Genomic DNA, 144,179 nt, shown 5'->3' on the forward strand with positions numbered 1-144,179 from the left:
GGGTATGGCTTGGGAAGCCTTTTTAGAAACATCTTTAAAATGGCATGAGGAAAATGTGGCATCTCAGTCCCTAAGTGCACCAAAACAACAAATAGAGATGGGGTCATCTAGCAAAACAGCAGACCAAATTCAGCTACCTAGGCCAGAGGTCACCAAATTTTATAAGAAAGGGAAAAGGCTTGTGTTTTCTTCTCACAAAGAGAATGGGACCAAGCCTTCTTCATCGACAAAGCAAGAATCGACAACAAAGGATAAGAAGATAGTTGAGCATGAAGTAGAGATTATTGATTTAGAAGAGGAATATGAGACTTCAATTATGAGGCAGACTATCAAAGACAAGGACTACCAAATCAAGGGGCTGGCAATAAATATGGAAAGATAAAAGTACATTATATCATTCCTTGAACAGGAAAACAATCAACTCAAAGCAAAAGAGTTGATCCTAGAAAATGAAAAAACTAAGTTAATGCAGCAAATCGGCAAAGGTAAGGAGGTTGTGACATCAAGTGAGCCTAAAGCATCATAGATGAAAGGGAAAAGGAAAAGACCAAGAACTAGAGATCTCAAGGAAGCTTTGCAAGAGGAATAAAAACAAATATTACTTAATGAAGACCTTGACCTAGAAGAAAGGATTGCCCTAGAGGTACATCAAGATAAAGAATATTGGCTCAACAAGGTAAATGAACACTTAGAGAAGCTCCTAGAGAAGGCAAATAGAGATAATCAAATGCTCAGACACATGGCACATCATTATCAAGCTCAAAACATGATCGCCAATGTCAAAGTGAAACAACTTAAAAACAAGCTCAAGGAGACCAAAAAGATCAAAAGGATAAGGGAAATTTGGAGATGCTTGCTAAAGCATCCATGAAGCTATAACAAACTCATTTTTACACCTTCCCTCCAATTTTGATCTAATTTTGAGCATTTTGAGTTTTTTGGCAAATTTTGGTCTAAATTCAGAAATTTGGCCTTTCCAAGGCGCTACGCTTTTTCCTCAGGAATCCTTTTGAGGAAAGGTCTACCTTTTTGGAAAGTTCTTGGCATCCTCTAAAAACTCATTTGCACATATTTTGCAGAGGTGGCTTAGTTTTGGAGAAAAATGCAAAAAAGTGGCAAAAAACTAGCATTCTGGACCATTTTTTGACATGTGTTGCGCTTCTAGAGTGACCTTGGGAGAATGGATTTTGGAAGGTCTTCTGTTGCTCCAAATTTAGAAATTCAAACTGTTATGGAAACTCGACTTGATGGGATAGTTTACTGTTCTCTCATATTTTCATTTTGACCCCTAGAAGGCACCTAATAATCAGCTCAAAGTCAGTGTTGCGCTTTTGCACTTTCTCTGTTTTTATTTGTAAAATTTCACTGTGTAAAATTTCTAGTTTCTAGTCTGATTTGGTCGAAGTCAAGATTCTCTATGTAATGGCACAGGTTATGAGGTTAGGTGACTTAGACATGAATAAATTTATATCATAGGTTATTTTTTATGTTTATTAGGCCTCATAAAAGAAGCAAACTCCTAAACAAACTCTTCATGAGGTGTTTGAGTTGCACCTTCTCACTCTCACCTGTTGGTTGAGAAAATCTTGGAATCAGTTCCTCCACCAAGGAATTCGATTCCTGAAGGTGGGAAAGTGGTCTAGGAGAGTCTATAAGTACTATTTCAGTTCAGGAGAAGGCGGTTGATCTTTCTGTGAAGGAGGCTTGCATTGTAATCATGTTTCAGCTAATACAGATACAAGTTGCAGCTATTTTCAAGGAACTCTAGCCCAGTGAGTTCATGGTGCTTGTGCTTCATTCTTTTTGTTTTCTCATGGTCTAAACATCTTTATCTACATTATATCTCTTCTTTCTATGAATGCCTTGTGATAAAATACTTAGAATTCTTGTTTTTCAAGCTCTGTTATCTGGTTTTCATAGTTATATGTTTTGTCTTCCTAAGCTAATGAAATCATGTTTATTTATGCTCATTAGTTTCTTCCACTCTATGTCCTCTATGCTACACTGACAAATACTCAAATTACACCATGGCTTCTGACATCTAGCTCCTTCTTATGTTTTCTCCTGTATTCCCACAGCCTAGACCTACTTGTGGCTCCAAACCCTAAGTTCAAAAAATCCCTAAAAAACCAAATTTTGACAAACAAACAAACAAACAAATACACATATATAGCCTAAGATTCATTTGCTTTAAAGTTATATCACTGATAAGAGACTTAGAGAGATCCCTCTCATGCTCAGTAGGGCTAGCTACTGAGCTGAAGTGGTTTGAGGTTACCCTTGTCGATTTCCTTTTCAGCCTAGGAGATTGTAAGGACTAACAACTCTAATGCAAGAGTTCGACAAAATCCACATTAGATGTGAGTGCGAATGAATACAATATCACTAATTTACCATTCCATTGATAATTCTCCAAGTATGGGCTAAGCGTCTTGTAGCCTTGAGGGTTAGCTTAACTAGCCATGAGTAAGATGTGAGATCTGTCTCCCCAATTTGGTGAGGTTAGATGTTCAATTCTCTTGGTCCTCTAGGGGCATGATTCTTGGAAGTTGGGCAGTGATGGTCTACCTAACTTACAAGAACCTCTCCCACTTCCAAAGCTTATTTATTCCCAAGTCCTTATGATTAACCAATGCCGAATTAAATATGTGCTTGAAAACAAAGGTGTATGCTTGTGGGTATTTTAACTGTTTATGTGCTTTAAAATCTGTTGTTTGTGCTAATATGTAAATACATGTAATAGTGCAATAGTGCAAAAAATAACAAACACATAAGACAACAATTTAATATGGAGTTCACCCAAAACTCTTGAGCTACATCTCCTTGAGCTCTAGTCAACTCAACTAGGTTCTCTGGAATTATGGCAAAGTATTTTTTACAAGCGCTTGTCTCAACTCCACTGTTTTACACAGAAACAATGGGTTTAGACACCATTTTATCCCTGGCTCTTGAAGCTCTCGGCTTTCTGGCTCTCAGCTCTCGCTCTGACTCTCGGCTCTGGCTCTGGATCTTAGGTCTGGCTCTTAACTTTGGCTCTTGGCTCTAGCTCTGGCTCTGGCTCTTCAGCTCTAGATCTAGCTCTGGCTCTTCAGCTCTAGCTCTGGCTCTGGCTCTTCGACTCTAGCTTTTCTTGCACTTTGCAGCTCTCTAGCTTTTCACTTGACCTCCAAGTGACTCCCTCGGCTTCTCTACGCAATAGCTTTCGCTCCCTCTCTACTTTCTCGGCTCTGCAACTGCTTTTAGCATTCATCTTTCTACTCAATTGAGCTCTATGGGCTCCTTTGAGGCATTTTCCCAGCATTTCAGCTTCCCCAGTCGTTTCTTTGCATTCAATCATTCCCCTGCGGCTCCATGGCTTCTCTGCACTATCTATTCGATTGGCCATCTGGCTCTACGGCTTTGTGGCTTTCAAACGCCTCATCGTCTGTCAAAAATTTTCGCTTATAGCGTGGAATGATGATTAGGAGCTGTTACAAAGGATCGGGGCCGTTTTCTAGGCAATAAGTTGAAAATAGAGAAAAATCTATTACACAGGTATTTATGGAAAATACACTGTTGGACGTGAAATCTGGATGTGAAATTCCCTTCAATCGCCCCTAAAATCCCTCTTGGGTCCGCCATTAGGCGTTTTTTCGCATCGCATTAGTGTATTGGTCGAAATCCCAAATACACGGGAAAACGATGAAAAACTCGTTAAAATCCTTTTTATTGGACTTCAAATATTATCGCATCCACCTTATAAACACATCGGGTCCGCCTTGGGCCACTTTCACAGCTCCACCGTCGATCTATGAGATCTCTGATCCAATGATCCTCATTCAATTTCGGGCAGCCTAAGGATACAGAGGTTACTCGCCCGAAAAGGTGGTTTCCCTGTTCCTCCACCAAGCCACGTGTCGTTCATTGTGTGGGAACAGGCGGAGCCATCCCAAAACCATTTACCTCTTGACGCCCACCTGAAATCCTCCTTTACGGAACTCAAATAACATTAATCACACCTTTATTTCCCCTTCGGGTTCGGTTTTATCACTTTCAGGTGTTTTCCTTTGTATTCTGGTTATATAGCGGAAATGTGTCAATACATAGGAAAAACCCTTTTTCGGATTTCAAATTTCATAAACTGCGCTTATGAAATTTGTTGGGTCTGGCAATCGCCGATCCGATTTAATCCTGGCTGTCGATTCCTCTCAGGATCTGACAACTGAGGTTGCTCGTCGCGATCGCTATCACATATCGTGTCACATACGGCCCAGGGGTTTTGTCCATCGTCGATGCTGATTCATCGATCCGATCATCGGTGATCGGCATATCGCATGATCGCAATCGCTAGGTCCAGGGTCCCGATATCGCACATATGTCTGCCTCCGATCTGATACATTGGATTAGTGGATCAGAGTTTCTCCTGCCTCCACTTAAGTCTGGCCCCTTTGCCTTTTTCCGATGCGATTTCCCTTTATAAGGGTTTTTGCCAATTTTAGGGGATTTTTCCTCTTTTTCCAAAGAAATAGGGCATCTTCTTTCTGCGATAACTTCTACATCCTAAGTCCGTTTTAGCCCATTCAAGTTGCAGTATATTCAGAATGAAAAGATCTCTGCAATGGGGCTATGTCCAGGAACTTCCTTGGACTTTCATTTTCCTCTGTGAGGAACACTTAGACTCAGGAGTCTATCCAAAATCCATTTTGGATCACGCCTTCCCACTAAAAGAACTTTTGGTCTCCAAAAGACTGATATACTGATCTGAACAATACTTGAGAGTAACAACACCCTCTTCTTTTAACCTCCACACACTTTCCTTGCATAGTGCCTCTGAACCAAAGTCTCTGACCACTTCCCTACATGGATCTGCTGGTTCTCCTGGGAGGAACTGTCTTCCTCCTTGCCTTCATGCGGAACTTCTGTTGAGATGGTCATAGAAGGTGGTTTGAACTTCTTTGCCTTGATCATTGATCTAATGTGGCTCAAACAAATGTGAAGTTCATCTTCTCCACAAAACTTTTATTTGTACCTGTTTGAAAATCTGTCAACAACAACTGTTAACAACACCAAAAACACAGACAACAATTGGATGGCCTAAACTCCTGCTTCAACAAAAGAAACAGATTTCACAACTTGTGGACACCTCCATGTCTTACATCTGCATACAAATGATGGACTGAATAACAAGCCCACAAAACATGCCTTTAAACAAATGACTCTTCAAGTCAAGCATGTAGAAAAATACCATTAGGAATCTTTTCAAAAAGATGAAACACTTCATCATTATCTTCATCTTGGAGACCAAGTTAACTTCTCCCAAGTCAACATTGCATCACATGCATGTCAAAGCAATCAACTCTACAAGTTAATTACACATAGATGTTCAAAACAAGGAAAACATCAACATCCCTGTGTCCATGCATCTCTTGCCTATGCATGCATTTCATCCTTCAACTTTCACTTAAGCACACTGTACTTTCGAAGCTGAAATGAAATATAATGTAGATGCATCAATAGAAATGCAGTCTTAATCGGATAAGAACTCTAACCATTTATTACCAATCCATTTCAAAGGTACTACCTTTGTCTACACATCAGCATCATCATGTGAATAATCCTGAGACACATCATTCATGGAATCTTCCTTTCCATTTCTTCCATCTTCACTTTCCACTTTCTTCAGCTTTGGTGGAAACATTGTTGGATTCAGTGTCCAACATTTTGTAGCAAGATGTCCTTGCTTATGGCAGTAAGTGCATTGCATGTGCATCCTCTTAACAGCATCATTTGCCTTGTCCAATGGACCTTTGGCTTCTTGCTTCTTTCCCTTCAAGAGTTTCCTGTATCTGGCCATTCTCTTCCAACATCTAGAAACGTTATGGTTATCCAACCCACAAAAGGAACATGCAATTCTTTTCCCATAGATATGTGGAAATTTATCATTTTTGCACAATCAAAAGGGAAATGTTTAGAACCAGATTTATACCTTTCTCTTTCACCATTATTGCCTTCATGAAGAGGTGAAGCAAATGAAGAAGTGGCTCCCTTTGGAACACCATCAATATCTTCAAGGCTGTTGGAGTCTCCCCAACTCTCTGGTTCAAGTGTGTGCTTCTGAACACCTGTATCCTGCAAATGATGTTTCAATCTATTGCATTCCTCTTGAATACAATCTTCACACTCTATAATGCAACTCCTTCTTGGAGTTATTTCAATGGCCTTCATGGCAGCATTGTAACTTTCTCCATAAGCTTGTCCATAGCCGAGGCCCAAATACTTAGGCCTTTCCTAAATCATTATTGGCTCAAAAATACCTTGTGCATGTCTACCCAAGCCTTTTCCTTCATAACCCGTCTTGGACATTAGCTTTGAACCTATGCCTTTGGTATGTTTTTCAAAAGAACCAATATAAGCATTCTTGGAGGAATTTGAAGACAAACTAGAATGGTTTACTTCTTCTTCAAGTTGATACTTGACTAAGGCTTCTTGGGCAACAAAGAGCTGTGTCTCCAACTCATGCATCCTTTTCAAGTTCATATTTGCAATATGAAGTTGCCTCTCCATTTCCTGCAATTTGTCAGTAAGCAATTGCTTCTCTTCCTTCATGGAATTCAGCTACTCAGTAAGTATGCTGCTATTTCTTCCATCCTCATACATTTCTCTCACCATATCCATCATGGTGGATAAGTCTTGCTTCGTGTTTTCATCAAAGAGTCTTGTGATGAAGAAAGAAGAATTTGAGGACTCACTTGTAGAAGTTGTCATTATGCCAATGGACAATAGAACTTCAAACAATATTAATAAAGATCTTATCCAACAACCTTTTGCAACAAACCTCTTGTGCTTCAAGGATTTCCTTGAGGTCCTTTGGGATAGAAGAATGCCTTCAGCCTTCTTCCTTCTTGTCCTTCCTGGACTAAGCTATCAATAACTTTCCCTTCACCTCTGTAAACTTAAACAATAGTCAGTCTGCAAGCAAGCATACAATCAACCTCTAACTATTTAAACGCCTTTCAGACAAGCAATCTTTTCTCTCTCAATCAAGCATTCTGATATAACCTTCTTTGAAGGTGAGGTTAACCAATCTCAGGCTCTGATACCACCTGATCTGAAAATGGGGCACTTAGGCTTCTTGTCTAACTTACAAGAACCTCTCCCACTTCCAAAGCTTATTTATTCCCAAGTCCTTATGATTAACCAATGCGGAATTAAATATGTGCTTGAAAACAAGGTGTATGCTTATGGTTATTTTAACTGTTTATGTGCTTTAAAATCTGTTGTTTGTGTTGATATGTAAATACATGTAACAGTGCAACAATGCAGCAAATAACAAACACATAAGACAACAATTTAATATGGAGTTCACCCAAAACTCTTGGGCTACATCTCCTTGAGCTCTAGTCAACTCAACTAGGCTCTCTGGGATTATGGCAAAGTCCTTTTTACAAGCTCTTATCTCAACTCCACTGTTTTACACAGAAACAATGGGTTTAGACACCATTTTATCCCTGGCTCTTGAAGCTCTCCGCTTTCTCGCTCTCAGCTCTCGCTCCGCCTCTCAACTCTGGCTCTGGCTCTTAGCTCTGGCTCTGGCTTTGGCTCTAGCTCTTCGACTCTGGCTTCTTTGGCTATCTGCAGCTCTCTGGATTTTCACTTGACCTCCAAGTGACTCCCTCGGCTGCTCTGCACAGTAGCTTTCTCTCTCTCTCTCTGCTTTCTCGGCTCTGCAACTGCTTTCAACATTCAACTTGGTACTTAATTGAGCTCTTTGGGCTCCTTTGAGGCAATTTTTCGGCTTTTTGGCTTCCCCGGCCATTTCTCTTTGTTCAATCATTCCCCTGCAGCTCTGTGGCTTCTCTACACTGTCTGTTCGACTGGCCATCTGGCTCTGCAGCTTTCAAACGCGTCATCGTCTGCCAAAAATGCCCGCTTATAGTGTGGAATGATGATTAGTTGTTGTTACAAGGGATCAGGGCCGTTTTCCAGGCAATAAGCCAAAAATAGAGAAAAATCCATTGCACAGGTATTTCCAGAAAATACACTGTTGGACGTGAAATCCGGACGTGAAATTCCCTTCAATCGCCCCTAAAATCCCTCTCGGGTCCTCCATTAGGCATTATATCGTGTCGCATTAGTGTATCGGTCGCAATCCCAAATACATGGGAAAACGATAAAAAACCCGTTAAAATCCTTTTTATCAGACTTCAAACATTATCGCATCCACCCTATAAACACATCGAGTCTGCCTTTGGGCCGCTTTCACAGCTTCACCATCGATCTACGAGATCTCCGATCCAACGATTCTCATTCAATTTCGGGTGGCTTAAGGATACGGAGGTTACCCGCCAGAAAAGGAAGTTTCCATGTTCCTCCACCAAGCCACACGTCATTCATTATGTGGGATCGAGCTGAGCCAACCCAAAACCATTTACCGCTTGAGGCTCGCCCAAAATCTGCCTTTACGGAACTCAAATAACATTAAACGCGCCTTTATTTCCCTTTCACGTCCGGTTTTATCATTTTCCGATGTTTTCCTTTCTAGTCTGGTTATATAGCGGAAATGCGTAAATACACATGAACCTTTTTCCCGATTTCAAATTTTATAAACTACGCTTCTGATATCTGTCGGGTCTGGCAATCGCCGATCCGATTTAATCCTCGCCATCCATTCCTCTTGCGATTCGAAGGTTGAGATTGCCCATCGCGATCACTATCACATATCGCGTGGCATACATCCCAGGGGTTCTTGTTTCTGGGAAAACTAGTATTCCTAAAGAATGCTAGCCCTCTAGGTTTGGTAGCTACCCTAGAAACAACAATTTAAAGCAATTCAATGGTTTCTTCTATGTGTAACAAATAAGAGAAAGATAATGGAACTAACCTGGAACTTCCGCTTAATCCCTTGCTTGATCTCTCTCCCCTTTGACAGAGCCTGCGACTCCTCCCTGTACTTAAAACGCTTGGAGAGTACCTGCACAAGTAAAGCAACAAAGAACCATCAAAGCATCATGATCTATTACAACATAAACATTACAGAATCAGATATATAATGAACAAATGATAGCATTCACAAATGATAACATTCACAATTGCACAATCATATGGAAGAAAACTTGAATAACTTTATTAATAGAAGGGAGAATTACAACCTAGCTGTCTGATCCAACATCATCCTCCCAACTTCAATCCTTCTTCACCTCATGAAATAGCAAGATTACTCCAACAATACAATTCTCCTTCCTCAATTACAAACTATCAGCAGTTCCTTGCAATTCACAACATTTGAGCCCCTAGATCTCTTGGATGAGGGATCCATTTATAGATGTTTGCAATGGTGTGAGTCATCCATGGGGTTTGATTAGTTTCATTCCACTTGTTACAAAGGGTTCCACAAGAGAAGGGATTGGAGATTTGTTATATCCCTTATTCATCCTTGGGCGAATTCAGAGAGGCAAGTGTTATAGACATTTTTGTGCCTTACAGCATTGAGCATGAAATGTCCATAATCTAAGGGATCCAAAGTCCCTAAACATGTTGTTCCTACCCCTAGAGGAACAAGGCTAACAAACCACAGCAATTCACAGAAGTTCTCCACCAGAAACTGCTCAAAAACAAGTCAATTCAGGATCAATTCAGAGGCTCCACCAGCTGTCTGCACTGAAATGCAAAGTCTACACTGGCTACCTGCACTGCAACGTAGGTAGAAGAACTACCAGGGTGCGCTGAGCGGGAATTGACAAATGGCAAGTTCATTCAACAAGGTGTCAAGACCCTGGAAGCTTCCAGAATCTTCCTCAATGACACTTGCCTCAGTGAATTCGACTAGTGATGAGTAAGAGGTTTCTAATCTCCAAGTGGAAGCAAGAACCTCCAAGTGGAAGCAAGAACTGACAGAGGGAGAGGACACTAGTCAGATCTAAAGCTGACTCATCCTCTCTCCAAACATCTATATATGGATCTCTCCTCCATGAGATCTGGGGGCTGGAATTTTGTTATTGCAAAGAATTGTTGTTGGTTTGAGATTGGAATCATTGGGTGCTTAATGCTTTGAGGGAAGGTGAAGATAGGAATTTCATTTGCTGGGAAGGAGATGCTGGATTGGAGCCCTCTGGGTTGTATCTCTTCCTGAACCTTGTTATTCATCAATAAAGCTATCTTGGTTTCTCCTATATACTGGTGTATCTTTGATGTATGATTGCATTAGTATGTTTAGTTTGTTTCTAATCCTGAACTAGTTATGAATATGAATCTATGTCTTTGTGTAGTGTTCTCTTCTTGTGATCTTGCAGAAACCTCTTGAAGCTGTGCGAGCGAGAAGGCAAGTAGCTGGGAACTCCCAAAGAGAAGAGAAACCGGATCGAGGGACAAACTGAAGACACCGGTTAGTCCATCCATCTCTCTTCATTCTTAATTCATAAAGGAAGAATACTAGAATAGTTGTTTCTGTTTGTTGCTAAGGCACTGTCACACCTTAGGTGGATAGGGTCGTCCTGCATAGGCATTTTTCCCCACAACAAATTGGCGACTCCGCTGGGGAGATCTGTTTAGTCATTTTATTTGTGTTTCCATCATTGTTTGTTTCATAGACTCAACAGCAACAATCGAACTGCATCTGCTATTCTCAGATGCAAAGTAGACAGTTGCTGCTTTGATCCAATTACTGGATTTGTCTATGATCTGAACAATGCACTCACAAATGATTTGATGATCCTTTGTGATAGATCTTAGCCCTTCCTCAAAGCATCCCTTTGATTGTACCTTGCTTGTTGCTTTGATTTGGCCTGAAACTGTAGATTAAATAGCAAACTGTGACCCAGAACCCAGTGAGAAACTCTCGTTTCTCCTTCAGCGCAGACCCTGTGAAGAGGTTCTGCATTTCAACGCAGGTCCCGTGAAGGCTACCTGCGCTGAATGTCAAAACCCCTCTGTTGAGGGTGCGCTGATCCAGTTAGGCCTTGCGCAGCTGGGGTTCTCTGCTCTGTTTTGCCTTGTTTTGATCTCTGATTTTTGTAGCCTGTAACCAGCATAGGTACCTGTCTGATAACTCCTTTTCTCTGCTTAAATTCCGCCTCCTTTTGTACAAAAAGACTGTGAGTGTTTTTATGTGTTTGTGGCGTCATTTACAGTTTTCCTTTGCAAGAGTGAAATAGTCATCCTGTAGCCCTTGATTCAGATCTGTTGATTGTGATCTTAGGAGAGAGTTCATTGGTTGTTTGCAGTTGGTTATACATTCATTTTTGCTTTTGGTTTGAGTTTGTCTCTTTTAAGTGTCGAAACAAGTATTCATTTCGAAAATCGTTAAGTGTTGTAATCTCTTCTACCCTTTCTGATTTCGAAAAAGTAAACTTGTTTGTATTTGTCATTTAAAAGCAAATTCAAAGTTGTACAAAAAGCTTTCTTTTTAGGCATCAATACTAAGAAAGCGGAAAACAAACACCTGCATTGTGCATTTGCATCTTGATAGTTTGCATGTTTGATTTAGGAAAAGTGCATTAGAGTGTGCTGATTGCTCTTTGAGAAAAGATGGTGTCTTTCTTTTCCCTTTGTAGCTAGGATTTTCATAGTTGAAAAGATATAAAGCTTGCTTATCATCTTTAGACTGCATTTAGGAATTGTATCATACATCTCGTAGTGAACCTCAAAAGGAAAACTTCTAAAAAGATCAACCTAAAATAAATTGAATGAACTTAACAACGCTTTGCAACATAACGCACAACATAGAGGTCTAGGCTAGAGACGTGTTCCGGCGTCGTAAAGCCTGGTGACTGTCGATCTCGTTGATGGTGGGTGATTCCTCCTGAGGGACGATAGCGCCAGTACGGATTGTGCTCCCACGTACCGTCGCATATATATTGGGAGACCCCTATAAGCATAAAACCTTTATCCTTAGGAAGCCGTGTCGGCCGCCCTACTGATCGCAATGCACTAAACACAGCATTCAGGAAGATCGACCACCTGTACCTTAAAAAGTATTCTGCGGTTTTGCGAAAAGTTTGGCACACCCTCTACCTAGAACTCCAGAGTAGTTCCTTTTGGCCTTTTTCAGACTCTATAACGGAAAAAGTCCATCCGAGCATTTGTCACTTCGGGCTCGTTAAAACATCGAAGGAGACTAGAGTCATCTTTAGCTTTTTCTCGACTCTTTAAAAGTGAAAAAGAAAGTTGTGTCTAAAGCGTCGTTAAAATTTATTTTAAACGGAACAATCACCCCTTATTCCTGCGTTGATCTTTAGGTTGAGAAAATGGAGCACACCAACCAAGGAATTCCCCTTGGTGGAAATCCTAGTCCCTTCTCCTCTTGGGGAGATGTTGGTGCGCCCCACATGGCCACATTGTCGCTTCCAGGACTGACAATTGGCTTGCCGGTCTGGCTCTTCTCAACCAATGTCGTTCAGAACACCACTATTCCTGAACAGTCGAATCAACAGTTAGACCAGACCAGAGTTGCCCACCAGCCTTCTACTTCATCTAATTCTTCCTCTCCTCCTTCCTCTTCACTTGACGGAGCTGGTAAAACAAAAAACCAAGTTCCTAAGGAGAAGAAGAAAGAGAAGAGGAAGAAGGAGCCAAAAGCGACTGGGGGCAAACAAGTGGCGTCTGACATAAATCCACACACAGCACTGACTAGGCCTAAATCGCCATGTGTCATATGCAAGGGAGACCACTTCCACAGAGATTGTCCCTGCATCCCTCGGATACTAAGGGACTGGTCTCCCCGTTTGCACAATTCGGTGGCGTCAACCTCTGATAGCCATGTTGACAGCTCACCGTCAACTAGTGAAAGTGAAGTCACAGGACAGAGAGGGAAAACTAGATTTCCCTACAAACTGTGTGAAGGCGACCATGCCATCCACCGTTGTCCCTTCTTAGACGAGGCTAAAAGAGTTTTGGAAGATCGCCCGGTTTTACTAGTGCAACTTCCTCCTGGATATCAAAAACTCCTGCCAAGTCCTTCACCAGTTGAAAACCCGGCTGGCCCGCTCAGGTGGTTAGCCGAAGCACCTATCATTGAGGATGAACAGTCTGAATCCATACCTGACGAAAGTCAAAAGGTTGAGGCGGCAGTTGACCCGGTTTTGCCTTCAGAGGCTCTATCCTCGAATGATACCATCACAGAGGAGAATAAAGATGACACCGTCCAAATTCTCTTCATCAACACAGACTCCGATGAACAAGGGGGCATTTTGCCCATTCCTTTATCGCAGGAAGGAACTTCGTCAGAGTCATACCCGGCTGTCTATTCAGTCCCACCACCAAGCAACCTAGTTGTCTCGTTCGACTGGAACCAACTAGGCAGACCCCGTTTGCCAGCAAGCATACCATTCAGGATTATCGTTCAAATATACAGAATGGTAATGGTTGGCACCATCATTGATGAAGGGGCATCTGTGAGTATCCTTTCCTCTATTTCTTGGAAAGCGCTTGGTTCGCCAGCGCTTTTGCCTGAAATGAGAAATCTGACAGGCTTCGATAAAGGAACCAGTGGACCTTTAGGGATTCTTCCCAATGTGCCCATCACATTGAAAGGGAAGACCGTTCAAATGAACGTGATGGTCGTTCAAGGACCCTTGGATTATAACCTACTCCTTGGACGAGACTATATATATTGCATGGGAGCCATCGTCTCCTCACTCTTTAGAGTAATGTGTTTTCTGCACGAAGGAAGAGTGGTCAAGCTCGTGGACCAGCTTTCATTTCCCGGATCACGCATCGCAAATAGTCATATACCATCCCTAAATGGTCTCTTCACGCAAGAAATGTCTCAACCCACGGTTCGTCCTCCTGATGAGCGCGAGTAATCCGGGAGGATATGACTGGAACCCAGGGGGCATGCGTCCTGGTCTACTTCGGCAGGAAAACTTTGGGTATAGGGTAGGTTTCCGCGGGAGAATATGACTAGTCCGTACCCCGTCCGTGGTTGGAAGAGGGGTTGTTCTGGAATAAGATTCTTTTGTCAAAGTTATGTGAGAGGGCGGGCGTCGTCACTCACCTTTGTTTATCTCGGTAGACACCGCCGAAGAAGTGTTTTGTTGAAAGAATAACAAAACAATCTTTGGGTAGCCTGAAAGAGGTAGGCCTCTCCCGGTAAAACAAATGTTTTATTGGACATAAGAAGGGGTAACCTTGAAATCGTACTTTATGCCTGGGGGCATGCAAACCTTTTGGAGTGCAAGCAAGGGGCGACTATTTATTTTTTAAATTTTTAGGTCCTCCCTTTAAACCTGTAGGTCTAACCCTTTAAACTCGTAGGATTAGTCGTTTCCGAACTTGCATAACGAAAGGATCCGGAGCAAAGCTTTGTGAGATGAATCTCCATAAAAAATAGAATCTTGATGAGACATTCTTATCATATGACTGGATTATTCGAGCAGTTTTAGCACACAGTTCATCCTCGTTAAAAAAAATAAACGCAAGATCCGAGCAGTTTTAGCGCATAGTTCATGCTCGTTAAAAAATAAACATAAGATCGAGCAAATGTTTCCACCCGCGTTTAAGCTCGTTAAAAAATGAACTACCCGGTAAATAACCACAGTGAATGTAATATCATCAGCCATTAAAGCCTTGGTCGTGTTTGCACCGTCACCTCCACTTTTCATTTGGCCGATCGTTCACCTCCATATGATTGTTTACCCATTTTGAGGAACAGCTACGAAGAGTGATTTCACTAGCCATCCTTGTGACACTGCCGTGATTGGAAAATTCCAACCCGTACCTGGAATCAGCTGTTAACCCGTTTTATCACTCGTTCCTCAAAAGACGAGTCTTCTTTAAGCTCTTTTCATCTGACTCGTAAAATATGAAAAGATTGCCGAGTTTTGGCCTTCCAGCTCGTTAAAGCGACCGGAAGAGCTATCCCTCCTCTAGATTTTAATCTTTTTGGACCTGAGGGATTATTGCACAAAAATATTGAGCGCTTGTTTTGTTCCGCTCGTTAAAACTATCGAAAACTCATCCCTTCTGTATTGTTTTATACTTTTTCGGACTTAAGGGATTAGATGACGAAAAAGGACTTTCGGAGTTGACTTTACGTACCTTTTCAGACTCTCTAAAAATGAAAAGGACCGAGTTATCCTTGTTGTTAGACTCGTTAAATGCATTAAATAGCGACAAACTTGTCTTTAGACGAGAACGAGTTTCACTGTCGCTAGGCTCGTTAAAACATAGCGATGAGCTTGTCTGAAGGGCAAGTTATAGAACAAGCATATGTTATCCTCCTCAAGCTTGACAAAAATAAAGAGGTACTGGTCAGCAATGGCTGGGGAAAAATTGGGAGAAACTCAAGAAAACTTTGATGGTAGCAAGTCGCTCTTGAACATGACACTTTTCCTCCGTACCACAGTCGAGTTGGGTTGTTTCATTCACCGGTCACATCACCATGGTCTCGCCATACCATCCATATTTGGGGTAATGCTACTGATCCATCGCATAAGTGTCGCCATATGTTCAAGAGAATTCGTTCAGAGAAGTCAACCGTGTCCCATCCACTGCCATACATTAGCCTTCATCCTTTTATGACCGCCACCCTGAATCATATGTCATCAGATCGTTTTCACCTCCATCAAAATCATTTGCTTCGTTCCGTGTCACTGATGTGGGATTCATTAAGGCCCTCCTTTGACGGATCGCTTCTTGTCGACATCAACTCATTATCCAAGAAGTTGATCTAGGAACAACCCCTTCAGTACTTTGAAGCTTGCATGCCTCAATGGCAAGTTTCTCACTTTCGGCGACAGGTATACATTAATGACCTTCGACCGAAAGATTTTGCGTGGTGTTCGACGCCAAGTCCTTTATTCACACCACGTGAATTGTACTGCAGTACCTTGAGGGTCATTATCATTATCGGTGATTCCTCTCGCGCTTGTTAACGGTTTACCTCATTGACCGGTAATCAAGCGATGTCTTTCCATGTTCGACTTCAGAACATTTCTCACATGGATCGACTTGTACTTAGAGTGAAGATCGAACGAGTTTGAAGACCCCGGATCTAGTTTCATCCATCCGGGCTGCGATATATATTCAGGAAAGATAAAGACATTGACATGTACATCATTGCCGCAGATAATCATCCTACCCAAAGGATGATAATTTCATCAAAATTATCAGTCTACCATCAGACGATTGTCTGTTCTATGTACAGAAAAACGAATTTATAAAGCTGAGCATGGGAATGCCCGCCTCAGCTAGATCATGAAAGCAGTATGAAAAATAATGTATTGTATTTTATCTTATTACAGGTCTCCTCCCAGCAATGAATGAACTTCGGATCCCCCTGATAAAGCATTTCACCCGATAATGGCCTCATACTTTAGGGGGCAACTGTTATAGACATTTTTGTGTCTTACAGCATTGAGCATGAAATGTCCATAATCTAAGGGATCCAAAGTCCCTAAACATGTTGTTCCTACCCCTAGAGGAACAAGGCTAACAAACCACAGCAATTCACAAAAGTTCTCCACCAAAAACTGCTCAAAAACAAGTCAATTCAGCATCAATTCAGAGGCTCCACTAGTTGTCTGCGCTGAAATGCAAAGTCTGCACTGGCTACCTGCACTGCAATGCAGGTAGAAGCACTACCAGGGTGCGCTGAGCGGGAATTGACAAATGGCAAGTTCATTCAACAAGGTGTCAAGACCCTGGAAGCTTCCAGAATCTTCCTCAATGACACTTGCCTCAGTGAATTCGACTAGTGATGAGTAAGAGGTTTTTAATCTCCAAGTGGAAGCAAGAACGAACAGAGGGAGAGGACACTAGTCAGATCTCAAGCTGACTCATCCTCTCTCCAAACATCTATATATGGATCTCTCCTCCATGAGATCTGGGGGCTGGAATTTTGTTATTGCAAAGAATTGCTGTTGGTTTGAGATTGGAATCATTGGGTGCTTAATGCTTTGAGGGAAGGTGAAGATAGGAATTTCATTTGCTGGGAAGGAGATGCTGGATTGGAGCCCTCTGGGTTGTATCTCTTCCTGAACCTTGTTATTCATCAATAAAGCTATCTTGGTTTCTCCTATATACTGGTGTATCTTTGATGTATGATTGCATTAGTATGTTTAGTTTGTTTCTAATCCTGAACTAGTTATGAATATGAATCTATGTCTTTGTGTAGTGTTCTCTTCTTGTGATCTTGCAGAAACCTCTTGAAGCTGGGTGAGCGAGAAGGCAAGTAGCTGGGAACTCCCAAAGAGAAGAGAAACCGGATCGAGGGACAAACGGAAGACACCGATTAGTCCATCCATCTCTCTTCATTCTTAATTCATAAAGGAAGAATACTAGAATAGTTGTTTCTGTTTGTTGCTAAGGCACTGTCACACCTTAGGTGGATAGGATCGTCCTGCATAGGCATTTTTCCCCACAACAGCAAGTGATATAGGAGAAAGTTCTGGAAGATTTCATGAACAATCAACTGACAAATGTCCCGGACATTTGTCCATCCTCACCCATCGCACCCTATAAAAGTCCTAAACAGTATGCATCACACCCTGGTAGTGTACCACTCAGTATGCATCGCACTTTGCCAGTGGAGCAGTCAGTATGGTTCAATTTAGGCAGTTTCTGGATGATTTCTCATATGGAACTTTTTGGGAATGATGTATTTAAATGATTATGTTCCTTTAGAGTATGAAACAACTCTTTTAGGGGTTGATGAGACCTAATACATCAACATATAAGTTTGGGGCTGATGTGCCCAAATATGTCTATAACAGTTGCCCCCTAAATCATGAGGTCGTGAATATTCATGTCGGGTGAAATGTTTTATCATGAGGATCCGAAGTTTCGAATTGGAAGGTGACCTGCATAAGTTACAATACAATACATTATCATAATATGATTTTCATGAACCAGCTGAGGGAGGCATTCCCATGCTTAGTCGTCTGCAGATACAGACTGGTGATTCTTTAAATATAGAGTCATCATCTATGGTTAGGATGACCATCTGTGTAGAGCCTTTGTACATTTGATGTTTTTATATTCCTGAATATATCACAGCCCAGATGGATGAAACTAGATCTGGGGTCTTCAAACTCATCCAATCTTCGCTCGATGTACAAGTCAATCCATGTGAAGAGATGTTCTGAAGTCGAACATGGAAAGACATCGCCTGATTACCAGCCAATGATGTGAGTTGTTAACAGACGCGAGAGGAATCACTGATAATGATAATGACCCTCAAGGTACGACAGTACAATTCAAGTGGTATGAATACATGATCTGATGTCGAACACCACACAAAATCCTTCAGTCGAAGGCCATTGATGTCAACCTGTCGCCGGAAGTGAGAAACTTGCCATTGATGTATGCAAGCTCCAAAGCACTAAAAGGGTTGTTTCTAAGTCAACTTCTTGGATAATGAGCTGACGTCGACAAGAAGTGACTCATCGTAGGAGGGCCTTGATGTATCCCACATCTATGACACGAAACGAAGCAAATAATTTTCTGGAGGTGAAAAATGAACTGACGACACAAGGTTCAGGAATGGCGGTCATGAAAAAAATGAATGTTGGAGGTATTGCAGTGGATGAGACATTAACTGGATGGTGGTTTCTGAAATGAATGACTTCTCTTGAACATGTCAATGACACTGAGATGAATTGGTAGCGTTAACCCCAATAGATGGATGGTATGAAAGACCAATGGTGAGATGACCGCTGAACGGAATAACCCAACCCAACTCAATAATGGTGATGAAGTGAAAGTGTCATGTTCAAGAGCGACTTGCTACCATAAATTCTTCAAGTTTCTTCCCCTTTTTCCCCAATCATTGCTGACCAGTACCTCTTTATTTTTGTCAAGCTTGAGGAGGATAACATATGATTGTTCTATAATTCGCCCTTTGGGCAAACCTGTCACTATTTAATGTTTTAACAAGTCTAGCGACAGTGAAACTCGGTCTCGTCTAAATGGACAAGTTTGTCGCTATTGTTTTAACGAGTTTAACGACAAGGATAACTAGGTCCTTTTCATGTTTAAAGAGTTTGAAAAAGGGACGAAAAGAAAACTCCATAAGTTATTTTTCGTAAAATAATCCCTTAGGTCTGAAAAAGGATAAAATAATACAAGAGGGATGACATTTCCAATACTTTAATGAGCTGGAAAAGACAAGCGCTCGACAATATTTTAATATTTAACGAGTCTGAAAAGGGTTTAAAGAGGAGTCTATTTTGAGGAACGAGTGGTGTCTAGGGTAGCAACTAGTTCCAGTGATGTTGGAACTTCTCAAAACATGTTGATTTGTGTGAAGAGGTTGGCTAATAAGACCACTCATTGCAACTATTCCTCAAAAAGGGTAAAACAACCAAGTGAAAGTGTATGATCGGCCAAAGGGATGGTGGCGATGGGATGTACACAACCAAGGCTGAAAACGCTGGTAGAATGGCAATCACAAGGGTTAAAATTTGAGAATGGGTTCATTTTTAGACAAGCTTGAACCATGGGGAACTATGCTTGGATTCGGTTTTATGTTTACACAAGCTTGAAACGAACAAACCATGCTTGGCTTCAAAGATGTTTAATTCACTGTTTAGCACATCAGATTCTTTCATCAGTCGTTCAACCTGCTCAAAACTCTATCAAATTGATTAGAAATACATATATATGGACGAAAAATTAACTAAAACTTAAAGTTTCATTTTGAAGTACGTGAATGGTAAACATAAAAAGTAGTTTCAATATTTCATTTTCATCATTTCATTTCAAATTTGGGATTTGGAGCTATGAAGCAGTTTTCCCCCTCAAATTTCACCAGCTGATTTCGGGAGATCCTGTGGACCATTCTCCGCGTCGTTAGGACTAGGTAGGAGCTATCTTTGAGCTCTTCATTTTCATTCCATCTTTTCTTGATTATGAGCAAGTTTTTTTCACTTTAACAGGCCCCTGGGGTTTAAATATTTCGTTCCTCAATCATCACACCTAGTTAGTATCGAAAGGTGCGATGCATACTGAGCTGCCCACAGGCCAGTGAGTATGCATCTCACCTTTCTCAAAGGCAGGGTGCGATGGACACAGAAAGGCAACTTTATACAGTGTTTTTTCATCAAATTTTTACCTGTTTTTGCTCAAATTTGGATCTTAACTCATCTTTTGTCTACATTTCAAACATTTGTTGGATCAAGATGGTTGTCACATGGCGTGAACGAGAACATGAAGAGGAGGATATGATTGCTTTACATGACCAGGGCACAGTGGATGCATTAAGAAACTGTGGCTTACTGAATTTTTTCCGCATATCCAGCATGAGGAACATATCATTTTGTTGCAATATCTTCTTAATGCTTGGGATCACATTGACCAGGTATTCTAGATCAAAGGAAAATCTATTCCTTTCACGGTCGAGGATATTTATTTTCTAACGGGTTTGTCGAGGTGTGGAGCCCCTCTTTCACTATCAGGATTTGCTCGTGGGGGCGAATCTGTGAAAGATTACATTTGTTAGTTCTGCAGGGATGGATCCCAACCCAGTAGAGATGGTAAGATAAATACCTGGGATGTTATTGATTGACCTTTGAGGACCGTTCTATTTACCGTTGCTAGATTGGATGGCAGCGCGACCTTACATTTAGCGAACAAATCTTACATGCAATATGCCCTAGAATGCCTGGAACCGAAGTTGTTCAATTGGTGTGAGGCGATACTTCTTGTCGTAAAAGAACAAATGTCCAAAGTAAAGAATGGAAGAACCAAGAATTTTGGTTATGGATCCATATTGATTGCTTTTGCTTTGGAAAGAATCCCACTAATGCAACCTCAAAACATTTCACGGGGATTGACAGCACCGAGGGAACCACGGATGCAGAGATGGGTGGATCTTATGGCTAGACATGCCAACCAATCACAGATCTCCTTCTCAGATGCCTTTTTCGAGTGGTTCAACCACCAGGAGATGGTGTTCGCGGAGTATCCATATGTCGGGATGGATTTCCGAGGCGATTCGGATTTGGCTTTACCAGCTAGTGAGCAGTGGAGTGCTATAGGTAAAATGATCCAATCACATCTTTGTTTTTTCAGTTTTATAATGTTTATGTGTTTTTTATGTTATCAAGACTAAATAAACTCATATGTGTGTGCAGATATTGGACTAGTGCGACTAGTGGCACACCCACGGGAGGCAGATGGCGCTCCAGCAAGAGAGGCTGTAGGGAGGGTCGTCCTTCGGGATCTAGACATATCAAAGACCATAGCAGTGCTACAGGGTTAGATTGAGGGCCTCACTCTCGGTATTCAGGATGTCAGGACTGATGAGTTACCTTTGAGGTTACAGCGTCATACTACTGGTGTACTGAGTCGTTGGAATAGGCTCCTGCGCATGATAGCACAAGCGGTGACATGTTATCACCAGCATCACTAGTCTAGGATGTTTTTTTGCGTTCCTTTTGAGTTTCTTTGTCAGATGACCGATTTTTTCTTGGACACAGAACATTTTGTAAAAACTATAAACAACTATCTACTTTTGATTTTTGGAGTTTTATTTTGGCTAAGTGATGAAATCCTAATGCAAATGTTGATGTGAAATGCTTTCTTTACAAATGCTGCAAATGTCTATTTAACACATAGTTTGCTAATGAATCAGTTAATGTGTTTAAGTTTCTAGAAATGTGTTGATATTGAATGGAATAAAAATGTCTTTCCAAAATCCTAACTCTTAGGAACGTGTGATAAATAGCTAGGTTTCGAATGGAATAAACGCCAATAAGTTGTAGAATTATGAGTTGTGAATCTAGCCTCACAATGAGTCAGCGTATGCCATGTGAAATAGCATCAGAGAGAATTTCAATCAACGCGCTATACTCAGCGATGTTGTTTGTCGATCGACCAATACATATCCCCCTGAAGCTTGCTAACTCGCCGCTTGGAGCGAAGATGGCCCAAGCTGCAGAAGATAAGTTCTGTGTACTACGACTAGCTCCGTAGGCATACCCAACAAATGGTTCCAAAAAGTATGAAATCTGCAACAAATGTGAAGTGGATTACCTAACCAAAATGATGACTCTAAAAGAAAACACTCAAAAATGAAATAAAAGCATATATACAATGACTTTACCACACTTAATCAATCATAGTAACGTTTAAGATACAACCCGTTTCGAGGCTGCGACAGTGGAATCCCATCATAATCGACAAGCTCATAGGCTCCTTTTGTCAATACGCATTTAACAATGTAAGGGCCCATCCATAATGGTTCAAATTTACCTGCTCCTAATTTGTTAGAATCCTGATCGTAAAGCAAGACCAGGTCACCTTCTGAGAAGACATGAGGCTTAACATTTTGGTCATATTGAGCCTTAATGCATTTCTTGTGTGCTTCGTTAGCCAACATGGCATCACGACAGGTTTCATCCAGATGGATTAATTCCAATAAATGAGCCTCTTCTTTAGATGTTTCGGGAATCAGATCAATTGCAAGCTTGAGGGATGAGATTTCGCACTGAATTGGTAAGACTGCTTCCAGACCATACACCAACTGAAAGGGCAAAAATCTGGTTGCATTTCTCACCGAAGTCCTATATGCCCATAGAGCTGAGTACAGGATCAAATGCCAATTTTGTTTATGGACTCCAATCATTCTCTGCATCATGTTCTTAAGGACTTTTTTTATTACCTCAACTTGTCCGTTAGCCTGCGGATAATATGGAGTAGAACTATCATGGGACAGTCCTAATTCAGTAGTTAATTCGATCATCATGTGATTCCGAAAATGCGACCCATGATCTGTGACTATGGCCTATGGAACACCGAATCTAGAAACTACATGGTTGAAAAAAAAGAGTGTAGCCATTTCGCCGCTATTGTTCAATGTAGGCATCGCCTCGGCCCATTTTGTAAAATAGTTGACAGCGACTATAATATACCCATACCCACCGACCGAGGTGGGGTTGCATGTCATGAAATCAATGCCCCATTTAGCGAATGGGCCAACAGAAACAAATGGATGCAATGGTGCAGGTGGTAATCTGGTTTTGCGATCAAAAATCTGACAGTCATGGCAACTTCTGACTGCAATTATGCAATATTTGAATATGATGGGCTAGAAGTAACCAGCTCGTAAGATCTTTTGTGCAGTAGATTAACCATATAAATGCCCCCCACAAGCACCTGAATGACAATCATTCAAAACTTTTTCGACCTCCTCATGCGTGAGGCACCTTCGTAAAACCGTGTCAACACCACGAGGGTAAACTATGTCAGCAATGATTAGATAGCCTTTGGCTTGGTATCAAGTACGTCGCCATTCAAAGTGAGAGATTTTAGGCCTAAAAGTTTGGGTCTGGAGATAGACCAGTATATCCCCATACCACAGATCACTTGACGATATTAGAAACAGAGTCTCATCCATGATTGATGCTTTTGATGTTAAATCGTTGGAGGACGAGGGAAAGTCGCAAAGTAACTTTGCAAAGATGAGAGACTTCTTTAATTTGGATTTGGTGAATTCTAGATCATACTCCTGCAAAATGGCTATCCATTTGGAATATTTGCCCCCCAGCAATTGATGTGACAAAATGTATGTCATAGGGTTGCAATCTGACAAAATGGTGGTTTTGCGAAAGAGTACATAGTGTCGAAATATTTGTACTGCTTGAACAGTTGCTAAAGCTAACTTTTCAACATAAGAGTACTTTCTTTCTGTATCACTAAGATTACGACTTAAATAATATATAGGATGTTCAATTTTGTTATCTTCTTGCACTAAAACCATAGCGATGGTTGTATCTGTAGTGGCGAGATATAGGTTGAAGTCTTTTTTATAGTTAGGAGCATACATTAATGATGCTTTTATCAGGGAATCTTTTAAAGCATCAAAGGAAGCTTGCGCAACATGATCCCAATGGAAGGGTACCCCTTTCTTCAAAAGACGTGTATAACCTTTAGCGAGCTCAGCATAATGTGGAATGAACCTCCTTAGAAAGTTAGCTTTCCCTTGGAATCTTTGAATCTGAAGCAAATTTGAAGGTGCACGCATGTCAAGGATTACCTGAACCTTAAATGGGTCGGGTCGATATCCATCCTTAGAAACTACAAAACCAAGTAATCGACAAGAACCAATGTAAAAATATGGCTCCCAAATGTTGCGGATGATCATTCCATTTTCGCGAATGCGCAAGCAGATCATCGAGATATGGTTGAATGATGTGTTTGATGTCATGGAAGGCGTAATTCATTGCCCTTTGAAAAGTTTCCCCTGCGTTCTTCAAACCGAAAGGTAATTTACGATATGCAAATGTGACCCACGGACATATAAATGCAGTTTTTCACTGGTCTTGTGGGCAGATATTGATTTGATTGTATCTGGAAAATCCATCCACGAATGAATCTGGTCGATAAAGGGTGTAGGATAGTTTTCCTTTGGACGTGCTTGATTTACATCCCTATAGTCGACACACACTCTAATTGTTCCTTGTTTTTTCATCATAGGAACAATATTCGATACCCAATCAGTGAGAGGAACAAGGTAAATGAAGCTAGCATGCAAAAGTTTTTCAACCTTTGCTTTAATGGTAGTGGCTTTCTTTGGATGAACAGGTTGAAGTCGTTGTCGTACTTGTTTGACATCTAAATACATCTTGATTTCATGTTCAACAATTCTCGAGTCAATGCCTAGCATTTCTTCATATGACCATGCAAAGACATCTTTGAATTCGCGAAAAAGAGCACAATAGTTTTCTAGTTCTGATGGAGAACAATATTTGCCAATGTGAATATTCTCTACAACATTAGGTTTGGTCGAAATATTAATGGCGGTAGTTTCTTCAATGTTGGATAGATTTCGCTCAGAATCTACTGTATTTACAGAATTTAATAAAAAATCAACAATTGAGGGGTGATTGAGGTCGTTTGAATAATCTTCATTGTCATCTCGAAGGTGGGAACGATGATGGTAATCTTCCCATGGCGTCTCTCCTATCATCATTGATTGGATGATTCCTTCTTCTGTAGTATGTATGCGAGACCAAGGATCAGAAGAGGTACCATATTCTAAAGACCTATCTACCCAAACACTCATCGAGTGTTGATTCGGGTTTGCCACCCAAGCCCAGAAAATTGATTGCTACAAAGATTCGATGGGGCTTGGTGGCAACTCCTCGTGATGATCCTCACTATCAAAATAGTCGGAACTCTTCTTAAACTCAGATGATGTAGAAGAGATCATATGACAGGTTTCCACTATGGCCACTTCCATGAAACTAGATGGAGACGGGAGGGAAAAAGTACCCATTAAGGAAGGGTCTTTTAGGAGGCCTACTCCAACATTTTGAAGCGATTGTGAACTTCCATGGATCAATGGAATGCTTCCAGTAGTTTGTGAACTGTTAGCAAAAAAGGCTAGTTGGTCAACGATTGTGATTCCACCTTGGAAAGGAAATGCAATCTTTCTAAAATATGTAGACACGACGGCAGCCATAGCATAAACCCAGGGCCTTCATAGTAAAATATTGTAGTCAAGGAGTCCATCAATGACCTCGACTTCAATATCTATTGTCTTGCCCCCAGTTCAACTTGCAAGCTACTTAAAATCCCATATGGAGTGTATGTTCTTCCATCAAACGCTTTTAATGTTGTTGGTGATCGTGACAAGGGTGGTGAACCAAGAGTTTTCCAGCAACTCATCGACATAATACAGGTAGATGCCCCCTCATCAATGATGGTTCGATGAACATTTTTATTGAGGGCTTTAACCTGTATAAGGAAAGCGGTTTGGGCCGGTAACTAAGGCATATATCCTTTAGGATTAAAGGCCACAAGATTGGAATCCGTTAGATCGATCTCACCTATCGCTGATAACAAAGCCTGCTTTTGGGAGGGACAATTTTGCAATACCTCAAGTGTCGACATAGCAGATGGCAATTGAGCCAGATCCTCCACTATATTATAATTCTGAGCAGCTCGAGCATGAGGATTAAATTTCGATTTATGTACGACTCCCTTTGGCGGCTTTATAGTTAATTCAGGAATAATGGGTGGAACTACTTCTAGCGAAGTCGTTGTCGAACCACTAAGTTGATCTATGGCTTGGTTGTTCGAAGACGATGGATTTCCATAATATTTATTCCTTGTCGATATCAAAACATCATTTTTCTTGTTTGCAATGGATAGCATAAGCATTTGGGATGTGGAAGCATTATCGATAGTAATCAGATTAGTTTTTGGGTTTGGAAACGGATCAATCAACACCGCTGAGGTATTCGAAGCCTTCAAAAATTTTGAAACTTCAGCTTGATGTGGACAATCTCTCGTAAAATGCTCCTTGTTACATATCAAACATGGATAACGAGGAGGTTTCTTTGTTGCAATAGGGTTCTCAGATGATTTTTCAGGAGTGGAATTCCCCTGTTTCTTCTTATTATTTTTCCCTTTCTTCTTGCCCCCTGGTTGCTCTGGATTTTTTCCCTTGTCAGATGACACGGCATTAATCTCTAAGGCAAGAGAATTGTCATTTTCATTTTGACTAGAAACAGCAAGAGCTTGACCAGATGGACCTCTCACAGTTTGCATGCTTGAGGCACCGATCACACCATCACTGGCATGAGAGTCCCTATTCGATTTAGGAGGAGGAGGACTGGAAAAAGTTGGTCTAGGAGCGTCAGGAATTTTGTCGTAGAGTGTCCCAGATTGTGTATAGATCAAATCTAAATATTGGGCACGAGCAATGACTTGCTCTTCAGTGACAACTCCACCTTTTGCCACATCCTCATTGATAAATGGAAATAAGGACTTAATAAACCACTTAGCTAAAAGTTGATCAGGAACATATGTTTTTACCATTCGACGATGACGACGCAACTCATGAATATGATCAGATATGTGAGTGGATGTGGTCTGTTTAAAGTTGGTAAGGAGTTCTGTTCCAGTTTCGTACCTAATAGGTAACTGAAAGTGGGTTAGAAAAGTAGTGGCAAGGAAGGTGAAGTTATCAAACGAAGCTTTAGGCAATTCAATATACCATTTTGTTGTTGGACCAATAAGCGTTCTCTAAAAAAGGCGAAGTCTAATTGAATCATCATTTAGAGTGTTAGATGAGCACCACAAATGAAAAGTCATTACGTGATTCGATGGATCTTCACCTAGATTTTCATTGAACTTAGGAATATCAGAGGGGAGTTTATGAGGAATCGCTGGCCACCAAGGGGCATATCCAATTGGATCATTCGTCAGTAGGTTCAAATATGATAATTCTAGAGTTGCTACAAAAGGAAAATGTTGATTCAGGTTGGGTGGAGCATACCTAGGATAAGATGGAATCGCCTGAGCAGTAGGTCTTTGCATACCAGCATAATGTATTTGTTGTTGGTAACTCTGATAAAATTGTTGGACATAACTAGTATAGTGCGGTTGTTGACAACCGGTTTGAAAATGCGGCTATCCATAGCCTATAAAACCTTGTTTCTCAGGGCCTCGGTAGGCTTGATATTGACCAAATCCAGTCTGAGCTTGTAAACCAAGCCCAAACTGAGGTTGGATTTGTTGGAATTGCGGTTACTGGTATTGTGGCAGCCACGGTTGTTGGACCATTTGTTGTTGCCCAATACTGGAAGATTGACCAAGATGCGGATTAACCATACCTGTTGGTGTCTTAGTCATTCCAGATAAAGAGGCACTAACCTGAGGTTGCGATTGAGCCATAGAGACAAGTGGTTGTTGTATCAAAACCTGAGAGACTTGAGTCTTTTGCCTCGAAACTTGAGGTTGCAAGGAAGAAGGAGCAGGTTGTGGTAGAGTCGTAATAGCAGGTGTAGTGGGAATTGTGATGCAGGAAAGTGTTCCCTCTGCGAACAGAGGCAACCCCTCTAGCCCTAGAGTGGGTCTAGTCACAAACAAGGACAAATCAACAACAATTTTCCTTAAATAGTTCAAGTTGGAGGCCTACCTCAACCGGTGGTCGATGGAGTTCCGTTGCGCTGCTCCAGCTTCCGCTTCCTTCTCCTAATGAGTGATTAACCTGAAACAAAGCAAAGGAAATACAACAAAGCACGTAACCGGATACAACAATAATCTATTTACTCATAAAGTCAAGAAGTCATGAGCTATCTAGTACATCACATACAAGACATAGGAAAACATCATTGATTGCATTAATTATGAAATAGAGTAAGCTTACAACCGGAGTCTTGACGTCACAAGCCTTCTCAGGAGGGTCCAGCCAGCATGTTCCTCAAGCATTCACTCTTGAAGATGGATCTCCCAATACACAAGTCTCTCTCACTCACAAGTTTTACACAAGATCAAACACACTTCACAACCTTCCTCAAGCTATCAACAATCCCACACTTGTCACACTCACACTAGCTATCTAACAAGCTCACAGTACTATCAACAACACTCCAAAGACTAAGAATTCCAAACTAGCAGCTCATAGCAATGGTGAGAGCTTAAATAGGAGAAGGAGTCTCCATGAATGGTGGGAAGATGAGCTTATCTCCAAGGAAGGTAGCACAAATGATGGAACAACCACGCCAGAGAAAGGAGGGCGACATAAACAAGGCCAACAACCAGGTCTGGAGTCATCTGGAAGGCCGACTGTTGGAACAAATTCGCCCAATCTGGATCATCGCGGGCACATAACTGGTCTGTCGCGCTGACATCGCTATTGCATAACGGAGCTAGTCATGTCATCGCGGGAAACTACAATAAACAGTTGTGCTGGCACATGAAATTCGACCATCGCGGGAATCACGTGTACTTCCACGATGGCAGCGCTTCTGGACTGTTTTGGAGCGCCCATCAGCGCGTTTATTTGGCAAACAGACGTGATGATGCAGAAACCTTTGGAAAAGTGGGTCATTTGGCAACATTAGAGAGCACTTGTCTAACATGAGCATGTATGACTTGGACACATGACACAGTAGGGAGACTGGAGTGAAGATAGTGACAAATTACTGTGTAACAGGAATATTCGACACAGGTCGGATCGGTTGTGTTGAATATACAACCCTTGGTTTTTCTAGCAGTATTAGTATCCAACCACTAGATGTAATTCCAGTTTGACCTGAATATTGTTGGAAACTCTCATATGGTTGTTTCCCAGGAGGAAACAGTGAAAAAGCATACTGCTCTCCATATGGAAGCAGTCCAGTGTTTAAAGGATATGTCGGTCTTGGAAAACTGGTTTGCCCAAATTGATACTGGCATGTAGGATCAAATTGCTGAGTTTCAACATAAGAAGGACCAGATGGGATTTCAGATGAATAAATAGGAGCAGACCATGGCGCCGAAGCAGCCCCTGAGTGGACTCCAGCTAGTGATTGGTAACCAGCTAGAATAGATGGTGTACCGTAAAACATTATAGGAATAGCAGCAGGAGGTTCCACCACAGCTGCATCAGATGACACATTCCTAGATGTTGATGGTTGCTCAGACATGTCTAGTCTATCCATGAGTTCTCCAAGCGATTCGACAGGAACTTGCGATGAAGGGGGATTAAAAGAGCCAAACTCAAGAGTAGAAGGATACAAATGAATCCTAGTTCCAAAATGAAACGGGGTACTAGATGGGGTATCCTCTACTATCTCCTCTATAGCAATCAGATCAGGTGGAAGAGGTAGACCGTCAGGTCCGTAAAATATTTCTGGGGCCGAAGAAGGTATAGCTTCTACAGTGACAAATACTGGAGGTATGACACCTTCTGAATACTGAAACTCAACTTCCAGATGTTCAAGTAAATGAACTTCAGTCTCAAAGGGAGGTTCTTGAACAACTACAGGTTCAAATGTAGCCTCGGTTTGAACTGAGAGGGGTTCTGGATCAACTCTAGATGGAGTTGTTTCAGGTACAAAAGTGTTTATTGTTACAGTAGGATCAGTTCTAATTTCCTCTTGTAACTGCGGGACTTCTTCTCTTAAGGCAGATGTACCAAAAATAATCGGAGTAATTGTAGTCTCCAACGATGTTGAAACAAAAGTTTCAAATAAACCAGATGAATTGGACTTAGTTAAACGAGACTGCTTTGTCCATATTGGCTTCACTTCTGGAGTCAAATACGGTTGACTCGCTAGTCTCTGCGAACGACGAGGTTTTTATTGACTTTCTTCCATGATTGTGGATTATTTGATCAACTCAAAATTAAGGGGAAAATGATGTTATTCCAAATTCAATTAATTTTAATGACGCTTTGACACAACTTTTCTTTTTTAGTTTTTAAGAGTCAAGAAAAAGCTAAAGATGACTCTAGTTTCCTTGAATTTTTAATGAGCCTGAAAGGACAAGTGCTCAGAGGACCTTTTCTTTTAAGGAGTCGAAAAGGAACGAAAGTGACTACTCTGGAAAATCTAGACAGAGGGATTACCAAACCAATCGCAAAACTGCAATATACACCTTGGTGATAAATTATAAAGAAATTACCAAGGACTTATGTACGGCAGTCAATCTTCTCAAATGTTGTGTTCAGTCCATTACGATCGATAAGGCAGCAGACTCAGTTTCCTATGGATAAAGGATATAAGCCTATTGTGGTCTCCCAATATATATGCGACGATATGGGCAGCACAAATTCATGCTAACACTTGTCATATCAAGGAGGAGGAATCACCCAACTTTCAATGAAAATGATAGCCACTACTTTTAACGACGGCGGAACACGTCACTAGCCTAGAACTCTAGATATGTTGCGTTAAGTTCCAAAGTGTTGTTAGGTTCATTGAAATCTATTTTAAAGTTGACCTTGTTTAGAGTTTGCCTTTTAATGGTTCACCACGTGATGATGATCTGAAATTCCTAAGATGCAATCTACAATGATAAACAATCTTGGTTTATTTGAGCAATGAAAATCCTAGCTACTAGGGAAAGAAAATAACAGGGTTTTTGAGCAAAGAGCAAAGAGCACCCACTAGTGCATTTCTCTAAATCATATTGTCGCACACAAATCAAAAAAATAATGCTAAATGCAAATGCATGTATTTGTTTTCGTTCTCCTTAATGTAAAAAATGCCAAAAAGGAAAACCAAATGCAACAAATATCTGAAATATTTCACTCAAAACGACATTTTTGACAATTTCTTCTTCAAAAGAGAAAGGAAGACTCAAAACGACACATTTCAATTTTGAATAAAAAATGCTTTCGACACTTCAAATATAAACAAATCAAATCAAATACATGAAGAAAAGTTCAATAGATTATCAAGGGAAGGAAGAATTCACGACACTTCTCTTTTCGACACAAAACGACAATTATGACAAATTTTGTACCAAAGCGACAAATCGATTTAAACAACTTTTCGACAAAGGATTGTAAATGATGAAAAAACACACAAAAAACATTCACTAATCCTAATGTAATTGAGGCTGATCTAAGTGATGCAAGTAAGTTTCAGTAAATAGGCACTGTTCATTTGCAGCAAAACAACCAAACAAAATTGAAAACAAGGTCCAAAACCTCAATTTCTAGAATGGAAAAAGAGTTCAGTCAATCATCGCACCTGGTCTTCACAAAAACAGAGATGCATTGCACTTACTACACTCGGGAGGTGCGATGCATACTGATTCACAGTGGAAGATAGTGCGATGGTCCAAGGAGCGCAACTAAAATGGGTTTTGACTCAAAGGTGGAGTTGTTTTCAATGAGTTAAGGTGGGTTTTGATGAACAATAAAGAGCAAAGTATGACGGAATGTCTTGAGAGGTTACTGAGCTACCAAAAGGACATATAAATGTGCTTGTAAGTCAAACGTTTAATTCATAAACTAAACTAGAGATTAACTGAAGCAGCATTCATCTACTATGCAATTGCAGAGCAAGAGAAGTTCGAAGGCTACCTGGCTGACTTCAGACTCTGTCTATAGTTTATAAAACAAACAATAACAACAAAAAAACATATGTTCCTCCCCAGCAGAGTCGCCAATTTGTTTCTGGGAAAACTAGTATTCCTTGAGAATGCTAGCCCTATAGGTTTGGCAGCTACCCTAGAAACAACAGTTTAAAGCAATTCAATGGTTTCTTCTATGTGTAACAAATAAGAGAAAGATAATGGAACCAACTTGGAACTTCTGCTTAATCCCTTGCTTGATCTCTCTCCCCTTTGACAGAGCCTGCAACTCCTCCCCATACTTAACATGCTTGGAGAGTACTTGCACAAGTACAACAACAAAGAACCGTCAAAGCATCGTGATCTATTACAACATAAACATTACAGAATCAGATATATAATGAAAAAATGATAGTATTCACAAATGATAACATTCACAATTGCACAATCATATGGAAGAAAACTTGAAGAACTTTATTAATAGAAGGGAGAATTACAACCCAGTTGTTTGATCCAGCATCATCTTCCCAGCTTAATCCTTCTTCACCTCATGAAATAGCAACATCACTCCAACAATACAATGCTCCTTCCTCAATTACAAACTATCAGCACTTCCTTGCAATTCACAGCATTCTAGCCCCTAGATCTCTTGGATGAGGGATCCATTAATAGATGTTTGCAAGGGTGTGAGTCGTCCATGGGGTTTGATTAGTGTCATTCCACTTGTTACAAAGAGTTCCACAAGAGAAGGGATTGGAGATTTCTTAGATCCCTTATTCATCCTTGGGCGAATTCAGAGAGGCAAGTGACATAGGAGAAAGTTCCTGAAGATTTCATGAACAATCAACTGACAAATGTCCCGGACATTTGTCCATCCTCGCCCATCACACCCTATAGAAGGCCTAAACAGTATGCATTGCACCCTGGCAGTGTACCACTCAGTATGCATCACACTTTGCCAGTGGAGTAGTCAGTGTGGTTCAATTTAGGCAATTTCTGGATGGTTTCTCAAATGGAACTTTTGGGGAATGATGTATTTATATGACTATGTTCCTTTAGGGTATGAAACAACTCTTTTAGGGGTTGATGAGCCCTAATACATCGACATATAAGTTTGGGGTTGATGTGCCCAAATATGTCTATAATAGTTCTGTACATCGCCGATGTCGATTCGCCGATCTGATCATCGGTGATCGGCATATCGCATGATCACAATCACCAGGTCCAAGATCTCAATATCACACATATGTCTTCCTCCGATTCGATACATCAAATCAGCGAATCAGAGTTTCTCCCATCTCCGCTTAAGTCCAGCCCCTTTGCCTTTCTCCGATGCGATTTCCCTTTATAAGGGTTTTTGCCAACTTTAGGGGATTTTGCCTCTTTTTCCAAAGAAATAGGGCATCTTCTTTCTGCGATAACTTCCGTATCCTAAGTCTATTTTATCCCATTCAAGTTGCAGTAGATTCAAAATGAAAATATCTCTGCAATGGGGATATGTCCAAGAACTTCCTTGGACTTTCATTTTCCTCTATGAGGAATACTTAGACTCAGGAGTCTATCCAAAAACCATTTTGGATCAATTACCATCCATCAAAGATGGTGAAGTGTATGGAATTTTCCCATGCATATAATATATATATATATATATAAAAGAAGGCCACACATAAAGTGGGTGCTCTCCTTGTGGTTTCACCCCATTGACACAATCATTTATGTCACACAAGGCCCAACCTACTTTGTTGGAAGACTATTGTTGAAGGAAAAACATAGGAACTTGGTGGAGAAGAAGCAAAACTCCTTGTCAATGGAGGGTCATATTTTGATCACATGAAAGACAATCAATGCTTGTGGGAATATTTGGCATTAGGATACAATGTTAGAGGTCTCATTTGTATGAGAGCTCAATAGCTTCTTATTGGGAGGAGATATATGCAATAGTGTAGAGATGACATAAACACAATGAGATAACTTAATTGTGAAAACTCTAATATATAATGTAATACACACATTTTATAAACAAAAATAAATAAATATTTATTATTCTCAATATAAATATATTATTATTCTAATTTGATTTAAATTAAATCCTTAGATTTATCACACATATTATTAATTACACCAAACACATTTTAGAATGAAATAAATTATCATATAGAAATAATTTATCCCTCCAAAAAAATTAAAAATTAGAATTTTATCCCTCCAAAAATAAAAATAAAAATAAAAATTAGAAGTCAAAATGATTTACCGCTTGACTCTACCCCTATTTACAAAATTTCACCACCATTATCTAACCATGTGTTACCACAACACAATCGTCAAGAGTGGGAAACAAAACATTTGAAAACCATTACCTCCGTGCACAATCAGCTAAGGGTGGGAAACAAAGTGGTTTCAAGTTTAAAACATGACTTTTCTATCAGACCATTGATTCAAAGTCTACAAAGAAGAAAGCCAGAGAGGTTTGGCTTCTTACTCATTTCAAAGACGTTGTGAGTAGTTCAATAGAGTTTTGGTCTAACTCGTTACCCACAACCAGCTTCTACAATAAAACCCTGATACGATCTCCCATATCTACCATTGCTTCACTCAATACATGACCGAGGCACAGGGCTTATATGGATGTATGCATCTACCTGTTTGGACTTGAATTCACGAGAATGAGAGCGTGTTGTAGAGGTTAGGGTTTATTTTTTCAAATCTACATGCAGGAACAAGACAAAATTACTAGTCTTCTGTGATTTGGAGGTGCTGCAAAACGAGGAGCCACATAGAGAATCTGTGGGCAATGTTAATTCTATTTCAAAAATTCAGAAGCTAATGTAGGCTATGGGAGCCCACGATTTCTCTCTGAAGGACATTTTCAGGCCCAATCGCCACTGTACCATCAAGTTATTTGGCGCTCTCATCAATTTCTGGTGCTACAGGTGAGATGGATATTGTATGTTACGAGATCCTAGCGCTAGCTTTTATATTGGCTTTAATGTGTTTTGAAATTTTTTCTTCGTACTCAAGGAAAATACTTATTATGGGTAGGCTAGACAATAATGGAATGCAACAATGAGCTTGAAAATGAATTACTGATAGAAGAGATGAACATCGAGGTTTTTCTGCCGAAATTCTCTTATGCAAAATAATTGGTTTGCTTCAAATATTTTTTTGTAAATTTAATTAGCTTAGATTTGCATATTTATTCTTTTTTTTTATGGATCTAAACTGGAATGATAATTGAAAGAAGTTGAGGTAGAGTGACAATCAAAGCATGTTCTAACTTAAGCACTACATGCTGAAATTAAGAAGCTGCAATTGGACTTCAACATCTTTGGGAAACATGGCATGATAAAGAAAACAATTCTTCAAAGTAGGATTGGGAAAATTATCGTAACTCCATCTCAATGGCTCGAACAACTCCTCATTAACATGAGGATATAAACTCAGAAAATTTGGATCCCCTGTTTGCATCTGCTTTAAAGCAAGTTTCCAATCATCCACAGGTCTTCTCCTCAATGTAGCGGCTAGTACACGTACGGCTAGGGGCAAACCTTTACATTCATCTGCAACTTGTCTCCATGTATTCGCTTTATCCTGGGGAATACCTTGGCCTTCAAAAGCTATCTTGCAAAACGAATTGGCGGCTTCGTCGAGGAATAGGGTTTGTACTTTCATGGACTCTTGTGCACCCATTTCTCCAGCCTGGCGAGCAGAAAATACAATCTTGCTTCCCTGCTTATTGACAAATGCCATGCCCAATTGATTAATATCGAAGAATCTCCGTAAATCATCTAAGAACACAAGAACTTTCTTGTCCCTCAGAGAAGCAGACAATGATGTCTTCCTATAATCAACATCATTATAGCTTGGTAAGTCATGCTTGATTTCATGAACAATACAACTCTGCAAGTAGGCCAAATTAGGGAATTAACCAACTTTAACCCAAATCACAAAATCAAAGCCTCCTCTATTAACCTTGAAAACATTGTATGTTCTTTTTAGCAATGTTGTTTTACCAACCCCTCCCATTCCATATATACAAATTACATGAATGACTGACTCTCCCGTAAGCAAGCTCATTAGCTTCTCAGAGTTAATCTTAGACCCTACCAATCCAGTGGTTGGCTCCTCCTACAAGAGTACTGTATATTGTTGTTGCGGTGTAGAGATGACTAGCATCTGAATACAGAGACTGAACTGTATATCATTAAGGAGACCCTTAAACAACTCATCGGAAGTTTTTTTTCCAGGCTTTCATCTGTTTTGAGACTTTGCACTTGGAAGGGTCGCAATCAGTACATTTCCAAGGCTGTAATGAGCTAGTGATGAGCGTAATTCCTTTACCAATTTCAGCTTTTGTCTCATCAAGCCGAGATTTCAGCAACCACGATGACGTCTTTTTCTAAGCTCGGAATTGATCATTTATATGCTCTATGAGCACAATATCTAGGAGAAAATTAGCTAGTATAATAATAAGGTAAAATATTGGATTTTGTGGGCTCTTTTCCTTTTGCAGAGTTTAGAACTTGGCAAACCTAACTTGGATGTCAATGTCAGGCTTTTTTTAATTTTAAAAACCTTTAAATCTATCATCCTTTGGTTGAATGCTTTCACCCAATACCCAATACTTACGAGCTTTTGGATTTCTCCCTTGACTGCGTTGTATCATTATTTCTGCTAGACTTGCCAACTATAAATACCTCTCACTTATACTAGGAAGCAATCAAGTAGATATTGCTTTTTACCTTACAGTGCTTAGTTTTTAAAAAAATGATATGTTTGCACATGTTGAATACCTAAATACAAATGTATAATCAATACTTCCATAGAGACCAAACTATGCCTCTTAGACCATGGTGCCTCCACCCTAGCTTCTCTTGTCTCCACTTCTACTAAATCCCAAAAGTAACAAATCTCCAATATGATGAAAACCTGTATACTCTCTCTCGAAACCAACTATGGAAAATTTTACTGAAGCATCTTGCATTTGAACTCTTGTTTAAACCAACCTCTGACTCAACGAAAATTGTCTCTGAAATCATACTCTGAACACTAGCCTAATGAAATGTGTTGGCCCTAAACCCTCCAGTATAACATGGAAAAAATATGGGGGTTAACAAGAGGGTAGACATGAAAGGATTGAGATGATTGAGGGAGGAAAATAATTGGTACTAAAATAAAATATTATCGATAGCAACAGATTAAATGTGTACAGAAAATGATGCATACTGCAAATCAAAACATACATATAATTATGATAATGGTACATTCTTTCTTGCAATAAATAACAATATGATTATACTGATGAAATCTTTAATTAGCAAGGGGATATTACAATTTTCTCTCTCTCCCGAGATAGGTAAGCATAGGCAACATATCCACCTTAGTGCCAAACTCCATAGAATCCATATATTTTTTATACAAACTCATTTTGGTTACAAATTTTGCAACTATATCAACTTTAGACTCTGTCAACTCTATAAGGTAGAATTTGGTTGATGCACCATTAAAGTCTTCCATACATTACCTTCTCCATAGAAACCTGTAAGCAAAATAGTGCTTTATATTTCCTTGCCATTTTGTTTGACAATCAATAAATCTCCTCAAATTTCCACCTTCTAGCTGAGCTGACCAAGCATGAAGTTTGTTTATTCTAAATTGGTCCATACCCACAACACTCAACGAGCTCTACAACTTTAAAAGACATGTTTCACTATTTCATCTATTTAAAATGTAAGCAAACCATTGGTTAACCCTATTTTAATATTTTATGAATTGCATTGGCAACAAGGGACTGATTGATTACAAACTAGCCTAAAACTTGGGACTTGAAAGATGTTATGACTTCAATATGGTTTGACACTATTTTATCCATCTGTCATTCTTGTCCTAAATTGTTTGACTCTTGCTAATCCTTCCTGCTATCTGGAGGTAACTCATATCCCTTAATGTAGTTTGTTGGTTTCATAGTAAAGAAGTGCTTGTCATATACTATCACCAATCCTGTTGATTAGGTCTGCTCACCTCTACTTGTATATTAAAGATACCAGATTTTAGAATAATAACTTACGAAACTCCAATATAGTAGTGTTTCCATAGATATAAAGCATGGGGAGTAAATTTCAAGTTATCTTTTCGACTAAGAACCCTTCTTCCTATTCCATAGTCTCATTGAGTCTTAACCCCTTCCTAGAGAATTTTTTTGTTAGAATTAGGAAGATATCCTAACTATCATTGAAGTGAGGGAAAGGTCCAAATATGGCTCACAACCAACTCCCAAAAGGTTTCTTTGCCTTTCAAATTTCCAGGACAACTTCCTTGAAACAATATGCTAAGCATACCAAATTATCGCAAATATTGGCAATTCTGGCAATATAAAGGATCTGGCTTATCTAAAATGTCAAAAGCCCTAATGATACTGACTGCATGTACATCTGTCTCTAAATGGTGTCTAACTAAAGTTGTCGAGGAGCCTTTCCATTGATTTCCCTTGTCATACATTCACTATTGTTGAAACTGTTGTCGATATTCTAATTGACTTTTAAGTGAGGGGAAGGTCCAAATAGATATTGCAACTAAATCCCATCTATGTCTTGGGAAAACAACTTTAAATTTCTAATACATCTACCTGGAAACAATTTGCTAAGTATTCTAGTTTCTTGCAAGTATTAGCAATCCTGAAAATTTAAAGATATTTAAGGTATTAGACTCAAAAGGTCCCCTGATTCTAGGTAAAGTAATAGGCATCTCTAAAGGATAGTTTAACTAAAACTTGCCATGGATATAGGTTCTGCAAGCTCTGCAGAGGATGAAGGGAGCATCAAATGGTAAGAACATGCATGACAAAATGCCACCAGAAATAAAATCCATCTTTAATCAGCTCACAGATGATGCCATGAAACTAATGGATGGTGGTGATTTCAGTGAAGTAAATGATTTTCATTTCGACTGTCAGCCTTGGAATTGCCCTGTTAGGTTTTAGACAGTATGGGTTTATCTAGTGTGTACTAGTTTTCTCTGGTGTTATGCATGTGTTTCTTGTGCTCAACCTTATTTTGGTAGTCATACGTTGATTTTTCTTACATGATATTCCATCTGCATATTTGCTTTATAGGGCATCAAAATCAATTTTGTACATGTCTGCATTTTCTGTAATATAATGTTTAGATGTGATAGTGGAGGCTACTTATAGTTAATTGGTGTTGGATTACTATTCTCTAGATTCCTTTGCTCATATGTTTAAGCCTTGGTGTCTCATAAATGTAGATGTATATCAAGAGAGAAAGGATGCATTTGAACGAGAAGCTGGTAAGTAATGTCACATATTGTTCCCCCCAGTAAGTTCATGTCACCTATTGTTCCCCCCAAAAGGGATAGAAGAAAACTTGTCCTATTGTTTCAGTTACAACACTTCAGGTCTGGGCAGCTGGAGTTTTTACAAGGGATCAGTTTCCCCTTTGCTGGTAATTAGGCTTCTTTTCAGTCATATTCCTTTGATTTTTGTCATCCATTCAACCTGTTTACCTGCTGCAACTTTTCCTGTGCTTGCCTTTAATTTATTTGAAACTAATTTTCTTTTATGAAACCAATATTTATGCTGAATTAGATTTATCTTCTTTTTAGTAGCTTTTGTGACCTTGTATAATTTGTCTTACAACCAAATTGGTAAAATCAAGTGCATGGGAGACTGTATGGTGATGTATATCATGGTTTTCACTGTTGTAATCTTTTCTCACATATTTGAAAAGAGAAATGCGAACTTTGACCAATTTTTTGCAGGATGTCACCAATTATTGTCTTCTTTCCCACGCTGAGTCAATCATTTGAAGACACACCAACTACGTGGTGTATGATACACCAACAGAAAAAATATTGTATATCCTAATAAAATACTAAAAATCGAATTGTAAGGTTAAAATCTGTGTTACCATGATACGTACCAGCCAGATTTTTGAAAACCCAGTATCTAGAAATGGAAAGGATACATCAAGTACAAAAAATGTATTAATATTTTTAAAATTAAAAAAATATATTAAGAGTTTTGAATTAAAACCATTCATGAATCACAAGATCTGAACTAAAGTCATTAGGTAATTTATAAATCTGAATATGAATGTTGACTTGAAGTTTGATGAGCTATGCAATACACTCTTACAGTAGGACAGATGGAAGAAATATATCGATAGCAATAGTGAGACAGAGGGTTCAGAGTAGACCTTTGCAACCAGTGTCAATGGGAAAGGCAAATGGTTAAAAAAGAAAGGTGAATGTAATGGTGAAGATGCAACTAGAAGTTAGAAGAACATATGCCACTATAGCAAGGTGGGCCATATGAAGAAACATTGCAAAAAGAGGTTGGCTGATCAGAAAAATGGTGAGAGAGGGCCTCAGCAGAAGGCTTATGTTGGGATCTCATAGCCCTTCCTCCAGGGAAGAAACCCATTGGTGGAAAATGGGTATACAAGGCCAAGGGAAATGTAGATGGCACACTTAACAAGCACAAGGTTGGGTTGGTTGCAAAATGGTACTGTTAGCAAGAGGGCATTGACTATGAGCAGAACTTTGCTCCTACAACAAAGATGAGCACCACCCAATTAGTTCTAGCCATGGAAGCATAGTTTGGTTGGAAGATCCATTAGATGGACGTGAAGAGTGCCTTCCATCAGATGGAGATTTCAAGAAGAGGTGTATATGCATCAACGAGAGGAGTCTTGGGTTCCAGTGGAGGAGCATCTTGTTTGCAGATTGTAGAAGACTATATATAGTGTAAAGTAGACACCTTGGGCATGGTACATTAAGGTTGACAGATACTTCGATGAATAGGGTTCCAACAAAGTCCTTCAGATTCTAATTTGTATGTCAAAAGTGTTGGTAATGATATCATTCTACTGGTCATTTATGTAGGTGACATTATTATTACAGCTAGTAAGGTTAGTGCTATTAAACAAATGAATTCTAATATGAAAGATTTTGACATGATTGAGCTAGGCCTCCTACATTACTATCTAGGTGTAGAAGTTTGGAAAACAGGGAGCGACATTTTGGCCTCTGAAATCTCTGTGACCATGACCGCTAGTCTCTAAAACTCTGCAATATAAGCCTCCGAACTACCTATCTGCTTGAGTTGTGCCAACGCTCTAAAATGTATCTCTGGATCCTTGCAGTCAAAGCGCTCAATAAGCCTCTAAGTGAACTATGTGTATGAGGTGATGATGTTATGCCCCAACATCACCAACCCATGGTACCACCACTCATGGGCCTCACCATCCAAGTGCAGGGTGGCCAATTTGATAGCCTCCTCCTCTGTCATATGATGCAGCTGAAAATAAGTGTCCAATTTTTGCACCCATGATCGAGCTGAGCATTTGGACAACCCATCAAAACAGGGGATGGTCACCTTCCCCAGTGTTTTCTGCAGCTCCTGATTCTGCCTTGGAAACCTCTGAGATGGTTTGGGCCTGCTCTTTAGTTGAAGGTGGCAGAAATCAGTGAAGCTCATAGCAACGCGGAAATCTCGTCCTAAAAATTGACATTGTTTCATGTACTTTGCATAAGGGCCCAAAATCAGTCTACCACATTAAGTCTTTTGCATCATGTTGCAAAAACTGAGGCATATTGGGTTTGGCCATTTTGTTATCAGTGCGGGCTGGGTTATGCACATAAGTCCTGTTGGAAATAATACCGAGGGGGGGGGTGTGGGTGAATCAGTATTATCAGATCAATATCTTAATTTTCAAAACTGATTTGTATACGCTACTTCAGTCAGTGAACTAGCGTGTATACGCAAATATACTTAATGAAACCAGCGTATATGCAGAGATTTTTTTATTTACCCAAATTATCATGTATTGAACTTTAATCAGTATATCAGGAATTCATTAGACAATGCAGTAAAAGCAGAATAATGCACTACACATAAGCAACACACATGAACACGAAGATATAAAGTGGAAACCTAATGTTGGTGAAAACCACCTGTTGTTGTCGTCTATGTCTTCTTTTAATAATAAGAGAATTCAATTTACAATTTTTGTATTGGTGCAGTCTTATACCAGTACGCAGGCTTCTACCTGCAGAAGACTAAAACCTTCTCTCGTTCTCCAGCGTCTACTGGAAGGGAGCTACAACCCCTAGCTCTTGTACTAGCCGATATGTTTGCTAGTACATAGGCGCTGACCTACAAAAGGCTACGACCTTCTTTTTCTTCATGGATCTCGTTTCATAAATTTTTAGACTGGATCCATCAACATCATTCAATCATCAAATATATCTGCATCAACCAATCTCCTTTTGAACCAACCACAACCGAATCACTCAATCACTTTGACAAACCATCAATCTGATTATTCAAAACGTTGTCACCAGAATACAGTAACCTGAACCCAAGCCAAAACCCAGAACTTTGCAACAGGAAAGGGAAAACAACTAAAATATATTTTATAAGGTATACGCTACTTCCATGTGTCGAACCTGCGTGTACACGCGCTTTGCTCAAAGCCAACCAGCGTATACATCTGCAAGTATAAATTCAGAGTTTTGCAGCTATTCCAGACTTTAGTTATACCCAAATCATATCATTTACATAATAATATATGTGTCGGTATTCAGATCTAGAATATACATGAGCAAAAACACACAATGATAGTTCATTTTACACCTTAAGTTCCCAATCCATCATTAGATCTGATCTCTCCTCATCAACTAAGGTTCATCCTTGGTTTAAATCCAGCAATGCACCATAACCCAATAACCTGCATACTAGATCTCACACTTTATCAAATATTCGATACTTGCACACCTTGGCCTAATGATCTTCTCCTCCTTTTATAGTTTTAGGCATCTCTCAATACCATGGACCAAAACCACTTATGACCAATAACTTAGACCAAATACCTAGGGTCAATACCTTGGACCATATACCTTGGACCAATACCATGGACCAAATACTTCGGACCAAAAATTTAATTTTCCAAGGCATACATGCTTTTCCTTCTGTGAAAGTGCGTGTGTACGTATACGCGACTTGAATACAGTCAACCTGTGTGTATACGCAGCTTAGTCAATGGTGAATCTGCGTATACCTCTCTTTCTTCATTCTATGAAGACTAATCTGCAATTCTTCGTTGTTTACCTGCTATACTTTCTAAATTGGTTCCTTGAAGCTGCCCTACATTTCATCACATCTATAAGCACTGTTGTCATGCATTCTATCACATCTGATATCTTTTCTGTAGATTTATCTAGTTACCATATACAAGTGAGTTATTCTGCTACAAGTGGGTTGTCATCAAGTACAACACATACATCATAATGCCAACAATCTTCCCCTTTGGACTTAATGGCAACAACCACACCAAGTCATTCTCCCCCTTTGACATCAAGGGCAAAGGGTCATGCTCCCCCTCAGTGCATGCTGAATTCTCTGATACGCTGAAGTGTGTTGATTGAGCTCCCATGATCAAGTCCATGCTCCCCCTAAGCATAAGCAAGGTCTGCAAAAATATGTTCTAAAAGAAGAACATGACTCTATACATACATCATAAATGACCTTCCTATCACCAATGACTCATACATACATCCATCTCCCAACCAAGTGGGGATATACCAAGTTTGACTCATCCACCCAACCAAGTGGGGAAATACCAATTGTTTATACATGTCAAAACAAGAAACATTACATCATCCATTCCATGCATAGTGGGGTTACAATTTCGGTCTTTTCATGACCTTTACATTAAAAGATATACATGACATATATAACAGAGACCAAATATCTTAAACAAGATCATGATAGTCATCGACAACTATCATATAATCTCCACCATCAGCAGCATTTGTCAATCAGACCAGCAACCTGTATATGTCCATCATTATTTCCCAAACTATGATCAACCATGTTCTCCCCCTGACCCTATTCCACCTGTTCACTGTCAAATCTGATCATTGCATATGTCAGTAAGAGATATTAAAGCATCATCATCAATCAAATATACATCAAGTTATCAACAACTTTATGAGGACCAAAATATTTCCATATGTTATCAACAGAGTGAAACCATCATCAAACAGAGCAGATAATTGACAGAACCATAGCAGACCCCTTTTTCCTGAGTCTAGCCCACTACTTTCCTTCAAACCAACATATACGAAACTGTGCCCACAGAAACCCGCATATGTACGCGACTACGCTTTATGAAACTCGCGTATAACCACCTTTATTTGAAGAAAATAGGTTTTAACAGCAGGATGATGCAGCAACTACTCCCAGCTTTTGTCTGAGATATTCAAATGTCTCTCTAAGGCAGTGATTTAGTGAATATATCAGCAACCTGTTCTTTGGAGGGAACAGACTCCAGTTTGGCCTTTTGTTCAAGCACTTGTTCATGTAGAAAATGATATTTGATGGGTATGTGCTTGGTCTTGGAGTGCATGACTGGATTCTTTGAAATACGTATGGCACTTGTGTTATCACATTAAATGGAGATGGGTGGAGTACATGTGATATGAATGTTTTGCAAGGTTTGCATCATCCAAAGTAGTTGTGTGCAGCAAGATGCAGCAGCTACGTATTCTGCTTCCACTGTAGATAATGCAATTGAACTTTGTTTCGTGTTGAACGAATACACTAACTTGGAACCCATATAGAATGCCCCACCACTAGTGTTTTTCTGTCATCAACACTCCCTGCTCAATTTGCATCTGTATATGCATGAAGTGTAAGATCTGTATCTCTAAGATAACATAAACCAAAGCTCTATGTTCCTTGAAGATATTTGAAAATCCTTTTGACTACCTGAAGGTGTGTTTCCTTAGGATTTGCTTGGAATCTTCCAACTATTCCCACTTGTTACAGGGAAAAGTGTCTATATAGAACTGCTCTATCCCACTAAGGTGTGACAGCTGCCTTAGAAACAAACAGAGAAAAACTACTTTTGTTTTTCCTTTATGAATTATAGATAGAGAGGAACAGAAAGACCAACCTCTGTCTTGCGCTAATCCTTCGATTCGATCCCTCTCTTCTTTGATAGTCCTCAGCTACCTGCTCCCTTGCACGCCCAGCTTCACAAAGTACCTGTAAGATCACAGAAGCATAGCACTATACAAAGACATGGATCTATATTCATAAACAATCTACGATCAGATGTAAATTGACCATACAAATGTAACAAGCATCAATGATACAAAAGCATGGAGGAAAACTCAAATAGTTTTTATTGATAAACAAGAAAAGATCCAGGAGGAGTTACAACCAGTTGTTCCGACCCAGCATCAACCTCCCAGCAAAGAAACCCCTCTTCACCTCAAACAAAGCTTAGATCACCCAACAATCTGATGTTTGTCTCTAGAAACCAACAGCAATTCCTTACAATATGCAAAATTCCAGCCCCTGGATCTCTGGGATGAGGGATCCATATATAGATATCTGTAAGGGGATGAGTCAGCTTGTGATTTGATTAGTGTCTTCTCTCTGATAGTTCTTGCTTCCACTTGGAGACTGAAGGCCTCTTACTCATCCTTGGTCGAATTCAGTGAGGCAAGTGTCACAGGAGAAGATTCTGGAAGCTTCCACTGTCTCTCCACCTCACGGAATGACACTGCCATTTGTCATTTCTCGCCCATCGCACCCCACATAAGGGATTTTTGAAATGCAACGCACCCTCACAGTGTATTTAGGTGAGATGCAACGCACTTAGCCAGTGGAGCAGCTGCAATGATCCTGTTTTGACCAATTCTGAGCAGTTTCTCATGGAGAACTTCTGGGAGAAGCTGTAATCTGTTGACCTTGTTCCTTTAGGGGTTAGAACAACACTTTTAGGGACTTAGGAGCCCTTGGTTTATGGACATTTCATGCTTAGAGTTGTAGGGCACAAAAATGTCTATAACAGTTGCCCCCTAAAGTATGAGGCCGTTAACCTTTTGGTGTCGGGTGAAATGCTTTATTATGAGGATTCGAAGTTCTTTCAATGCTGGGAGGAGACTTGTCATAAGATACAATACAATACATTATTTTTATACTAGTTTCATGATCTAGCTGAGGCGGGCATTCCCATGCTCAGCTTTATAAATTCATTTTCATGTACATAGGACAGACAATCGTCTGAGTGTAGACTGATGATTCTGATAGAGCCATCATCCTTTTGAGTGGATGATTATCTGTGCAGCAATGATGTACATTTAATGTCTTTATTTTCCCTGAATATATATCGCAGCCCGGATGGATGAAACTAGATCCGGGGTCTTCAATCTCATCCGATCTTCACTCGAAGTACAAGTCAATCCATGTGAGAAATGTTCTGAAGTCGAACATGGAAAGACATCGCTTGATTACCAGTCAATGATGTAAATTGTTAACAAGCGCGAGAGGAATCACCGATAATGATAATGACCCTCAAGGCACTGCAGTACAATTCACGTGGTGTGAATAAAGGACTTGGTGTCGAACACCACGCAAAATCTTTCGATCGAAGGCCATTGATGTAAACCTGTCGCCGAAAGTGAGAAACTTGCCATTGAGGCATGCAAGCTTCAAAGTACTGAATGGGGTGTTCCTAGATCAAATTCTTAGATAATGAGCTGATGTCGACAAGAAGTGATCCGTCACAGGAGGGCCTTAATGAATCCCACATCAATGACACGGAACAGAGCAAATGATTTTAATGGAGGTGAAAACGATCTGGTGATATAAGGTTCATGGTGGCGGTCATGAAAGAATGGAGTATAATGTATGGTAGTGGGTGAGACACAGGTGAATTCTCTGAATGACTTCTCTTGAACATATCGGCGACACTGATGTGATGGATTGGTAGCATTAACCCCAAATGTGGATGGTATGGCGTGACCATGGTGATGTGACCGGTGAATGAAACAACCCAACCCGACTCGGACACAGAGTGGAAGTGTCATGTTCAAGAGCGACTTGCTACCAACAAAGTTTCTTTGAGTTTTCTTCCCAATTTTCCCCAGTCATTGCTGACCAGTACCTCTTTATTTTTGTCAAGCTTGAGGAGGGTAACATATGCTTGTTCTATAATTTGCCCTTCGGGCAAACCCATCGCTATGTTTTAACGAGCCTAGCGATAGTGAAACTCGTTCTCGTCTATAGACAAGTTTGTCGCTATTAATCTTTTTAACGAGTTTAACGACAAAGATAACTCGGTCCTTTTCAATTTTAGAGAGTCTGAAAAGGAACGTAAAGGTAACTCCAAAATTCATTTTTCGTCATCTAATCCCTTAAGTCTGAAAAAGTATAAAACAATACAGAAGGGATGAATTTTCGATACTTTTAACGAGCCGAACAAAACAAGCGCTCGATCTTTTTGTGTAATAATCCCTCAGGTCCAAAAAGATTAAAATCTAGAGGAGGGATAGCACTTCCTGTCCCTTTAACGAGCTGGAGAGGCCAATGGCTCGGCAATCTTTTCATATTTTACGAGTCAGTTGAAAAGAGCTTAAAGGAGACTCATCTTTTGAGGAACGAGTGATAAATGGGTAGCAGTTGATTCCAGGTAAGGTTTGGAATTTTCCAATCACGGTAGTGTCACAAGGATGGCTAGTGAAATCACTCTTCGCAGCTGGAGGTGAATGATCGACCAATGAAAAAGTGGAGGTGACGGTGCAAACACGACCAAGGCTTTAATGGCTGAAGTACTACATTCACGAAGGTTATTTACCGGGGAATAGTTCATTTTTTAACGAGCTTAAACGCGGGTGCAAACATTTGCTCATGTCTTATGTTTATTTTTCAACGAGCTTGAACTATGTGCTAAAACTGCTCGATTAAATGGTCCCTTTTTTATTTTACCATAGATAGCTCTGTTTCTTTCAAAGATTGTACTGTATTTTCAACTGCTTCATCAAACTAGTCAGAAATGAACAATATATGCTTGAAAACGAGTTAGAACACCAATATTTTACTTTGAACTACGTAAAAAGTAATGAAAAAGTGTTTTTACCTCTCATTTTACCATTTCATTTGAACTTTGGTTTGTTGGAGCTTTGGAGGTGCTTTCCCTCCTTGATTTTCATCAGCTGATTTCGGGAGATTCTGTGGACGATTCTCGGCGCCGTCTGGACCAGGTAGGAGCTAAACCTGAGCTCTTTCATTTCATGGTTTCCATTTTGCATTTTGAGCCTGATTCCTAGCTTCTCTGAGCCCCTGGGGTTTGAAAAGCTCGTTCTGCCTTCAGCGCATCCTCTGTGTATCGAAAGGTGCGTTGAATGTTGGCCATCTGACATGCAACGCACCCAGAGTACTGCTGCAGGTGCGATGGACGCAGAGAAGGAATTCTGTGCACAATTTTTTATGGAAATTTTGCCTGTTTCTTACCAAAATCAGGATCTAACTCTTCTCTTGTTTGTTTTTCAGAGATCTTTGGAGCAAGATGACCATTACATGGCGAGAACGTGAGCATGAAGAAGAGGACATGTTTGCCTTACATGATCCAGTTACAGTAAACGCAATGCGGAACTGTGGCTTGCTGAAGTTTTTCCGCATTTCTAGCATGAGACAACAGATCAACTTACTGCAGTATTTGCTCAATGCTTGGGATCCTACCAATCAGGTTTTCCAGATCAGGGGCAAATCTATCCCCTTGACTGTAGTAGACATGTATTTCTTGACTGGCTTGTCGAGGCGGGGTGCCCCCATCTCTTTGTTAGGTTCGGCCCAAGGAGGTGACTCGGTGAGAGATTATGTTCGCCGGTACTGCAGAGAAGGATCTCAGCCGAGTAAAGACTGCAAGATCATCATCCGTGATGTCACTGACAGGTCCCTTAGTACTATTCTGTTTACTTTTGGTAGGATGGCCGGTGGTGCGGCTCTTCATGTAGCCAACCGATCTTATATGCAGTATGCCTTGGAATGCCTCCAACCGAAGGTGTTCAACTGGTGCGACGCAGTACTTCTTGTGATGAAAGAACAGTTAACCAAGATAAAGAGCGGGAGGTTGAAGAACTTTGGGTATGGTTCTATTTTGACCGCCTTTTCCTTAGAGAAGATACCACTGATGCAGCCGCAGTACATTGCACTCGATTTACCTTCTCCTACTGAACCACGTATGCAGAGATGGGTTGAACATATGTCTAGGCATGCTGGCCAGTCTCAGATTTCATTTTCTGATACCTTCTTCAGGTGGTTTGATCGTCAAGAGATGGTTTATTCCGAGTATCCATACGCTGGCATGGACTTCCGGGGTGATCCAGATTTGGTACTGCCGGATGGCGAACAGTGGGGCGCCATTGGTAAAATTTTTGACCATATTCCTGTTTATCGTTTTTTGTTTATAATGTCCTTGTGCTTTATTCTATCAAGACTTTAATCAAACTCATGTGTACATGCAGATGTTGGTCCTGTTCGTCCAGCAGTTCGCCTGAGAGTACCAGCTGCTGCCCCAGCAGGAGAGGCCGTCGGAAGGGCTATCCTTCGTGGCCGAGACTCTCACAGCATTACAGGAGCAGGTTGAGGGCCTCACTCTTGGTATTCCAGATGTGAGGACTGACGAGCTACCTTTGAGGTTACAGCGGCGTACCACTGGTGTGCCCAGACAATGGACTCGTCTCTTACACATGATCGCACAGGCTGTGACTTGCTATCACGAGCATCATTAGACTAGGGTGCCCCCTAGCATTTTGAATTTTTTGGTCATTTGACCGATTTTGTCTTGGTTACAGAACATTATGTGTAAACCATAAACAGTTGTATATTTTTGATTTTCGGAGTTTTATTTTGGTTAAATTACATGATCCAAATGTAAACATTGATGGTATGTTTCTTTTTATAAATGTTGTAAATGTCTATCTAACATATAGTTTGCTAATGAGTCCATTAATGTGTTTAAGTTTTTGGAAATGTGTTGATATTGAATAAAATCAAATTGTCTTTCCAAACTCTTAACCCTTAGGAACATGCAATAAATAGCTGGGTTTCGGACGGAATAGATACCAGTGTGTTGTAGTATTATGAGTTGTGAGTCTAGCCTGACAATTAATCGACGTATACCATGTGTGATGGCATCAGAGAGAAGTTCTATCAACGCACTATATTCAGCGATGTTATTTGTTGATCGACCAATACATACCCCTCTGAAACTTACTAACTCGCCGCTTGGATCAAAAATAGCCCAGGCTGCAGAAGATAGGTTCCGCGAACTACGACTCGCTCCGTCGGCATATCCAACACATGACTCCAATAGGTTTGACATCTGCAACAAATGTAAAAAGTGGATTATTTGACCAAAATAAACACTTTAGTGAAAACAAAAACATAACAAAAGCATACAGGTTACCATTACGCATAGTAACGCTTGAGGTACAACCCATTACGAGGTTGCGCCAGTGGAATTCCGTCATAATCCATTAACTCGTAGGCTCCTTTTGCTAACACTCGTTTAACAATATAGGGGCCCATCCATAAATACTTAAATTTACCTGCTCCCAATTTGTCGGATTCTTGGTCGTAAAGTAAGACCAAGTCACCTTCTGAGAAGACACGGGGTTTGACATTTTTGTCGAACTGCGCCTTGACTCGCTTCTTATGGGCTTCGTTAGCCAAAGCGGCATCACGACGGGTTTCATCCAATTGGATTAATTCCAAGAAACGAGATTTTTCTTCTGAAGTTCCGGGGAGGAGATCAATTGCGAGTTTAAGAGACGAGATTTCACACTGGATTGGTAAGACCGCTTCCAGACCATATACCAGTTGGAAAGGTGTAAACCCGGTTACATTCCTTACCGATGTTCAGTAAGCCCACAAAGCTGAGTATAGGATTAGGTGCCATCTTCTTTTGTGAACTCCAATCATCCTTTGCAGCATGCGCTTTAGGACCTTGTTGATTGCTTCAACTTGTCCGTTGGCTTGTGGATAATATGGAGTAGAGCTGTCGTGAGACAACCCTAGTTTGGCAGCTAATTCGACCATCATGTGATTGCGAAAATGTGATCCATGATCTGTGACTATAGCCTGCGGCACGCCGAATCTGGAAACTACATAATTGAAAAAGAAGAGGGCAGTTGTTTCACCAGTATTATCTAATGTAGGCATCGCCTCGGCCCATTTGGTAAAATAGTCAACTGCGACTATGATATACCCATGCCCCCCGGTTGAGGTGGGATTACATGTCATGAAATCGATGCCCCATTTGGCGAATGGCCCAACAGCAACTATTGGCTGCAGAGTGCGGGTGGTCTTCTGGTTTTGTTATCGAAAATTTGACAAGCATGGCATCTTCTGACTGCAGTTATGCAATCTTTGAACATTGTTGGCCAGAAGTATCCTGCTCGTAAGATTTTTTGCGTTGTAGCATATCCAGATTGATGCCCCCCACACGCGCCTGAATGACAATCATTCAGGACTTTTTCGGCCTCCTCATGGGTGAGGCACCTTCTCAGAACTGTACCGATACCACGACGGTAAAGTGTATCACCAACGATCATGTAGTCTTTTGCTTGGTATCGAATACGTTTTTGTTCGGAGTGGGAGGTGTTTGGCCTATATTTTTGGGTTTGCAGATAAATGATTATATCCCCATACCACTCATTGCTTGTAGATATCAGAAACAAATTTTCGTCCACGATTGTTTCTTCAGATGTTTAATCGTTGGACGACGATGGGAGATCGCACAATAATTCTGCGAAAACTAGAGCTTTCTTCGACTTGGATTTTACAAATTCCATATCAAACTCTTGTAGGATTGCTATCCATTTTGAATATTTGCCCCCAGCGACTGTCGCGACAATATATAAGTCATGGGGTTGAAATATGACAGAATGGTAGTTTTCCGAAAGAGGACATAGTGTCGAAATCTCTGTATCGCTTGAACAGCTGCAAGTGTTAGCTTTTCAACGTAAGAATATATGTTTTCTGTATCATTTAAGTTTTTACTTAAATAATATATAGGATGTTCAATTTTATCGACTTCTTGAACTAAAAGCATTGCGATGGTCGTATCTGCTGCAGCCAGATACAGGTTAAAATCTTTTTGATAATCAGGAGCGTACATTAATGATGCTTTCATTATGGATTCTTTTGAAGCATCAAAGGAAGCTTGCGCAACCTGATCCCAGAGAAAGGGTACTTCCTTTTTCAAAAGACGTGTATAACCTTTAGCAAGTTCGGCGTAATTTGGAATGAACCTCCTCAGAAAGTTTGCTTTCCCTTGGAGTTTCTGAATCTGAAGCAAATTCGAAGGTGGAGGCAAATTTATGATTTCCTGGACCTTACATGGGTCGAGATGAATCCCGTCCTTGGAGACTACAAAGCCAAGTAAACGACCAGAACTGACGCAAAATACACATTTGTGTGGATTGAGTCGTATCTTGTAGTGTCGGCAACGTAGAAATATCGCTCTTAAATGTTGCGGATGATCAGTCCGCTTTCGCGAATGAGCCGGAAGGTCGTCGAGGTACGGTTGAACGATGTTTTTGATGTCATGGAAGGCATAATTCATTGCCCTCTGAAACGTCGCCCCTGCGTTCTTTAAACCAAAGGGTAATTTTCGATATGCGAATGTGCCCCACGAACAAATAAATGCAGTCTTTGACTGGTCCTGTGGGCGGATATTTATTTGATTATACCAGGAGAATCCATCCATGAATGAAAAGATTTCGCATCCGGCGCATTCATCATCTGGTCAATGAAGGGTGTAGGGTAGTTGTCTTTTGGACAAGCTTGATTTACATCCCTATAATCGACGCACACTCTAATTGTTCCTTGTTTTTTCATAGCAGGGACAATATTCGATACCCAATCGATTAGAGGAACCGGGTAGATGAAACCAGCATGGAGAAGTTTTTCAACTTCTGCCTTAATGGCAGTGGCTTTCTTGGGGTGCACCTGCCTTAGCCGTTGTCATACTGGTTTGACATCTGGATACATCTTAATTTCGTGTTCAACGATACTCGAGTCAATGCCTGGCATTTCACTGTATGACCAGGCAAAGACATCTCTGAATTCGCGAAAAAGAGCGTTATATATTTCCAGTTCTGAAGGAGAACAACATTTGCCAACATAAATATTCTCTACAACATCTGTTTTGGTCGAGATATTTATGGCGATAGTCTCTTCAATATTGGACAAGTTTCGCTCGGAATCCACCGTGTTTACAGTATTTGATAGGAAATCAAAGACTGAAGGATGATAAAGGTCATCTTGAGTATCTTCTCCACAATCCGGAAGAAGGGAACGATAGTGGGAATCATTCCATGGTGCTCCTTCAATTACCACTGATTGGACAATTCCTTCGTCGGTGACATGCACTTGCGACCAAGGATCTGAAGGGGTACCATATTCTTTAGACATATCTATCCAAACGCTTGATGAGCGTTGATTTGGGTTTGCCTCCCATGCTAGGAACATTGATTGCTATAATATTTTGGTTGGACTTGGGGGCAAAACCATTGCATGATCCATGTCGATATCGTTTTCTGAGATCTTTTTAGAAGATATCATGTTGCAGGTTCCTATCGACGCTACTTCTGCCAGGTTGATTGGAGGTGGAAGGGCGAAAGTTCCCATTAGTATAGGATCTTTTAATAGGCCTACTCCGATATTTTGAAGCGAATGGGGGCTTCCATGGATCATGGGAATGCTTCATATAACTTGAGAAACATTGGGGAGGAAGTTTTGTTGATCGACGATTGTAATCCCTCCTTGAAAGGGAAATGCAATCTTCCTAAAATAGGTCGACACAACAGCTGCCATAGCATATATCCATGGCCTTCCTAGTAGGATGTTGTAATCAAGATTTCCATCGATTACTTCAACATCTATTTCTATCGTTTTCCCTCCTAGTTCAACTTTCAAGTTGCTTAGAATACCATATGGGCTATATGTTCTTCCATCGAATGCTTTTAATGTCATCGAAGATCGCGACAAAATTGGAGATCCTAAAGTTTTCCAGCAACTCATCGACATAATGCATGTAGATGCTCCCTCATCAATAATTGTTCGATGAACAGTTTTGTTGAGGGCTTTCACTTGAACAAGGAAAGCTAGTTGAGCTGGTAATTGAGGATCGTAGCCTTTATGGTCGAAGGATACAAGATTGGAATCCTTTGGGTCTATCCCACCAATGGCTGATAATAAACCCTGCCTTTGGAATGGGCAATTTTGTAGTACTTCAAGATTCGACATAGCGGATGGCGATTGTGCCAAATCTTCCACTATATTATAATGTTGTGCCGCTCTAGCGCGGGGATTAAACGTCGACTTGTGTACTACTCCCTTTGGCGGTTTTATTGTCAATTCAGGAATGATGGGTGGCGCAACTTCTGTCAAAGTTGTTGTCGAACTACTAGGTTGATCGTTATCCTTATTTTTCGACAGCTGTGGATTCTCATAATCTTTGTTCCTTGTCGATATCAAAGCATCATTTTGCTGTTTTGAAACCGACAACATCAGCACTTGAGACGGGGAAGCATTTTCACTTTCAACCAGATTTGTTCCTGGATTTGGAAACGGATCAGTTAACACTGCGGAGGTTTTCGAATTCTTGAAGAATTTTTTAACCTCAGCTCTGTGTGGACAATTTGCGGTCCAATGATCCTCATCGCATATAAGGCATGGATTTTTTGGTTTCCTATCTCCAGGAGGGTTTGAAGAAGATTTTTCAGGTGATGATTCCTCCTGTTTCTTCTTCTTCCCTTTGCCTTTCTTCTTGCTCCCTGGTTGTTTGGTTTCTTTGCCTTTATCTGTCGATACGGCATTTATTTCCGAAGCAAGAAGTTCATCTTTTGCATTTTGACTTGAAATCTTACGGGCCTTTTTGGATGTAGCCTTTGTCGATTTCGTGTTTGTTGTGCCAATCACGCCATCGCCGGCATGAGAGTCATTGTTCGATTTAGGAGGAGGAGGAATTGAGAATTCCATTCTAGGGGCGTCAGGTATTTTATCGTAGAGCGTGCCGGACTGAGTGTAAATCAAGTCCAGATATTGTGCACGAGCGATAACTTGCTCTTCTGTTACGACTCCCCCCTTTGCCACATCTTCCGTGATGGAAGGCAGTAATGACTTGATAAACCATTCAGCTAAGAGCTGATCGGGGACATACGTTTTTACCATTCTACGACGACGTCGCCACTCATGTATATGATCAGATATGTGAGTGGTCGTTGTCTGCTTGAAGTTGGTAAGAAGTTCTGTTCCCGTTTCGTACCTTATTGGTAACTGAAAATGGGTTAAAAAGGTTGTGGCTAAGGTACTGAAGTTGTCGAACGAAGCTCTAGGCAATTCGATGTACCATTTTGCCGTCGGACCCGTTAACGTCCTCTGAAAGAGGTGAAGTCTTATCGAATCATCATTTAGGGTGTTCGATGAACACCATAGATGAAAGGTCATCACGTGATTCGATGGATCTTCACCCGGATTTCCATTAAATTTAGGAATATCTGATGGAAGTTTATGCGGAATCGCTGGCCACCAAGGGGCGTAAGCGATTGGATCGTTTGTTAACCGATTTAAATCAGGTAACTCTAAAGTTGCCACAAAGAGTAACTGTTGATTCAGGTTAGGTGAAGCATACCCAGGATACGATGGGATTGCCTGAGCAGTTGGTCTTTGCATACCGGCATAATGCATTTGATGCTGGTATGTTTGGTACGGTTGGTGGGCATGACCATTGTAAAATGGTTGATTTTGACCGTTTTGAATGTACGGCTGTCCACTATTAGTAAAGATTTGTTGCTCAGAACCTTGATATACTTATTGGAATTGCGGTTGTTGGTATTGTACTAGCCATGGCTGTGAAGCCATGTGCTGTTGACTGATACTAACAGTTTGACCAAGATGAGGGGTAATTGTACCCGTCTGAACCTGTGTCATTCCACCAGTCGGCGATTGTGGTTGAGTCGCAGGGTCAAGGGGCTGTTGCATTACAACCTGAGAAACCTGAGGTTGGCATACAACAGGCATCGCTTGGACTTGCGACACCGTCACAATAGCTGGCGTAGTTGGGATATTTGACATAGGTAAGCATTGTTGCATCAAGTATACAACTCTTGGTTGTTGAGGTAGTATAGGTACCCAACCGCTTGACATAATTCCAGTATAACCTTAATGTGGTTGTGAATTCTCGTATGGATATCCTCCCGGAGGGGATAATGAAAGGGTATACTGCCCCCCATACGGTGGTAATCTAGAACTCAAGGGAATTGTTTTCCCTTGGGGGCCGGACTGCCCAAATTGACCTCCAAATGGATCAACTTGTTGAGACTCAACATAAGAGTTTCCGGATATTATTCTGGATGAACAAACAGAAACAGACCATACTATCGAAATAGCCCCTGAGTGGACTCCTTCTAGCGGTTGAGAGCTAGTTGGGACAGATGGTATACCGGCGAACATTGTGGGAGTGATAGCAGGGAGTTCTGTCGTCGCTGTGTCGGACGACACAGTCCTAGATGTTGACAGTTGTTCAGACATTTGTAGTCTATCCAAAAGATTACCTAGCGATTCTACAGGAGCTTCCGCTGGTGGTAGACTAACTTCTGATGAAGAAGGATATAGAGTGACCCCGACTCCAAATTGCGTTGGAGTACTTGTTTGAGGATCTTCTACAATTTCTTCTATGGCAATCAGACCAGGTGGAAGGGGAAGACCGTCAGGTCCGTAGAATATTTCTGGTGCCGAAGAAGGTGTGAAATCGGCAGCGACAGATGTTTGAAGAGCAAGACTCTCCGAACCGGTTGTAGATGGAACTGGTTCGGTAACACAAGTGTTTACTCTCAGACTAGGATCAGTATCACTGTCCTTCTGTGGCTGCTGAAATTCTTCTGTAAAGGCAGGGATTCCAGAAATGTTTGGAGTAACCGGAGTCTCTGATGTCGTTGGAACATTTGTTCTAACTTTAATAGGAGATTTGGAACCGGTTAAACGAGTTCGCTTTGTCCGTACTGGCTTCGATTCCGGATACAAAGACGGTTGACTCGTAAGCCTCCGCGAACGACGGGGTTTCAATTGACTTTCTTCCACGATTGCGGATTACTCGATCAATTAAAATAAAGAGGAAGTATGTTTCCGAATTAAATGAATTTTAGACGCTTTGACACAACTTGTTTTTTCAGTTTTTAAGAGTCGAGAAAAAACAAAAGATGACTCTAGTCTCCTTCGATTTTTAATGAGCCTGAAGTGACAAGTGCTCAGATGGACCTTTTCCGTTAAGGAGTCTGAAAAGGAACGAAAGTGACTACTCTGGAAGTCTAGGTAGAGAGAGTACCAAACCAATCGCAAAACTGCAGAATACTTTTTACGGTACGGCAGTCAATCTTCCCGAATGCTGTGTTCAGTGCATTGCGATCGATAGGGCGGCAGACACGGCTTCCTATGGATAAAGGATTTAAGCCTATAGGGGTCTCCCAAAATATACTCGACGGTACGTGGGAGTACAAGTCCGTACTGGCACTTATCGTCTCAAAGTGGAGCAATCACCCAACCATCAGTGAGAACAACAGTTACCAGGCTTTACGACGCCGGAATACGTCTCTAGCCTAGACCTCTAAATGTTGTGCGTTAAGTTCCAAAGCGTTGTTAAATTCATTGAATTTATTTTAAGTTGATCTTGCTTATGAAGTTTGCCTTTCGGATTCACCACGAGATGTAGATGTAATTTCTAAAATGCAATCTAAAGATGATAAACAAACTTTTTATCTCTTTTATGCAATGAAAATCCTAGCTACTAGGGAAAAGAAAGACAGAACCTTTTCACAAAGAGCACACTGTAATGCACTTTCCTAAATCAAGCCAAACAGACTGTCTATATGCAAATGCACATGCATGTATTTGTTTTCGACTTTCTTAGTATATGGATGCTAAAAAGAAAGTTGACGTACAAATCTGAAATTCTTTTCAAGCGACAAATATAAACAAGCTTCTTTTCGAAATCAAAAATAGAGATGATTACGACACCTTACAATTTTGAAATGAATACTTGTTTTTGACACTAGAAAATTACAAATTCAGATCAAAGGCAATAGTAACAGGATAATCGACCATCAACAGCAATCAAACTTTCTCCTACGACCGAAACCGACACTTGCGACAGATTCAAATCAAAGGACGACAGTGCGACTATGCTACTTTTGCAAAGGAGAACTGTAAATGACTCAACAAACACACAAAAACATCTACAGTTCTTTCGTACAAAGGAGGCGGAATAATAGTAAGGAAAGGAGTTTCAAACAGACATACACTGATCATAGGCAGCAAAATACAGGAATAGAACTGGAAAGAATGAAGCACATAAGCCACAGCTGCACAGAGCTAGTCTGATCAGCGCACCTATAACACAGAGAATCTGAAATGCAGCGCAGGTTGTCCACTCGAGAAGTGCGTTGAAATTCAGAATCTCTGAACAGTACCTGTGCTAGGCCAGAAACGAGACTCTGTTCGGGTTCCGGGTCACAGTTTGCAGTTCAGTTCTTGGTTTTTGGCCGAGTAAAAAGAAATCAGTAATGCAACAATCAGGGGTAGATCTAAGGAGGATCTAAGAGCTATCACAAGGGCAATTAGATAGTTTGTGAATCAGTTGTTTAAATTATAAACAGATCCAGTGGATGGATTGAAGTAGCAGTTATCTACTTTGCATTTGTTATGGCAAATGCAGTTCGAATGCTACTTGTAAGTTTATGAAACAAACAACAAAGAATGATAAACAAACAAACTAATTAGCTCCCCAATGGAGTCGCCATTTTGTTACAGGGAAAAGTGTCTATATAGAACTGCTCTATCCCACTAAGGTGTGACAGCTGCCTTAGAAACAAACAGAGAAAAACTACTTTTGTTTTTCCTTTATGAATTATAGATAGAGAGGAACAGAAAGACCAACCTCTGTCTTGCGCTAATCCTTCGATTCGATCCCTCTCTTCTTTGATAGTCCTCAGCTACCTGCTCCCTTGCACACCCAGCTTCACAAAGTACCTGTAAGATCACAGAAGCATAGCACTATACAAAGACATGGATCTATATTCATAAACAATCTAGGATCAGATGTAAATTGACCATACATATGTAACAAGCATCAATGATACAAAAGCATGGAGGAAAACTCAAATAGTTTTTATTGATAAACAAGAAAAGATCCAGGAGGAGTTACAACCAGTGGTTCCGACCCAGCATCAACCTCCCAGCAAAGAAGCCCCTCTTCACCTCAAACAAAGCTTAGATCACCCAACAATCTGATGTTTGTCTCTAGAAACCAACAGCAATTCCTTACAATATGCAAAATTCCAGCCCCTGGATCTCTGGGATGAGGGATCCATATATAGATATCTGTAAGGGGGATGAGTCAGCTTGTGATTTGATTAGTTTCTTCTCTCTGATAGTTCTTGCTTCCACTTGGAGACTGAAGGCCTCTTACTGATCCTTGGTCGAATTCAGTGAGGCAAGTGTCACAGGAGAAGATTCTGGAAGCTTCCATTGTCTCTCCACCTCGCGGAATGACACTGCCATTTGTCATTTCTCGCCCATCGCACCCCACATAAGGGATTTTTGAAATGCAACGCACCCTCACAGTGTATTTAGGTGAGATGCAACGCACTTAACCAGTGGAGCAGCGGCAATGATCCTGTTTTGATCAATTCTGAGCAGTTTCTCATGGAGAACTTCTGGGAGAAGCTGTAATCTGTTGACCTTGTTCCTTTAGGGGTTAGAACAACACTTTTAGGGACTTAGGAGCCCTTGGTTTATGGACATTTCATGCTTAGAGTTGTAGGGCACAAAAATGTCTATAACACCACTGCATGCATGATGTCCGGTCAAGTCCCTGTTAGATAAAGCAGACTGCCAATCATGGATCTGTAAGTTGGTTGATGTACTGTTGTTGATTCATCATTTGAGCTAACAATGCATCCTGTTACCATTGGGGTACATAGTGGTTTAGAATCTTTCATGCCATACTTTTTCAGGATCTGTTTGAGATATTTGGTTTGTGAGAGAAAAATACCATCTTTATTTTGTTGAACTTGTAGACCAAGAAAGTAGGTAAGCTCACCAAGCAAGGACATTTCAAATTCTTGTTGCATTACTGAGGCAAAATTTTGACTCATGGATTCTTCATTGCTACCAAAAATGATATCATCAACATACACAACAATTATTAGCAATTTATCAGTGTCCATCTTTGTATATAGATTGCTATCTGTTAACCCCTTTGAAAAACCCTGTTGGTGGAGATATTTGTCAAGACGGTAATACCATGCCCTTGGAGCCTATTTTAGACCATAGAGAGATTTTATGAGTTTGCATACAAGTTTTGCATCATTTCCAAGTATGAATCCTTCTGGTTGTTCAATATAGACTTCTTCTTCTAAGTCTCCATTAAGAAAGGCAGATTTTACATCCATTTGGTATACTTTGAATTTTTGAAAACTAGAAAGGGCAAGAAACATTCTTATGGCTTCAAGTCTAGCAACAGGGGCAAAAGTTTCTTCAAAATCTATACTTTCTTGTTGAGCATATCCTTTACAAACAAGTCTGGCCTTGTTTCTAATAACTTCCCCATTTTCGTTCAGCTTGTTTTTGAATATCCATTTAGTTCCTATAATATTCTTATCATGAGATTTAAGAACTAATTCCCAAGTATTATTCGTTTCAATTTGCTCAAATTCTTCATTCATGACCTTGACCCAACATTTATCTTTGCATGCTTCATTTACATTTTGAAGTTCAGTGGAAGATAGTAATGCTAGATAGCTTGAGGCTTCGGCAATGATTCTTCTTGTCTACACACCTACCCCTTTTTCCCCTAAAATTTGAGTTTCTGGATGATTTTTCTGAACATACCTGGACGGAGTCTTTTCTTCTATCATTATTTCTTCTTCTGGTACTTCATTGGTTTATTCTTCAGAATCAGTGTGATTTGATGTGGGAAAATGATCCTCATCTTGTTCATTGTCATAACCTTCGGTTTTTATCTGTTTTGGATTTTTGCATGCTTCATCAACCACAACATCGATACTTTCAATAATTTTCCCAAGTCTTTTATTATAACATTTATATCCTTTACTTCGGAAAGAGTAGCCAAGAAGAATACCTTCATCTGCTCTGGGTTCAAACTTACCAAGTTTTTCATCAGTCCTTTTGATGTAACATTTGCTTCTAAAAACTTTGAAGTATTTTACAGTAGGAGTCTTACCATACCAAAGTTCATGTGGAGTTTGAGTGTTGTTTACCCGAACATTTGCTTGGTTGAGAATAGTGACGGCGGCGAATGCAGCTTCACCCCAGAAGGTCGTAGGAGTTCTAGATTCATATAGCATAGCACGAGTCATTTGTTGAACAGTTCTATTCATCCTTCCTACCACTCCATTTTGTTGAGGAGCCCTTGTGGTGGAGAATTTCTTTTTTATTCCATGTTGTTCACAAAAGTCAAAGAATTCATCCAAGGTAAATTCCCCTCCTCGATCAGATCTGAGGCATTTGATTTTGCGATCTGATTCATTTTCAACCAAAGCTTTGAAGGCTTTGAACTTTTCAAATGCTTCATCTTTATGCTTTAGAAGACCTATCCAACACATTCTGGAAAAATCATCAATGAATAATATAAAGTATTATTCTCCACGAGGTGACTTTTTCCTTGATGGTCCACATAAATCAGTATGAACAAGTTCAAGAGGCTTACTAGCTGACCCTTCCTTTTCGATGAAGTGAAATCTGGTTTGCTTACCGGATTGACATGATTTGCATATAGTATTTTCAGGAATGTTGATATCTGGAAGATCACGAACAGCCTGGAATTTGCATGATTTTCTTATTTGAGAAAATCTTAGATGTCCCAATCTTCTGTGCCATAGCCAGTTTTCATCATTTTTGCTTAGATAGCACTGTTGTTTTCCTCCCTTGAGTATGTATAGGTTGTTTGGAGTTTTTGTACATTTGATCACGATTTCTCCTGTATCAAGCTCATGAACAACACATCCATTTGATCGAAACACTACTTCATTTCCTTGATCACACATTCGACTCACACTCAGCAAGTTATGCTTTAAGCCATCAACATACATAACATTCTCAACTTTAACTTTTTCTTTCAAGAAAACAGAGCTTTTACCTTTTATGACAGCAGGAGTGTTGTTTCCAAATGAGACACTCTTTTCCTTTTCTAAGGCATTATATGAGTGTAGTTTTTCTTTGTCCCCTGTCATGTGTTTTGAGCATCCACTGTCGATGTACCACTGGTTTTCTTGTCCTTCTGCATACAAGGCTAGACCACATCTTTCTGTTTTCGGTTCTTTCTTTCTCCATATTTTGGGATTTAATGGAGTTTGTTCATTTTGAGATATTTGCTCAAATTTACTCCTGTATTCAAATTCTTCATGACCAAAGTTGTTACAAATTGAACATTCTATTTCATTTTCAAGAAAAGAAAAGTTCATATAATAACTTTTCTTGATCCCTGTCACATTCCTTTGATTTCGTGCTTCTCTAGTCATGATGGTTTTGTAAGCAACATATTGAACAGCGTTGTGTCCAAAATTATGACATGAGAAACATTGACCATTAAAGAAGTTCCTGCGATTATCGAATCTACTGACCCGGTGATTGTAGTTTCTATTGATATTTGTCTTTGAAGCAAATTGAGTACGAATTACCTGAGGTTGATTGTAGTTTCTGTTCATCCTTGAAGTAAATTGACCCTGATTTACCTAGTGATCTGCTTTATGCATTTGCTGATGATTGTCAAACTATTCACCGCTCTTTGTTGCATCAAGATAGCTTTCAGTGGCGGTTGACGGCTTTTGTGATTGAGATGCTTATTCAGTATATCCAAGACCTGTCTTTATCAGAGGAGAACACTACACTTTGATAATTTCATTTAAGGTTTCTGATCCTTTAGCAAATCTAAGATAGAGAACTTATGTTTTCTCAAGATCCTTTCTTAGACCCACAATTTCACATTCTAGTTTTTCATTGTGTTTTTCTCTTTCAGCAAGTTGGTATGTCAAGGTATCAATCATCATACTCTTTTCTTCTAAAAAGATTTAGAGTTTAGAGATTTCTTTATAAAGGTCATTTTCATCTAAAGCATCCAAAAATCATCTTTATAAGCCATCATAAGTCTATAGTCATTACTATTTTTATCTTCATCACTATTTGATAAACCATCGCTATCTTCATGAGTATAGTAGCTTTTTTTACTTACACTTTGTTTTCTATTCCATTTTGCAAATTCCTCCCCTTTATCATATTTATCTTTATGAGGACATTTGGCAGCATAATTACCGACTCTGCCACAGGCAAAACATTTGAAAGGTAGTTTACCTCTGAATCTTCTGAAACCCCGTTGAAGCTTCTTGTTGGGTCCCTATAATACTAGTGATTACACCATTACTATTGTAGTTATACCCCTTATTTATATTGTTGTGCCCCTATTACCCCCATATTGTTATTTTTGTGCCCCATAGAATCCCTCTATTGTTATTTTTGTGGCTTTATATTATTATTGTTAGGTCGGCTGGATTATATTGTGACTCCTTAGACTCCTATATATAGAAAGGAGGTTTTGTCATTTGTATCATCCAAGAATTGTTCATTTATGTAATGTAAAGGAGGTTGCCCCCTCGAAGAGGCTGAATTCTAAGGCGTTGATCTATCTTTTCTATCTTTTCTTGAGCTGGTTTCATAACATTTGGTATCAGAGCTTTGGATTCTAGGGTTTCGCTGCTCCAAACAGGTCATCGTGGCATTTTCGCTATAACTTTTTTTCTGTGACGTTTCAGAAGTCGCAAAAAAAACCCATTTGAGAAGAAATCGCGCTGAACCTTGGGTCCGAATTTCAGAGCTTTTCGCGCGATATTTGCGGAGATATGATCTGAGGAAGTTGGTCTTTTTGCAGACTCCTGAATTACATTCAAAACAGGTGACCTGGGGAAAATCGTCATAACTTTCTCTCTGGGGATCGGATTGAAATTTCGTAAGAAGGTACAGAAAGAGGACGGACTGTAGTTTCTTGTGTGTGTGTTTCAGATTCAAAGGTTGAAACAGTGACTCGTGGCACGTCGTACAAGTTCGCTCTACTGAACCAGTCTAAAAGCAAGTCACTGTGGGAGATTTCACATAACTCTTCCTTGGAGAATCCAATTTGGCTCAGACTTGTGGCATTGGAAAGAGGACGCAGAAGGCTACTACAGGTAGCAATTTCAGAACTGGATGATCTGAAATTACAGAGATACATCAGATTCAATATCAGGCTTCTATAAAGTGAAAAAAGGTGTGTAGTTTTTTTTTTTAATTTTTGTGTAAGCTTGGTTTAACGGAATTCAAAGGGCATAGTAAAGCATTATTATCGGTAACTGATGCCCCGAGGAAAGAAAATGCAAACACCTAGTAAGGAACCTGAAAGCTCTAGCATGACTCATGAAGAAGAGGAAGAAATGCTACATGATATATCAAAATTACAAGAACAAGTGCAACAAATGTCACGCTCACAAAAGCTAACAGAAGCTAAGATAAGTGGCGTGGAATCTAAGATAAATGGCGTGGAATCTAAGATAAAGGGCATGGAAGCTAAGATGGAGGATTCGATGGCAGATTTGAAGATAGATTTGAAGACAGACATGGAAGAATTGAAGAAGTTGCTACAAGAAAAGGTCACTAATGGTGAAAAGGTAGTAAAGGAAACTCATGATGAGAACAAAAGAAATGTTAATCATGATTCCATAGACGCTAATGTTGGATCGAAGAATCACCATATTCCAAAAATCGATATGAGGAAGTTTGATGGCAAGGATCCCGCCACATGGATATTACAGATGGAGCAATTCTTCGATCTCAATAATGTGCAAAACACACAAAAGGTACGTATGGCAACTTGTATATTTGGAACCAAATCAGTTTGTATGGTATCAATGGCTTTGCTCTCGTAAACAATTTATCACTTGGGCAATTTTTACGGAAGAATTGATAGCACATTATGAGGATACAAAAAGCAACACTTTTTTTAGCCAATTGATAAGTCTCAAACAAAAGGGTTCAATAATGGAGCACATTGAGGAGTTCCAAAAATTGAACATAAGGGTAAAAGATATTCCAGAGGAGCATAGGATTGATGTGTTCATAGGGTCTTTAAAGGATAATATCCAACATGATGTTCGCCTTTGGGAACCTGATTCATTAGAGAAGGCATTCAGGTTAGCAAGAAAAATGGAAAGCAAAATTATGGCAACCAGGAAGCATACCACTCACAACTATAAAGACGGAAGTGTTGTTGCCCCTAGTCTTCCACAACCTATAAGGTTGACACCACAACAATTGGAAGAAAAAAGAGCAAAAGGGCTTTGTTACAGTTGTGATAGCAAATACACTAAAGGTCATAAGTGTGCTGAGAAGAAATTATTCTACATAGATTGTGAAGAGGAAGAAGAAAAGGAGCAAGAAAGGTCAAAAGAAGAAGATATACTCCAGGAACAAAGCCTAGATGAAGAACAAATAAATCCGACCATATCTTGTAATGCATTGGCGGGAATTACCACTCCTCAAACCATCAAGATAGAAGGACAAATCAAGAAGAAAAAGGTAATAGTGTTGATTGATTCAGGAAGCACCCACAATTTTATTCATTGTAGGGTAGCAAAAGAATTGAATTGCTTCCTATATCCAGCACCAGAGTGTCAAGTGATGATTGCAAATGGAGGAACAATAAATTGCTCTGGAAAGTGCCATAATATCAAGCTATCCATGGGAGAATATGTATTGACTAGCCCAATGCTTTCCATTCCAATGGGAGGTGCTGATGTTGTACTAGGAGTCCAATGGCTACAATCCTTGGGTACAATAGCTTTTAATTTTCAAGAACTTTTCATCAAATTTTCTACGGAAGGAAAGGAAGTTGAATTAAGGGGTATTGCAGGGAAACCAGGAAAGATAATCAGCTCTAATGGCATGACAAAGCTTCTAAAAAAGGAGCAAAGAGGTGTAATTGCACAATTATGTTCGCTAGATGTTTCCACATTGGAATCATCTATTTCTCCAGATCTCCAAAAAGTCCTGGACAATCATTCCAAGGTATTTGAGACTCCCAAAGGTCTCCCACCTATGCGTGATCATGATCATGCTATTCATCTGATTCCAGGAAGTGTTCCTCCAAACATCAGGCCGTACAGATATCCCTATGTCCAAAAAAGTGAAATTGAACGTATGGTTGCAGAAATGCTAGAGGCTGGTATAATTCAACCGAGTCAAAGTTCTTTCTCAGCTCCAGTAGTATTGGTGCACAAGAAGGATGGATCATGGCGCATGTGTCCGGATTATAGGGAGCTCAACAAGCTCACTATTAAAGATAAGTTCCCCATTCCTGTCATTGATGAATTACTGGATGAATTGCATGGATCAATTTACTTCACCAAGTTGGATCTTCGTTCGGGATATCATCAAATCAGAATGAAGATTGAAGACATTCCGAAAACGGCATTTAGAACTCATGAGGGTCATTATGAATTTTTGGTCATGCCTTTTGGCCTTACCAATGCACCTTCAACATTTCAAGGTTTGATGAATTCAATTTTCAAACCATTCCTTAGAAAATTTGTGTTAGTATTTTTTGATGATATACTAATCTACAGCAAGTCTTGGAAGGATCATGTTGAACATGTTGACAGGGTGCTACAACTATTGGAGGAGAAACAATTATATGCAAAAAGATCCAAATGTTTCTTTGGAGTCCAGGAGGTGGAATATTTGGGTCATATTGTATCTCATGAAGGAGTTAAGGTAGACCCTAGCAAAATTAAAGCCATTAAGGAATGGAAAATCCCCACATCCATAAAGCATCTGCGAGGATTTCTTGGGTTGACAGGGTATTATCGCAAGTTTGTTAAGAATTATGGGAGAATAGCAGCACCTCTAACAACATTATTGAAGAAAGATTCATTTTCATGGACTCCGGAAGCAACAAAGGCCTTTGAACATCTTAAAGAGGCAATGTGCCAAGCACCGGTCTTAGCTACACCGGACTTCACAAAAACCTTTATTGTGGAATGTGATGCTTCAGGAAATGGAATTGGTGTTGTTCTAATGCAAGATGAAAGACCCATTGCTTTTGAAAGTCGTCCAATCAAGGGAAAGTTTTTAAGCAAAGCTATTTATGAGAAGGAAATGTTGGCAATACTCCATGCACTTAAGAAATGGCGACCCTACCTAATGGGAAGACACTTCAAGGTAAAAACGGATCATGATAGCCTTAAATACTTTTTAGAACAAAGATTATCCTCTGAAGAGCAACAAAAGTGGGTCACAAAGATGTTGGGTTATGACTTTGAAATCATCTACAAAAAAGGGAAGCAAAATGTGGTGGCAGATGCACTCTCAAGAAAGGATGAGGATGTGGAAGCATTGTTGTGTGCCATTTCTATTATCCAACCAGATTGGATAAACGAAGCAAGGGAGGAATGGAAGAATGACGAAGAAGTGTGGGCACTTATTCGAAAGCTACAACAAGATTCCAGTACTTCTGATACATTTAGCTGGCAAAATGATTCGTTATGGTACAAAGATCGCTTATACCTCTGTAAGAATTCCCAGCTAAAACAAAAGATTCTTATGGAATTGCACACTTCTCCCTTAGGAGGGCACTCAGGATTTTTAAAAACTTACCACAGGGTTAAGAAGGAATTTTTTTGGGATGGCCTTAAATCAGATATTCAAAAGTTTGTGGCGGAATGTTTGGTTTGCCAACAAAATAAAGTTGAAACAATTAAGACACCGGGTCTATTACAACCTTTATCCATTCCAAGCCAACGTTGGGAGGAGGTTTCAATGGATTTTATCACAGGTTTACCCAAGTCTGAGGGAAAGAGTGTCATCATGGTGGTAGTTGACAGACTTACCAAGTATGCACACTTTTGTGCATTATCACATCCATTTAAAGCCAGTACAGTTTCTACTGCATTTATGGAAACAGTTCAAAAGCTACATGGAAACCCAAAGATTATTGTAAGTGACAGAGATCCCATTTTCACTGGAAATTTTTGGACAGAATTATTTTCTTGTCTTGGTACTCAGTTAGCTCATAGCTCATCTTATCATCCTCAATCTGATGGGCAAACTGAGATAGTAAACAAATGTTTGGAAGGATATCTTCGTTGCTTTGTATCTGATAAACAGACACAATGGGTCAAATGGTTGCCTCTGGCTGAATGGTGGTATAACACTTCCTTCCATACAGCAACAAAAATGACCCCATTTATGGCACTTTATGGGTATCAACCACCATCCATCACATCATATTTAAGAGAAAATTCTAAGGTTCAGGCAGTGGAACATCACATCGAACATCAACAACAAGTCCTCCAACTCTTAAAGGATAACCTCGTGTTGGCACAAAATAGAATGAAACAACAGGCAGATCAACATCGCAGTGAAAGAAGTTTTGATGTAGGTGATTGGGTATTCCTACGGCTACAACCATATAAGCAAATGTCCCTAAAGCAAGCTAAGAAGGATAATAAATTATCACCAAAGTATTATGGTCCGTACAAGGTGTTGCAAAAGATTGGTACTATGGCATACAAATTGGAGCTTCCTGCAGCTTCTCGATTGCACCCAGTTTTCCATGTTTCATGTTTAAAGAAGGTTATAGGTGACAAGCTCCCAATTCAAACAATATTGCCAGAACTTGACGAGGAAGGAAAAATTATATTGGAACCGGAAGCAGTCACAGAAACAAGAACTCGACAGCTACGAAATCGATCAATTTCAGAGTATCTTATCAAGTGGAAGAACTTATCCGCTGAAGATTCCACATGGGAGGATGAGAATTTTATGCAGAAGTATCCAGAACTACTCAAGCGTTGAGGACAACACTTTTTTGAAGGAGAGGGGCATGTTGGGTCCCTATAATACTAGTGATTACCCCATTACTATTGTAGTTATACCCCTTATTTATATTGTTGTGCCCCTATTACCCCCATATTGTTATTTCTGTGCCCCATAGAATCCCTCTATTGTTATTTTTGTGGCTTTATATTATTATTGTTAGGTCGGCTGGATTATATTGTGACTCCTTAGACTCCTATATATAGAAAGGAGGTTTTGTCATTTGTATCATCCAAGAATTGTTCATTTATGTAATGTAAAGGAGGTTGCCCCCTCGAAGAGGCTGAATTCTAAGGCGTTGATCTATCTTTTCTATCTTTTCTTGAGCTGGGTTCATAACACTTCTTCACAAAGTTTACTTCCTCTTTTTCTTCTGAAATATGTCCTGATTCATTGAGTTCTTCTTTTCCTTTTGTTGAAGCTTTAAATGCGGCTTCTCTCATATCTGATGGACCTCCTTTTCTCATCTCAAAGGCAGTTAAGATTCTGTGAAGCTGTGTCATAGTAATAGTCTATAGATCTTGCTTTTCTTCTATGGCATATACTTTTGATTCAAATTTAGCAGATAAGGATCTTAAAACTTTTTCAACTAAGGTAACTTCCTTTATCTCTTCACCCAGATTCTTCATGCAATTAACAACCTCATCTATACGTAAGAAGTAACTAGCTATACTTTCATCATTGTGCATCTTGAGAGTTTCATATTGAATTCTAAGAGCTTGCAGTTTAGCACGTTTTACTTGAGAGTCTCCTTCGTAGCTTAGAACGATTTTTTCCCATATTTCTTTCGTTGATTTGAGCTGCATAACTTTGACAAACTTTGATTGTGACAGACTTCCCAATAATGTATTGACAGCCTTGGCATTGGTTTCATATTGCTTTTTACCTGTCGTATCTGTAGGAACTGCTGATGGAAATGTATATCCTCCTTCCACGATTTCTCAGACATATGTTCTAAGAGATTGAAGATAGGTCGTGGTTCTTACCTTCCAGTGAACAAAATTGCTCCCATCAAAGATTGGCAGTCTGGTGGATCCCCCCCTTTCTTGATTACTCATGATGATGGATCTTCCTTCAAGCGATCAAGCTTCTTCTGAAGGACCTGCTCTGATACCAATTGTTGGAAATAATACTAAGGGGGGGAGGGGGGTGCGGTGAATCAGTGTTATCAGATCAATACCTTAAATTTCAAAACTGATTTGTATACGCTACTTCAGCTCAATGAACTAGCGTGTATACACAACTATACTTAATGAAACCAGCGTATATGCAGAGATCTTTTGATTTACCCAAATTATCATGTATTGAACTTTAATCAGTATATCAGGAATTCATTAAACAGTGCAGTAAAAGCAGAATAATGCATCACACATAAGAAACACACATGAACACCAAGATATAAGGTGGAAACCCAATGTGGGTGAAAACCACCTGCTACTGTCGTCTCTGTCTTCTTTTAATAATAAGATAATTCAGTTTACAATTTTTCTACTGGTGCAGTCTTATACCAATACGCAGGCTTCTACCTGCAAAACGCTGCAACCTTCTCTCGTTCTCCAGCTTCTACTGGAAGGGAGCTACAACCCCCTAGCTCTTGTACTAGCTGATATGTTTGCTAGTACGTAGGCACTGACCTACAGAAGGCTACGACCTTCTTTCTTCCTTCAGGGACCTCGTTTCATAAATTTTCAGACTAGATCCATCAACATCATTCAATCATCAAATATATCTGCATCAACCAATCTCCTTTTGAACCAACCACAACCGAATCACTCAATCACTTTGACAACCCATCAATCTGATTATTCAGAATGTTGTCACCAGAATACAGTAACCTGAACCCAAGCCAGAACCCACAACTCTGCAACAGTAAAGGGAAAACAACTGAAATATATTTTATAAGGTATACGCTACTTCCATGTGTCAAACCTATGTGTACACGCGCTTTGCTCAAAGCTAACCAGCGTATATATCTGCAAGTATAAATTCAGAGTTCTGCAACTATTCCAAACTTCAGTTATACCCAGATCATATCATTTACAGAATAATATATGCGTCAGTGTTCAAATCTAGAATATACATGAGCAAAAACACATAATGATAGTTCATTTTACGCCTTAAGTCCCTGATCCATCATTAGATATGACCTCTCCTCATCAGCTAAGGTTCATCCTTGGTTTAGATCCAGCGATGCACCATAACCCAATAACCTGCATCCTAAATCTCACACTTCATCAGATATTCGACACTTGCACACCTTGGCCTAATGATCTTCTCCTCATTTTATAGTTTTAAGCCTTTCTCAATACCATGGACCAAAACCACTTAGGACCAATACCTTAGACCAAATACCTAGGGTCAATACCTCGAACCAAATACCTTGGACGAATACCATGGATCAAAATACCATGGACCAAATACTTCGGACAAAAAATTTAATTTTCCAAGGTATACGCGCTTTTCCTTCTGTGAAAGTGTGTGTATACGTATACGCGACTTGTATATAGTGAACCTACGTATACCTCTCTTTCTTCATTCTGTGAACATTGATCTGCAATTCTTTGTTGTTTACCTGCTATACTTTCTGAACTGATTCCTTGAAGTTGCCCTGCATTTCTTCACATCTGTAAACACTGTTGTCATGCATTCTGTCACATCTGATATCTCTTCTGTAGATTTATCTAGTTACCATATACAAGTGAGTTATTGTGCTACAAGTGGGTTGCTATCAAATACAACACATACATCATAATGCCAACAAGTCCAAGCTTAATTGTCCTCAACATTGTTGGACCCTTCTCCATTCAATGAATCCTTTCCATTGGAAGCCCTTTTGTGTGTCATACCCCGCATCACATCCATCATCTCCTTTTGGCCCTTAGCCAACTCATTTATGGCCCTGAGTAAGCTATTAAAAGCTTGTTCCTCCTTATCCCCCCATATTTGGTCTTTCAAACTCAGGTGTTTTCTCTAACCCCTTGCCCCTGTTTGGTGTCTCCTCACTCTCTATATTAGGGATATCTTCCTCTAAAATGGGAGTTGGTTCTATGTAAGTATGCTTCCTCCTATATGTTATCCATGTGTATGGATTTTCTTCTGTTGTAAATTTTCCAGCCAACTGCTTTCAAACCAAACCCACAAGTTGAGCCAAGATTAAGGCTTTCATACCATTGTAAGAGTCTGCTTTGACAAACTTTTGAATTTCTTTAGAAAGTTCTGACTTTTTAGTTGGAGTTTAGGGAGATATTTCTTCAAATGGTTCGGTTACACTTTGTTGTAGGTGATGTTTTCATAAGTTGGCCTCACTGTACATTGTTTTTAATTCCTCCACATGTATCAACAGTCTCCAGACAATTGTATATTTGGCAATAGTTAACTTCATAAATTTAATGCAATGGATAATAGACAACAGCCTTTACAAATAGACAGTTTCATTCAAACTTGAATAGACAGAGAGCAGATTGGAAGATGGAACCTAATATTTAGTTGATTGTCAACACCAGAGAGTACATAAGCAATTATTTAGCTCACCAAGATGATGCTCCAACACTTGCTGTGATACACATTGCCCAGAAGTTTTGTTTCAGCACCCAACCCTTCGAATATGACTCTAAAGGTGATACGCAAGCCCTCCAGTGAAGCTACAACAGCAAGGAATGAGGGAGAAATAGCTTTTGACCTCCTCAATGTGACCTCCAGAACTCAAAATACGACCTTGGGAGAACAGTCTCACGCTCAACACCAAAAATACGACTAGCCTATGGCTATTTGAAGCACCCCACCATCCACACGTTCAGTGTTTTAATGAAAACGCTGCCCAGGAAGAAATACGACCCAGCTTTCATCCAACAAGAATGTCAACTCGTTCCTTCTAGAGAAATAAGGTCCAGCAGTTAGAAATGCATCAACCCACCAAGGAAAATTAAGCCAACTCCCTTTTTTTCACCTTCAGGAAGGCTTGACCCAGCTCAATAATTTTCAATGGAAAGTGTGCTGCCTTGATGCGCTCAACCTGAGTCAGGCTAAGTTTTACGTTATGTCTCTTTGGAGAAATATTTGGTCTGGCCCCACCATAAAAGTATGCATAATTTGTGGGTCCCATGAAACTGCATTATTTACTGATATTAATTTGCCTTTGACACTTCATTCTCTGTGAAGCCTTCAGCCTGTCATAGGAAATAGGAAAATGCAATATAAGGATATAAACCACTGAAAGAAAGCTTGAATACTTCAACATTTCTCAAAAATTCCATCCTCCATTGAAGCTCTACAGTGAAATTTGAGTGATTTCACTCTCACATCCAAACTAGGGAATCTCATTGCAACACTGAAATCTATTATGGCAGCTAGGGCTGCAAAGCCCTCAGCGTTCTTTTCCAACTCTCTCCAAGAGCTCTCTCTTCAAACTCACACAATGCACGAATGCCGAGAGTCTCCTCATTTCCCCTCTTTAATGAGTTTAGGATTGTCTTTTCATCTTCACCTTCCCTTTTGTCTTTTCATCTTCACCTTCCCTTTTCTCTCTTTATTTTTTCTTTTTCTTTTTATTAACTTCACTTTTATAAAGTTGTTTTATGATACTTCACTTTATAAAGTTAAAGTGAAATCCAACTTGCCTATGAAATATCAACCTTTCCCCTTTTTAATAAAGTCTTCTTATGCAAATTTAAGTCCCCTTATTAATTATTTCCACACTTTAACCTACGGGAACCACTTTAGGCTAGCTAACTCCGTCATAAGCTTCCTATGGGGACAGGGACATTACACATGCCATCAATTGTAATTTTCGAGAATGACTGGAGCCTCTCATGCATCCTTATTTTCGTAACTCTCAAGCATATCTGCTCTAGCAGACCCAAAAATATTATTAGGATCCTCTGCAATTGGGGCACTTAAGTTCCTTTAGTTGCAGCCATAATGAATACCTCAATTTGATTTTGTGGTGTGGACTTGTATAAACGAGTACACAAAACAAGGTTAGGAATTGAAACTTAAGCTTCCCTCTAGTTTTCCTATAGTCTTGCCTCTTGCATTTATTTTTCTTTGTACCTCTTTAAGGCCTCTTAAATAGTCTCAATTATTTATTTTATGTGAATTTTTTATCAAAGAATACCTCAACGCCAAAGTCAAAATCTAAATTCTTTTTGATAGATTTGTAGAAACCATAGTGAATAGATCATATATAGTCTCGCCATAAAAAATAACCAAAGGACTCTCAAAATGCATCCAAGACAGCTATATAACTTATGCCAGATATATCAAACTACCTATCACGTACGCAATTGGAACTAGGCTGACTGGCTTCATTACCAAACAATAGAACTTGCTACTAGTAAAAGAACCACGAGAGTGACATCTATGACAAGAGTTATGGTAACCAAGCACAAAAATGAAAAATGTTGTCTCAGGTTTTCACATGGAAATGATTATGTTTCTCTTCCAAGATTAGTGACAGAGAATAAACCGACAGCAAACACGGGCAACCTACCTAAGCCACATGGTTTGGGTTTGAGTTTAAATTCAGCAATGATTAGGTTTGCTTTGAATTCTAACTCTTATATGAAGTTTAAACGAGGTTTACTATTACATTCTTTTATATATAAAACTTTTAAATGAAATATAACATAAAATAGTAAGAAATCAACATCAATAAACATCAAATAACAAGTTTGAGTTGTGACACAAGGTTACGAGGTTGAGTTGTTGACTTGATCAATGACCATGAGGTTTGATGAGGTTAGGTGAACCTCAAAAAAAAAATTACTTTCACTTAATTCTGAACCTCAATGTTGAAGTTTGGCAAATCTTATGACATAGGCCACAACAATGGATGGGTAAAAGAACAGTCTCTACATAAATGGTATGGCAACAAAAATGCTTTTAATGATTTATTGGTAAATTTTGGAAAGATGTATGAAAGAATGCTCGATGTCATTCGTTATTTTTGGACTAAACTTCTAGCCAAAGCAATACGAGATGGTAGAAAAGCTACCTTCCCCTTTCTCTTTATCAAGTGGACAACTTTTCTAGGGACAAACACAGTTCTTCCATGAAATTTGATCCAGTACAACTTATCTGTTAGATAAACTTGACCCTATGGTGGAGTTGAGGTTATGTCAACAGTTATGGTTAACAGTTGTGGTTTTGGGCACCTAGTATTGGTGACTCATGGTATTACATGTAGTTGAATCCCTTAAAAGGCTTGTGTATTCTCCATTGTAGGCAGCCATGGTTGAGCAGAGAAAGCTCAGGTTGTTGGTCGGCTTGGCTGTGTTTTAACGAAAGACAATAATAGATCTATTGTTGGTTGGTTTTTCCCCCAATTGGGGTTTTCCAGATAATCATGGTGTACATGGTTTGAATGTGTATTTCTTGATTGTTATATTTATTTCTCTTGAACCCTAACAAATGGTATGTTGGCAAGGGCCTTGGATAGCTGTTCGAAATGTTCCCATCGACAAAGTGGTGGTGCTGGTTGAAGCAATAGCTCATTGCACAAAACAACAATGTCCGTTGAGTGATGGTTTGATGAGGAGCATGAAGAAAATGAAGTCTCGAGCCTTTGCCAAGCCCTGGGAATATTTTTTGGAAATTTAAATTAAATTTTGAAATTGTAAATTAGATTAAGTTGAGTTAGTCTGAGTGCATGAAGACCAAAGCCGCGTGCTATCTGCTGCGTGTATTCTCTGCAGTCCCGTGAAGACCAGAGCCGCGTGCCACCTGCGTGTATACTCTGAGGTCCGGTTTGGTTTGTAAATCGTGAAGAGTGGAGGCTGGAGAAAAACCTTCTGCACGGCGTGAAGAGGAGGCACCGACCTATGTAAAGAGAAAGGAGGACGCAGGAACCTACATACTCTGCATCCAGAATTGGAGTGGAGCGAGGAGGCACCGGCGTGGAGAGAGGAATCTTTGCATGCATCGAGGAGCCTTGACATCTGCGTCAAGGAGGGCACCACTACTGCGTACCCACCAAAGGCGCATTGGAGAATGCTGCCCTGCGTGTGAAGTGTTGCCCCTGAGGGTGAAACCCCTCCATCGTTGACCACGATGCTACTATCGAAGAGAAAGGAGGACGTAGAGGATTACCAGAAAGCCTGTCTGAGTCGAAAACCTGCCTGATCTACTGAAGCCGAGAGATCAAAACAAAAGAACAGAGCATTGTTTTCATAAAATCAAGAAAGTCAGGTAATTCTTTTTTTTTCCAGAGAAATTTGTTGAAAGGCTTTTATGGTTAAAGAAAAAATTCTATTCTAAAATAGTAACAGAAATTTTAAATAAAAATTCAGTTACAAGAGAAGGGTTAAATAGTGGGATAGGAGTCTTACAGGGTGAAATGCATGGTTAAACTTGCAGCAATTCAAGTTGTGTGTGGGTCAAGATAGCAACAAAATAAAAATAAAATGGAAATTTTCATGTAAATGGGTATACGACTGTAAGACCTGGTAAGGAATGCATAACCGAGTAAATCACTGGTAAAGTCTGAATGTCCACTTGGGTGATATGGAGATGCATGTGGTGGTATGATGAAGCATGTTGAACTAGGAAAGCTTGTGAGATTATCAAATACCCTAACATTGACTGGGTAGGGCCTGGAGGTGAGTGGTGGCTGGCTCACTTGGCAGATTTGGCTAGATTTGGCCAAGGAAAACCCAAAGTCAAGTTTAAAGGGGGGATTGTTAGATAAACTTGACCCTATGGTGGAGTTGAGGTTATGTCAACAGTTATGGTTAACAATTGTGGTTTTGGGCACCTAGTATTGGTGACTCATGGTATTGAGCTCATGGTATTACATGTAGTTGAAGCCCTTAAAAGGCTTGTGTATTCTCCATTGTAGGCAACCATGGTTGAGCGGTGAAAGCTCAGGTTGTTGGCCGGCTTGGCTGTGTTTTAGCCAAGGACAATAATAGATCTATTGTTGGTTGGTTTTCCCCCAATTGGGGTTTTCCAGATAATCATGGTGTACATGGTTTGAATGTGTATTTCTTGATTGTTATATTTATTTTTCTTCAACCCTAACATTATCTTCTCAGTGTTTTATTTGCATGGAGGTGTAAATCTGGTTTGAGAAGTAATTTATAAGTAATCCAAATGAATTATTAAAGGAAAGCATCACTGTTATTACCCCAGCAAACAAGCCCAAAAAACATCTGATACATAAGTGGATCCATGCATATAGCAGATGAAATGATTATGGTGATACAACAATGGCATATCCCCGGTAACAATGCCCAATAAACATCTAAAAGACTAATATATAGGCTAATCCACAGATAGTGGATAATACAGAAGTAATGCTAGATTCAAAACGCAAGAGAAATCGCATTGTTGGTTGGTTTCAGCTTGTCTAAAGAGTCGAGTTCTCAATTTTGTTGTGCGCCAAATGGTGATACCATTTAGACTGATAATCTTCATGTTCTCGAGTGCTAGTCGTCATGTTCTCTCTCTCTGTTGAAGCACTGATATGTACCTCTAAGTCCAGGTCTGCTATGTACCTCAATTTTGAGAAGTTTGAAGTCATGTGAACTCGAGATATGCATCCTCAAGTTTAGCGACTCAAGGACCCTATGAGAACCAGGTTTAGATGGGTCTTCCTGGTGTCTGTATTCAATGCACCCAATGCACCATTTAATTGGGTACCACAAAGAGCTGATGGATCACACCTGCGCTATGGAATGCACTTTGCTTCACTCAGTACAACATAGATGTATCATATCATTTAAAAATTAACCTCTGAGTGATCTAAGCTCTTTTTCTTAAGCCCTTGGACCATTTATTAATCAAAAGTCCTCCCCATCTCAACATACAAAGCTTTCAAAAAATATTTGCTGAAGCTGAAACAGAAAATCCATGCAAGATTCTGTTTCCATCTTGAACAGATTTTTCTGGGGCGTGTTTATTGTCATGAAATTATTGGAAACAAGGACATGCTTTACATATGTCTGCCTTAACTTCACCATTGTATATACTTTGAAACGATAGCCTCACACATTTTTGCAACTTGTATTCACTCTTCATTTCTGTGGAATCACAATTTCTGATACACCTCTAGCTTTCTAAACTCTATAAACATTTCCTGTGTTCTCTTCCCGGACTGCAGCTGCAATAACAGGAACCAAGTTCTTACCAACAAAATAGACAACAAACAATTTTAAAACCATGCAGAATTTCCAGGAAAAGGCGAGAATGACAAAAGAATTTATACCCAAATAAAATTCTTATATTTGAGAATCCACGCTTGTTTGCCAAAGAGATGTTGTATGCATTAGAACACTTGGAAAAAAGTAAGATAGGTACGTGTAACATTTCCAGTCAAAAAGTCCAAAAGCAAGAGTAGCAGAGATAATATGGATTACGACCATAATATTATCTCTAATTTTAGAGGACCATGGTTTATGGGCAACATATTCATAAGATGGACAGTACTATCCATTTGTTCGCATGCTTCCAACTCCACATCTTCTATTTATATGATTTCACTTTATATGTTAATGATTTCAGTAGATGGCCACAAAGAATCAAGAAAGCTCAATCGAAATTGGTCCTGAAGAAAAATTATAGGATTCCTCTAATAATAGGACTGACATGGGATGCTATTTATAGAACTCCATAAGTTTACAATATTAAATGACTACTAGTTGAAAGGTAGCAGCAATGTCATTCTATGTCACAAAAAAATTGCAATTAACAGCAGAAAAAACTGTTGGATTCTCAAACATGAGAAGCAGAACAGAAAGTGTCTAATTGGCCAAGGAACACTTTGGATAATCCAAGACAGTAAGTAATCTGCATCTCATAAAATACACTGAATCATGAGAAGCAGAACAGAAAGTGTCTAATTGGGTAAGGAACACTCTGGATAATCCAAGACAGTAAGTAATCTGCATCTCATAAAATATACTGAATCCTGCTGAAGTTAAAAATATTAATTTAGAGTCTAGACTATTTTACAAAGCTGAACGGGTTAAGACAAAACCCTTCAACTGAGTCCGTCAATGTTCTCTAAATGCAACCTGCAATTTGCATGCAACTCTAATGTAAAAGAAGTTCAAATATTTTTTATAAAAAATACTATTGTCCTCTGCAATAAGTTTGGAGCCTATCCCAGTGTTATCATCTGAAGTAGAGCCAAATATGAGCATTAACTGATCTGCATGGCAGTCACAAACTTTAAGCACCTATAAGAAGTAACAGGGTACTTGAATCTCTTTAGGCAAACAACCAAGTTACCAGATCCAGCAGGTCTTCATTGAAGATCGGCGTTTCCAGGTATCCGATCTGGATCCGGCTTGAACCGGCTGAGAAACGGCTAAGTGGTGGATCCGGATTTTCAGGAAACGGATCTTCCATAAACGGATCCCTCATTTCAGACACGGATCCTTCTACGTACAGCCAGATTTCAACAAAAATTAAATCGGGTTTTTTAACTTTAGGTTTCTTTCTTGGGTTTTTAATTAGACTGAAGTGGTCCCATGGACCCATTGTTACATTCTTAGTCGGCCCCCTCACTTAGCAGCAGCGTACAGCACAGGCTCCCACTCCAAAGGTGATTGCTCCCATTCTTTGTCAGCCCTCTCACTTAGCAGACAGGCTCCAGCTCCAAAGGCAACTGCTCCAGCTCCAACAAACGACCCCGACCCCACCTCCACAGTAACCAGCGACTACACAGTGCACACTGTCACAACTCACAGCAACCAGCGTTCTTCAGGCCCCCACACTGCTGACTCGTCACTCCACAGCAACCGGCCGGCGACAAGGGCATTAAAAACTTTACACTGTTACATACACTACACCCCATTACACTGTTACAGACAGTCGACCCCATTACAAACAGCAACAGTTGTTTTGAATTTTCACCAGCTTTGTCTCCCCCATCGGTTGTCTCTAAATTATTACAGGCAGCAAACGTTGACCACAGTCTCTAAGGTTTAATTCGACCCTTGGGGAGCATGCCCGTGTCTGTAAATTATGAAAATTATTATAGTCGACCCCATCTCCAGGCAGCGACTGTCGACTGGGACAGGGGCAGAGGCATTAAAAAATTTAAATTACAGGAACAGGGACAAAGGCTAAAGCTTACTGGGACAAGGACAAGGACAGAGCAAGGCTCTGAATTTTGAAAGGTTAGTTTCTGTATTATATAATACAAATTTTCACTGCAGTTGAAACTTGAAATGCACAGTGCACTCTTAGGTGTACATTAAAATTTAAACATTTTTTAAATTTTTTTAATCCCTACAGTCGAAATGCACAGTGCACTCTTAGGTGTACATTAAAATTTAAACATTTTTTAAATTTTTTAAATCCCTACAGTCGAAATGCACAGTGGACTCTTAGGTGTACAATTAAACATTTTTTAAACGTTAAACATTATGATTAAACACTATACATTAGTTTTAATTTTATGTATTTTAAATTTTAAATTATTGATAATAAATTATAATTTGAATTTTATATGCAGTCAGTCACACCTACAACTTATAGAAATGGAACCATCAAGGCAGAGTGAAGGGGAAAACATCAATACAAACCCAAAATCTCCTTTATGGCAGTATGTGGAGATTATTGGAAAAAATCCTAGAGATGGTTCTTATAAATAGAAGTGCAATGAATGCCAAGATATAAAAAATGGCTCATATACTAGAGTGAAAGTCCATCTGACTCGACAAACTAACACAGGGGTGCAAGTATGCACCGGGCCAAAAGACGCAAATGGAAAACCTGACCAAGGTTTGAGTCTTTTGAAAAAATAAAATTTTATGCATCTTTGCAAGATGCTGTTGATAGGAAGTTTGCTAAGGAAAAACACCCTGCGCAAAACTCTACACGTAGGCCTCCATTGCCATCTAGGCCAACTACCATCACTAATAAAAGGCTCACTTTAGACCCTCTTGAAGCAGCTTTCAATAACCATGGTAGATACATAGTCGATGAACATGTATCTCATTACATCTATGCAAATAGGCTAACATTCAATTTGGTGTGTTCTCCTTATTGGCAACAAATGATTAAGGCAATTAATTGAGCATCAAAAGAGTATAAAAGCCCTGGATATGAAAAGGTCTGCACTACTTTGTTGGCATCAAAAAGATATCCGTGGATAGACAGCTACAAGCAATCAAAGATATATGGGTAGAAACAAGGGTGACCATCATATCTGATGGATGGAGAGACCAAAGAAACCACCAGTTAATTAATATTGTTTTTGAAGGTTGTTGATTGCAATGAAATAGAAAAAGATGCATCTTTCTATCCACAATTCTTATTGATGCAATAGAAAGTGTAGGGCCACATAATGTTGTCCAAGTCATTACAGACAATGCACGGGTTTGTAAAGCTGCAGGTTTGATTGTGGAAGGTCGATATGATCACATCTTTTGGACTCCATTTGCAGTACATTCATTGAACCTTATGCTTGCCAAGATTGATGAGATTGAATGGATTAATGAAATATGTATAGCAGCGAAAGAAATTCAAATGTTCATAACCAATTATTCAATGTCTCAGGCCATATATCGAGGTTTTGCAAAGTTGGAGCTACTGAAAGTACTCTTTTTTTAATCAATTTTATTTCAAATTTGTATTGGAAATTCTTAATTTTAATTACAAATTTATATATGATTTCTCATTTGAGATTTGACTTTTTGAAACTTGTAGGTTGTTGAAACTCGTTTTGTCTCCCACACTCTTGTCATAAAGAGGTTTATAGAAGTGAGACAAGCATTACAAGCAATGGTCATTGCCCATCTTTGGGAATCATGGAAGACTTCCACTTTTGGTAGAAGGCAAAAAATCAAATCCATCATTCTTGATGATGCATGGTGGGACAAGGTCTAATACCTTATGTGGTTTACTAAGCCAATCTTAACTTTGACAAAACATTTGACACAGATACATCTTTCTTAGGGGAAGTTTATGAAAACATTGATAGTATGTTGGAGAGAATAAGGGAAATTACCGGGGCAAGTGAAAATGACCCTTTTGAAACATTCTATTATGAAGTGGAGGACATAGTTACAGAAAGGTGGAACAAAATGACCACACCATTACACATTTTGGCTTATGCGTTACACCCCAAATATTATCATTCCAAAATTTTGTCTTTACCTAGTAGAACAATGCCAAACAAGGATTCTGAAGTGGTACAAGGATACAAGACAGCGTTGAGCTTACAGAAATGTGGGAGTTGCAATGGAAATATGCCAAGAATTTGGAGGAATTGTTCAATCTACTGGTAGCTTTTCAGAACCAGTAGCTATGGATGATCGAGGGCATCTTGATTCTATTACTTGGTGGGGATTCCATGGTGAGAATAGCATTCATCTCTTCACTCTAGCCACCAGGTTGTTATCACAAGTTGCTAGTTCCTCATCAGCTGAGAGCTACGTCACCGGATTCGTCCTAAACCCCCTACGAATCCCGAATCCGGCGAATCCGACACGATTCGGTCCGGATTCGTGTCCAAATCACAGGACACTTTGTGTCTGAGGGCGTGTCGCGATTTTCAGAAGCGTGTCACGATTTTGGGACACGTGTCTTGTTTCCAAGACTCGCTAAGCTCAGTGCGGGAAAGAAAAGGGCATGTTTGCTCATTAATATTTTCATTTGGCAAGTGATTTGTGCTGTTGGCAAGTGATTTGTGTTGTTGCAGCAAGGAGTAGAGCATTTTGGCAGCTTCATGATCAAGTCTAGGCCCTAGTATTGATACGCTATTCATGGTAATGTTAAATTCTTAAAGTAAAAGTGACATTCTCCTTAATCTTCATTTTCATCCTTTTACTTAAATTTTTAACATTATCATGAAATGACTCAGGATGTTTGAGAGTGGTTCCGGCCTCATTGAATTTCATATGGAGAAAGTAGAATTTTAGATTTCATTCAAAATCCAACAGACTTATCAGTTTTTCAGGATTTTAAGATTGGGGGATTGCAATGTTTCCATTGAATTTTGTCATGTATTAGGGTATGGAACTCGTATTTAATCAAGAGCACCAAACCAAGAGCTTCTGAATATGTCGCTCCCACTCTCGTTTTCGCTCCCGCTCCCTGCTTTCGCTCCCGCTCCCAAGTAACACTGTTCCTGATGATATGGGTCTGGACACCACTGTTGAGTTGGCATTGGCCAACATGGATCTCAATGATCCAGTGCTAGAGCCTGTTAGATTTGATGACTTAGAGAGGTCAACCTCCATACCAGCGGATGCAGAGGCGACTATGGATACAGGGGAGGAGGAGGATGCAGAGGAGAGCAGTGGGGACCATGATGATGGGGACAGTGATGTTGATTCTGATGCTGATTGATGCCTTGAGGCTTGTATACCTGTAGTTGTTTTATATTTTCTATTTCTATTTGCCATTGGCATTGCACCAACACTATCTATGTAACACATTTTGATTTGATGACTTAATGAGAAAACTACAATTGTCTTAAAATTTGTGTAAGAAATATGATAATATCTAATTTTTAATATATATATATATATATATATATATGTATATTTAACAAAATAATATATAACGTGTCCTATTCCGGGGGGTCAGCGTGTCCGAATCCGACACCACGAATCTCGAATCCTACGTGTCCCGAATCCCCGTGTCAGGTGACTTAGGCTGAGAGGAATTGGAGTACATATGGCTTCATCCATTCAGTAAAACGAAACAGGCTGGGAGCGGCAAAAGTTGAGGATCTTGTGTAAGTTCATTCCAACCTCTGTCTTCTATCACATGTTGATCCAGAGTATAAAAAAGATCCGAGCAGGATGTGGGATGTGGAGCCTAAGATCTTTGACTTGAACCTAACACTGAATGTCATGACTGACCTCAACCTACTTGAGGATATTGCTCCACCACCAGTCCAACCTATTGATGCAACTTCCTACATTCCAGGACCCCCATCATCTATTCATGATGTAGAGCTGCAATATGCAAAAGAAAATGTAGATCCATTTGAGGATATGCAGTTAAACCTACTACACATTATGATACTAGTAGAGTGATCATGGATGAAGCACTCATTTTTGTATTTACTATTATCATTTATGATATTATCCTTTTTGTATGAGGGAGGATGCATCATTTCAGTGTTTCAGTCTTCATATTTATAATATATCTAATGGTTTAAGATCTAAATGTTGTGATTTATAATTGTATTTGATTTTTGAACTCTAAAAGTGTTTTTTTTAATTTAAAAGATATTATTATATTTTAATTTTTTTGTACTTGACGTATCCTTGCTGTATCCGGATCTTGGGTTTTCAAAAGACTAGCAAATCCGGATCCGGATCCGTATCTGAAACCTGATAACTTAGGCAAACAATAAGCACAAAACATGTAGATCAAAGCAGCTAAGTTTATTTACCAAATAACCTGAAAGAACTCGAAGCATGCTCAGAGTATCAAAATCCATAATAGTAATCAAAACTCCTTATTCTAGGACGTTTTAGAGCCAAGTCCAACAGTACCATGCTAGGCGGCCCTCCTTGCCCTCGGCTGCTACTCCAAGAAACAGCACAGCTGGCACCGATCAGCAGCTCAGCTGAGGGTTTTCTGCTATCAAATAGAACACAAACGAGGGGGTGCTGTGACTTCTCCTATTTCAGGTTCCACAGCTAGCATTGAACCTTCCAAGAAGATTTCTGCACCACCTTCCCCTCACAAGGATGTAGCTACAGCTGATCCTGGCATTTCTACCCATGAAATCAAACAGGGTTCTGACGCTCTTCAGCACTCAAACTCACCATCAGTGGAGTGTTAACTCAAAAGAACACAGTTTCTTCACCCTCAAAGCCCCAGTTTTTCAGTGCTGCAGTCAAGACAGGTGTTTTTGTGCCATGACAACAGGCACCTGAGCTAACCTTGTGAACTTTCAACATAGAGAAATCAGAGAACACTCCAACTCTGTGGATCTTCTGTAGTTGTTTATCACGGCTTCAAAGTTGTCAAAAAGAGGGCCTTGATCTGCAGGTTTATGGCTTTTGGCCAAATAGTTCAGCTCTCAAGGATTGGCTTGGAAGAGGACCTCTCACTCACAATAGGTTTTTAGTAAAAAAAATTCAAAAATCCTGTAAGACACAGATCAAGTAATGGAATGATGTCCTTGATTCTGGGCAGAGCTGCCCTCTTTCTAAACTTTGGCTCCCTCATTTTAATACAAGCATCATGTCCATCTCAACCACGCTGGTTTGGGCGAGACTTAATAGTCGCCAGCTCCGTCTTTATTCTTAGAGAGGAGATTTCTGAAGCAATCAACACTCCCTGGGCAAGTTTTAAGTTTTTATCATAGTTGAAAACACTGCCGATTTTTCAACAACAATGCCAAAAATTGTGATGTGAAATCCTAAATGAAAAATCACCAGGAAAAAATCTTCAGTTAAAAAGGAATCAGACAGCACAATTTTACTAAACAACAGGAAAAATTGCAACTGGAAAAACAGCCTAGTCACAACTCAGTTATTTGTGGGTAATTTGTCTTGCAGCTGTTAGGGTATGAAAGGGAAAGGGCTTAACAGCAACAGTAACTAGTGTTAAGAGGCCAAAACATTGTTTTCATCACCATCAAAGTTTTTTTATTGGAGCAGGGATCAATTCCTATCTGCCTACGGTGTTGATATTCTCAGATCCTAGGTATATCTCAAGCTCCAAGCTCTTAACTAGTTTTTATTTTAGATTTATGTAGGCTTTTCAACTTTTCAAGGTCCATATTGCTTGCCTCTTATTATCACATTTCATGGCTCAAACAACAATCTAAAGGTCTATGTTTTTAAAACCAGCAAACTGTTTTGTTTCCTCATATCATCATTTTTCATGACTCAAAGAACAATCTAGAGATTTGTTTATCAGCAGAAGGTCGTTTTTCTCCAGCAGAGTTTGATGTTCCTATTTTTCATTTTTTCTATTTGGCCCTAGATTTCAACTTGGAAGTTGAATATTGCCTTGCCAACCTGATGAAGCCTTTGGATCCAATTTAGCAGTATGGTGAACCTGAAAATGGGGCAAACTGACAAAGATTTTCCAGTAAATTGTGGGGCCAGCATATGACAGGAGGGGTTAGCCAGTTGAGGTACCAATTAGCCAAAATCCCAGAGCATGATGTTGGTATTTGTAACAAATCAATCCCAGAGCGTGATGTTGGTATTTATAACAATCAACCCCAGAAATTATGCACATTGCCCATGACTTTATATATGAAAAGATTAAAGAGAGAAAAAGCAACTGCTAACAAACTAAACTTGCTGCTGGTGGAGTTGCTCGATCCTCAAGAACCACAAGCAGATCTAGGACTTAGGGCAGTAAGAGGGACCCCACAGATTCACCCTCCATGAGGATCTTAACTTTCTTTGTTCCAAAACCAGAGATGGGGTACAACCTTTCATCTGGTTAATGGTTTAAGAAAAAAGGAGAAACAAGAAGAAAACAGGGTTGTGGGGAGGTGTCTTTTCTAGAGAAACATACTTTTAGCATTACAAAGACCAATCCTTTTTTCCAGCCAATGTGTGATACTATCACTATTACTGGACCAGGGTATAAGTGCCCTACTTAAAAAGAGTTGCAAGGGCCAATTCCTACAAGCAGAAAAGAATTACATAAATATTAGATTAAAGGACTTTAAATAAGTCATGGGAGTCCACTAGATGCATGGTGATGTCCAATGCTTAGACAAATGCGAAGGGTACGACCCTTCTTAATTTCTTGATACATTGTGCAATGTTTATTAAATTCAATGATGCATCAACGCATGTTAAAGATGTGACATTGTTGTTTTAATTGATGGATGGGTTCATCCATGAGATTGGTTTGCAACAAGTGTAAATCATAACAGATAATGCAGCTAATTATGTGGCTACCAACAAGTTGTTATTAGACTGGCACCCAGCAATGTTCTCAACTCCATGTGATCCTATTGCATCGATTTGATGTTTGAGCATGTAGAAAAGATATTATTCGTTAAGAAGATCAATGATCAAGCTAGAATCATCACAAAATTCATATATGAGGAAATTCACTTGAACAAGGAGTCGTTGCATCCCACACACACGTTTTACCAGAAATTTCATTTCCCTTCAATATATGCTCCAATGTCAATTTGCGTTGAAACAAAGGTTTGTCTGTGATAAATGGCGTGATTTTGCATTTAGCACAAGACAAGATGGTAGAGTCGTCACTAGACTAGTCCACATTGTTTCATTCTAGGAAAGAGTGCAACAAGTGAGCATGGTTAGCAAACCATTAATAAAGGTTCTCAACTTCGTTGATGGGGATTAAGCTTGCAATGTGCTACTTGTATGAAGCCATGGATAGGGCCAAAGAAGTTATCCAATCTTATAATGTGGACAAGGGTACCCCAGGATATGATAAATACATCATGATCTGGGATTTAATTCATAGTCAACGAGGTTAGATGATCCATCAGCCCAATCATGCAGCAACACTTTTCCTCAACCCCACCCATGCTTACTCATACAACTTTGAGTTTGATGGTGAGGTGATGGAAGGGCTCTTGACATGTCTCTAGAGGATGGTACCTAATGTCATTGCTTGCAAAACAATTAATCACACAATGGAGATGTATCGAGAAGGTAGCAGACCATCGCTTTATTGTTGTTGTCAATAAAAGGAGTATTTTGATGCCACGTAAGCCACTAGAATATAAAATTTCAATTATGTGTTTTATTCAAAATTTGAATTATGTTTTAATGAAATCTAATTTAAGTCTTTTTTCTTATATTTTGTAGATGTTGAGTGATGAAATTATAGTGCAAAAGCACCAAATTTACAAAAAATTAACATTCGGGTCCTCATTCAAACCTGTAGTGGTTCAAGATGTGAGCAGAATTGGAGTGCGTTAGGAAAAAAAAAACACTCAAAAAAGCACAACAGGTTAGAGTATCAACTAAGCAATTACATTTATTATATTTTATAACCCTCTAACATATTTATGACGCTCAAGATTCATTAAATTAATTTATGACCCTCTTATAGATTGGATTCTCATGTCTTACTGATTTGGTATATGTCCACTAAAATCTCCAATTATGGATGAGGCAAATGGAAAGATCCTTGATGTGGACACCATTTCCTTGGAGTCTTGGACAATATTGCCATATTGTTTGAGTGGAGGCGGGAGTACAAGGCACCTGTCATGGAGGAGGTACCTACATGGTTAGAGGAGGAGGAGCAACAACGGACACATCGAACAAGGCAGAAGCAACAAGAGTGCGGGCTAGAAGAGGATTTTGTACATCACTGAGGGTGATGTGGCAGCATCAGAACCACCTACTACACAATTTAAAACTGCTACACCACCATTCAACGTCAAATAGATGATGCAAGAACTTCTAATGAGCCATGAACAGTGAGAGGGAACTGATACTAGATAGGTAGCTACTAAATTTGTAATTGTAGATGACTCATGATGATGAGATACATTTATATATTTGATGTCATTTTGTATTGATTGTCCACTTTTGAGTCCTTGCTTGGACAGCCATCAGGGTTCAAGATTCAATATCAACATTGATGTATTCCATGTTTATATGCCAATATGTTTATTTGATGTTGTTGTTCACTTATATGTTTAAAAATTGAAATCTAATTTGTCTTTTTTAATGATTGCCATGGTTTGCCAATTTTTTTATGATGCTGAATTGCATTCCTGACCCTCGCCAATTTTTTGCTAATGTCGATTTTTTCAACAATGGTTTTGATAGACACAAGGAAGAAGATAAAATCTCACTTGCACCAGAATTCATGTAGAGCTGGACTTAAGTAAGAACTGGTTTGCCAATTTTTTCATAATATTGCTGAGAAGTTCGATACCTGGCTCCTGCTGATTTTTTGTCAATGCCAATTTTGTCAACAATGGTTTTGATAGACACGAGACAGAATCTCACTCACAACAGCATTAGTGTAGAGCTGAAGATAAGCAAGAGCTTGACAGACAGGATTGTCCTAGAATATGAAGGTGCTCTTAAAAATCCATTAGATTATGAGAGCACAGTATTAAGAATCAAGATGCAGAACCTACCAAAAAACAGGCCATTTAATGGATGCTTGTCCAAAATCGGTACTGCAAACAGAGAGGAATTCAAACCACATATATTCTCCTCAGTTAAGAAATATATGTAATCCATAAAATCAGGTTGGAACATAAGGAAACAGGGAGAAAGGGCGCCAGATGAAAAAACTTTTAATGGAAAGGACAATGAACCCCAGTAAAAGAAACACCCTAGGAGCCTTCAGCACTAAAACACCCAACGGATTAGGAGGAATCAGATGAAGAAGATGCAATCTTGACTAAGGTGATTGTAAATTTGTAACATGAACTTTGAAAGCCAATATCATATCATGATTCCTTCAAGAGAAAACAATTACAAATAACCATTCACACAAGAAGCAAGTAAAATTTGCGTCACAAAGTTGTTTTTTAGGCTTGGAGGGCCATTTTGCCAGGTTGAAAAGTTCACTTGACCTTTTAAGCAAGCTCAGTGAGTTGTAGCCAATAAATAGCTATGAAAAATCAGTTAAGACAAGAGCAAAGGTAACTTCCTGCTACTGAGCTTTTCAGCTACGGGTTTAGCTAGGGTGAGCTTCTGTTGTCTGACAAGTATTTTGAAGTCTCTTTTTCTCAGTACAAAGATCAACCCTTGATATGGGTTGGATCTTTTCAATTGTATATTGCAATTATCACTGCCTACAGGTATGACTAAAGTATTTGGTAATTTTCTATTTTAATAGAAAACTATTTTTCAACTTACAAAGACACACCATCCGATATTCATGTAGTTTGATATTCAAGAGCCACAAATCAAAAACCTTTAAAACATGAGATAAAAAAACAGATACAAAATGTGTTCTGATCTACACTTTCATCCAATTACAATGATTCTGTTTGAGATTAAATACATACAAGGATCACATATTAATTTTGCCAAATAAACTGACGAGGCATTTATGAGCCAGGACCAAGATGGTTGACCATTTCAAAATTCAATAACAAAGTTTTACATTGTTCCTATTTCAAATAAACAATCTGACCTCTGCCTGAGCTCAGAATGGTGACTTTAAATGGAACTTTGACTACATAAATGCCTATATGACCAACCACTTGAAATAAACATTATCAAGAGGCGATCTATATTTGCCATGAGTGAGCGATAACACAACAAAGTATTAAATTCCGAATATAATTTATGCATATTGAATTCTCTAAGCACTGGACGCAAATCTCTCTTCTTTAGCAGGGAAGTCAACTGAGTATAGTGGCTTCATAGCATCAATGCATTCACCATAAATCAATCTCTTCTATTTCTTTGTTCTTGTTCATTGTATGCACATATATTGTACAACTGCAGGAAAATATATTTAATTTAAATTCAGAATGGTGGAAGATATCGCCTAACCAAGCTTCCTGGAAGTTGATCGAGCTCCATTGTTGTTAGATGTCTCCAGTAGAATAGTGAAAAATTGGAGATCTAGTCCAAAAGAATTGATTAAGATCAACCTACTGTCACCCTGACGAGAGACTCAAATTAAAAATTCCACTTCATAACCTGTAATGTGAAATTGCCCTAGAAAAATGAAATGTGATGACTGTGTTGCTTCATTCACATTGTAAGCATGTATTGAGCCAATAATGGGTCAACTTACCAGCAAGATAATCACGTTCCTCTGCATGACTGGTTTCTGTGCACATGTATCTGGATGTATATCCGTACCTATTTCATAGTAATCAAGATAACCCCATGTTATCCAACTAGAATAAACTGCTTTACTTTATTCATCCACGATGAACTGATTGTCGTTACTTGTTCCTCTCCTGTCACCGTTAGGAACAAGACTAACTACTGGCTGCTGCATGTTCTGTAAAACCTGCGCTATAACAGGATTGAGAGAGAGCCCTTGGCCAGTTATGTCACCCCCCTGACCTGATATTTGTCCAATAAGGCCAAGCAAGAGAGCTGAAATTTGTTGTTGACCTTGAGCTAGTTGTGCTTGTAATTGCATCATTTGTGTCTGGTGTTCGATTTGCAAGTTCAACATGCTTTCCATCCATTCCATTTCCACTCTCTCCCTCTTTTCTTCCAGTGATCTCCATCTCTGCCTTTCTTCCTTCCATCGTTCATGATCCCTCAAATCCTTTTCCCATTCTCGCTCTGCTCTCACTCTCTCCATTTCTTCTCTCTCTTTTTCTCGCATTCTTTCCCTGTCCTCCCTTTCCCTCTGTCGTTCTTCCCTCTCCCGCTCTTTCTCCCTCTCTGCTTCCTCCCTTAACATTGCCCTCTCTTCCATCTCAATTTCTTTTCGTCTGTCTCTCTCCTCTCGTCTCATTTCATGATCCCTCAACTCTGCAAACTGGGATCCCAAAAATCCCAAAATTCGGGCCTCATAAACCAATGCCCTGTCTCCCTTCTTCTTCCTTTTCCTGCTCCTCTGAACCAAACCATCATCATCTTCTTTTTCTCCATCGTCCTCACCGCTTTCCCCCTCACCACCATCTTCCCCTTCTCCCTCGTCATACTCAAGTCCCCCAATACCTAGCCCTAATATACCAGACCCATTTTCCCCTTCCTGCCCGATTCTTCCATCTCCATAAGAGCACATGCCGAATGGTGAACCTGCATCACCGTCAACTATGCCTGGTATACCTCCGTCTCTTGCAAAGTTCTGATTTTTGCCTCTAAATCCGTACCATAGCCTTCCTTTTCCCACACCATTTTTCATGTTGCTACCGCCATGAACGTTCCCTCTGGACTCCAGCTCATTTATATCAAGCTCAACATCTCCAAAAACTTCCTTGTATTTGAGAAAATTAAGCCAGTGCGTGACACCTTCAGCCCAGTCATACTCCTCTTGGTCCCCATTTCCTAGTTGATCAACATTTTTTCGAATTTTCTGCTTGACACCTAGATACTGATGCCTCATATTCTGCACTTTTGTTGAAGCATCCCTCCATGTCCATTCCCAGGGAAAAGCAACAGGGTCCTGGGCATGATGCATCGCGTTCACATAATCTGCAATGGGCTCAAATTTCCTCTCCCTTGTTTTGAGCTTGGCCAAAACACCAGATCTAAGCAGCTCCCCATATTTGTTGATAAGAGTTTCCTCCTCCTCTTCGGTCCATTTCTTTCGCTTCATATGGGCAGCAGACATCAGTTTTTTGTGGCGTTTTGCAGCTAGGCTCGAAATCAGATGCTCCCCGGACAGAGACGAAGGCCCTCCATGCTCTTCCGGTGCTGAAAAAATGACAGGCAATCTGTCCTCCTCTATGTTTATTTTCACCAGTTCCATGACTGCAATCCCACTTCCAAACCCTATTTGCTCACCAATTCATTGACTCCAATCTCGTTATCAAGCCTCCTTTTTCATGTATTCAATAACTACAATCCCAATTTCAAACCCATTTGTTTTACTAATTCAATGACTGTAATCCCACTTTCAAACCCACTTTTTTTACTAATTCAATGACTGCAATCCCACTTTCAAACCCCCTTTCACAGATTCCAGCTGGGCAGAAATAAAAAGGAAACCCAGCTCACCTCAGTGACCAAGACCACTGCTGACCCAAAAAAATGCTACAGAACCCTAATACAACCACGGAACAAAAAAACCCTTGTGGGCAATTAATTCAATGGCCAAAAGAATACTGATAGAGCCCAAATTAGCCCTAATTCAGACGCTAAAACCCCACCACAACCCAAATGAACTGCGAACTGCGAACAATAACTAAACCGATGCAAATGAACTCAAGTGGAAAATGAGGGCAACAAATGAACCCAAAAGCTGTAAACAAACCCAGACGACTTGAATGGTGGAAACCCACTTTGATAAAACCCCTATGGACACAATCCAAACACTATAACCACGTTGGAAGGAAACCAAATCAGGTCTATGCGATCTTAAAGGAACCCAACTCAGAGTTAAGGGATTTCTATACTCACCCAAAGGAGACTTCCATGTCCTCTATCCAATTCCCAATCTCTGTTTTAGCTGCTCTGGAATTTAAGACCAATCCATCCATACAAAGACACGAATTTGAAAACATTACAGAAGAGGATTTGTGATTTTTAAGAACTCCAATGGATAAATTCCTCTCCTCTCTCTGAAGAATCGTCCTAATTCATTCATGATAAGCGTAGAAAAGAACACGGCCATCAACCGTATTTGCAGTTTGTCCTTTTGGTAAGGATGGGATAGAACTGATCCTGCCCTGTCAATATCCGTGATCAAAGTGGGGAGACGCAAAAAAAAATTTATTGTCATGAGCTGAGTGAAATGAGTGAAATGAATCTTTATGATTGGCTGTGAGCGATGGCTTACGACACAACCAGTCCAACGCTCTCCTTTAACCTCTTTATCCTTTGACGAGGTTTGGACGCCCCCTTATGGACGGCAGGCTTGGAATTTCAACGACATTTTGATTTTGCTTTTATAATAGGTTTGGTGCGCGAGTAAAAAATATTAGGACCCGTAATGAAAGACCCTTGAATTAGTTTTAAAATAGATTTTTAAATCTTAATAGCTTAAATGTCATGATAAATGATATGAATCAAAATTTTATTTTTAAATTAAAATTTTTATTTTTATTTTTTTTAATTAAAATTAAAAAAATTTATTTTTAATAAATCTACAAGGTTTTGGATAGACGATGTGTTAACGCACAATTTGATGTGAAGACTTGTTCAATTCCCTACTTTGAAGACTTGTTCAATTCCCCACTTTGAATGGGGTGATATATTAGAAATGATGAAAATGTAATCATGTCAATTGTACCAAAAATAATTTACTATTAAATTCTACTTTCTATATTAAAATTATTTTTTTAAATCTATTTTTAAATTAAAATTAATTTTTTTAATTTTTAATTTTATATTGTTTTGTGGAAAAAAAAGTGTATTTAGTAATTTTTGATATATTTTATTTTCATTTTTTTAAGGGTGTTGTTTAATTATTCTATGTTTTATTTATTTTTATCATATTATAAAGAATCAATTTTTGTTATATTGTATTTTTTTGCTTTTTTAAATTTGTTTTTTAATGTATAAATAGACTTAATGGGCACTTAGATTATGTAGACTTCACAACTCAAACTTATTATACCAATTAATTTTTGCTTGATTTGTAAATTTGACAAGAAAATATGTCAAGAAAGCTCCAAAACCTACAAGAGTTAGACTATTGCATAAATGACTGTTGAATCATAGTTTAGCTCCTTGAAGAAGTTTAAAAATACATAATGAATAATCAAATTAATATGACTAAGTACACAAGTAAGAGTATTCTCTTTATAAAATGACTAAGACAAATATAACACCATAACTTGATCCTTGCAAGAAAAAAATAGAAAATGCGTAATGAATAGTTAAACTTAATATGACTAAGTGAACGTAAAGAGTGTTTTTGGTTAATAGATAATTAAAATGAGAAAAATATTATTAACTCATGGAATTGGTATAGGAGGATTGAACCCTCCATTATATAAGGAAAAAGAGATTTAAATCTTTTAAAGAGCAAGTTCATATAAGCATTGATTAATTGTAAATTAGGTATTGGCACAATCATAAGAGAATATATTCATACCATTTTATTACAAAATAATTAAAATAAGAAAATTATTATTAACTCGTAGAATCTATAAAGGAGAATTGAACCGAGCAAAATTAGATTTCAATATTTTAAATAACAAGTTCATATGAGCATTTATTAATTGTAAATCAGGTATTGACACGTTAGTAAGTGAATATATTCATATCATCTCAAATATATCAGCTATTCATACAATGCAATTAGTAAAAGGTGAATAGAACCAGCCTAACTATTAGACGTTTTTGTCTTGTAAATTTTAATTGTTTAAAATGTGTTTTTGAATGCATAAATGAATTTAGTGCACTGGAATTTTGCAAATCACATAACTAAAACTTATGATTATAAGAAATCCTTACCAAAAAAAAATTCCATGCAAAAGTGTCTAATTAAATTAAGCTAAAAATATAAATCATATATTATGTTAATAATATGTATATATAATATACCCTGATGGGGGTGCTAATGGACAGGACAGTGGTTAAGGATGGTGCAATTAATCCCTTCCCATGTGGCGATTAAAATTTTGAGACATGTTGGGGAAGCCAATTTTTGCGAGCAAGTTATGAAGGTTCGAGATCAAGCCCCGATTATAATTGTTGTTTGGGTTGTGATGGTTCATCATTGTTAGTTTCAGGGAATGGGTTGTGAGACGTCGGGGCGAGCTTGTTGTCTTCGAGCGCTAGGTGGCTATATGTCACAACCATCTCTTTCTCTCCATTCTAATAACACTAAGTTGACTGGTAATTCGGGTGTTAATGGTTTCAATTCTGCTAAGGAGGTGGTTTCATGCATAATAATCTAGTATCCTAATTCTTCATGGGAGGTTCAAGTTGTGGAGCTAGGGGCATACTGATCACCAAGTTGAACAGGATGCCTTCATGTTTAACTACAAGGGTTCCTTTCTCACCTTTGTGCAGGTAAAGGTTTTATGTTATGTTCAAGAATTGTTCTTTAGTAAGTTTGGTAGAGCCAATTTAAGGGTGCTTGGCATGTTCTTAGTGCTTGATGGTGTGGTTGATGGTGGAGGCAAATATCCATTTATGGCCCTTTTTCTGCACTTTTGTTGAATTTCATCTTTAGAAAGCTTGTGGGGTGGTGGATTTATAGCCCTGGGGCTCTCATATTCTAGTGGGGGACCCGAGAGCCATTTGACATTATCGGGGGCTTGGAGGAGTTTGTGTCTTTCGTGGGGGCATGTGACTAGAGAGATTGGCCACTAGTTTTTCCCGACCAGGGTATCAGAAGGCAGTCGTTGTCTCATTAGTGGGTTTTCTAGAGACACATATTCTGCATTTTGCCTTCGATGGTTATATAGAGAGGAGGCTTGGGTTCCTTTGAACAGTTGGTTTATTGGCGGAAGACTTCTTGTGGATGTAGTGAGGTGGTTATCTGGAATATCATGCAGTGTCAATGAGGATGCATTCGTGGAGTTGCAGATTTGCGGGGGTAAGGTATATGACACCAAATGGACCACCGAGACGATGAGGAAGAGGTGGACTAGTAACCTGTCAGCTCGCCTGAGCGTGTAGACTTACCCCCTCCCTTTGGTTGCCTGGAAGCACATATTCATTAAGTTACAACATTGGTGGAGCAATTGGCTCGAGACAGGCATGATGACTGTAACGAGCTTATTATTTTTCTAAACAACATCCAACATAATCAGTGGCATATGATGGATAGGTTGGTCTCCCTTTGTCAAGGTCAGAAGAGGATTCAAGAGAGGTTGGACCATCTTGACGGTAGAATGGTGCATATGGAAGTGCATGTGCACGAAGCTTTTCGCCCTCCACCACCACCTGACAATGGTCTATATGGCCCTTCTCTAGGTAATTTAGTTGATTGAGGATGATTGTCGGTTGTCTTTTGATTCTCATACTTTTTTTGTTACTTTGGACCATTTCCATGTGGTCTTCAAGTTTTTTCTTATTGTTGTTGTCATGGCTATTTTTCCTTTACCTACTCGTCAACAAGTCCAGTAGGAATGAGGCTGGGAGGGTTTTTATCAAATCTTCTCATGATGTATCTTTATTATGACTTAATAGAAAATTATGGACTTACAAAAAAAAATATGTATATACAATATCAGTATATTTATATTATATACATTAATGTATATAATTGTTGTCAAAAGATCTTCACAAGACTAAGAGTCTCAAGTAAAAAAACAATTAAAACAACTTGTTCTTTTAATCACAAGTTTTTTTGTTTTTTTCTATTTTAATTTATTGTCATTCCAATAAAATGACACATTTTTTTTTAATTATTCATAAAAAAATCATTTGCTTAATGTTTACATTAACAAGTACGCAAATATTCGTATTCAAAACATAATTAATACAAAATCAACCATGAATAGATTGTTGTAGTTATTTACACATAAAGTCTATGATTGCATCGTCTCTAGTAAAAACAAAAGGATATTTAAATATTCTTAAAATTAAGCTTATCAATTGAGGTTATCCCTGGTGGTTGGGAGGAAGGAATGGAATCCTCTGCACCCAAGTTCAATTCCCTCAAGTAACATGATGGATGTTTATAGTATTGATAGTATATGTATGTTCCTCATATGGAATATACAATGTTGTATCTGTGAAAAAAATGACACCATCTTCCCACACATGTTAGTTATTAATATTGTGCAACTAAAAAAAGATAAAAAAAAAAGTATCTAATATTATTATGCTTATCCCCCACAGTGAGTACCCAAGCATGGGATATGTGCCCTCGAGTTAATATGAATGTGCTAGATATGAGGGCAGGTTGCCACATGCCCTCCAACTGGTGGCTCACATGTAACATCAGTTAAAGGTGGATGGCGATGAAGCAAGTACAAGAATGGAAAGTAAGGCTCATTACAGATATTAGTGTGAGGGAGTCCTTGGAAGGAAAATAAGACCTATTAGTTGTCTGCAACTTAGTTATTAGTTCAATAATGGAGAGACATCGAAATTATTTCCTGAAATGGGAAAGGCAAGGAAGGATGTGTGTTATTTGTTTAAATTCATTTGGCATCCGATTGGAGCAACAGCACAGCAAATAAACTATGAATGCTTTAGTTTATTGTTGCCTCCTCAAAGCTTTTCCTCACCTAGTTTTAGGGAGATTCTCTTGGTGTTTCCTTCCAATTAAGCTTGGGAAGCCTTGATATTTTTTGTGGCTAGCTTAATGTGTGTTTATAGAAAGTCATGTCCCTACTCGTAGAGTTCTTTATGGCCTATGGTCTAAAGCTGAATTTTATGGATGTGAGATCAACGGCTCCATGTTTGGGCTTTAGGTGCAATTATGCTTTGGTTTGGTGGTAATCTCTATTTCTTTAAGCTCTTTCTTCTCAGGTTTTTCAGCTTTGTTTTCCATATTCAGGGTTGGATTAGTAATATGATGGTTCTCTTATTAGTTATCTGGTCTATTTTTAGTCTTGGGGTTCATTTTTATGTAACTCTCATTTGCTTCTCTCAACTCTCGGTTTTTTCTACTTCTACTTGTCTGTTGTGGTTTCTAATTGATTTCATCTCTATTGGTTTATCAACTCCTTATGGGTTAACTCTTCCCTCCCTACCAATTGGGGCCTTTCTCTTTCATGGGTTAACTCTTTTCCCTATTTGATTCGTTGTCATCCTTTCCCCTAATTTCAACCATGTCCCCCCAATTTTAGATTTTGATTGTATTTTCTCTCCCCTTCTTATGGTTTCTTCAAAGTTACTGCAAGAGGTAGAAGAGGAAGAGGGGGAAAAGTTACCCCCTCTATAAATTTTAATGCCCCTAGTATGTCTAACTCTTGTCCTCTTGTTCAGACTACAAATCATCGCTTAAGGGATCTTTATATAAATATAATTCTTAAGATAATCAGACAAACCATCTCTGAGGTGGAGGAGGAAGTTATATTTGAATGCAGATTCATTCCAGATCAACAGGATGTTAGGGATACCAATAGTTGGATGCCTGATATTAGTACTTCTACTCGATCTCAATAGATTGTGTACATGCAAGCAATCAATCTCTACTAGCATATAAAAACAATTGTGGGAAGAGTCATCATTGAGAGGTCGGATACTCATCAAGAAACACTAGTCTACATTGTACAAATTCTAAATAATTTAGAGAAGTTGGATAACAAAGTTTCTATCTTGGCTGAGAATATAGTAGGAATCATATTCACTCCATTAGAGGAAGACAAGGACTCTCCCAACCACCAATTTTGGTGAACTCTCCTTCTGAATAACATGATCATGTAAGCCTGCATTTTTGTTATAGTTTTTTTTATAAGAGCGATTGTGTAGTTTTAAATATTAATATTTGATAATTTGTTTTTATTATTTATGATTTTTCTGTAGATGATAGACTTATAGCCTTGACAATATACAATGTTAAATTTTTGAGACTCTGTCATTGGTCTAGTTTCCTATATAACACACTAGTAACTTTTAAACATTTGTTATGTATATTTACTTTAACAAATTAATATAAAATGACCTAACTTTACAACAACAAAAAAATATTATTATACTTATATATTATACACATTAGTGTATATAATATTATGAACAAATTATTCACATGATATGGTTTTAAGTAGGAAAAACAAGTGAAACAACTTTTTTCCATTGATGGGTTTCTTTTAGTTTTTCTATTTCAATTCATTAGTTTTTATTTTTTATTTTTTTGAGTTGTATTTTCTTCTATTTTTTTCTATTTTTAATAAAATCACGCAATTATCTTCATCAATTAAATGTTACAAAAATTAAATATTAATTTATCACAAAGTAAAGTGTTACTTACCTAATATTTTATATTAACAATAGATCAATATTTATAGTAAAAAATAAATAATGCAAAGTCAATAATGAAATGATTAACATTCCCCACAACTCATAAAAATATTTAAATTCATGTTTTGAATATTTCTATGCTAAGAAATTTGAGTTTTATCGCATTATTATTTGTTATCATTATTATACCTGCCTCATGCATGGTAATACCATTCAATCTTGCTTTTGACTACTTATTAGTTTGTCTTTGACCAAAAAATTATGTTGTGTATCCATAGTTTAACATTGGGAATTCGATTTTTGTCATTTATTATTATTATTTAAATTTATTTATTTATAAATTGATTGGTTGAGGTCTTATTATGGGTTGTTAATTCTCATTTCTATTTGTTATTAATTTTTTGCTTTTAGTTTTATTTCTTTTTTATTTTATTTTTTTTCCCTTTTCTATTATTTCCATTTTCATGAAATATAGTTTTTCTCCATATTTCCAATTTAAGATGATATGTTATTATATTAAAACATATTTTAATAAATTTAATTATAAAAAATTATATATATTAATAAAAAATAACACACACACACATATTAAAGTGTATATATGTTAATATAAACAATATTAGTTAAATCGGAAGGGTTTCAGTTCAGAGATTTCATCCATGGCGGTTGCGGCTCATGTTCATTTGTTCGTAGCTGGCATACCTCATACAAACACCGGCTCTTCCAGAAGACCCAGCCGTGGAAATCGAAATAGCGCCTTCTTTGGCCTCGGTTTGGGTAAAAATCCCGTCTTCAATGGTGGATTTGGCAGCTTGCGCAGCAAGCAGCCGCAGCAATCCAGAAGGAGGGCCGCGGGGCCTCTGAGGGTTGTCTGCGAGAAGGTGGTTGGAATCGATTTGGGGACTACGAATTCGGCTGTGGCGGCCATGGAAGGAGGTAAGCCCATCATCATCACTAATGCTGAGGGCCAGCGAACGACTCCCTCTGTGGTTGCTTACTCCAAGAACGGTGACCGTCTCGTCGGGCAAATTGCGAAGCGGCAGGCCGTGGTAAACCCTGAGAACACCTTTTTCTCCGTGAAGAGGTTCATTGGGAGAAAGATGTCAGAGGTGTCCGAGGAGTCCAAGTAGGTCTCCTATCGCGTTATTCGTGACGACAATGGTAATGTCAAGCTCGATTGTCCTGCAATTGGTAACAATTCGCGGCCAAAGAGATTTCTGCGTAAAGCCCAGATCTGGAAAAGCAAGAAACCAACAAAACATGATATCCCCAGATCTAACAAATCCAGAAACATTGGCAACAGATCGAGCACTTTCTTAGACAGATTCACACACTATTGAGGTGGACTCGATACAAATATTAATCAAAATGTTGGAGGGCAGACATATCTGCTGGAAGCTCTGGAAGGGGATGAGGATACAAGACTTAAGGCATGAAATACAGATTCACCTCGGTATACCAGCAAGCAGTCAAAATCTGATTTATTCAGGACACAGCTTGCAGAATAACCACATCCTTCAGGATTGCAGCATTGCCAAAGATTCGACTATCACAATCAATCTGTGTCTGCGGGGTGAATGCTTTGGAACCAACTCAAAGCGCACAAGCTCTTTTAAAGATGCAGTCAAAGGAAAGGAAAGAGCAAAAACCAAACCAGCAACATTGCCCGATCTACCAGGGCCCTACATAGTGGAACAAAAATATGAGAATCCTGTTCTCACAGTCTCAATGCCTGAGGTAAATGATCTATATTCAGATTTCTATAACAAAGCAGTTATATGTAGATTTAATGGCTTTTGGCCAAAATATGATGTGTTACACCAATGGATTTTTGCTGCATGGTCACCAAACTGTGAAATATACCTATGCCCCAAGGGGTTCTTCATAGTCAGATTCCACACAGCACAAGAACGGGAACATATCCTTAACAAGGGACCATGGTTCTGGGGCAATGCTGGACTCTTCATGACCCCCTGGTTCCCAGAGTTTGATGCCAACACTATGGTGGTATCAAAAATTCCACTTTGGGTCAGGTTGCACAACCTTCCATTACACTTCTGGCATCATAATGTTTTAATTGCCATTGGGAACTCCCTGGGCAAGTTCCTAAAGATTGATGGGGACAGACTTACAAGGGGAATATTTACTTTTGCCAAAATATGCGTTGAAGTAGATCTCAACTAGGGACTACCAGACAATATTACATTGAATTTCAATAATACACAGTGGACTCAGCCATTAGACTACGAAAATACAGCTTTTCGATGTCGTGGATGTTTACAAACAGGCCACCTCCATAGTGCTTGTCCACAGGCCAAAAAAGACCCCAAATGGAATAGGAAGCAACAGAAAAAGCCAAAAGGTTGGCAGTACACAAACCCCTTGGAAGAAGAAGCAGAAAGAGCAGAAACAACAGGAAATAAAGCAAAATCAGATGCACAAAAGGGCTAGAACAACACACACAAGGAAGAGAAAAACCCCACCAATCCCTGCAAATTGGGGCCCTACAACCCCTTGCAGCAACAAGAGACCCAAATGGAAGTAAGCCGCAACAAATGAGCTCATGGATTGTTGGGCCTCAAAATAGTCCCTATTTTCACTCCATTATTCACCAATATCTTCACATTTTACCTTCATGTCACCTCCATTCCACCTCCATATCATTACATTTACCTCATTATTGGGTCATAACTATGCTTTTCCAAAGTTTATTAATTCTTAACATTTTTAAGTGGATTTATGGCTAAACTTTAGAAAATAATATGCTTATACTTATACCTAACAACTAGAATGAGTTTGTTGACATGTGTAGGTACAAAGGAAGCTTCCAGGGCATCTTTATGTGGCCTTGAATGATCAAATTCGAATTTGATAAGATAAGCCTCATGGAAAAGATCATGATCTCATGGATAAGATCATGGACCTCATGGAGGAATCATGGAGGATAGGGTTATGTGTCTAGATGGTTGAGAAATGTATGGAACTAAAAGAGAGATTAGTGGATCATCATTATGAGTTTGTTATCTCATCTCATTGTATAAATAGGAGTACCTCCTCCATTCCAAAGGGAGGACTCTTGGAGAATTGTATCCAACTTATGATGGAATAGAATAAAGCTTCATTTTACATATATTTTCATTATGTAGTTTTAGATATAAGTTTTACATATATTTCCATTATGTAGTTTTAGATACAAGTTGCCTTAATGTAGTATATGGAATAGCTTGTCACTTTGTTCTTAGGAGAATTGAGCTCACTCTAGAAGGATCAAAGGAACATGTTATTTCATAGTAGATCTTATTTCATTTAATTGCTTAGATGTTTGAGGATTTGTTTGTGATTGATGAATGAGTTTTAAATTAGAATCTTATCAGCATATGAGAGGACAACCAAGGGTCTAAGTTAGGCTCTCTCTCCATTTGATTTGCATGATAATTGAAATTCATTCTTTTGCTTTTATGTTTCAAGTATCATATGAGGAGATAACCAAGAGTCTAAGTTAGGCTCTCTCTCCATTGATTTATATGGTAATTGAAATTCATTCTTTTGTGCTTTTATGTTTCAAGTCATTTCATTTCTTATGCTTATGAATGAATCTTAGTTTAGTTTGGATTAGTACATGAGAGGACAATCAAGAGACTAAGTTAGTCTTTCTCTCTCTTTGAATCTGAACAACAATTAAAGTTCATTCTCTTGTCTTCATTTCAAGTTTCTAGTTTTATGTAATCAATGATTTCTCTATGATACTGTAGGGAAGGACAACCAGGACCTCCTTAGTTAGGAGCCTCTTCCCTTGCATATTATATTGAATCGTAAATAATTTAGCTAGACATAGAGTTAGTTGCCTACTCTTGCATATATATTGCTGGCACCATCACAAGCTTACGAGTTTCCCTGGTCGATAATTTAATGCAGCAATTTAAGCCCAATAAATTGCCCAACATGGATCAGAAGGATCGGACCCCGACAAAGAATACCCCATAAATACTAATGAAAGTCATCTGGCCATTATAACATCCACTCCCAACACTTAAGGTTGGCGAAAAGTGGAAAAGAAGAAAAGTAGAAAATAATAGGCTAGCTGTAATTTTTTAATTTTTTTTTGTATCCTATGAAAACAAGAACAACTTATATGCATATGCTCTTTAGCATCTACACCATGTAATTTTGTCCTATGAATAAAAGTACGATTTTTCCAAGGGGAAAAAAACAATATTAGTTAATCATATTTTTTAATTTTTGGTAATGGCATTCAACAATACAATATTTTATTATTTGTTTATATTTTGTTATGAAATCTTTATGTCTTTACTATTTGTTAGTTTAATTAAGCTATATTTAACTTAAGTGGCAGGTATTAGCTACTATGTAGCCCTTGTTTTAATCAAAATAGATTTCGTAAAAGTTATTGTGAGTAATTACAATATGGTTTACTAATTTTATTTGTTCCTTGTATATTATTGATAATAAATGTATTGTTCCATTTAATATCTCTTCTTTATCTAATTAATAGTTATAAGAATATTTTAAATCTTATAAGATTGATAGGGAACTAACAATCTCCTTAGATATATGCAACAACTTGCAAGCCACATATATATCATGAACTCATAGTTCAGCCTAGGATCGAGATGTCTGGAGACCACCGATACTAGAGTTAGGATCCCAAACTCCAACAGGACGCCTATACCTCCAACCTTACTATGACGAGCCACATATTTGGGGACTTAAACTCAGGTGGATGGGATGGCAAACCACCATCCCTACCACTCGAGCTAAGCACCTATTGACATTAGTTATAGGAATATTAAATAATAATAATAATTTATTTTTAAGGTCACCACCAAGTGAGACACCTAATTGGTGTATGAAACTCTTTTGTTTGTAAGACAATAGATTGGACTTTTTATTATTAACATTAACATTATTATTCTTCATCATTATTATTTTAATCAAAATGCATCTCATAAAATTTATTAGGATTATTTGTAATATGGTATAGTTGTTTCATTTGTTCCCCAAAATATTAATAATAAATTTATTGTTCCATCTAAATTTGTCCCACTATCTAACTAATGGTTACAAGATATTATGTTGTTTTCTTTTTTATTAATGTTATCGATAAATGGCAGTGCTATTTTTGTCATATAAATATGCATTATTTTCAAGTTTCAAATCAATATTATTGACGATGTATTAATATATTTAAAAAATTTGGTATCGATTTAGGTTACACATTCTAATTTAATTATCAACCAGGGTCAGTAAACTTGTGAGGCCCTATGTGCTATATACATAGGAGGCAAGTCCTCACATTTATTGAAATGACCAAGAAGAAGTGCATGGGGATTTGGGATCAAATGAGAGGATCCACCTATTAACACAACACAATTACATGGCACTACAGTCACTTGGCTTCTCTAAGGGCGAGCTCCATATCATTGGGTGTAAATTGGGTAATTCTACAACACTTTGATTCTGCAATCCTTGCACATAATGCGGGCCACCAAATCCCCTTTGTTATAAACTAAGGAAAGCCATACATTCAAACAAAAAAAAGACGTCACACTAGTTGGAAAATAAAAGTTCACACTAATTTGAAAAGTAAAGCTACACGCACACTTGCAATGGAAATTAAATAAAACCCACATTACAAGGCAATAATATGAATTTTCTTATAAACGAACTGCAAATAAATCTTGGCACAAGACCATACCTTGAGTGGGCCCTTGCTCAAGGTCGACCTGTGCCTCTACACTTTATAATCGCTCAACACATGCACACTATTAAGCTCCAAGATTCATACAAGATAACAGAACAAAGTACAAGAGCTCAAGCAATCACACACAAAATGATATTGATATATTATGCAAACAAAAATATCAAAGTGTCTCCACCTTCCTGTGCTTCCAAGTTTTTACATATATATACAAAATTCAGAGGTTCTAAAATTAAACATATAATAATATAGTTAGCTAAGTGAACTGATCAACAACACAAATAGAAATTTGTTAACAATTATCTATAGGTTTTGGTCATTATCGAAACAGATTTTATTATTCTCGGCCTCTAATGTGTATAGTTTGCTCGATAGTCCTATAGATTCTCAGAAGTAGTTATATCAAGTGGATCAAAATAGTCCAAACAATCTTGTAAACTTTTGTGAACAAGTATATTGGTTGGATTTGCATACAAGCTTTGGTTACAACCATCTAAGATACTAGTTGCAAGTCAGAGTATTAGAGGTGTCCAATCTATTTTAAAATAGTGGCCTTTTAAAACTATAACATACTTTACATATGACAATTTCACATGCATAATTGGTTGAAGCAACATGCCAGAATCTTCAGGAGTCCACGCACAACTCGGTCCTATCCATATAACTTTACAAACTTGCTTCATGTAGTTGTAAACTATGTCCACCTAGAATTCATACTTAATCACAAAGGTTTTAAGAGCTTGGTCGAGGTGGCAATACCTTCACATCACAAAGAGAATGTGAAGGCTTCTTTTCCAACACATAGTTGTGATAGATATAACCAAAAACCATCTTGTAGACAAGGAATCTCGAATGTTGATAAATCGTTGAACCTTTATTTACCACAAACCTATGTGTGTGTGTGTGCAAACCATAATGCATGCACCCCTATTTAACCATACACACCTAAATACTCCTTTAACAATTCTTTTAACCTTTAATTCGAGAGAAAATGATAAAGCACTTAAGCAAATAAAAACATATATAATTGTAACTATAAATAACAGGATCATAGGTAGTTAAGGGAAAAATATGGAAGATATATATAGGAAAAATGAGTGTTTTGGTAAGCAAAAGACTACCATATGGAGGACTCATCATCTACCCCCAACCAATATGGTTGCATGTTATCTCTAGCAGTCTAGCATGAATGTCACCCTAGTTATAAGTTGGGTGACCAAGCTCTCCTGTATTATAGTATCCTAGAGTTTTTCCCATTTTCGTCCAATTAGAATGCTCTTCCTTCTCATCCCACTAAGTTGGAGACTTGTAAAATTGTGTAGGACACCAAAGAAAGGGATGATGAAACCGAAGTCCTATCCATCTTGATCCATGCTTGAGTAGTGAATAGGTGTAAAATGTTGCTCGGATAAGAGCTAAACTAAAGTATGGGTATCCCTTAGGGTGTTTATCCCAAAGAAGTGTTGGCAATCCTTCCCATATGTCTTGAGCTACCATAAGAGCTTCTATAGAATAGGTTCTATCCAGTTCATGATAATTTATAGTGGCATAATGTTGGTTGTGCCTGATAGTAGTAGAATCCATAGGATCCTACCTTAACCATGCTAAATCATTAACCACAAGACCAAGCAATGGGTACTCTTCTGACAACATTAACCAAGCTTCTAATTCCATCTTTCCATAAAAATTCTAGGCTCTCTTCCACATGATCAAAATTTCAATGTAGGACATGAAGGCTCGGAGTTGGACATCCCCCAAAAAGGGGTTGGGATTCCAACAAGATTTATATGGAAAAACAAAGTTGAATAAATATAGGTTTTGGCTTGATGCATCTGAATTATGGTAAAATTCAATGAAAGTTTATGGCTAATTTATCTCATGAGGTTGGTTATCCTTGATCTATCTTAGTAAAAAATATGCCCATAGATCATGTAGGAAAAGAGGATAAACTCTAGAGGGTCTCGGAAAGCAAAAATCTATGCTCCGATTTCATAAGCTACCTATTTCAACCTTTGTTCCTTTTGATACAAATATTTCCACCTGGTGATCTAATTCTTCCATTTATCTTCTTGATTTAGGTACACTGAGAACCAACAATGTTTCAATTTATCTATTACTTTCTTATGGATTTCTTTATTGATAATCCATAAGTCAAATAGGTCATCCTTCATTTTCCACTATGGCATATCAAGTTTGAGCTTATGGAAGACATATGTATTAGTCAATATGTCATCTAGGATGACATTAATGACTTGTTGGGATTCCTTAGTCTAACCCTCAACAAATTTATTGGCTCTAGTTGCAGAGTCCTCTTCCTGATCTATGGCTTGGAGTAGGATTCCCAAATTGTTTAGCTTAGGCCTATGATTTTCTAGTTTAGCCTTAACCCTCTCATTCTTTAGAATTAACTTTTTATTCTACTTAAGTAAAGCTTGATAAGTGGTATTGCATAATAGAAAAGGTACAGGGTTCATGGTCATATCTTTTTTACACTTGATTTTCTCTGATTTGTCACTACTAGCACCAACCTCAAACACTAATAGCAGTTCCTCCGTAGTGTTTTCATTAGGGTTTGTAACTTCAACATCTTCTTTGTGCCTGAAATCCTAAAATTCCTTAGTAATTGTCTAAGGTATATCATAGTTTGTCTCCTCAGATGATACCAGTTCCTCCTCCTAGCTAGAAGTCTTCGAGCCACAAGATTGACCCTTATATTTTTGAGATTATGAAGTTGTAGAGACTCTAGTAGGATATTGGTGCTCAATTGCTGAGGGAATCATAAGACTTTCTTGTTCACTCTAAATCAAAACCCTTCTCTTAGCTTCCTCCTAATGCCTCGTACGAGGACTTCCCAAGGAGTCTCTAACCTATGCAATTATGTTGCAATCAACATATTTAACAATCCTAGGTGGTATAACCCTAATTTAAGGTTTTAATTCTTTCTCTGGACCAGAGAATCCATTTTTGTTAAGCTTTTCAATAGGAAATATGGCATATTGAGTGGTCTTTGTCCTGCGAGATGCATGAAAAATCTGATATGATAATGATGAGCCAAGCTGAACCCTCACATGTCACAAATGTTTAAATTAAGAAGACAACGTCTTGCCACAAGGGAAGCAAGGCTTCTATGTGGATGCCCTTCCTTAAGTTTGGAAGTGAGGATGATACCTGCAGAAAAGGGGACCAACATTCCCCATCAATCTTAAAGTTCTTTGACCAATTCTCCCCATCTTGGGAAAGTTTCATTACCATTGAAATCATATGTTCATTAATCATAATGGTAAGTTCCCTAATGAGGATCTGTGCCCCATTAAATATTTGAGCAAACTATAATGTGATGGTTACATCATGCCCCTGAAATTGACTAAGAAACTTGGCCCACCCAACTTCCATGAAAATGCTCCACACTTCTGGCTTGATCTAAATAACATTAAAATTCTTAGGCTCGACACGATTTACAGTGCCTCCCATGGTTTCTTCTTCCTATAACCCCAATCACTGAACCTTCATACAATTTCCTATATGACCTTACTCTGATGAATGACTAAAATTCAGCGGTTGATCATTTGAATGAACCAAATCTCCTTATATTTTTTAGTCTACGAAACAAGGATTCATCTACTGTAGAATCATCTGAGGTGACAAACTGATGAGCCTCATCATTGGGTAATTATATGGGCCTCAATTCACCTCCTAGAATAGTCAAACCAACTTTTCTCACAACTTATTATATGTTTTTAATTATATTTTGTTTATGATATGAGTTACAGTTGGATATTATGCCTAGTGGACTAATATGCATTGAATGCAGGACTGAAGGAGAAAATCAAGGAATTTTTGCAAATACTAAGCTTAAAACTCGAATGGGACAAGGGAGAGGGATTATAGGAGGTAAATCCTACTCACTTACTTATCCCACATTCGAATATTCCTCCATCCATCACACCAGCTCAAAGTGCAAGCAGCCAAGCCATGAGGATTAGAAGGCAGTCGAGCAAGTGAGAGACAAAGAGCTAGTCAATCTCGAGTTCGGGAGCCGAGCCTCCCTAATTTTAAGGAAGTCATTGGGAACTTCAGTTGCATAAGTAGAGAGGCCTAGAGCCTCATTAGGATTCGAATTTTTGTTGTAAAACTCTAAGCTATTTTCGAGCTCCAAACTTGTGAATGTTTAATTGATGTAACTGTTTTGGTAATAAGAATAAGTTTTGTTTTGAGCCAACACTGAGTTAACTTAGAGGGTTGAAGCTATTGGGTTAGGGACCAACACTAGCAGCCAAGGCTCCTCTTTCTTGTATATGTATGTTTAGTTTAGTTTCAGAGCTTCATTGTTAATTTGATTTTAGATGCATTTCCATTGCAAGTAGTGTAGATTGGATTAGTTGTTTATTAATTTGCTTCCATTTGTGCCTTACTTCAGTAGTAGGTTAGCAGGGATAAAAGGAGCACCATAAGGTTGTCAACAGGTGTCTCGGCCTCACTTCCTCCCTTAGGGATCATGACTTGAGGAAGGGACCCTTATGTAGCTCCAAAAACACAAATTTCTATTTCTTTTGTAAGCTTTGGAGTTTGTTATCTTTAAATTAGAATTTGGTCAGTGTTACACAAAATATTGTCACCATGACATTCTACAGTTAGTGTGAGTCTATCACCACTCATACTTTCCTCCTATGCAAGTCTTAAACCTCAGCTCTTCATGTCAAGCCTTGAAAAATGAGAGAAAGTCCTTGAAAATCTCTAAAAATCTGGTTTCGCACTTTCTCTTAGCATTACCTGTGGTCCCACACCTACTGGTCATGTCCCCTGCAGACCTGCCCGCTCTGTTTCTGTGTAATGGGTGCGGACCCCTGTAAAAGTCAAAAAGGCGCAAGTACATTCTTAAAAACTCACTTTGGGTTATTTCTGGAAGCTTCTAGAGGGAATCTTGAGGTGGCAAGTTCGCTCCTTTAAGGTTCATGCATCCCATAACTAAAGGAGCTAACCCCTTGATGTGAGGAGCTTATCCCTTTGAAGGAGGACTCTATCCCTTCATAGGTGGACCTGTAACTTCCTCCCTCTGCACTATAAAATGAGGCATTGGGCTGGTTACTAAGGAGGTTGAAAGCTGAATATTTTTTAGGGTAAATTCTGTTGGAATTTAGACTTCCTAATTGAGCTTGAGAGGAGAGATTACATACCTTTTGATCTCATTGGGAAGAGTGTGAAGCTTGTCAAAGTAGAGGAGATTCTTGCTTGGACTCTGGGAGGAGCTTGTATAACATCAAGGCACCAAGGTTGTAAAGTTCTTCTTTGTTCAAAGGTAATACAATCAAGTTTATTTTTCTCAATAAGCTGTCTTTTATGGTTTATTTCATGGATTCCTTGATCACCATGATGAATATGATTTGTTATATTAGCTATGCAGGTGTTATTTGATGTGTTCTTGTTTGTGTTCACAAAAATGACGTTGTAATCGGAGATTATGGATGCTCTATCCACAAAGTTTTTTAAATCCTCTTGCAAGATACTAGAGGTACATGTAGGTGTTAATATTATCAGATCGGGACCTTCCTCCTTATCTTTTCGAATAATATGATCCACAACTCTTTTTCGAGATCCACGTGCTAGTACATGACGATCTACTATACTAGCAATTGCAGGAGTAAAATTTCTTTCCCGTTCTAACATAGAACACGTTACATTAAAATAATCATCTCCTAGAGGAGCATGCATAATGGCATGGACATTTTTGAATGAACTAGCTACTTGTAGAGTTCCAATATGAGCAGGACCAGCATACATCCAATGGGGCGGGGTTTCATCTCCCAGATTTGACCAAACTCATCAACGATCCCATCTGGCATGATACCACTTGGCCCAATATGCCAACTAAGCTACCCTCAGATATCCCTAAATTTGAGGGTCGTGCTGGATAAGATCCTTCCACTCATATCATATCTTTCCACCCTTGGTGTTCCTCTAATAGCATCACGGAAGACTCTGTTAGATTAAGGTTGTTTCAACGCACTCTCATGGGTGCGGCCGCCAAATGATCTATTTCTCAACCATCCCGTTCTCATACAACCTTTGAGTCCATAGCTAAGGTTTCCTTAATGCGGTTCTTAAAAGGAAACCCATTCGGACGGTCGAAGCGTGGCTGCCACAAACTAGCGTTGGACTTAAGGTAGGGTCTAAAACACCTCTTGGTTTTTATTTATAAATCGCAATATTTAGAGAAAGGTAGATTTGCTTGTTCTGCTTGTCGCTAGATATCAGTTGATACTAGGGAGATCGGTCTTGTCTGCAAGAATGATTTATCCGACCGACAAAATGGCGACTCCACTGGGGACTTGAATTTTGGTTTTTGCCTTTACTTTTACTTTGACTTGAGAAACTTTTTCTTTGTTTCTGGTTTTTGCTTGATGTGTGTGGGATTGGGTAGTTTTTTAGGTTCTGAATTGTTTTTTATTTTTTCACGTTTTTGAAAGAGGACCGCATGTTCTGTTTGTAACATAGTGCGGACATCCCTGCACTGTTGCTTTACTACACAGAGCGGTACCGCATCTGGTTATACCGGAAGCCTGCAGACCCTGTCAAATTTTTGAAAAAACCTAAAATCTTTTCATCCAGTTAAACTTAGGATTTGTTTACGTTTTTTAGCCTCTGCCCAGATCTGCATGTGTCTTGTCAGAAACTTCTTGTAGGTGAGTTCCATTGGCATTTTGGTTTTAGGTGATTTTCTAGAAGTTTTGCGTGCCTGGTTTGATTTTCATTTGGTCTTTGTAGTAACTCAGAGATTAGAAGCCTAAGAAACCTCATATTACCCTAGTTTTTGCTGGTCTTCTTAATGAGTCTGACCGATTTGTGAAATCTGCCTTTGGTGAGAAATAGATCTCATTTTCTCTTTGCAAAGCTTTGAAAGAACTTGTTTGAAAGTTTTGAATTTCATTTTAAAAAAAGAAAACATAGTTGGGTGTTTTTCGATTAATTTGTTATTCTGAACGAATTAGTCCTTAGTTTTCTGAATAACTAAGTAAAACGTCCTCAAAAAGAAATTTTCTAAGCTTTTGCTTCAATTAGGTTTTTAGAATTTGTAGATCTCAAGATTAGTTTTTTATAGTTTTGAGTGTTTTCTAGAAATTTTAGAATCTCTTTTGAAAGAATTTGTTTTTGTAGTTTTTTGAGTGTGGAAAAAGCAAAAGGATTTTTTCGTGAGCATAATTAGTAGTCTCGTTTTGATTTTGTTGGAAAAGACAAAAACATTTTTCTTTTCATTTATATGTTAAGGAAAGATTTGTTCAAGCAATTGCATTCTCAACTCTTAGCTAGAAATTCATTGAAGAAAAAGAATTGTTTATCATCTTAGGTGCATTTTTAGTGTTTTGGAGTCGAGTCTTCACACCATAAAGTTTCATCTCCATACCTTTTGACTTAAGAAACAACCATAAAAATAACGCTTAAAGTAAAATTTATCTAGCAATCTTTTTATTTCTAGGGCTCTTTATCACCAACATAGCTTAGGCTAGTATCTTGGAGTAGGGAGTAATTAACTCTCCAAGATAGTTAAAACAAACAAGTAGCTATATCTTGCGGTAGGAGATAAATTCCAATTGTTACATCTATGCTCTGGGAAGCTCCTCTTAAAGGAGTCAAGCACGAGATCATATCTGAACCAGTGGGGTAATCAATCCTTCCTCATTGGGAACGATAGAAGATATACATGTATTAAAAACGGTAAACCTCGAATTGACCATTGTCGAGGAGCCTGGGGTCACTTGTTGGTAAACCTTGGATTATGTCAAGGAGCCTTCAAGGGGATTGAGCTTTGTTACTTTGCCCTTGTGTGTGTATCGGATCATAGACTGTTCCCCAAGGTATATTTGTTTCTGTTGGTAACCACAGTGACCATAATTTATAGGATTCTTTCCTAAGGTGACGGTGGAGGTAAGATCCCACTGTACCTAGAGCAGACGTCGACTAGACTCACTTGGACTCTCTAGGGTTCTCTTCACTTGAGACGGTTTAGTGAAGAAACTTGTGCCAGTTTGTTTCATTAAGTAGGTTGTTGGGGTAACTGTTCCAACCGCCCTTTCTGTATTGAATTCTGCGACGTTGGATTTCATCACCAACTAGTGTTTTCGGTACAGAAAGTTATTGTTTGTGTGTGGTTTGAAATCCTAGATTTTTTAGGCGTGTGATTCAAATTGTTTGGTTCTTTAGAGACTTTAGGTGGTTTTATTGAGATTTTTCTTTGTTTGCGTGTGAAGTAATTAAAATATTTAATTGTGGTTGAATTACCGAGACAATTCCACAGACTTCGGGGGCAACCTCCCAAGCATTCACCAAGCCAGCTTGAAGGGCTACGAGCTCTTGTAACTCCTAGTGACAATAGATTTGGGTCATAGGAAGAAAGAGAATCTTATTTAGTTGTTCATCCTGATTATCAAGTTCAAGCAACAGAGTATATTTCTGAACCAATTTCATTTTCTGAAGTTACTGGTAGTGTTTCTTCTACTAGTGAATTAGCTGAAGAACCTGAAATTTCTGAGCCTGAAACTGAACCTGCTGCTACTCCATCTTCAGGATTTGCTTCTCCATCTTCTAGTGGTCTTGGTTCACCCAGGGTAGGAAGGATCATTACCCAAAATCTTCCTTCTGGACTCATTGCTATTGAAGAACTTGTTAATCTAGAAGAAGGTATAACTATCCCTGAAAATCAACCAACTTTAGAACTTAGGGAGCGTGAATCAATTTTCTACAGTCCACCTAGGAGGGACGCTTGGTATCTTTCATTGACCAACTTTTTAGAAAATCCGGGTCTCAGTTTTTCACCACCTCATATTCCTTTTCATCCAACACCTAGAAGTTATTATCTTCCTTTGAATATGTCGAGACAGTCATCCATGTTTTCCCAATCACCGGAAACATTTTTGTATGGTGGTCCTTCTGTTCCTTTTGGGTATCAGTCACTCACTGGTACTTTTTCAGGAGCATCTCCTCAACCTGTTGAACATGGGTTATCAACTGGTAATAACGGAACTAAACCGTTGAGTGTAGAAGAAATCCTTATGATGTCTGGTACTATTCCAAATCCGCAACCTCAAGGTAGTCTGTTACCGCCTAGGGGGGCAACCTCAAGGTACTCAATTATCACCTGGGGGGCAACCTCAAGGTACCCAGTTACCGCTTGGGGGGAAACCTCAAGGACAGTACATACCTTTGGGATAATATATTCCTCAAGGTCAACCCCAGACTCAGTACATACCTCAAGGTCAACCCCAGTATCAATATATACCTCAAGGTCAACCCAGTTTCAATACGTGCCTCAAGGTTATCAACCTCAAGGTCAGTACCCAACCCAAGGTTTCCAACCACCTTCAGGTCAATCATTTGTACAAGGAGCTGGAAATGTATCTTTGAATTATCAACCCTACCCTCAACCCGGTTATGGTCCTCAATATGCTCAACCTTCTATGGGTACATACCCCAGAATGAACATGGTGTGGGATCCATCTCAATCTCAACAGATCTTGCAACCTAATGTGTAGTTGTCATCTCAATCTAGACAACCTTTGGTTTCTGGTTCAACCTAGCAACCTGTCCAGCCTACTATTCAAACTTCTACACCTGGTGTAGCTCATCAGTCTGGGCCTAGTTCGCCTCGAACTTCGCCACAAATGACTGCTGCAACTACTGCAGCTTCTGTTCAATCTACCCCACCCACTTCTAGAGTATTGGCAGCTTCGGTTTCTACTGTTCTTGCATTAACTCCTCAAGCATCTTTACCTCAGTCCGGACCCACAATTCAGACTTCGGTTCAGATGCCTATAGGACAACCTGGTCCAAGTATGGTTGTCACAAGTCAACCTCAATTTACTTATCAATCGTACCAGGACAGTACCAATTCGGTCCTGCTGTTCAAAGCTCAGTCTACCAGTATCAATCGTACCCTAGATATACTTATTAGCAACCTCAACAACCCCAGTTTGGTCCAGTTAATCCTGGTTTTTCGGGAGGATATAATATCCCAAATGCAATTCCAATTCCAAGTTATCCTGGATATCCTCCTCCTGGGGCTGGTCTTATGACCCAGGGTTTTCGAGACCCTAACCATCAGTTACCATTCATTGCAACTTTAGACTTGCATGATTTGTCGCACCTTACGAACGATCCAATTAATTATCTTCCGTTTTGGCCGCCAATGCCGAATAAGTTGCCTAGTGATATCCCAAAGTTTGAAGGTAAATTAGGAGAGGATCCGCCAAACCATGTGATGACTTATCACCTCTGGTGTGCATCTAACTCCATTATAGATGATTCAATTCATTTACGTCTTTTTCAACGCACTCTGATTGGTCTTGCGGCCAATTGGTACATTGAGTTACCATGAGCCTCTTTTTATAATTTTAGTCAGTTAGCCACTTAGTTCTTAACTCATTTTTAGTTGCCTGTCAGATATGACAATGGCACGGAATTATTAACTTCATTAAAATAGTCAACATCCACATATATTTCAGATCACATTCATGAATGGAGACGTCGACAGCGTTTAGTGAAAGTTTTTTATTCTGGATCAAATCTTAGCAGAATGGTTTGTTAAATCATTATTACCTAAAATCACTGAGGATGTAGCTAAGGCAGGAATTGTTACTGAAGAGCAAGTAATTGCTCAAGCTCAGTACCTTGACCTCGTTTATACGCAGTCGGGTACTTTACACGAAAAAAATCCCCGACCTTCCGAAACAAAATCAAATAACTGCAGCTCCTTCAGGGTCTCATGCCACTGATGGTATGATTGGTTCAGTTAACACCAAAAGTAAGAAGAAATCTTCAAAGAATTCTTCTCCTATTATAACTTTACCAGATTCCCCGACAGGAGACTCTTCCGCTGAAATTCCTGCCGATATTCATGTCGTAGAATCATCTACGACCAAATCAAAATCCGGCAGTAAAAATAAGGGGAAGAAGAAAAATAAACAAAATTCGAAAGAGAAATCAGATAAAACGGAAGATACTGATGAGAAACATAAACCTCATTATCCTTGTCTCATTTGTGACGAAGAGCATTTTACAAGAGACTTCCCTCATCGCGCTGAGGTTGCGAAAATCATCAAAGGTTCTCAAACGCCTGCTGTCTTGAAGGATCCTTTTCCTAGTCAAGATAGTAAGATGATCGGTTCTTCCTCAAATGCCTCAGAAGAACCCATAATGATGATGTCCCATGTTAGGATTGCGACACGATCACACGATTATGGTAGCAAAAGTCCTGTTGGTGGTAAGGAAGTAGAATCTTCTAATTCAAACCCATCAACCTCAACTCCTGGTTCTGATCCGCTACAGATCGAGAAACCTAATCCAGACTTAGTAATCAAACCGCCTGCTAAAGGTATACTTCGGAAGTCAGCTTTCAATCCGCATGCGAGAGCTGCTCAGAACTATAACATTGTTGAAGACTTAGCTATTTCCCCTTTAGCAATGTCGACTTTGAAGGTGCTGCAATCATGTCCAGCACATCATAAATTGCTATTTTCAGCTATAGGAGCTGTTGATATTCAGGACTCGAACCTTATAATCTTCGATTTAGAAAATAGTACACTTCACTCACCTCATCAAATGGCTTTCCAGATTCTAGTGTTAGTCAAAAACAGACCTTGCTTTAGGACTGTGATTGATGAGGAAGCTTCTACATGTATTATGTCGATTCAGTGTTGGAGATTGCTTGGTTCTCCTACACTTAATCAATCGCCGACAATTGTAAAGGCTTTTGATGGCCGTGGGTTCCATCCTTTTGGCATTCTACAGGATTTACCTATAGGGGTTGAAGGCAAAACTGTTAATCTAGATGTGGAAGTGGTTGATGCCCCTCTAGATTACAACCTTCTCTTGGGTCGTAGTTGGTCTTATGCTATGACTGTTGTTGTTTCATCGGTCTTTCGGCTTATAAAGTTTCCTCATAATGGAAAGATCGTAACTATAGACCAGCTAACATACTTTTCATCCGACCCAGCCTCTTCTGAAAGTATCCAGCATGTCGGCAAAACAACTATCCCTTATAAGGATGTTGGGGTAGGATTGGTTAAAGATTCTGGTTTACTAGGAACTTTTTCTTTTCCTCCTCCTAACGTATCGCCTTCTACTGCAACCATTCATATGATTTCATCAAACACTATTGTTTTGGATGATCCTTGGATCGTACCTTCCGAATCTGAGGTGGATTCATTTGGTGATGTTATGCCTTTGAGTCCCTATGAAATTGCGTATCAGGCTGTTCAGTCGTTTTCCGACCTTGGTTCAACCGAAATTGATCTAATGAATGTGGTCCATGGAGAATCACTTTCAACATCAAACTTAGATTCAACAAATTTTTCCGAGCTTGTTCATACTGATGAGCAGATTCGTGAAATTTTGTCTGTTGATGATTTACCATGGGAAGATCTTCATCATAGATCTTCGTTCTTACCTGAGATTGATCATTTTGAAAATGATTTTTCATCTATTTTTACTACTGATTATGTCAAAGAACCACAGAATCCATTGCAAAATCCTGATTCTGAGTTAAATTTGGGAAATATTTCTCGAACGATTCCTATTGACATTTCAGTTAAACCTAGAATTGTTGAAAACATTCATATAGGTGCCTCCTGTACGGAAAATGAACTCCAAACTTATAAGGCCCTATTTCAAGAATTTCGTGACGTGTTTGCTTGGTCATATGAAGAAATGCCAGGAATTGATCCAACAATTGTTGTTCATGAAATCAAAACTTACCTGGATGCTAAACCCATCCAACAACGTTTGCGTCAGATCCACCAGCGAAAAGCTACTGTTATTAAAGCAGAAGTTGAGAAATTACTTAAAGCAGGTTTCATTTATCCAATTCCCTTAACAGATTGGGTATTGAATATTGTTCTTGTTAATAAAAAGCAAGGAAGGATAAGAATATGTATCGATTATAGGGATATTAATCGAGCTTGTCCCAAAGACAATTACCCAACTCCCTATATCGATCAAATCATTGATGATTGTGCCAGCAGTGAAATTTTCTCCTCTATGGATGGTTTTTCTGGTTACAATCAAATTAACATTCTCCCTGCTGATCAACCAAAAACGGCTTTCTTTTGTCCATGGGGGACATTTGCTTATTGCAAATTACCTTTTTGACTGAAGAAGGCTGGAGCAACTTTTCAAAGAGCTATGTCTTACGCGTTTCATAACATTGTGCAACCTTATCTCGATGATTTACCTGCCCATTCATTACACAGAGCCGATCATCTCACTCATTTACGAGCAATCTTTATGAGATGTAGGCATTATTGAATTAGGTTGAATCCACACAAATGTGTTTTCTGTATAGAAACGGGTCGTTTACTAGGATTTGTTGTTTCAAAAGCCGACATTCGTGTCGATCCCTCGAAGGTTGAAGCTATTATCAAATTGCCTCCTCCTTCGACTCTTCGCCAACTCCAAAGTTTGCAAGGGAAAGAAAACTTTTTATGTCGATTCATTCCTAACTACGCCGAGATAACAAAGGGTTTTACCAGGTTGTTGAAACAGAATACTCCATTCTTTTGGGATGAGATAGCTGACAAATCTTTTGATGCACTTAAACACGTGTTGACCCATGCACCATTATTGCATCCTCCCAACTACAACCAGGATTACTTCTTGTATCTTGCTGCTTCTCATTCCACCATCAGGATGGTGTTAGTTCAGGAAGATGAATTTGGTAGTGAACATGTGATTTACTACCTTAGTCGAACTTTGAATCCGACTGAGTTAAAATATTCACATGTGGAGAAATTGGCCTTGGTAGCTGTTCAAGCTGTCCAAAGATTTCGTCATTACATCTTACTACGCAAAACTACCGTAATTTTTTACTGTAACCCTATGATCTATATTTTGACCAAACAATTGCTAGGGGCAAGTATTCCAAATGGATTGTTATCCTGCAGGAATTTGACTTGGAATTTGAAAAATCTAAGTCAAAGAAATCTTTAGTTTTTGCGGAGTTGATGTGTGACTTCTCGCGTGCTGATACTGAAACTGTGGCGGAAGAGCCCATTGCAGACGAATCCTTGTTTCTTATCAACACTCTTGGTCCATGGTATGGAGATATCATTGTTACCAAACCCAATCTTTTCGGCCTGAAATTTCACGATCTCAGTGACGGAAAATACGTTTCCAATCCCAACAATACAAGATTATTGGAGATACACTCTATCGTCGCGGGGCGCATTCTGTTTTCCGACGTTGTTTAACTCATGAAGACGCTGAAAAGGTTTTAATTGACTGTCACTCTGGAGCGTGTGGCGGTCATATGTCTAGGTATGCCACAGCCCAAAAGATATTGCGCACTGGCTAGTTCTGGCCGTATTTATTTAAAGATTGTATTTACGCGGTCCGAAAATGCCACAATTGTCAAATTTTTTATCGAAAGATGCGTGTTCCACCTGCCCCTTTCCACCCTATAATTGCCATCGGTCCTTTTGCAAAGTGGGGTATAGACTTTATTACATGTAACCCTCACTCGGCCAGGGGGCATGCGTATATCATCCTTGCAGTAGATTATTTTACCAAGTGGGCCGAGGCGATGCCTACATTTTCGGCAGACGGCAAAACTGCTGCAATTTTCGTTTTCAATCATATAATTACTAGATTCGGTGTTCCACAAGCGATTATCACTGATCATGGGCGTCATTTTCGAAACATCATGATGACTGAACTAACAGATCAACTTGGCCTGCATCACGATAGTTCTACTCCATATTACCCACAGGCTAATGGTCTGGTTGAAGCCATCAACAAAGTTCTAGTCATTATGATCCGACGAATCATTGGTATTCATAGGTCGAATTGGCATAACATGTTATTTTCAGCGCTTTGGGCGTATCGAACCTTAGTAAAAACATCAACTGGTTTCACTCCTTTCCAACTGGTTTACGGTTTGGAAGCTGTGTTACCCATTGAATGCGAAATCCTGTCATTGCAAATAGCCATAGAATTACTTCCAGCCACTTCCGAAGAGGAGAAACGTTTGTTGTACTTGGCTCAGCTAGATGAGAATCGACGTGATGCTGCATTAGCAATCGAAACTCATGCCAAATGAATTAAAGCTCAGTATGATCGAAATGTTACACCTCGTAATTTTTCGGAAGGAGACCTAGTCTTACTATACGATCAAGCAAACGATAAGCTAGGGGCTGGAAAATTTGTACCTATGTGGCATGGTCCTTTTATTGTTAAGCGAAAGCTAGCGAAAGGGGCCTATGAATTGGTAGATTTTGACGGTGTCTCTTTGGGTAAACCCAAAAATGGTCTTTATCTGAAGAGATATTATGCTTAAATCTAGGTGTGGAGATTTTAGTTAGATTAGTTTTCTTTCTAGCTGGTGTGTTTTAGATTAGAAAAGTGTGCTTAGTTTAGAGAGTGTTTTTATCATTATTCCTGCTTATCTTGATTTTACTCTTGATATTGCAGATGTCGACGTCTCTTCAAACATACATTGGTTTCGCTGATGGTGCTTGTCGTAATACACGGAACATTTCTTCCGCAGCTTGGGTTATCTATTCACCCTCTGATGAGTTGGTATCTATGCATGGGGTAAGCCTCGGTCAAACAATGAACAACATTGCAAAGTATAGTGTAGTGATTGAGTTATTATCTGAATCCATCTCATTTGGGATTCAGAGTTTGATTGTGAGGTTAGATTCTGAACTCGTTGTATTGCAGCTTAATAGAGTTTATGCCATTAGAAATCCAGTGTTGTTAAGATTATTTTTGAGAGTTCGTCTCTTGGAACGTGAATTTGACTATATTGAATATCAACATATTCCAAGATATTTAAATACATTAGCAAATGCAATTGCTTCTCGAATGTTAAGTAGACATTTGCAATAATCAAACAGTAAATTTAAAAACATTCCATAACATGTTTTACAAGATAGCTAGTAATAGTGATATAGCATAACATAGAAGTGTGTCAAATATACATCGTCTTCGATCATAGGTTGAAAAACACCTTATGATCGGCAAAAATGATAGTACAAAAAGAAAAAATGTCATATGAGTCTACAAAAGGCGATCATCCTATCACTGGTGATGATCATGATAAGAAACCACTGCTCGGGCCACCCTACAAAGGAACCTCCTGAAAGGTCCTGGGACCCCAATCACATAGCGCTGTAACCTAAGAGGAATGTCATCTATGCTAGTCTCTGGAATATCTGCTATCAAACGCTCTAGATGGTTTTCCAACTCGGTCAGGGTCTCTGTAGATTCGTCCCGTGGGGCCGGTACTGCTGCAGCTGGGTGTCTCCTCTCATAGGGCTGGAGAGTGGCTGGTCGCTGTGGACCTACATCTGCATTTGAAACTTTTTACTATCAGTTTTGGACGATTTAAAAACAAAAAAAATTAAAACTTAGAAAATGTTGAGAATGATTTTACCTGAGTCATCCCACTGCTCTCCTGGTGGAAGAGTCATGTCTAGGTCACCACGATAATCCATCCCAGCATAAGGAAAATCCTGAATCGCAAAAACTTGGTTCTCCAACCAACGAAAATACTCAGGAGGAAATCGAACAACCTCTGAACCCTCCTTAGGATGACGGGCCATAACTGCAACCCAACACATCAGCTTGGGCTCTCGGGGAAGTCCAGCTCCAACGGAAAGATGCTGTGGGACCAACATCGGGACCCTCTCTAGACCAAAGCTCACAACTAAGAAACCATACCCAAATTTTTTTAGTTGTCTGTTCTTTGCTCTAGTCAGTTGGCCTTTTACATTCGCCAACACAGCTTCACACTAGTTGAAGATGGTGCCTCGGTAACAGTCTACTACCATTCACATTTGGGATCCGGTAGCTACATGCAGTGCTACGCTTCCATAGAGTTTGGTGACAATAAATGCAATCACTTTGAGTTCAAGACGAGAGATGGTTTTGATATCAATCCCTTTGTCCTTTGTTTGGTCATTACAAAACTCTAGTCGGAGACTATTGACAAACTGGCCACTTGGCCTAGTCCCGAATAGAGTCAATTGTTCACCTCTCTTGGGCAAACCAGTCAAGAAGTAAATGTCCTCTGACTCCATTTCGAGCTGGTGGCCACCAATAATGAAACATTGGTCCTGTATATTCCATCTGTCCACTAGCCACTGCAAAAAGTCTACTTGGGCCCTCATGCCAGGTATGGCCCAGAATTTAAATAACCCGCATGCCTTCAATGCATCTATTGAAGGTTGATGATTAATTGCGGCAAGGTCCACATCTTTGTGCTCCCGTTCCTGCCAACTGAGCATTGTGTATATCCTACATTGAAAGAAAAAGCGGATTATAACATTTTTTTTGGGCGGAAATTGAAAAACTTGAAGTTGCAAAACCTATGTCGCGGGGTCCGCTCTATGCCCAAACAACAGGTGCGGGCCCCTAGCTCTTTCCTTTGTAGGAAAAAGTCGGGGTCTGCAGGTTTCGCATGCTGCGCCTGCGGACCCCCGCGAGCGGTCTTTTAAACTAAATTTTTCCTAAAAATCAAAATAGAAGCCTAAAAACAAAATTCAAACGATTGAAATGCAAGATTAAAGTGATGTGGATTACCTGGAGGTGACGGTTTTCAATTCCAACGGACAGATTTTCTGCAATCTTCACGGGAAGCTTCTTACCCAAAAGCTCTCTTTTCTCACTTTGAAGTCAAACAGTAAAAATGAATTTACAAAAGCCCTTTTTATAAGCTTTTTTGAACAAATGAATTTTTAATTTGTTTATTTTTCACTTTAAAGAGGTAACTTTTTGATGCATTTTTATTTATTTTAAAATAGGTATGAGTAATGTTTGAGTTTTTGTGTAGAATATTGGATTTTTCAGGAGAAATTGATTGTTTTCAACAAAAAACATTAGAGTCCTCTTTAAGCTCTTTTCTGACTTGTAAAATATGAAAAGATTGCCGAGTTTTTCTTTTTAAGCTTGTTAAAACGGAATTAAAAGGACGATCCACTTACAGCTCTTTTCTGACCATATAAACATGAAAAGATTACCGAGTTTTTCTTTTTAAGCTCGTTAAAACGGAATTAAAAGGACGGTCCACTTACAGCTCTTTTCTGACCGTATAAACATGAAAAGATTGCCAGGCTTTTATCGTTTCAAGTTCGATATTGGTTATAAAACAACGTGTCTTTGATCACTTTTTTACTTTTTCGGATCAGGACCACTAATTATGAAAAGTACTCCTTGATCGTAATGGTCAAGCGGTTCTCTAAAGTATTATTTTATACTTTTTCGGGCTTGGGAGACACAAATTTACGAAAAAGGACAACCATGGAGTTTTCTTAAGTTTTTCTTCTGACTCCCTAAAATTGAAAAACACTGAGTTTTTCCTATAATGGACTCATTAAAATTTAACATAAAGGACCTGTTCAATTACAAACAGGAATGGACCACTCCTTCTTAGGGTTCGAATTTTAGGACTCATCTGAAGGATGAGCTTATAATCAAGCAAATTTTATCCTCCTCAAGCTTGTCAAAAATAAAGAGGTACTTGCCAGAAATGGTGGGGGAAAAGAGAGAAAAATGAACCTGTTTGTTATACTTTGTGTCTCAGAAAAACATTCAACCACTCTTGAACACGACACTTTTTGTTCACCTAGGTTGGGAAATCCTTTGCCTAACAGTTAATCAAACTATATTGAAAGTCTTCAGCTGGTTTCTGGGTATTAGCTTTGGGTCAATTGTCACCAAACCATCTGCGGTGTCATTATGTGTTCAAGAGGTCAGTTCAAATAAACCATTCATCTGCAAAATATCTGTCATCCATCTTGACCATCCTTGAGTTAGTCCTTGCAAATATATTTCTTCAAACTTGATCTATGATTTCGTGTTGTGGGCTTGCCTATGACGGATTGCTTTCTATCGACTTCAGCTCATTATCTTGAAAGATGATCTAGAAATCGTTAGTACCTTGAAATCTGCATGCCTCAATGGCAGGTTTCTCGCCTTTGACGACAGGTTGCATCATTGACCTTCGATCAAAGGATTCCGTGACATGTTCGACATCAACTCATCTATTCACATTTCATGGATTGTACTGAGTACTTTGAGAGCCATTGACATTACTGGTGGTTTCTCTCACACTTGTTAACAGTTTACATGGTAATCAAGTGGTTTCTACCATGTTCGACTTCGACACATTCATTCACATGGATAGAATCGTACTAGTTCGAGAAGCAGAAATTAAGACCCTGGATCTAGTTTCCACCATCCAGGCTGTGAGGAATTTTGTTATTCATTATACAATGGACTATTCATAAATATATGGCTGCGCCCATACTGTGTCTACATATGTCTATACTTGTGATATATTACAAGATCATTCCTATATCAGAGCAGTTTAGTTAGTTTTCTAGTCAGTTTTGATCTGAGTATGGGAATTCCTACCTCAACGATGATATGATTACATATATATATATTTTGTATTGAATGTTTTTACAGTTTCCAACCAGGCTCTCCACAGGATGATCCTCGAAATGATAAAGTACTTCACTTTTCTTAGATGACAAATATTATCCTCATCTATTACAGACTTCGCACTTTAGGGGGCAATCTGTTACACAAAATATTGTCACCATGACATTCTGCAGTCAGTGTGAGTCTATCACCACTCATACTTTCCTCCTATGCAAGTCTTAAACCTCAACTCTTCATGTCAAGCCTTGAAAAATGAGAGAAAGTCCTTGAAAATCTCTAAAACTTTGGTTCCGCACTTTCTCTTAGCATTACCTGCGGTCCCGCACCTACTGGTCATGTCCCCTGCAGACCTGCCCGCTCTGTTTCTGTGTAATGGGTGCGGACCCCTATAAAAGTCAAAAAGGCGCAAGTACATTCTTAAAAACTCACTTTGGGTTATTTCTGGAAGCTTCTAGAGGGAATCTTGAGGTGGCAAGTTCGCTCCTTTGAGGTTCATGCATCCCATAACTAAAGGAGCTAACCCCTTGATGTGAGGAGCTTATCCCTTTGAAGGAGGACTCTATCCCTTCATAGGTGGACCTGTAACTTCCTCCCTCTGCACTATAAAATGAGGCATTGGGCTGGTTACTAAGGAGGTTAAAAGCTGAATATTTTTTAGGGTAAATGCTGTTGGAATTTAGACTTCCTAATTGAGCTTGAGAGGAGAGATTACATACCTTTTGATCTCATTGGGAAGAGTGTGAAGCTTGTCAAAGTAGAGGAGATTCTTGCTTGGACCCTGGGAGGAGCTTGTACAACATCAAGGCACCAAGGTTGTAAAGTTCTTCTTTGTTCAAAGTTAATACAATCAAGTTTATTTTTCTCAATAAGCTGTCTTTTATGGTTTATTTCATGGATTCCTTGATCACCATGATGAATATGATTTATTATATTAGCTATGCAGGTGTTATTTGATGTGTTCTTGTTTGTGTTTGCAAGTTCTTAAAAGGAAACTCACTTAGACGGTCAAAGCATAGTTGCCACAAACTAGCGTTGGACTTAAGGTAGGGTCTAAAACACCTCTTGGTTTTTATTTATAAATCGCAATATCTAGAGAAAGGTAGATTTGCTTGTTCTTCTTGTCGCTAGATATCAGTTGATACTAGGGAGATCGGTCTTGTCCGCAAGAACGATTTATCCGGCCGACAGTCAATTTTGGAAAGTACGACTTCATTGTCATCTTTTTCATCTTCATTTTCGTAGTAGATCTCATCCATGCTTTCATTCCTTTCAGCGACTTTCCTCATGCATAATGTAGGCAATTAGTTCATTAATTCCGTTTTTCTAGTTTATGAGAATGTTTCTTGTTTACATAGCTTTTTGGAAAATATACATGTTTTATGCAGAGCAGGTGCTTCAGGAGGAGATAAAGACTTCATAGCCAGCAACCACCTTCCGCTCCATCCACCATATTCATTCCTTGTTTTCACCATCACCTTGACTGTCAAATTTTTAGGATGACCATAGGCAATGATGAATCCTTAGAGGATTACGAAGAAAGATTCCAACTTAGTTACAAAAGGGCCAGGTGCACACTTGACCCTAAGTCACTAAAGTTGGTCCTGCTTAGGGGAGTAAGGGAAGATCTTCTGGATACCCTACACTTGTTAGCAGGAGGAGATATCTACCAATTACCCTATGAGGATATCAAGACTATCTTTAGAAACCATTCTAGGGCAGCTAGGAAAAAGGGTAGGGGTAGTCAACCTATGGTCAGTACATCCTCTTCCAACTCATCCATCAAGGGTGAAATTGGAAACATGCTGGAAGATTTCAAAAGTGAGATGCTGCAAATCCTTGCCTTGCAAATGTAAACTACACACATTAAAATAAAGCAAGAGGAAGCAGAGAGAGCCTTGGCCATTTTTTGTCCTAGATGCACCAGGAGGCATCCTAGGAATGAATGTCCATTGAATTCTATTGAAATTTTCTCAGTCTGTGAAGAAAACCACTCCACAGACAAGTGCCCTTCTTTGCCTGGACTCAAATTTGTATATCAAGGAGCTGAAGGGGTCATTGAGCAACTCTACTACATAAATCAAAGGAGACCTCATGGGCCTAGACCATACTAGCAGGGCATGCAAGGGTCATCCCATGCATATTACAATCCTAACCAAACCACAACCATACCTTCTTGGGGACCCCCTGCTCATCCTTCCTGGTCTACACCCCCTCCTTGGTCCTTTGCATCTTAGTATCACTCCCATCCATCTAGCTAGTCATTTCAACCATATGCTCTGCCACAACCTCAATGGAATGCACCGCTCGAGGGGTGGAGGCCCCAATACAATAATGCTCTAGCTTTATTGCCTCCACCACCTGCCCAACCACAGCTGCTACACTATGCTCCACCCAAGCAACCCCAGATGCCTGCCTAGCCAAATCCGAACCCGAACAACAAATAGGCTCAACAAGTATACAATGGAGAGACATCATATCCAACTTATGCTGTGGAAATCTAGGAGATTAACCTGAGATCTGGGAGAGTTCTCTTGGATAACCAACCTCCACCTCCACCTAGGGAGGTTGAAGAATAAAGATAGGAAAGCATTCTTAAAGTGAATCCACCCTTTCCTGAGAGATTAACCCAACCACTTTAGCCTACCCCAGAATAGACTGAACTTATGGGAGAATTGAAAAATCTATGTGTAAAGATTCCAATTCTCCAAGAAATAAAATATGTTCCTATTTACAATAAGTTGATTAAGGAGAAGTGCTTCAAGCATCCAGGGAGGTGAAGAAGGGATGCCCCTACCATTAATGTCATTGGACAACTGTCCGATTTAATGTTGGGTCAGGTAATCTGTCCAAAGTATTTGGACCCTGGAAGCCCTATAGTAGACGTGCACATCAATGGCACCATTGTCCCACACACTTTGATCGATCTTGGGGCTGTCATTAATGTGATGACCAAGGACACCATGCTCAAGCTCAACCTCCAAGGTTCATTGAGGAAGACCACAATAGTTCTGCAACTTGCAAACTGCTCCATAATAACCCCTGAGGGGATTGTGGAGGATGTGATGGTCTCCATTAACTCTTGGGAGTACCCTGTAGATTTCCTAGTTCTCCAGCCTAAGGCTAATCTTACTGGTTACCCTCTCATCCTTGGGAGACCCTGGTTGGCCACTGTCGATGCTTACATTAGTTGCAGAGCTGGGAATATGACCATCAAGAATGGGCATATGTCCAAGCAGTTAGTCATATACCCTCCTGCTCAGCCATCTCTAGAGCATGATTTACCTTTATGGTTGGAGGAGGAGGAAGAAGATGAAGTTTATTCCGCCCAACTTTATACTTTAGAAACAACCATGGGAGGAGGACAACAAGATGAAGATGATTTGATTGAACACCTACTCCAAAGTCCAACTCCCAATACATTGCCCTTAGAAGATGTAGTAAAGGAAACCCAGAACAATCATCCAATTGACCTATTCTTGGTCGATTCCAACCCCCTCTATGTCAAAACCATAGAATTCGGCCCTGAGAGAACCTTGAAAATCAATCCATCTCTTTCTGCTCTCCAAGAAGAGAAGTTATGCAACATGCTAAAGGAACATCTAGAAGCCTTCGCTTGGAGTTACAAAGAAATGAAAGGAGTACACACCTCAATGTGTACTCATCACATGCAAGCCAGTCTGGTAGCCCCAAAGGAGGATGAATCCATCTCTTAAAGATATAGTCAAAGAAGAACTGCAAAAATTGCTAGATGCAGGATTCATTTACCCTATCTTCGACAGTGAGTGGGTCTCTCCTTTGGTGTTAGTTCCAAAGAAAAATGGTAAGTGGATGATTTGTGTCAATTACAGGGAGTTGAACAAAGCCACAAAGAAGGACCATTTCCCTCTACCCTTCATTGACCAAGTGCTAGATGGCCTAGGAGGGAATTTTTTTTCTCTTTCCTAGATGGATTCAGCGAATACAACCAAATCCAGATCAGCCTGGAAGACCAGGATAAAACTGCGTTCACTTGTCCTTGGGGTACTTTTGCCTACAGGGTCCTTCCTTTTGGCCTAAGCAATGCTCCTGCCACTTTCCAGAGAGCAGTATTGAGTATTTTCGCCGAGTTAGTCCATGATGCAACGGAAATTTATATGGATGATTTTACACTTTATGGCTGTGATTTTCAAGAGGTTCTGTCTAACCTAGGCAAAGTATTGCACAAATGCATTGAAATGAACCTATCTCTCAATCCTGAAAAATGTGAATTTTTTATGACTGCAGGGACCGTGCTAGGTCATTCAATATCTCAGCAAGGACTACAAGTGGACCCAAACAAAATAGCTATCATCCAAAGGGTCCCACCTCCTCAAAAGCAGAGAGATGTCAGAAGTTTCCTAGGGTTAGATGGATACTACCAAAGTTTCATAAAGGACTTCAACAAGTTGGCCTCTCCTTTATTTGGTTTGTTGGCCAAGGACTCTGAGTTTATATGGTTAAAAATCTGTCAAGAGGCCTTAGACACCCTAAAGGACAAGTTAACCACTGCACCGATTCTCCGAGGCCCAAATTGGGCTCTCCCCTTTCATATTCATGCTGATGCCTCACACAAAGCCATAGGAGTAGCCCTAGGTCAGATAGATGAAAAATTTCCTTATGTTATCTACTTTATAATTAAGAATCCGTCAAAGGCTGAACTAAATTATACAGTGACCGAAAAGGAACTCCTAGCTGTTGTGCATTTATTGAACAAAATTAGGCATTATATTATAGGCTATCAAACATTTGTGCATAATGACCATGTTGCAATCAAATATTTAATGAATAAACCAGATGTGAATGCTGAGATTATAAGATGGTTACTTTTATTAGAACAGTTTGATGTAACTATTGTTGATAAGCCTGGTAAGGAAAATGTTGTTGCAGATTTTTTGTCTAGATTAAATTTGCGTGCAGGTGAAGAAGGAATGGTTGATGACCAGTTACTAAATGAGCACTTATTTGCTATTTCAGTTCTCTCTCCATGGTTTTTTGATATAGCAAACTATTTGGTATCTGCACAGTTCCCACCGAACTTGTCCTCCAAAGAGAAGAGCAAGATAGTTTGGGGGCAATCTCTTCAAACTTGGCCTAGATCAAATCTTGAGAAGGTATGTCAGGGAGGAGGAAGTCTTTGACATCCTTCTGACCTGTCATGATGGACCTTATGGAGGTCACTGTGCAACAAAGAGGACAACATTCAAAGTGTTACAAGCAGGCTATTATTGGCCCACTCTTCATCAAGATGTGAAAAGATATACTAGTCAGTGTGATCGGTGCCAAAGGATGGGAAGGCGTACTATAAGAGATGAAATGCCTCTACAACCTCAAGTGACTTTCGAGCCATTTGACAAGTGAGGCATGGACTTCATTGGGCCTATTGACCCTCCTTCCAAGAAAAAATAGTACATCATTGTGTGCACTAACTATTTGACTAAGTGGGCTGAAACCAAGGCAATTAAGGCAACAATAGAGGAGAAGGTAGTTGAGTTCCGAAGGGAGAATGTATTCTACAAATTTGGGTACCCTAGAGAGCTAGTCATAGACCAAGGCAGCCAGTTTACCTCCAACATGATTGAAAACTTGCTCAGCTAGCATAAGATCAAGCATAGAACCTCCACTCCCTATCATCCACAAGCTAATGGTCAAGTGGAGGTGACCAATAGAGCGCTAGAGGGCATCTTGACCAAAGTGGTAGGCAATAGCAGGAAGGATTGGGCAGATAGACTAGTTGAGGCCACCTGGGCCTACAATACCACTTGGAAGACCACCACTAGGTTCACACCCTATGAGCTGGTCTATGGGAAAAAGACCCTGTTGTCCATTGAGTTTGAGTATAACACATTAAAGATGGCAACACAACTAGATCTAGATATCAGAAATGCGCAAAAAGAGAGATTGTTCTAGTTGAATGGTTTGGATGAGTTCAGAATGCATGTCGTCCTACATACAGAGGTAATTCAACTTCAGAGGAACATTTGGCATGATAAGAACATCAAGGAAAGAAATTTCAAGAAGGTGATTGGGCTTTGTTATACGATTCTAGGTATAAAGACTTCAAGGGCAAGTTAAGGACAAGATGGCTAGGACCTTATGTTATAGGAAGATGCCAAGATAATGGTTCAGTACAGATTAGACCCATAAATGAAGAGGTCATTCCTTTACTTGTTAATGGACACCAACTGAAAATTTACAAGAGACCATTGTCAAAACAAGAATTCATCGATAATATCAATAAAATAGTAGTGGTAGTGGAGCAAGTTTCAACTCCTACCTCATCAAATCACTGATAGAAAAAAAGGATGAAAAAGAATAAGGACTCAAGTGAAAACCTCCATGAGGCGCGTGAGTCCCACTATCGGGTTGAAAACCTCTTGGGGTAATGGTGTCAATAAAAAAAGAAAGAGAGAAAAAATGAGAAGAAAAAGGTCCCTGGGTGAAAATCTCTCTTGAGGCGCCCAGGGTAGACTGCTAGGATGAAAACCTCTCAGAGGCAGCCTAGTTGTTTTCAAACAAAAAAAAGAGAGAAAAGAAAAGAGAAAAATCATGAAAATTTCTATCTTGTAGGTCAGCAAGAAGGATGATCAAAGAGTAAAGGAGGATCACCAAGAGAACTATTTCACTCACATTTTAATTTTCCACTCATTTTCATTCATCACTCTACCATTTCTCTTATTTTTTTCCACTCCTTTCCTTCAATTTACAAGGGGACTGTGTTTTCTACAGGATCCCCGGAAAACCTACAGGATGATCCTGTAGGAATCACAGTGACCCAATAGTCCTACAGGAAGCAACCCTAAAGGAAAAAATGACTTGCCATACCAATAAAATAGCACCCCCTTCATCATCATCCCATCACCATACCTTACCCACCATCATCACTCCTGCATTCACCCTTAAAAACAAAACCAGTTTCAATTTTTTTTGACAGTCTTCGAAAAGAAGGGAAACAGGGAGCAATAGAGAGCATCACCTGAGTATTCCTCATTCTTTACACTGCTAGTCTCTCTCCATCCATGTCACCATCCTCACAACCCCCAAAAAGTGTATGATTAAGATTTCTGAGGGAGAAGCAACTACATGACATCCTATAGGAAATCCTGTAGTAGCCGATCCCACAGAATACAAATCATAAGAGCAACAAGCCTCCATCATGATGATCCAAGGGCAGAAGGATGTCAAAAGTAGCAACAACACCACCACCTTCAACAACAAGTACCTGCAAAAACAAAGGGATCATCAGAAAACAAAAAGAAAGGGAAGAAGAATAACATGCAACCAATACACACAACAAGCACCTCCAGTCTTCAACAACTTCATCAAGGTATTGGCACCTCAGGTATGTATCCCACCTGCTCTCTCATATGCATCATGTAGTAAAACAAATGTAAAGGTTACAAGTAAGTTGGTTTATAAGTGAAAAGGTGGCTAGCTAAGTTGGCCACCTTCGCTTAGTCAACAAAGAGAAAATAGGGTGTCCTCTCACATGTGGCAACAATCAACTCAAAAAAATAGATAAGGAGAAGGACAAAAGCAATTAAAGCTACGGATTCATAATTTGGAAGCTGATTACGAGGAGTGGGGAGTGATGAGGTGGTAGTGGGGACCGACAGTCTAAAAGTGGAAGCGTTCCTCGGCTGCCAGCACACCACCTCACCCCAAATGACCATAAGAGGAAATAATCATTGTCCCCATGCATTCATGCATTCACTTCCTCGAGGCTTGCTCTCACAAGTCGCTCTCATACCCAGGCAACCTACCGAAAGAAAAAATCCATCGTTTTACTCCACAGGAATTCCTACAGGATTGCACAAGAATTCCTACAGGATTGTGCACAGGAATTCCTACACGATTACACAGGAATTCCTACACGATTGCATAGGAATTCCTACATGATCATGCACAAGAATTCCTACAGGATACACAAAGACAGTCTACAGGATAAGCTGAGAGGAGTTTCAGAAGGGAAATCTCGGGGGTTGACCACAAGCACTGTGAGAATCCAACAACACCCTCAGGTACTAGAAATCTTCACAAGGCATAATTGGATGGGGTTTTTCAAAAAATTAAGGTGGTATGCTGATGAGGTGGCCCGAGATTTTTCTCTCTCCCTCATTCCACTCACCAGAGTCCATGCCACTGTTGTAGTAAGAGGCCTCTCCATAGAACTCACCCCTGAACTCATCAGCAGAGTTGTCACACTTTCCCTAGGAGTACCATGGAGGAAGGAAGACAAAGGAGATAGCTAGGTTGCCAAAAGGTTAGGAACCCACTGAGGACAAAAATGGAGTAAGGAGAGAAAGTCTGCCATATCCATGGAATGAGGTAAGCTACCAACTGATCAAATACATTTCATGTGAGGGTAGGTATAGTGTGGTCTATGGCTATCATTTTAGGCTTCTTGAAGAATTGAGATTTGGAGCAGAAACACCCCCTCACCACAGGCTCAACATACCATACTTCCTGCTGCAATCACTAATAGACTCAAGCATCAAAGTGCAAGAGGGAAATTCCCAACAGTTAGCTCACCATGGGTTAATTAGAATCCTTATAGAAGATGCCCTCCAAAACCTCAAAATTCCTATACAATGGTTAGTTTTCAGAGACATGTAGGCAGAGGAAGACATCAAAGCTCTCACATATGATGTTAGTCCTACTATCAGTGAAGAGGAAGAGGAAGAGACTGAAGTAGAGGAAGAAGAAGTAGAGTAGGAAGAAGAAGAAACAGAAGGATATGAAGATGAGATGGATGAAGAAGAAGATGAAACAAAAGAAAATGAGGAAGATGAAGAAGAAGAGGAGAAAGAGAAGGAGGATGATGAAGAAAAAAAGTAGGATGTTAGGGCGAAAACTGATAAAGATGATGAGGATCTACAAAAGGAAGAAGAACGGAAAGACATAGGTGAAGAAAGCAATGGAAAAGAGGGGGAAAAAACAAGGATGAGTCACCTAGGGTGTCTCCAAAACCCATTGAGAGAGAGGCATCAGCTGCCCTCACTGCTCTTAGCACTCCCATCAAGAAAAAAGGCAAAAGACAAAGGCTGCCCCCCTTATATTTGAAGACAAGGAAAAGCACAAGAATAAGGCAGGGGAAACCCCAAACACCAACCAAAATTCCCATTGTGATTGAAGACTCACCTAAACAAATAGATAAAATGCTTTCCCCTAAGTCTCCTATCACCTATGTGAGAAGGCCTATGACTAGATCAACCTCCTCCAAGGGAAAAGCAATCCTACATGATACACAACAGAATCTACAGGAAGCAGAAGTAGTCCTATAGGATACTCTACTAAACTTACAGGAGACACAAAAATTAGAAAAGGAGGTAGGCCAACAACAAGGAACTAAAGAAGATGGCCTAGAGTCAAAAGAACCTAGCCCCCAACCTAACCTTGACTCCTACTACAAGTTTATTGAAGGAGGCAGGGTCATACCTCAAAAATTTGCTATTCCACTATTTTTCAAGCTAGAGAAGGAGAGAGCCAGAACTCACCGATGGATGCAAATCACCAAATCCAAGGGGGTGGAAGACATTGAGCACATGGAGGAGAAGCTCAAGAAGATGGGAAAAGAGCTAAGTAGCTTGAGAGATAAAGAGGCCATAATGAAAAATCAACTAGAGACAGAAAATGCATGGTTGAGAGGACAACTGCAAGAAAGAGAGAATCAATTGGCATGTATGGCTAGTCTCTCTTTGGAAGTAATCCAGTGTAGGATGCCAGCTAAATCTTATGCCCTATACCTCAAGGAATAGTGGTTGCAGTTCCAGATCAAGACCCTAGCACAGAGAAGCACCATGTCATTTCAGGACTATAGGCAGTTCATTGATCTTTGTGATCATAGCACACTAGAAGATAGGGCCAAGATGTCTGAGTTTTTTGCACAACATGGCCTTAACAGACATGAATGTATCGACCCTAATGCCAAACTAGGAGATTTACAGTTGATGGATTTGGCATCATGGATGAACCATGAGGAATTAAGGGCTACAGAGATGAAGAAGATATTGGCAAGAGAGCAAATTGAACCTCTTATGATCAGAGCTAAACAGTCAGATCCCATGGCCCTCATTAGTACCCATAATTTGATTGCAAATTATCGTCAACTTGCACCTAGATATCTTGTTTCCCAAGAGCAAGCAATTTCACATTTTGAGGACATGCTCAGGCTGTTAAGGGATGATAACATACATGCTTTCCTAAGGAGATGGAACACATTGCCATACAACTTAAAGATAAGAGAGTACCACTCTCCTCAAAGATTTATAGAAGCACTAAACAGGACACCCATGTACAAGCAATCTATGCAAAGGCTGAAAGTCAATTGGATTGGCCTGAAACTCAGTCCACCACTACTCTTAGGAATGTTAGAAGGAAGGAAGGAAGAAGAAGAAAAGAGGCAGTGGGAGGAGGTAGAAAGGAAAGCAGGCTTCTATGAACAAGAAGAGGAAACCACAGCAGAGGCATGGGATGTCAGGGAGGCCACTAGAGCTATGAAGGATATGGATATTGATTGAGTTGCTCAGAGGATGAGCAACACTTTCAGTAGGGGGTGATGATGAGCCTCATCATTGGGTAATTATATGGGCCTTAATTCACCTCCTAGCTTAGTCAAACCAACTTTTCTCACAACTTATTACATGTTTTTGATTATATTTTGTTTATGAGATGAGTTAGAGTTGGATATTATGCCTAGTGGACTAATATGCATTGAATGTAGGATTGAAGGAGAAAATCAAGGAATTTTTGCAAATACTAAGGTTAAAACTTGAATGGGACAAGGGAGAAGGACTGTAAGAGGTAAATCCTCCTCATTTACTAATCCCCTATTTGAATATTCCTCCATCCATCACACCAGCTCAGAGTGCAAGCAGCCAAGCCATGAGGATTAGAAGGCAACCGAGCAAGTGAGAAACAAAGAGCTAGTTTATCTCGAGTTTGGGAGCCGAGACTCCCTGATTTTAAGGAAGTCGTTGGGGACTTCAGTTGTATAAGTAGAGAGGCCTAGACTCTCAATAGGATCCAAATTTTTGTTGTAAAACTCTAAGCTATTTTCGAGCTCCAGACTTGTGAAATTTTTATTGATGTAATTTTTTGTTTTGGTAATAAGAATGAGTTTTGTTTTGAGCCAGCACTGAGTTAACTTAGAGGGCTAAAGCTCTTGGGTTAGGGCCCAACCCTAGCAGCCAAGGCTCCTCTTTCTTGTATATGTATGTTTAGTTTAGTTTCATAGCTTCATTGTTAATTTGCTTTTAGATGTATTTCCATTGCAAGTAGTGTAGATTGGATTGGTTGTTTATTAGTTTGCTTCCATTTGTGCCTTACTTCAGTAGCAGGTTGGTAGGGATAAAAGGAGCACCACAAGTTTGTCAGCAGGTGTCTCGGCCTCACTTCCTCCCTTTGGGATCATGACTTGAGGAAGGGACGCTTATGCAGCCCCAAAAACACAGATTTCTATTTCTTTTGTAAGTTTTGGAGTTTGTTGTCTTTAAATTAGCATTTGGTTAGTTTTGCAAAGCAGGACTTCATTGTCATATTTTTCACCTTCATTTTTGCAATAGATCTCATCCATGCTTTCATTCCTTTCAACAACTTTCCTCGTGCATAATGTAGGCTGTTAGTTCATTAATTCTACTTTTCTAGTTTATGAGAATGTTTTTCCTTTACATAGCTTTTTGGAAAATATACATGTTTTATGCAGAGCAAGTGCTTCAGGAGGATACAAAGACTTCATAGCTAACAACCACCTTCCACTCCATCCAACATAGTCATTCCTTTTTTTCACCATCACCTTCACTAGTTTTCATCATTTTTCATAGAAATTCTTCCAAGCACATTGAGCGAATCCAACCATCTCCTAACTTTGTTGTTGACTTCTGAGTGATCCTAGACCTTCTCCCACTCCATTCCACCCATCAACCACCTTTCCTAAGCCTTCCATCACCTCCAACACCTCACATTTTTCTCTCAGCTGTATCTTGCAGGTTTACAGGGAGTCCTGTAGGTTTCTAGTACATCTTATAGGTTTTCCTGAAATGGCATGTTTTGAGGTTGAATTGAGGGAAAACCTCTAGGAAGTCACCAAAAGCGTCCCAAGGGTCTCCCACACCATCCAACCATCTCCTAACCCTTCCAACCATCCTCCAACATCCTCAAGTCACCTGCACGTCACCAAAAGAAATTAGTTTGCATACTTGATTTTGCATGAAAAGACAAAAAGACAAAAACATATTTATTTCAGTCCCTTTACTTGCAAATTAGTGATGTTTGATGCTTCTTACTTCCATGCTTATATAGTAGCATTTGGTTCATGATAATTTAGCATTATTGCAAAGCATAGTTTCTTGGCAATTAATTAGGAAATTGTGTGATTTAGCATTGAAGTTTGGTCTTTTCCATTATTGCAGTAGAGTAGCTCTCCAATAGAGCAGATTTCCCTTTCTTCCATCAAGAAACCAAGCTTATTTTGACTCCATAGAAGTCTGGCTTGAAAACCCGAGTGGTATCTCGCCAGCTGAATCGTGACAAAAGGCAGAGCCATCACTGTTACTTGTGTATACAACACTGAAACCTCCAAGTTTGTATGAACCCCGGGTTGATAAAGTAAAGCTGGTAGCCCAGGAGTTGCAGCATTCTTGCTGTAATACTGGTGCTCATCACAAACCTCCATTACTATGCATGATGTTTGCATGCCACCTCCCTAACTAGATAGGAGTGAGATCCTTGTCACAGAAGACCCTAATCTGTAAAATCATCTCTCTTTATAGGTTATTCTAGTTCTGAGTCAAATGATGATTGATCACCCCAACATCCAAATTTACTTGAATATCCCACATCCCCATTTGCATATACATACCTTAATGTAATATGTATTAAGGTTTGCGATATACAATAGAAAAGGGGTATTTATAATGTGTGCAAGGGTGTGAGTTAGGTAAGGGATTTTATTAAATGTTTTAGACTTTAGGATTATATGCGAGGCCTTAAGACAAAATCTTTATTTCTTTTTGGAATTTTGAGGATAAAGGTAATGGTAAGAAAATAAAGGATTTTAAGCAAGATCTTTAGGTCAAAGTGGATGAAGGGAGTTAGGATAATGTTTAGGTAGGCTAGGAACATCAAAAATATTGTTTTTGATAAGTTAGGTAGTGTGATAAATATCCAAGTATATGTATTACTTGCTATGTAACTATAAAATCTTTGCTTAAACAAAAATCAAAAGATTGAGAAAGAAAGCACCTATGTGATTGAAAAAATCTTGATGATGCCATGTTCGCTTGATTATTATGCCCACATTCTCTAGATGTAATCCTGCAGCCTTTCTTGAAAAATAATATTTACATCATTAGGTGCTTCTATGAAAAGATATGTATGGATAACCAAATAGAATTTCTGGGGGGATTCAGGCCAAGAAACTCTCAAGGAAGGAGGCATTCAAAGTTGTGACTTGTCTAGGGCATGTAGCAACTGAATTAGGGTTTGATGAACCTAACCTAGAGGGAAACTTAACTTTACCCTTCTTTCCATGAACTTTACTACCACTAGTTGATGGTGTGTCACGAGCATGATCTCCAGAAGTTGATGACACAGGATGATGTGAATGAGAAGATATATATATAAAATTTTATTTGGCTATCCATACATATCTTTTCATAGAAGGACCTAATGATGTAAATATTATTTTTCAAGAAAGGATGCAAGATTACATCTCGAGAATGTGGGCATAATAATCAAGCGAACATGGCATCATCAATATTTTTTCAATCACATAGGTGCTTTCTTTCTCAATCTTTTGATTTTTGTTTAAGCAAAGATTTTATAGTTACTTAGCAAGTAATACATATACTTGGATATTTATCACAATACCTAACTTATCCAAAACAATATTTTTGATGTTCCTAGCCTACCTAAACACACACACACACACACACATAGATACATACATATATATATATATATATATATATATATATATATATATATATGTATGTATGTATGTATGTATATATATATATATATTCTATTTGGATATACATACATATCTTTTCATAGAAGCACCTAATGATGTAAATATTATTTTTCAAGAAAGGCTGCAGGATTGCATCTAGAGAATGTGGGCATAATAATCAAGTGAACACGACATCATCGTGATTATATATATATATATATATATATATACTTGGTAGCATTGGAATACTAGTTTCTAGCCAAGTTGCTAGGGAAAGAAGACCCTTCCTACTGTGAAAACCTTTCCAAGGCGCATTAGGACAGGTTTTCACTAGAAAAACAAGAGACTAGCCAGTGAAATCATGTCCTAATGTGCCTTTGTAAAGGTTCTCACAATGTGAAGGGTCTTATTTCCGTAATAGCTTGGCAAAGAACTAGTTTTCCAATGCTACCAAGTGCTAGAGGTGCCAAAGAGCAAGATTTCACCATCAAATCTTTTTCTTCTTCTTCTTCTCTCTCTCTCTCTCTTTTATTAAGTAGGACTTGAAAATCAAAGGGTCATAAGAGAGGATGGATTGTCCATTTTCTATGACTTCTAGATCATATTGCTTCATTAATTCCTTAATAAATTCCTCCTTATATTTGGGCTTCCGATATAGCTTTAGTCGATGTCCATTGGCCATCAATGGTGCCCATGCATCATCAATATTACAAAGCCTTATAAACTCATTTCCAGATACGGTTTCAACTTCATATGGTCCCAACCATCGAGTATAAAAATTTCCTTTGAAATATTTATGTCTTGAATCAAACAAAACAACCCAGTATCCTTCTTTAAACAACTTCTTCTTGATGAATTTACCATGCCATTTAGCTCGTTGTTGTAGAATAATCTTTATTTGTTGAATGACATCTTGAAGTATTTCGTTAAGCTCGTTAAGTGGTCTAATAGATGCTTTTGAGCCTTAAAGAGGTCCATTTCGGTTTGTAGGGTTTTTCTTACTATCTTAACTTCAAACTCAATAGGGAGGACAACCTACTTCCCATATACCAACTCATAAGGTGTGAAACAGGTGGCATTCTTACAAGTGACACTGTAGGCCCACAAAGTTTCTGGAAGTTTTTTAGCCTTGTCTTTATGATGGTGTTGCACTGTCTTTGGTTACTATGCAATTCACTTCCTCCAGGGTCAACGTTTTACTAATGCAATAAATGGCATAAGGTTTTTGTTCCTCTTTATGACCTAACACAACTCCAATGGCTATACCTGAGGCATTGGTATGAATATGGAAGGGTAAGGACCAATTAGGACCTTGCAAAATAAGGGGAAAAAGATAATTTTTCTTTAAGGGAATTGAATGATAATTTACATTGATCATTCCAACGGAATTATGTAGTTTTTGTTAAAGGACAAAATAATGGGGAAACTACCTTTGTGAAATTTTCTATATACCTTCGGTAGTATCTTGCATAACCTAAAAAATTGTAGACATACTTTTGTGTGGTTGGGGTTGATAACTTAAAGATTAGCTCTATTTTGGTAGGATCCACAAGAATTCCTTTAGGAGATGTATGGTGCCCTAACATGATTCCTTTTGTGAGAAGCATCTGACATTTCTCATTACTAAGATAAAGATTGGTTTCTTAACACCGAATTAGCACCTTTTCAAGATTTTTCAAGGATTCCTCAAAAGTTTCACCATATAACATAACCATTAGTCAAGTCATAACATTTCATGAGAACAACTCGTTAAACATTACATAATCCGAATGAGAGTATTGGGTAAGCATAAGTCCCCTAGGGAAAAGTGAAGGTGGTTTTCTCCTAATCTTCAAGGACTACTTGAATCTGGTTGTAGCCACTGAATCAATCAAGGAAGGAGAAAAATTCCTTCCCTTCTAAGGTATCTAAGACTTGACCAATGAAGGGCAGAGGAAAATAGCATTTTAGGGTGGCCTTATTCAACTCTCGATAAAAATACACCCCTGCCACTTTCCATTCTTTTTAGGGATGATAACCAGGGGATTAACCCATTTTCTATCATAAATTAGATAGGTAAAACCTACATTTAACAATTTCTGTAACTCTTTTTAACTATACCTCTTGAGGCTAGATTCAACCTCCTTTGGGGTTTCTTAATAGGTCGAGAGTGCTCTTTTATATAAATATGGTGCGTACACAAATTAGGAGAGATCCCTTTCATATCAATATAATCCCAGGCAAAAGCATCTCTACCAATAGATTTTGTTGTGAGGGTTTCAGTCGAGCATTAATATTTAGAGTCTTTACAGGATAAATTTCGATAACTTTAGTTCAATCTTCCACAATATCAAATAAAGCTATCATATTCAATTATTGTGCTAACTTGATGAGTGACAATGTCTCCTAGGATTGTTTCCCTAAAACTAGATCAAGTGATAGATTGATGTCGATATAGGGATGTGTTATAAAGGTACAAATTAAACCATCCTTGGTATGTTTTTTGAAAATTGAGGCTTGATCGAGGGTCAGGAGAAATTGGGAAGATTATTTGTCACTATCTTCAAACCAGAGGGGGTTCTTAGAATCCAAGAAGGGTTTAGCAGGAGGATAAAGAGTATTATTTTTAGCATAATTCTTATGGGAAATAGTCATATCTCCAAACCTACATTTGATGTAAGCATTTGTTGTGGTGAGCCCAGGCCTTCCAAGGATTAAAGGGTAGCCTCCAAGATTAGCCTTAGGTTGGAGGATAATAACATTGACTAGATATTCCCATGAGTCTATGGAAACAACAATGTCTTCCATTATTCCTTCTGGATTTATGGTACACCTATTAGCTATTTGAAGAATGGTTGGGGTAGATCGAAGGCTAGGCAACTTGAGTTTCTCCATAGTCTCATTGGTCATGACATTTATAAATGTCCCTAAGTCTATCAAGGTACTAGCTAGAGGGGTATTATTAATATTAAAAATAACGATGGAGATCCCAATATCCCCATACTTTGTTGTAAATACTTTACCTAGAATTAGGTTTTCCAATTTCGCAATCACACACATTGTCTTGGGATATTTGTTCTTCCTTCTTAGTTTCTTTAAGAAAATTTATCAGGATACCTTTGCGTAGATAGGGACATCCTTAATATCTTGGAACAACAATTTACACATATATTCCTTAGTTCTCCTAAGAAATCGAATTCAGGTTGTACAAGCTTTTTGAGACATAGTCTCTTTGGATAAGGATTAGGATCAAGCTCATTTTAGGAGAATGTTCTTTTGAGATATTTTGATCTTTTGAAGAAAGAAATGTTGGCTATTGTGGGTTATCCTCTTCATCTTGTTTTTTAATAACATGAGAGGTTTGATTTTGAATCACCTTCTGAGAGTGTAAATGAATGTTTTTACAACCCATGGATGAAAGAGGATAAGTAGGAAAAGGAGATAGTTCAACATTGTAGGTGGGATGCACTACTTTATTATTGGGATTAGGAATAGGCTTAGCAAAAATTGATGCCAATGTTGAGTTTGGGTGGGTTGGTTGGAAGGCAACTAGAGTTGTTGCAGTTGTGGTTGAGGTGTAACTTGTGGTATAATATTTTCAAAAGAGGAAGGTCCTCTCCAACTTGGGGTCCATCCTTGACCTTGTATATGAGGGGGCCAATGTGGCCAAAGTACATGAGGGTATTATCAAAAAGTAGGATTAAAATACTGGGAAGGATATGGAGATGTAGGCCCAGATGTTTGAGGAGGCCATGGTTTCTTTTGACCCACAAAACAAATCTATTCAGATTCCTCATTTGCTTCTTGAAACATGGCCTTGAGCCTTGGTAGAGAAGAAAATTCCTGAGTGGAATATTTTTTTCACATATTTTACATACTTCTATATTATTCAAAGGGAAATCCCTAAGTGGCTGCTTCTTACTAAATTTGGAACAAAATATACCCAAATCTAATTCAACTTCTTCCTTCTTCGTTTTGGCTTGCAGGGTATCTAGTTGTGAGCTAAATGTGCTAAGAATATTAGTTTTAAGATTATTTAGTAGATTCCATAGATCAACCTTAGTTTCCCCTACTCCATTTTGCCTACTAATTTGAGATATCATATCTCGAGGGCTCTTCCCATACTTTCTTTACACAAGTCAAAAATATCCTCAGAAGACAATTGAGAAACATCTCCCGTTCCCATGAATTTTAAAGTTTCTAAGCAGACTTCTCGTATACCCTTAAGGAAAAGGATACATAAGTTTTCTTGGTATTTCCTTGTTCTTTGCAAGTTGTACTATAATCTTTCTACGTAGTCTTCCAAACTCTCTTCATCTGATTGGGACACCTTGAATATTTCTTCCTTAATATCAAACTTTGCAATAGTCCTAGTTAGTATTTATTTAAAATTTCTTCTTCATGTCATCCCAAGTTCGAATAGAATTTCCCCCTAATCCCATAAACCAATGAAGAGCTGCATCTTTTAATGTTGTAGGAAATAGTTTAAAATTTTAAGCATCAATAAAGTAGGCATAACTACAATATAGAACATCAAAATCAATGAGGAAAGTATCATGGTCTTCCTTAGACAAGTCATGAAAGTTTGGAAGGGTAGAGAGTGATGCCTTTCATTTGAACTATTGCATCAGGGTCTTGGATGGGGAACTCAAAAGTAACATGTCCTTGTTGCTTGGGCCCATTGACTTCTTTAACAACCATATTTTCCCATCTTGGAGACTTAAGGTCCTAGATTTTATTAGACCCTTCAAAACTTTCTGGTTCTTCTTCAAATTTGGTTTCTCCCCTCTTTGGTATCTCTCATTTTGGTGGTTTACCTACCATGGTATTTTGAACAAAAGTGGTTTTCAAAGGATTTCCCTTCTCACTTTCTAGAACGTTAGTGTGAGTGGTTCCTACTGCATTGCGTGTTAGGGTTTTGAAAGAATTTTTCTTTTTCCTACCTGTGGTGTTTTTAATGCATTTATCATGATATGTGCAAAAGATAAAGGGAACCTAGGTTACTGAAAGGGGTAATTACAACCCCTTTGGTCACTTCTAGCCCTAATATCTTTTGTGCTATTTGTGTGAGAAATATTGACTCCTTCAAGCGCCTCCTCGGAAATAGTGCAAAAATGGTGTATTAATATATTTAATAATTTTGGTTTCGATTTAGTTACATAGTCTATTTTAATTGTCAACTAGGATCGATAAACTTGTGAGGACCTTTGTGCTATATACAGAAGGTGCAAGTCCTCACACACATTGAAATGACCTAGAAGAAGTCCATGGGGACCTAGGATCAAATGAGAGGATCCACCTATTAACACAATACAGTTATGTGGCACCATAGTCACCCAACTTCTCTAAGGGCAAGCTCAATATCACTGGGTGTAAATTGGGTGATTCTACAAAACTTTTATTCTGAAATATGTATTTCTACATGTAACCACCCCTTCCACATTTACCTAATTTCACGAGCTCGTCATCATAAACATAATACAAGTGTCAGTATGACATGACCCAGTCTCCAAGTTTCAGTTAAGGAAGTGGGGCCTACAAATTGAACACATATTGACATCCTATAGAGACTACAGATCACTTTGGAGCTGAACAACCAACCTAGATGATCGATCCCTGAGCTGGAACCCTTTTTCTCTAACATAACAACCCAACCACATGCATAACAAGGCAAGGTTGTGGTTATAGGCTTCCAACCACACGTACAAGCCTCCTTCCATGCGGTTATGGCCTAAATCCTCCAGATATGAGCATGTGGTTCTGTTGTAGTGACCGCAACACCCTCCAAAATTTTGGCTTGCACTCAAATTTCATAGCCCTCCTTGATCTTTCCCTTGATTGTTGCAAACACTTGAGCTCATTTCATGAGCTTTCTTAGAGTCCTTTCACCCCTTTTGCTTATTTGATCAACTATCATCTTTTGGCATCTTTCACTGTTTTTCCATGCTTGCGACCTTTTCTAGTGGTTTCGAAGGTTGAACTTTGTGTATTTGAGTTGTCCTAGTTATGTAAACACCAATCACACTCATACAAAAAGTTTTGAGCGTTGTCGCACAAGTGTCATCACGGTCTTCCTAAAGTCTATCTTAAGTGTCGCACTTGTCGCTTCTTGTTATGGGATAGACACACAAAGGGTAATGATTTGTCTTGTTGTTCTGATGGTCTATGTTGTTGTATCGTTGAAGTTTGCTAATTGTGTGATTGTAAGTTCAAGTTCTTCACAAGTTCATCTTCGTC

General features: G+C 39.1%; 2 protein-coding genes and 1 pseudogene across 3 annotated transcripts; 1 reads left to right on the top strand and 2 right to left on the bottom strand.

The window, feature by feature from the left end:
• Nucleotides 1–34,992: 34,992 nt before the first annotated feature.
• LOC149199206 (putative disease resistance protein At5g63020) lies at nucleotides 34,993–78,865 on the bottom strand. The gene is made up of 2 exons (XM_089400486.1): nucleotides 78,731–78,865; nucleotides 34,993–35,607 (listed from the first exon to the last, which is right to left on the bottom strand). Exons 1-2 carry the CDS (start codon nucleotides 78,863–78,865, stop codon nucleotides 34,993–34,995), a joined length of 750 nt encoding a protein of 249 aa, XP_089256612.1.
• Nucleotides 78,866–89,786: 10,921 nt separating this feature from the next.
• On the bottom strand, nucleotides 89,787–92,880 carry LOC149199207 (uncharacterized). Of its 2 annotated transcripts, none has more exons than XM_089402344.1 (2): nucleotides 90,146–92,880; nucleotides 89,787–89,970 (listed from the first exon to the last, which is right to left on the bottom strand). In XM_089402344.1, the coding sequence occupies exon 1, from the start codon at nucleotides 91,784–91,786 to the stop codon at nucleotides 90,272–90,274; it is 1,515 nt and encodes a 504-aa protein (XP_089258470.1). In that variant the 5' UTR covers nucleotides 91,787–92,880; the 3' UTR covers nucleotides 89,787–89,970; nucleotides 90,146–90,271. The 2 variants fall into 2 exon arrangements, with proteins under 2 accessions (XP_089258470.1, XP_089258469.1); XM_089402343.1 differs by having other exon boundaries at nucleotides 89,787–90,010.
• A 6,626-nt stretch (nucleotides 92,881–99,506) lies between these two features.
• LOC149199208 (heat shock 70 kDa protein 6, chloroplastic pseudogene) lies at nucleotides 99,507–99,977 on the top strand (annotated as a pseudogene).
• The last annotated feature ends 44,202 nt before the right edge of the window (nucleotides 99,978–144,179 follow it).

Source organism: Pinus tabuliformis, chromosome 2_1 (genome assembly GCF_031772625.1).
Source record: "Pinus tabuliformis cultivar Carrire ecotype Pingquan chromosome 2_1, CPIR1, whole genome shotgun sequence".
In the NCBI taxonomy this organism is placed as follows: Eukaryota; Viridiplantae; Streptophyta; class Pinopsida; order Pinales; family Pinaceae; genus Pinus; species Pinus tabuliformis.

What these genes read in the sequence shown, in the direction of transcription:
- LOC149199206 (XM_089400486.1), bottom strand. Translation starts at nt 78,865, where the DNA reads ATGAGGGATCCGTTTATGGAAGATCCGTTTCCTGAAAATCCGGATCCA. An exon ending in ATGAAGACCTGCTGGATCTG is followed by an intron (nt 35,608 to 78,730) that starts GTAACTTGGTTG and finishes GCCTACTTGCAG; the next exon opens with AGTTGTATTGTTCATGAAAT.
- LOC149199207 (XM_089402344.1), bottom strand. Translation starts at nt 91,786, where the DNA reads ATGGAACTGGTGAAAATAAACATAGAGGAGGACAGATTGCCTGTCATT.